Source organism: Schistocerca gregaria, chromosome 2 (assembly GCF_023897955.1).
Source record: "Schistocerca gregaria isolate iqSchGreg1 chromosome 2, iqSchGreg1.2, whole genome shotgun sequence".
In the NCBI taxonomy this organism is placed as follows: domain Eukaryota; kingdom Metazoa; phylum Arthropoda; class Insecta; order Orthoptera; family Acrididae; genus Schistocerca; species Schistocerca gregaria.
Genome location: NC_064921.1, coordinates 430,729,446 through 430,873,624, shown reverse-complemented (window position 1 = coordinate 430,873,624; position 144,179 = coordinate 430,729,446). Strand labels below are relative to the sequence as shown.

The following is a 144,179-nucleotide window of genomic DNA, read 5'->3' as shown; positions in this document are numbered from 1 at the left end:
AGATGAGTACACTAAGCAGATTCAGAAGGATGTAGGTTGCAGTAGGTACTGGGAGATGAAGCAGCTTGCACAGGATAGAGTAGCATGGAGAGATGCATCAAACCAGTCTCAGGACTGAAGACAACAACAACAAAATCATTCTGTTCGAAATTCCGGCTATGTTTGAGGTCCGTCCCGAATGACCTTATCGTCGATAATCATCAAACCCCACTATTGTTTTCCCCGCTATAAACTATAGTATCCGGCCATGGCTCTGTCGTGAAATGATGGTCCAACAGCCAAAGAGAATTTCAGTGCCTCACCATAACCTTCATCGCGAATTTTACGTGTCACGCATGCTGGATTCTAGCCGTAACCTCGAGTTGCCTGCGTCAGACGTGCGTGCGTGCGTTCTCCCATGTCTGACGCACGAAGCTGTCTTGCCGTACCAAGCCAGATGAAGCAGTGTTTTCAAGACAGGGGACTCACACATGGAAAGCGCGGAACTCTCTGGCCCACCAGCAGTGGTTTATAGTCATAACGACTTATCTAGAAAATGCGTGTTTTGATATGAAGGCAAGATAAATTTTGCAACAGCAGAAATACTATTACTGCTACCACCAAATTTACGTTGCTGAGCCGGCCGCGGTGGTCTAGCGGTTCTTGGCGCGCAGTCCGGAACCGCGCGACTGCTACGGTCGCAGGTTCGAATCCTGCCTCGGGCATGGATGTGTGTGATGTCCTTAGGTTAGTTAGGTTTAAGTAGTTCTAAGTTCTAGGGGACTTATGACCGCAGCAGTTGAGTCCCATAGTGCTCAGAGCCATTTGAACCATTTTTTACGTTGCTGATAATCACAATACCTCGTGGTTCTTAGAGCGTGTTTATATTCACTCAACAACTTCCCACTTCAACATTAATAGGGTGATTATGTCAAAATGGGCAATTTTTTTAGAAACGTCGTTATGGCTCTAAACCCACCTGATTTGGGTTCTGCGAGGCATTAAGTCAGCTACTTTTATTTCTTTGTCTGAAGCAAACGTTTCGGCGGTTTGAACGCGAGTGTAACCTCTACAGAAAAAATAATTAAGTAGACTGCGTCTAGAGAGCTGTAGCATCAAAATAATTGGTTGTCAGTGTAAACTGATTTTCTAGTCTTTTTAAAACAGAACATCTTCGTGTGACACACAATGGGAGGTTGTGATTCAAGAGATTATCTTACATCTGCATAAGAAGTTAAAATTATAGTGTTTTCGTAAACCTGTTACTTAAAAAAAGGAATCGATGCCGTTTTGTGTTACCAAAGTAAGATCTTTACCAAATAGAGAATATAAACTCCTCGCATTGTTAATTATACGTCGACTGACAGCTGATATTTTGTATTCTCATGAATGTTTGTGCCCTCCAGTGACTCTCCCTCTCCCTCCCTCCCCCCTTTCTCTCTCTCTCTTTGTCCCCTGTTTGTAGTTTTGCGGTTTAATCAGTTTGTAAGTAGGCTGTTTAGGTTTTTATGTTGGTAACGCCACGTAGCGCTCTGCATGAAAATCACTGGCTGTGCTGTGTGCAGTCTGTGGCTGCTTGGACTCATTGTTGTAATATTCGCTTCTGTAGTGATGGGCAGTTGGATGTGAACAGCGCGTAGCGTTGGGCAATTGAAGCCTCCAGCAGTGGTGGTTGTGGGGAGAGAGATGCCAGAGTTTTGAGCGGACGATCTGGACGTGTGTCCGTCAAAAAAAGGAAATTTGTTTATGACTTTTGAACGCTATTAAAGTAAATAATTGTTTGTTCGCTATCAAAATCTTTCAGTTTCTAACTGTGCCTACCTGGAGTTAGTGCCTCCAGTAGTTAGAATCTTTTATTCAGCTGGCAGTATTGGCGCTCGCTGAATTTCAGTAGTTCGAGTAACGAAGATTTTTGTGAGGTAAGTGATTCATGAAACGTATAGGTTATTGTTAGCCAGGGTCATTCTTTTGGAGGGATTACTGCAAGTCAGATTGCGTTCCGCTAAAAATATTGTGTGTCAGTTTAGTGATGATCAGAATAAGTAAAGAGAGAAATGTCTGAGTACCTTCAGTTTTGCTCAGCCGTTTGAAAATCAAATAACGTAAGAGGTTTTAGTAGCACAGTCGTGACGTTTCAAGTTCCTTTATGATGTAATGGAGCTTGTGGTTTTCAGAACAAATATCTTCATGTTGGTCTGTTCTGTGCAAGCCTCACCATCTCTGAATAACTACTGCAATATACACTCCTGGAAATCGAAAAAAGAACACATTGACACCTGTGTGTCAGACCCACCATACTTGCTCCGGACACTGCGAGAGGGCTGTACAAGCAATGATCACACGCTCGGCACAGCGGACGCACCAGGAACCACGGTGTTGGCCGTCGAATGGCGCTAGCTGCGCAACATTTGTGCACCGCCGCCGTCAGTGTCACCCAGTTTGCCGTGGCATACGGAGCTCCATCACAGTCTTTAACACTGGTAGCATGCCGCGACAGCCTGGACGTGAACCGTATGTGCAGTTGACGGACTTTGAGCGAGGGCGTATAGTGGGCATGCGGGAGGCCAGGTGGACGTACCGCCGAATTGCTCAACACGTGGGGCGTGAGGTCTCCACAGTACATCGATGTTGTCGCCAGTGGTCGGCGGAAGGTGCACGTCCCCGTCAACCTGAGACCGGACCGCAGCGACGCACGGATGCACGCCAAGACCGTAGGATCCTACGCAGTGCCGTAGGGGACCGCACCGCCACTTCCCAGCAAATTAGGGACACTGTTGCTCCTGGGGTATCGGCGAGGACCAACCGCAACCGTCTCCATGAAGCTGGGCTACGGTCCCGCACACCGTTAGGCCGTCTTCCGCTCACGACCCAACATCGTGCAGCTCGCCTCCAGTGGTGTCGCGACAGGCGTGAATGGAAGGACGAATGGAGACGTGTCGTATTCAGCGATGAGAGTCGCTTCTGCCTTGGTGCCAATGACGGTCGTATGCGTGTTTGGCGCCGTGCAGGTGAGCGCCACAATCAGGACTGCATACGACCGAGGCACACAGTGCCAACACCCGGCATCATGGTGTGGGGAGCGATCTCCTACACTGGCCATACACCTCTGGTGATCGTTGAGGGGACACTGAATAGTGCACGGTACATCCAAACCGTCATCGAACCCATCGTTCTACCATTCCTAGACCGGCAAGGGAACTTGCTGTTCCAACAGGACAATGCACGTCCGCATGTATCCCGTGCCACCCAACGCGCTCTAGAAGGTGTAAGTCAACTACCCTGGCCAGCAAGATCTCCGGATCTGTCCCCCATTGAGCATGTTTGGGACTGGATGAAGCGTCGTCTCACGCGGTCTGCACGTCCAGCACGGACGCTGGTCCAACTGAGGCGCCAGGTGGAAATGGCATGGCAAGCCGTTCCACAGGACTACATCCAGCATCTCTACGATCGTCTCCATGGGAGAATAGCAGCGTGCATTGCTGCGAAATGTGGATATACACTGTAGTAGTGTCGACATTGTGCATGCTCTGTTGCCTGTGTCTATGTGCCTGTGGTTCTGTCAGTGTGATCATGTGATGTATCTGACCCCAGGAATGTGTCAATAAAGTTTCCCCTTCCTGGGACAATGAATTCACGGTGTTCTTATTTCAGTTTCCAGGAGTGTATATCGATTTAACCAGCGCATTGTATTTATGCCTTGATCTCCCTCTACAATTTTTATCGCCTCCCCCCCCGCTTCCCCAACACACAGACACGCGCCTCCCTCCATTATCAAACCGACTAGTCCTTAATGCTTCGCAAGGACCCCTTGAAGGCGAGTACGCAAGTTCAGTCTTTAGTAAGGCTCATTTGAAGATGTTATGTTAACAATTGTGACAGGATAAATATTTGCGGCTAATGTCTCACAAAGTGCAGCAGGAGGGAGGCAGAAAAAGAGTGCCCGAGAGGTGCTCACATTAACCTTCTATGGGATGTACAGGTATGTATTATATTTCGCAAGAAGGACATGTCAGACATACAAGAAATATTCAAAACAAACTATTAACTTACACCATTAACGCCGAATGAAAAATGGCGCGTCGCAGTGGTCACAAGCGTTCGCACCATCAAGATCGAAGGCGAACTCCGTGGGACATTGAGCTAGGTATCCACTCATGAAGAACGCTGTTGTTGTCGTTGTGGTATTCAGTTCTGAGACTGGTTTGATGCAGCTCTCCATGCCACTCTGTACTGTGCAAGCTTCTTCATCTCCCAGAACCTACTGTAACCCACATCCTTCTGAATCTGCTTAGTGTATTCATCTCTTGGTCTCCCACTATGATTTTTACCCTCTACGCTGCCCTCCAATACTAAATTCGTGATCCCTTGATGACTCAGAACATGTCCTACCAACCGATCCCTTCTTCTGGTCAAGTTGTGCCACAGACTTCTCTTCTCTCCAATCCTATTCAATACTTCCTCATTAGTTATGTGATCTACCCATCTAATCTTCAGCATTCTTCTGTAGCACCACATTTCGAAAGCTTCCACTCTCTTCTTGTCCAAACTATTTATCGTCCATGTTTCACTTCCATACATGGCTACACTCCATACAAATACTTTCAGAAAAGACTTCCTGACACTTAAATCTATACTCGATGTTAGCAAATTTCTCTTCTTCAGAAACGCTTTCCTTGCCATTGCCAGTCTACATTTTATATCTTCTCTACTTCGACCATCATCAGTTATTTTGCTGCCCAAATAGCAAATCTCCTTTACCACTTTAAGTGTCTCATTTCCTAATCTAATACCCTCAGCATCACCCGACTTAATTCGACTACATTCCGTTATCCTCGTTTTGCTTTTGTTGATGTTCATCTTATATCCTCCTTTCAAGACACTATCCATTCCGTTCAACTGCTCTTCCAAGTCCTTTGCTGTCTCTGGCAGAATTACGATGTCATCGGCGAACCTGAAAGTTTTTATTTCTTCTCCATGGATTTTAATACCTACTCCGAATTTTTCTTTTGTTTCCTTTACTGCTTGCTCAATATACAGATTAAATAACATCGGGGAGAGACTAGAACCCTGTCTCACTCCCTTCCCAACCACTGCTTTCCTTTCATGACCCTCGACTCTTATAACTGCCATCTGGTTTCTGTACAAATTGTAAATAGCCTTTCGCTCCCTGTATTTTGCTCCTGCCACCTTCAGAATTTGAAAGAGAGTATTCCAATCAACATTGTCAAAAGCTTTCTCTAAGTCTACAAATGCTAGAAACGTAGGTTTGCCCTTCCTTAATCTAGCCTCTAAGGTAAGTCGTAGGGTCAGTATTGCCTCACGTGTTCCAACATTTCTACGGAATCCAAACTGATCTTCCCGAGGTCGGCTTCTACCAGTTTTTCCATTCGTCTGTAAAGAATTCGCGTTAGTATTTTGCAGCTGTGACTTATTAAACTGATAGTTCGGTAATTTTCACATCTGTCAACACCTGCTTTCTTTGGGATTGGGATTATTATATTCTTCTTGAAGTCTGAGGGTATTTCGCCTGTCTCATACATCTTGCTCACCAGATGGTAGAGTTTTGTCAGGACTGGCTCTCCCAAGGCCGTCAGTAGTTCCAATGGAATGTTGTCTACTCCGGGGGTCTTGTTTCTACTCAGGTCGTTCAGTCCTCTGTCAAACTCTACACGCAGTATCGTATCTCCCATTTCGTCTTCATCTACATCCTTTTCCATTTCCATAACATTGTGGAAGAGCAGTTGAACGGAATGGAAAGTGTCTTGAAAAGAGGATATAAAATGAACATCAACAAAAGCAAAACGAGGATAATGGAATGTAGTCAAATTAAATCGGGTGATGCTGAGGGAATTAGATTAGGAAATGAGACACTTAAAGTAGTAAAGGGGTTTTGCTATTTAGGAAGTAAAATAACTGATGATGGTCGAAGTAGAGAGGATATAAAATGTAGACTGGCAATGGCAAGAAAAGCGTTCCTGAAGAAGAGAAATTTGTTAACATCCAGTATAGATTTAAGTGTCAGGAAGTCGTTTCTGAAAGTATTTGTTTGGAGTGTAGCCATGTATGGAAGTGAAACATGGACGATAATTAGTTTGGACAAGAAGAGAATAGAAGCTTTCGAAATGTGGTGCTACAGAAGAATGCTGAAGATTAGATGGGTCGATCACGTAACTAATGAGGAGGTATTGAATAGGACTGGGGAGAAGAGAAGTTCGTGGCACAACTTGACTAGAAAAAGGGATCGGTTGGTAGGACATGTTTTGAGGCATCAAGGGATCACAAATTTAGTATTGGAGGGCAGCGTGGAGGGTAAAAATCGTAGAGGGAGACCAAGAGATGAATACACTAAGCAGATTCAGAAGGATGTAGGTTGCAGTAGGTACTGGGAGATGAAGAAGCTTGCACAGGATAGAGTAGCATGGAGAGCTGCATCAAACCAGTCTCAGGACTGAAGACGTCAACAACAACAACAACATTGTCCTCAAGTACATCGCCCTTGTATAGACCCTCTATATACTCCTTCCACCTTTCTGCTTTCCCTTCATTGCTTAGAACTGGGTTTCCATCTGAGCTCTTGATGTTCATAAAAGTTGTACTCTTATCTCCATGGGTCTCTTTAATTTTCCTGTAGGCAGTATCTATCGTACCCCTAGTGAGATAAGCCTCTACATCCTTACATTTGTCCTCTAGCCATCCGTGCTTAGCTATTTTGCACTTCCTGTCTATCTCATTTTAGAGATGTCTGTATTCCTATTTGCCTGCTTCATTTACTGCATTTTTATATTTTCTTCTTTCATCAATTAAATTCAATATTTCTTCTGTTACCCAAGGATTTCTACTAGCCCTCGTCTTTTTACCTACTTGATCCTCTGCTGCCTTCATTACTTCATCCCTCAAAGCTACCCATTCTTCTTCTACTGTATTTCTTTCCCCCATTCCTGTTATTGCTCCCTTATGTTCTCCCTGAAACTCTGTACAACCTCTGGTTCTTTTAGTTTATCCATGTCCCATCTCCTTAAATTCCCACCTTTTTGCAGTTTCTTCAGCTTTAATCTACAGGCCATAACCAATAGATTGTGGTCAGAGTCCACATATGCCCCTGGAAATGTCTTACAATTTAAAACCTGGTTCCTAAATCTCTGTCTTACCATTATATAATCTATCTGATACCTTTTAGTATCTCCAGGCTTCTTCCATGTATACAGCCTTCTTTTATGATTCTTGAACCAAGTGTTAGCTATGATTAAGTTGTGCTCTGTGCAAAATTCTACCAGGCGGCTTCCTCTTTCATTTCTTTGCCCCAGTCCATATTCACCTATTACGTTTCCTTCTCTCCCTTTTCCTACTACCGAATTCCAGTCACCCATGACTATTAAATTTTCATCTCCCTTCACTATCTGAATAATTTCTTTTATTTGATCATACTTTTCTTCAATTTCTTCGTCATCTGCAGAGCTAGTTGTCATATAAACTTGTACTACTGTAGTAGGTGTGGGCTTCGTATCTATCTTGGCCACAATAATGCGTTCACTATGGTGTTTGTAGAAGCTTACCCGCACTCCTATTTTTTTGATTTTGTATTTATAACCCTGTATTCACCTGACCAAAAGTCTTGTTCCTCCTGCCACCGAACTTCACTAATTCCCACTATATCTATCTTTAATCTATCCATTTCCCTTTTTAAATTTTCTAACCTACCTGCCCGATTAAGGGATCTGACATTCCACGCTCCGATCCGTAGAACGCCAGTTTTCTTTCTCCTGATAACGACATCCTCCTGAGTAGTCCCCGCCCGGAGATCCGAATGGGGAACTATTTTACGTCCGGAATATTTTACCCAAGATGACGCCATCATCATTTAATCATACAGTAAAACTGCATGCCCTCGGGAAAAATTACGGCCGTAGTTTCCCCTTGCTTTCAGCCGTTCGCAGTACCAGCACAGCAAGGCCGTTTTGGTTATTGTTACAAGGCCAGATCAGTCAATCATCCAGACTGTTGCCCCTGCAACTACTGAAAAGGCTGCTGCCCCTCTTCAGGAACCACACGTTTGTCTGGCCTCTCAATAGATACCCCTCCGTTGTGGTTGCACCTACGGTACGGCTATCTGTATCGCTGAGGCACGCAAGCCTCCCCACCAACGGCAAGGTTCATGGTTCATGGGGGAAGAATGAAGAACGCATGTAGGATCATACTGGTGTAACGGGCTGATGAGAACTGGTGGAATATGATTCCATGCAACGGAATGCGATACAGTCTGCCGTGAACCTTGTCGTTAAACTGTCTGTCCTTTAAAGCGTATCTGCATACATTGACAAAATGTGTTTTATTGTCACGGAAATCAAATATCCAGAAGCTGAATTGGTCCAGTGGTTCCAAGTGGTATGAATTGCAATGTCATACAATTTTCCGGAGGGATAGCTTCCTCTAAAGGAGTGAGATTTTTATACACAGGCCAGGAATCAAGCATAAGCAATTTATTTTGACCAGCTACTGGGCAAAAACAGTGCTCATACCATAGTTGTAGAAGTCTTAAGGCCATTTTCTCAACCTTGTTTGCTGTGACGTAAATATTCCCTATTGACCTTGCAAGATCACCCTATTGACCTTGCAAGATCACGCACACGAGAAGGAATCGCAGGAGGGAAAGATCCTCCCACCTCTCACAGCACAATAAATAACTTTCCAGCTAATTTATCACACGGATTAACAGTCGACATAATTGTCGTTAAGGCACTGATATTAGCTGATCTTGATACAAGTCCCTTGGTACCTCTAATTTCCAGCGTTACTTTCATATGCATTTACTGTCGGAGTTAAAAATCAAATTCGTTACCGAATTTCAGGCTGATTCCGGAGTTTGGTGTGGCGAAATGTCGTTATCTTACGTCTTCCAGTTCTGTAGCACTGTTTAAGTTATGCAACCACTCCTTCCCTTGAAATCACTCTAACCCATGTCGCTCGCATTGTGATGTGCGTAACGTTGTAGGTCACTATCATGCACATCCTATAAATTATACCGAGCATCCTTGGAACCTGCAAGCACCAGATTTTGTAACAAGTGCGCCTTGAACTCCATTGAATATCTGTAGTTTCTCTTATGCCCTATACGCTCGTACTGCTGCGGACTTACGCGAAATCTGTTCATAATTGTTTTTTGTATTCTGTGCGTGATCTTCCATGTACGTAATTATGTTTTGTACCCCTTCCTTGGACAAACGTTGTCCTTCATTACGTTTCACTGGAGAAGAGTTTTGTGGCTCCCTGTCCAACAAAAATGATGAACTACATGGCTCGACACCTATTTCAATATCACTTTCACTTGTTAAGCACGAGCCATCACCATTGTACTCCTCATGTACATTGTCTCGCATTTGAGCGTATAAGACACCATATGTGCCACTGACTCATCTTGCAGAAAAGGCCAAGATTTCATCTGCTACTCCTTTCTCACTCTGCGAAATTCCTTAGGTTCCTTTCTGACGAAATGTCAACTTCGGCAACTGTTGTTGTAGATATAATGCGATGTATACTTTGGTTATCGTTGCCATTGCTCCGCTTTGTATAAACTCACCTAGCACTGTAGCACTATTGTAAGCTACTCGGTGACTAAACAGTTCAACTACGCTCTGCAGGCTCATGCTGTGCTCATCATTGGATACTTCCAGTCCCACCCTGTTGCTATTAGCAGCCAATATTGTGGTTGCATGGTACGCACTATGTGGGGCGTCGAGTGTCGTAAACATTATTGGCCTTTTGCGACCTCGCACTCAAGAGGTTCCTTGTGAGATTGTCACTTTCCAACCGATCCCTTCTCTTAATCAATTTCTTTTTTCCTCCAGTTTTATTCAGTACCTCTTGATTAGTTTTTCGATTTACCCGTCTAGTTTTCAGTATTCTTCTAGCACAAACTAACCAAGAACTTCAACTTTCTTCGATCGAAGAAACGAGAGAAAAAAAAATAATTAGGACGTACTGCTTGCCGAAACTTTCTTCGCTGAAAATGTCTTCCCTGATAGCCGGCCGCGGTGGTCTCGCGGTTCTAGGCGCGCAGTCCGGAACCGTGCGACTGCTACGGTCGCAGGTTCGAATCCTGCCTCGGGCATGGATGTGTGTGACGTCCTTAGATTAGTTAGGTTTAAGTAGTTCTAAGTTCTAGGGGACTAATGACCACAGCAGTTGAGTCCCATAGTGCTCAGAGCCGTTTTTTTTTTTTTTTTTCCCTGATTCTGTGTTGGCTAGCTGTTCACCATTATTCGATGCAAGTGTTAAATACTCAGCAATGTTTCCAACAACAAATAAGACGTTCCAAACATTTGAGCGCCAATAATATGTCTGCTACAGCTGATGATTGTATCAGCGTCACCATCTCACGTAACAGTTTTTTTTAGGGACTCAATAACAAATATTACTGTCACTTGCTGAGTATTTTAAGTGCACAGTTTACTGATTCAATACTTAAGACTATAACTAGCACATACCAACAAGCGCCATCTTGTGGTGTGTCCAAGTGCTTTCTTACTCACTTCGAAGATTTCTAAGTAATCACGTCTGACGGTTCCTAGATACCTTCTAGGTGTTTTCTGCATGTATTTAGCACCAGCTACGTATTACATTACTTCAACCCACTAGTAATCTGCTTCCATACTGTTATCTTCATCACTCTCCTGAAAAACCAATATTTCTCAAATTGAACCTTATACTGCAATAGGATTCAGATTTTTTGAGACGAGTTAATGTACCAAATACTTGAAACTTATCCGATAGAAGTTGGATAAAGGCGTGACGGTACTACGAAAGCAAATTCTTTGCTCTGTCTAATCTCTAGCAAGAATTTTGAATATTATGATGATGTCAACTCCTGATAGATACGCATAGTTAAGCATTCGTGTTTAATCTATCTGGCGATATAGCAGAAACATATTTCGCATGCGATATCGAAACGTCTGCGCACATTGTTTTCACTTAGGACACTCTTGGAACCTGAAGCCACGAAGACTGACAATTTCCAAATCGATCTCAGACTCTCTTTCCTGAAACAGCGTTTTCGTAACGATGCTTCGAAGGAGAATACTGCGGCTTCCCCATGCATAAACTGCTCATAGCGCAGAAAACATCACGTGAAAATAATCACTCATGTGAAAATGGATTAAATATACCAGATGATCCACAATAATAAAAAAGTGACAAATCCATAAAATACAGAGACTCAAGGAATTTATTGTTATTAACTATAAATTTTTTGACACAACAATGAATATCCTCCCGGCCTCCTATCCTCTGCCCGTTACATAAAATCATGTTCTTGTTGGTTCAGATGGAACTAACGCTGACTGGCAGGTTACGTAATCAGTAGGCAGACGAGGATCACTTTCCAGTTAACGAAGGTATCAATACACGCAACTGAGTACGTAATTATTAGAACCAGCATTTTATGTAATATCAACAGACATATTACGATGTACATATTTATCTAATGGAAATGGGTAAGCTATGTATCAGTACTTACAATATCCCGAAATTAAAAAGTAGTTTCAACTAAAATCAACTTTGAATTACTCCATAGCCTATTATAGTATCTTAATACTTTCTTAACCTTACCAGCAACAGGAAAAGAACATTAAGAAGATAGATTTTACATTACATATTTCTTATTTTGACAGTCTATAATGCACTAATAAAATAAAATTATTTTCGGTCACATTTGTTTGCTAAAATGTCCATTTTTATTTAAATTACTAGGACACCTTCCCTTAACGGTCATTTTTAAGTGCAGTGAGTAACCAGGCACTTCCCAAAATTTTCTGCAGTCATTCATTGCCACCGATCGGGAAAAAAATGCTTTTGTAGCGGGAAAACGATCTCTTCACATCGCAGGACGTTGACTGAGAAAATTTTAAAGGCTGAAATATTCCTGACGAGACGCCCTCTGGGGATTCTTCTCCCCCGCCGAGGAATTTACTGGTAGCAGCGAAAGTCGAATAGTCTGGATTTCTTACCATAGCAGCGTTTAACTTATTCACTACCCTCTGCCCAATATCGCCTATAAGCTAGTCAGGTAGTGTTTGACATTCTCAACAATTTCTAACGATTTCTTCCAAGGCAACCTGATAAATCTAATTCTGTAGTACTGCTGGCAAGGAAGCGGAAGTTGCTAAGGATATACTTCAGGGCATTTCAATGTTAGATTCAGTGAAAGCAATTTGTGCCTCTCGGAAACGAATTAATCACAGTTTCAGGACTTGACATTTTGCATTATAAAAATCGACGGCTTCAACCCATGTAGCCCACGTCGTTAAGACAAGCTCAGTCGGAAACGCTAGTATCTCCAGAAATACTCACATCTCGCACCTTTCGTTCTATTCAATTTACTAATGTACGCATCGTGATGCAGACTGATCTTTGACCTAGATTAATGAGTTAAATGATTAGTGTGTATTTACTTCAGAATGATTTCCAAAACAATATTTCGGTATTTTAACATAGCGATTCGATTTTATTAAATTTTCCACTTTTGCTTGCCATTTTAATTTCTCCTCCTTTTTTCTAGTGGCAATTTATCCATGAGGCTATTTCCCCAGTCATCCCAGTCAAGTTACGCCCCAACCACAATATGTTCAAATGTGAGTGAAATCTTTTGGGACTTAACTGCTAAGGTCATCAGTCCCTAAGCTTACACACTACTTAACCTAAATTATCCTAAGGACACACATACCCATGCCCGAGAGAGGACTCGAACCTCCGCCGGGACCAGTCCATGACTGCAGCGCCTTAGTCCGCTCGGCTAATCCGGCGCGGCCCCCAACCACACAGTCCAGTCACATTAACGTGACCACCCGCCAGAAGCCTGATCACGTGTTGCACCGCGGGCTGCTACGAGCCGTACAGGGAGAGAGTCCGTAACGTCATGGAAGGTACCAACAGGGGCATGGAGCTATGGCAAGTCCTGTGTCGCGGCCAGCTGCGCTAAGTTTCTCAGTTGAGGATCCATGATGCGAATAACCCGATCGAGGTGGTCTCACCGATTTTCGATCAGATTTACATGTGGAGAGTTTGGTGGACAAGTGAGTATGGTAAACTCATCCTGGTGCTATAAGAACGTAGGCTTCCGCGGCCGGTGTCATAGTGATTAAAATTCTTCTGGGTAATATGCCGCGTCATTTCTAAAAAAAAACTAACAACAATAATAAATTAAAACCGACGTTTCGGCCGAATTGCAACGGCCTTCCTCAGGGCACGACTGGTTTTGCATGGGGTAGGTGCTACTATTTATTACAGACTATCGATGTCTGACGTCACGGTTGTAGAATTTTAATTGGCCCTCTAAAATGATTGGCTAGTCATGACGTAAGGGAAGATGGAAGGAAAGGGGCTATTCGTGGATATCCATGTCGTCAACGATTGGTAGCTGACCGCCAATCAGCGTTCCGCTTCTGGTCGGCAAGTTTTCCTCCTGTTGTGCGCGGAAGTGGACTGACAGTTGCTCTACAGCTGTTTGTGTAGATACGTCCGTGTCCCGTGTAGCTTCTGCCCCGCAGCCGCTCGCGGCCCGTTGGACTGGGATGGCCGGCAGCCAGGACGCTGGGAGTTTGTAGCCATCTTCTCTGTTGATGTTGTCAGGCTGCTTAATAATTTCGATCGCCTCCCGAATTTTGCGTTCTCGCATCCACGATTCTTTCGCCAGTACTCGTGCTTCCTGGAACCTGATAGGTTGTCCACAGTCACGGTGGTGTTCCGCTATCGCCGATTTATTGTGTTGTTGTAGTCGTACGTAGCGTTCGTGTTCTGCTACTCGTAAGCTGATAGGTCTTCCTGTTTCTCCTATGTAGGCAGCTCCGCATTCACACCGTAGTTCGTAAACACCTGCAGTGTTAAGATGGTTGACTGCATCCTTGGTGGAACCTATCATTTCGTGGATCCTGTGACTGCTTCGAAAAATCGGTCTGAAACCTCGTCGGCGGAAGATGTTGCCTAGCCGTTCACTGACGCCTTTTACATATGGTAAGTGTACCAGTGGAAGCTTCTCTTCTTTGCCTTCTTCTCGTGTTCTGCTCCCTTTAGTTTTAGCTACCTTTCTTATGCTGTTGTCATCATAGCCGTTGGCACGAAACGTGTTTTGTAGCTCCTTTAATTCTTCTTTGATATTATTTTCATCGCTTATCCGGTAGGCTCGGGCAGTTAACGTATGCAGAACAGAATACTTTTGAGCTGGGTGGTGGTGGCTCTCAGCGTGCAGGTACCGATTAGTGTGAGTTGGTTTCCGGTACACTTTGTGTCCCAGTTTACCTTCCGCAGCTCTATATACTTCCACATCCAGAAATGGCAAGGTACCATTGTTTTCAGTCTCATGTGTGAACTTTATATTTTTGTGCTGGCTATTTAAGTGCTGGAGGAAGTTTCCCAATTCCGCTTCACCGTGAGGCCAGATAACGAATGTGTCGTCCACATATCGTAGCCAACAACTGGGACGTAACGGAGCAGAAGCTAGGGCCGTTTGCTCAAAAGCTTCCATGAAGATGTCCGCAGCTACAGGGGAGAGCGGGGAACCCATTGCCACACCATCTAACTGTTCGTAATATTTTCCCTGCCAGGTGAAGTACGTTGATGACAGGCATAAGCGCACCAGATCGCAGATATCTGGTGGGATCCGATCCTGTAGAATGCGCATAGTCTCCTCAATAGGGACGTTAGTGAAGAGAGACTTGACGTCAAAACTGACCATAATGTCTGATGGCTTTATTCGCTGTTCACTAATCAGTTGTATGAAGTGGGAAGAGTCTTTCACGTAGGAGTCTGTTTGTCCCACAAGACGGCGTAACTTAGGTGCCAGATGTTTCGCAACATAATACGTAGGTGAATGTATTCCGTTCACTATGGGACTCAGCGGATAACCCTCCTTATGGAGCTTAGGTACTCCGTAGATTCTAGGAGGAACAGGCACCTTAGTGATTAGTCTCTTGGCTGTGTCAGGATCAATTCTCGAGTCCTTTACGAGGGCCTTCGTATTTCTGCCTATCCTCGCCGTCGGATCAATCCTTAGTACTCTGTAAATGGGATCGCTTAGCAGTTCGTCCATCTTCTTTTCATATTCAGAAGTGTCCATCAGAACCGTAGCGTTTCCTTTGTCCGCATGTAGGACCACAATATCCTTGTTATTCCTGAGCTCCTTTATGGCCTGTCTTTCTTCACGTGTGATATTGGCTCTGGGTGGTTTTGCTGTTTGTAAAATTCTTACAGTTTCCTGCCTTATCTTTTCTGCTTCGACACGTGGTACTTGGTGGAGTGACGCCTCTACAGATTGAATGATCTCTTCTGCGGGAATCTTTGTGGGCGCAACTGCGAAGTTTAGCCCTTTGGACAGAACCGACGTCGCTGCCTCACTGATGGTCTGTGTCGAGATGTTAACCACGGTACGAGCTGTATCCAGACTTAGCTTTGAGTGGTGTTTGTTTCCCGTTAGCTCCTCAAATTTCTTTTTCTGTCGACTGCTGACCAAGTCCTCCTCGATGCAGGCCTGTTTGTGGGTTATTCTGTCGATGTTATCCCAGTCCTTCGCTGATAACGTAGTTGACATCCATAAATGCATCCTGTACAGTTGCCTGTTGTTGTGGTCTATGAAGCGCCGGAGGTGTTGTATCCTCTCCCTTAATAATGCATGGCTGGCCCGATAGTAAATGGCTCTTGCTCTTCTTGTATCTATTTGAGGCCGCACACTGATTTATCAGATAAATCGGATCCCACCAGATATCTGCGATCTGGTGCGCTTATGCCTGTCATCAACGTACTTCACCTGGCAGGGAAAATATTACGAACAGTTAGATGGTGTGGCAATGGGTTCCCCGCTCTCCCCTATAGCTGCGGACATCTTCATGGAAGCTTTTGAGCAAACGGCCCTAGCTTCTGCTCCGTTACGTCCCAGTTGTTGGCTACGATATGTGGACGACACATTCGTTATCTGGCCTCACGGTGAAGCGGAATTGGGAAACTTCCTCCAGCACTTAAATAGCCAGCACAAAAATATAAAGTTCACACATGAGACTGAAAACAATGGTACCTTGCCATTTCTGGATGTGGAAGTATATAGAGCTGCGGAAGGTAAACTGGGACACAAAGTGTACCGGAAACCAACTCACACTAATCGGTACCTGCACGCTGAGAGCCACCACCACCCAGCTCAAAAGTATTCTGTTCTGCATACGTTAACTGCCCGAGCCTACCGGATAAGCGATGAAAATAATATCAAAGAAGAATTAAAGGAGTTACAAAACACGTTTCGTGCCAACGGCTATGATAACAGCATAAGAAAGGTAGCTAAAACTAAAGGGAGCAGAACACGAGAAGAAGGCAAAGAAGAGAAGCTTCCACTGGTACACTTACATATGTAAAAGGCGTCAGTGAACGGCTAGGCAACATCTTCCGCCGACGAGGTTTCAGACCGATTTTTCGAAGCAGTCACAGGATCCACGAAATGATAGGTTCCACCAAGGATGCAGTCAACCATCTTAACACTGCAGGTGTTTACGAACTACGGTGTGAATGCGGAGCTGCCTACATAGGAGAAACAGGAAGACCTATCAGCTTACGAGTAGCAGAACACGAACGCTACGTACGACTACAACAACACAATAAATCGGCGATAGCGGAACACCACCGTGACTGTGGACAACCTATCAGGTTCCAGGAAGCACGAGTACTGGCGAAAGAATCGTGGATGCGAGAACGCAAAATTCGGGAGGCGATCGAAATTATTAAGCAGCCTGACAACATCAACAGAGAAGATGGCTACAAACTCCCAGCGTCCTGGCTGCCGGCCATCCCAGTCCAACGGGCCGCGAGCGGCTGCGGGGCAGAAGCTACACGGGACACGGACGTATCTACACAAACAGCTGTAGAGCAACTGTCAGTCCACTTCCGCGCACAACAGGAGGAAAACTTGCCGACCAGAAGCGGAACGCTGATTGGCGGTCAGCTACCAATCGTTGACGACATGGATATCCACGAATAGCCCCTTTCCTTCCATCTTCCCTTACGTCATGACTAGCCAATCATTTTAGAGGGCCAATTAAAATTCTACAACCGTGACGTCAGACATCGATAGTCTGTAATAAATAGTAGCACCTACCCCATGCAAAACCAGTCGTGCCCTGAGGAAGGCCGTTGCAATTCGGCCGAAACGTCGGTTTTAATTTATTATTGTTGTTAGTTTTTTTTTAGAAATGATGCGGCATATTACCCAGAAGAATTTTAATCACTATCATCCTGGTGCTCTTCGGATCACGTACATGTACTGCGAGCTAGTGACTCATTGCACTGTACTGCTGGTAGATGCCATGGTGCCATGGAAGAACAAACTGCGTGTAGCGGTAGACATCGTCTCCAAGAACAGAGGAACACTTGTGTTGAGCCATTGTGACACGAAAACATTCTCCAGACCATAAAGCTCCCTCCTCAGCCTGGGCCTTTCCGACGTCTGTTGCAAGGTATTTGCTTTCCGACGTTGGCGCCTTACACGCCAAGGCAATCTGTCCGATGGAGCATAAAACAAGGTTCCTCTGAGTAGATCAACTGTCGCCACTCGCGTTTCGTCCACTGTCTATCACCTGATGGACCGTGTTAATGTGTAATCTTACCCAGATGCACGGATAACATCACAGCCCAGCATCCTGTGATCCACTTAATAGATAACTAACATGTTTACGGAGGTGACAGTAGAACTTTTGGTTTGGTCACCACGTTGGTGCGGGCGTGGAGGGGCCCCATCTCCTATTAAAAACTCAGTGAAAGTCCAGTTGCGGTACTGGCGCGCAAATTCCAGCCTTCGTCGCCGATGAACAACAGTCAGCAGCTCCTGTGGATGCCCATACTCAGCAACATCCGCTGAACGATCACTGAGGAGACGCTGTTGGCAGCCCGTTGGTTCATCTGGGCGATTAGTTGATCAGCAGTTGCACGCCCATTCGCTTTTACACACCTCCCCAGCGTTCGGTCACCAGTGTCGTCTATATGCCGTGATACGAGGGGCATTCGAAAAGTCCGTGCAAAGTCCGAGAGATGGCACCACCGGCGCGTATCGAGGTCATGTTTACTTAGTAGCATCTTTGTAAAGAACGCACACCAAGTTCCACCCATATTGGTCTATTTCTTTGTGCTTGGCATTCGTGTGAATCAAGGAAGTCGAGTGATTGTCAAAAAATGACGAAAAAGAATTTCGTGTGGAGATTAAACATTACTTTATGAAGGTGACTAAAGAGAAGCTTGATAATCATAACGGTGACTCTGCACCTTCGATTAGAACAGTTTATAGGTGGTTTCAAAATTTTCGGAGTGCCCATATGCCCACAAGTGATGCTGAACATTCTGGACGCCCTGTGGAGTAACGACTCCAGAAATCATTGATAAAATCTATGATATGGTGCTGGATGACAGAACAGTTAAGGTGCGAGAGATTGCTAGTGCTGTGGGCAACTCGAATGAACGGGTACATAATATTTTGCATTAACATTTGGACATGAGAAAGCTATCCGCAAGATGGGTTCCGCGATTGCTCACGCTTGACCAAAAATGGAATCGTGCGAAGTATTGCAAGGATTGTTTGCAGCTATTCAGGAAGAATCCGCAGGATTTTAAGCGTCGTTTCGTCACTGTGGATGAAACATGGATACATTACTATACTCCTGAGACCAAGCAACAGTCTAAACAATGGGTTACTAAGGGAGAATCTGCACCAAAAAAGGCTTCCTTCGCCCAGATAGGTTATGGCGACTGTCTTTTGGGATTAGCCAGGGATAATCATCGTCGAATATCCGGAAAAGGTACAAACTATTACAGGTGCATTTTATTCATCGTTATTGGACCGTCTGAAAACCGAGCTGCAAGGAAAACGCCGGCGATTGGACCGCAAAAAAACATCACGACAATGCACCAGCACACACCTCAGCAGTTGTGGTCACAAAATTAATGGATATAGGATTCCAATTCGTTACATATTCCCCCTATCCTCCAGACTTGGCTACCTCAGACTACTATTCGTTCCCCAATTTGAAGAAATGGCTGGCGGGACAAAGAATTTAGTCAAACGAGGAGGTGACTACAGGAACTAATAGTTATTTTTCAGACTTGGACCATTCCTATTATTCGGAAGGGATCAACAAATTAGGAAAGCGTTGGACGAAGTGTGTAAGTCTAAAAGGAGACTCTGTCGAAAAATAAAAAAGGTTTACCCCAAACACATTGTTGTTGTTGTGGTCTTCAGTCCTGAGACTGGTTTGATGCAGCTCTCCATGCTCCTCTATCCTGTGCAACCTTCTTCATCTCCCAGTAACCACTGCAACCTACATCCTTCTGAATCTGCTTACTGTATTCATCTCTTGGTCTCCCTCTATGATTTTTACCCTCCACGCTGCCCTCCAATACTAAATTCGTGATCCCTTGATGCCTTAGAACATGTCCTACCAACCGATCCCTTCTTCTGGTCAAGTTGTGCCACAAACTTCTCTTCTCCCCAATCCTATTCAATACTTCCTCATTAGTTATGTGATCTACCCATCTAATCTTCAGCATTCTTCTGTAGCACCACATTTCGAAAGCTTCCACTCTCTTCTTGTCCAAACTATTTATCGTCCATGTTTCACTTCCATACATAGCTACACTCCATACAAATACTTCCAGAAATGACTTCCTGACACTTAAATCTATACTCGATGTTAACAAATTTCTCTTCTTCAGAAACGATTTCCTTGCCATTGCCAGCATTTTATATCCTCTCTACTTCGACCATCATCAGTTATTTTGCTTCCCAAATAGCAAATCTCCTTTACCACTTTAAGTGTCTCATTTCCTAATCTAGTTCCCTCAGTATCACCCGACTTAATTCGACTACATTCCATTATCCTCGTTTTGCTTTTGTTGATGTTCATCTTATATCCTCCTTTCAAGACACTATCCATTCCGTTCAACTGCTCTTCCAAGTCCTTTGCTGTCTCTGACAGAATTACGATGTCATCGGCGAACGTCAAAGTTTTTATTTCTTCTCCATGGATTTTAATACCTACTCCGAATTTTTCTTTTGTTTCCTTTACTGCTTGCTCAATATACAGATTAAATAACGCTCCCTGTATTTTGCCCCTGCCACCTTCAGAATTTGAAAGAGAGTATTCCAATCAACATTGTCAAAAGCTTTCTCTAAGTCTACAAATGCTAGAAACGTAGGTTTGCCCTTCCTTAATCTAGCTTCTAAGGTAAGTCGTAGGGTCAGTATTGCCTCACGTGTTCCAATATTTCTACGGAATCCGAACTGATCTTCCCCAAGGTCGGCTTCTACTAGTTTTTCCATTCGTCTGTAAAGAATTCGTAAGTTGTTTTTATTTTTGCACGGACTTTTAAACGACCTTCGTATATCACAGTTATCTGACCGCTGGGTTTGGATAGCGCAATGTTCCTTCGGAAATGCTTCCACCTTTAGCCCGAAAGGCATTTATAACGCCATTTTCGACGCCATATAAATACCTCCATTTCCGCATAACGACAACGATTGTGCTGTTTTACCGTGTCTCGACGACACGCTTTATATACCCTCCTCTGCTAGTGGTACCACGTTTTGTATGTGAGTGCTTATTCCACGTTGACGTCGAGCACTGGTGATGGTCACCTCAATGTGACCGGACCGTGTATGACCCCGCTGGGGTCTAGTGAAGCAGGGGATACAACCCGTCGGCTTCGACCAATGACGTCATACATTCCTCGTAGATAATAATGTCTTCACTTTCAGCCATAGATAATAAAACAGTTCTGTGTTCCGGATGAGCGCTATCATTGTACATTAAAATAATTGAATGTGATTTTAAAAGAGATCTCTACATATTGCTCGAAATATTCTTCGTGTGCATTTATTTAAATAATTGGTTGTTTGCAATTCATTCGGTACTTAATTTCATTCCTAGTGATATTGACGTAATTTGGACTATTTCAAATGATTCAAATGGCTCTGAGCACTATGGGACTTAACATCCGTGGTCATCAGTCCCCTAGAACTTAGAACTACTTAAACCTAACTAACCTAAGGACATCACACACATTCATGCCCGAGGCAGGATTCGAACCTGCGACCGTAGCAGTCGCGCGGTTCCGGACTGCGCGCCTAGAACCGCTAGACCACCGCGGCCGGCTTGGACTATTTGTTTCTTATTTAGGACAAATTTTAGTATCTCATTTTCGTTTGTAGGTATGGATTTATCTGTTCTGATGAACCTGGATGATTTGAGAAACGCTATGGGCGTAGACATGTTGGCCACGATTTGTTTTTTACAGATGTGTGCTCTCGTTGCCGAGTATGTTCGATGTCGTGAGTGCGGCGAACATATGCGCCTCACAAGTGTATCTCGTCGCCGTACTCACGGCTTATTCGTATGGCGCTGCGGCAAGGATCGGTTTTGGAAAAAGGAAGTACAACAGGGCGGAACCTCCGGTGGGATTATGGGTTTGAGGGGCTGCAGTTTCAGGTCAATGGTGTGACGATGTAGTGTTTAAAGTAGTACCCAATCGAAGGAAGGAAGTTTTGGTCAGCTTAATTGAATATCACGTTGCAGAGGGTTCCATTGTAATTTCAGATGGTTTTTCTTCATTAGGATTTAGGAGAAAGGGGTTATCAGCATCTCGTAGTTAATCACCATATTGAGTTCAGATCATTACCCACAGGGGCTTGCACAAATAGCATAGAGGGTTATTGGTCAGCTGTGAAATCTCTTGTAGGGGAGGTGAAACGCCGGATCTCCACACTTCAAAGTCACTTAGATGAATATTCATGGAGGCGTAGTATTCCACAAACATGTTGCCCGTTTAAATGTTTAGTTAAACGCGTTGGGCAAATATACCGTCCAAAATATGTTAGCTAGTTTCACATTAGGATGAGGGGTGGGGGCGGAGGGAAGTGAATGTGTGTGTCTGTACGTGTGTGTGTGTGTATGTGTGTCTGTGTGTGTGTGTGTGTGTGTGTGTGTGTGTGTGTGTGTGTGTGTGTGTATGTATGTATGTATGTATGTGAGTGAGGGTTTTCGTAATGTTTTGTTTGTTGTTTATGCAGGTATGTGATTTTTGTCGATGTCTTTCTAAGCGAGCTTCGGTTCTTTAAAGAAGTTCCCGTGTGGTAAGTTCAGTTTTTCATTTTCTTCTTTTATTGCATTTGACTATTTCGGCTTATTTCGTTGTTCTATTACACCATTACGTATGTTTTCGTGTACTCCAGTACGTAATAGAAATTTCGCAGCTGTCGTTCTTCTTTCGTTTCCCAAGACTAGTACCTGTACGATTTTTTCGAATCTGTACTAGCAATATTAAAGGCGAAGCGCCCGACACAACTAAAATTTTCATCCCGTTCTTCAGCTGCCCTTTACACTGAAAAGAACGACGTGTGTAACATTGATGAGATTTACCTATATATGTCAACTGGAGAGCAGGATACAAATGTTGTGTATAGCTGTATAGCTCATCTAAAGAATGGGATACTATTGTCACTGCTGCGATAAAAACTACAACTTCAGTCGATACTATCAGCATCGAAGGCGAAAAAAAAAAACTGTACCCCACAGTGAAGTACAGGATACAAATGGTATATGTGTCGTCCTTGGCTCTTCGCGTAGTCCACCTGAGGTACAGGCTGCAAATGTAACTACGTCCAGCAGTGTACATATATATAGGTCAACGGAGGTACGGGAAGTATGGGATATAAATATTATGTGCGTAGCTCCTTCTGCCATCGGTAGTACAACTATCTACGTAAGAACAGACTATCAGTGGTAGCGGAGGCGACAGGAACAACACATGTAAAATTTGTATCCCGTGCTTCACTTGACCTATATAGTTCAACTGAACAACAGGATATTAACGCTAACGAATACGAAGAAATCGACGTACGCTAAACTTGTATCCCGTACTGCAGTTAACCAACACAGTTCGAATGAGGTTCGAGACACAACCCATATGTTTATGACGTGAGGTATTCCATGCTACCAATATTTCCAACCATTTTTTCCCCTTCATTTTCCACAGAAATAATACGATACAAACATGCGATGTCCTTAATGTGAAAATACTAGTTGCCTTGATATACGTCAATTATATTTTTCGTCTCTCATATTCCTTTGTTTCTGAACAGTCTTGTCAGCTCTTTCATCTGTGTAATAAATGCTCTCTGGCCATTTCTGACGTCATTGGTCAAACATGACGCAGTTCTTAACAATACAGGGCTCTCTGCAACACCCAACGTTGCCTAGCATCAGTCTGAGACGAGGCGACTGAGGACTAACATGAATGTATCCGTCTCCCCGTCGGCAAGACCTTAGGAAATCAGTGGGAAGCATTAAGAACACGGAGAAAAGATAGCAGTGAGGAGGTAAGTCATCAAAAAACAGTCCGTGATGTAAGGGCGCAATACCCTTTACATGCGATCTTTGGATCGATTATGCGCAGGCAGGAGAGAGTATAATTGTGACTGCTGTGAAGCGACCGTGCTTGGAGGCAGTAACTTCGAAGCTGATAGTCGCCCGTTGGAAGCAGTGCCGTACAAGCAGAGCTGATAGTCGGGTCATGCGTAAGGTTATTCCGTAACGCTTGAAGTGTTCTTTAGTGGTGTCTGTGAATACCGGGTCTAGTTCAGCAGGGAATACAACCCGTCGACTTTGACCAATGACGTCAGAATTGGCCAGAGAGCATTACAAAGGTGAAAGAACTGAGAAGAATGTTCAGAAACAAAAGAATGCAAGAGAGAAAAACTGTACCTCACATATATATGTGCCAGTAGTATATTCACGTTAACGATATGGCGTGTTTGTATCTTAGTATTTCTCCGCAAAATACAATGGAAAGAAATGAATGAAATATATTACTAGCAAAGAATACATCAAGTTATATGTATGTCAGTTGTATATCGAAACTATTTCGAACTGTATTGCTTAAGTGCAGTACGGGATACAAGTTCAGCGTACGTCGATTTCTTAGTTTCAACTAGCATTGCTGTCCTGTTGTTCACTTGAACTGTGTATCTCCAGCTTCACTAAACCGTAATTGAAATACCGGATACAAATTAAAAGCTCATTCGAAGTGTGTTGCTTAAGTAAAGTGCGGAATACGAGTTTGTTCTAAGTAGATTTCTTCGTTTTCACTAGCATTACTACCCTGTTCTTCACTTGAACGATGTATCCTCCGCTTAAGTAAACTGTAAATGGAATACGGGATACAAATTGTAGATGTGTTGTTTATTTCGTCTCCGCTATTACTAACAGTCTTTTCTTACGTACATATCAGTACTACTGATGACAGAAGGACCTACGTATGTAATGTATGTACGCCAGACTTCCGTTGATCTCTATATATGTACACTGGTAACGAAAAAGTGGAAATAGACGTACGTTACATTTGCAACCTGTACCTCAATTGAACTACACGGATACAAGAAGACGACACATATACAATTTGTATCCCGTACTTCACTATGGGGTACAGTTTTCTTGTTGCCTTGGACGCTAATAGTATTCCATTCGTTACTTGAGCTATAAAATATAGCTGTACGCAACATTTGTATCTTGCTCGCCAATTGACATACATAGTGTGAGTGTAAAGGCGAAGTGAAGGACGGGATACAAATTTTAGTTGTGCCGCGGGTTTCGCATGTAATATAGCAAGTACACATTCGAAAATGTCGTACTGATACTAGTGCTGGGAAACGAATGAAGATCGACAGCTGAGAAATTTCTATTACGTACTGCACAACACGAAAATACACATATTGGCGGAATAAAACAGTGAAATATGTCAAAATAGTGAAATACAGCGAAAGAAGCAAATGGAAAAGTGAACTAACCACACGAAAATATCGAGGAATAATCGAAGCTTGCCTAGACAGTCAGCAACGAAAATTACATACCCACAAACAGACAAATCCATTCTTATAAACGAAAATAAGACACTAAAAATTGTTCTACAATAACAAACTAATACTCCAAATTACCTCAATATCATTACGAATAATTATTTTAATGTACAATGACAGCGCTTATCCGGAACACAGAACTGTTTTATTATCTATGCCTCGAAGTGAAGACATTACTATCTATGACTAATGTATGACGACATTGGTCAAAGCCGAGGGGTTGTATCCCCTGCTTCATTGGACCCTGAATATCAACGTTCGTGGGTATAATGAAATAAATGTTGTATAGTAAAATCGGAGAATTACTAATTTCAATAGTATGCGCCCAGCATCACTTACAGTAACGTGTAAAGCTAACAGTAGGAAAGCGGCATTTCTAATCTAAGTCAATTACGTCCAGGCCACCTGTTGACAAAAAACCAGTGTATTCGGTGCTCAGACGCGGTGTGTAGCCTAGCAGTGGTATCCAAAGCACGGGAGTCGAATCGATTGCACTCCCTGTGGAGGCAAAACAGAAATTCTCGAAGGCATTGCACGGTAACACGGTTTTGCAAACTAGACATCCAGTCTGCTTCTCAAGGTTTGTCTGAGGCAGTTTATGTGAGCAGAATAAATTTTAGAAATCCGGTAATTACAGAAAAATTGGAATACTAGAAGTTATACATGAACCTACTTAGTCTCCGTGGCAAGTGATCTCTGTATTCGATCATACGGGCGACATTTTTCGAAAATTCGAGTGTGTCACCGTGGTGTCTTGAAACAGTTTTCGATGCACATATCATAAGCAATAGTATATTTTTATAAGAAGTTCCAAAAATTATTGACGAATTACAACATTGAACTGTTTTTTGTCGGAAAACTACTTCCCTTTTTAAATCGTAGGTGTCTTAACAAACGAAATGAAATGCGATTTGTAATTGTTTCTGCCTAAGATGGATAAGCTCTCTTCAGAGCAGTTCGTATACTCAGTCCCAGTACTGCGCATCTTGATTTTCTCTGCTTCTCGTCTCCCTAGAACTGAATCGGTAGAGGTCGCTGAAATTCGAGCTGCTAATATGTTAATTCTTCTCGCTGCCGACTTTGGCGATCGAATGATGTGCCCAACTGACATTAGTGGGCAAGCTGCCGCCACGCGAAACACGAACTCCGAGGTCAGAATGGTTAAGGGAAAGTTGCGTCAGGAATATTCCACATGTTATGCATTTCAGCATTTGCAGTCTCTTAATTAAAAAGTGTAGATTAAAGAGTGAACTGGTTCCCTACCTAGAACTGGAGCGCACATTTCACGCTCAGCAGGATTTGCTTCGTCCTTAAGAAGGCACGCTTGCTGTGGTTGATATTCCAAACTTACGCCTGAAGAGTCATACTGGCAACGGGGAACAAACTGAGGCAGCTGTCGTCCGCAGTACCAACATTTCGAAAGAGCCAGTGACTATAAACATTATTATTTGGTATCAAGAAGCCGTCACGGATCAATGAATTAAAGAAGTGTGCTGTACGTGTCCTGCAATCGCATGTAATAGCCATTGCTGCAAGCCTGCAATGACAGCGATTGTCTGTTATTTATTTACCCTCAATAGGGATTCACGGCAAGATTAAGTGATATGTCTTTAATGGTTTTGCAAAATGTCGGAGTCAGAGATAGAAATCCTCACATGTACTGGCACTAAACAAGGGTGGGAGAAAATAAGGACTCCGCCATGAGAAGATTTGACCCTGCTCCTGTCACTGAATTTTGCCTCTTCCCAAGAACCGTACGGCAAGAAAAAAGGGATAAAAGTGAGGCAGTGTTAACACTTTCGTCCTCCTTTACCTCCTATGCATTACTACAGATGGCGTGTCACTGAGCACATTTGTACTGTGCATGCAGTACACGTGAGGTGCCTAGTTGTTTCAACTGCCCTGTGTGGAATACATAAGTTCTTGTACACTTCACTAACCTGCTGTCTTCATGACGATGATGTTCCCAGTGCAGAAAACAGGACGCAGGTCGTGGGTTCTTTTTCTTGAGGCTGAAATTAACTTTTATAGGAACTCCTACTACGAATTAACTATAACTCATTTGGGGTGCCACTCGCGTTTTTATTGGTATAGACACGAGAAACTATTCTTGATCACTACGTATTGAACATATCTTTTCACAATCATTATATCTGACTAAAATAACATGAAATACATCCTACCACAGACAACATGTCTGTCTACTGGAACGGTCAGATCTGGAGAGCCGGACTGCCCGAGACACTTTGCGCGCCAAGCCAGGCAAGGCGTGACCCGAACGCCACCGAAGTGCATCGGCAGTAATATCGTCAGTCTTTTGTTTTAGTAATACTTTGATTTTAATAATTATGAAATGACTGATTGACAGCTGACTGTTGAGAGATGTTTATTTAAAAAAATGAAGTAATTTGTATGACAGGTTTAATAAATAATTTCAACTAAAGTTTAACGTTTTGGCGCCCTACCGCCGAATACAGCAGCCAATCACAGAGCAGCAGCAGGCGGTCTTTCTCACGGGAATGGTACCGAATCTAACATCTGTCACCGGTACCTCATCCCACATTGCGTTATCTCTATGCTTCTTGCATCTCCACAGGCCTGGGAATAGCTTCCTGGAGCCTAATATGATGGCTGAATAAGCCAGAAATATTACAACCAATCAGTGATGTTAGTGACAAAACGGTTCCAAGACTTAAAGAGTCTTTCGCGCGGGATCGTCCACAGTCAGAGGCTCCCATATTCTTGAGTTGGGTGAGAGAGCCCAAGACTGTTCGGCCAGTGTTACAGGTAAGGCAAGGCCTCCAAGTAATAGTTTTTAGAAATATGTAAATAACCCTCATCATCTCATCATTAAAACCCACCAGCTAAGCCAGGAGCTCCTGGCTAAGTGTACTCCTGCTGAGAGAATAGTATTGCACTGACATCATGGTGTCTGCAAGAGAGGCTCTGCAGATATCCTAGGACAGTTAAGGCTAACATAATGATGTTTAGGATGGGGCTCAGTTTGGAAGGGTAACTGGTAGTGTGTCATATAAATTGACATCAATTACATTAAAAAGAACCATGATTGGGAAGCGAGTTGGTGGCTGACTACAACATAGATTTAAAAAATAGCATCATGATTGCATTTGAGTTTCAGTGCTGATGCTGTGATATATAGCGATACTGTTGTAAATAAACTGTGGGAAACGTAAACAGCTGTAGTAGGCAGTAAAATAAATGTTTCAAGTATTTGCGAGTGTTTACCTTACATGGATGAGAACTGAAAGTTAAAGCAAAAATGTAAAAATTATGGACAAGTTCAATTGTGTATGGTTTTACTGAACCTGCCACCTGTAATTTCACGGTTTATTGCACTGGTAAACTTGACACTAAAAATAATCTCGAACCTAATCCTGAAGTCACTGCTGGAAACAGACATATATTGAGACAATTCCATCTCCGGTCTTACGGCCCAGTCTATTTCTTCTTACGCACAAGGTCAAAGGACAGTCTGCGCAAGGGAATCGGTGGATTTTTGTATTCCAGGCACTGAGGAACATCAGTTATGCTTCTCGCGTTTGTTTCTGTGCTTCTGCCACACATAACAGACATGGCCCATTCAATTCATGTTTTCTCAAATGTAACTGCTTTGACGCGTTTGGGACTCTTTGCTACACGCTTCAGTAAATGTCAACGACGCGTGAGCCGTCAATGACTCAGAATCTGTAGTTCCCGAAGTGGCCACTGGAGCGCTGGGAGTACCATCTGCAACGCGAATTGGCCTGAGATTATAGTCGCCATTGTTTAACGCTACATTTCACTTCGGTGGTACTTAATGTGTAGCAAAGAGTGTTATTTGTAAATGACCTCTTAGCCAGTGTGCACCCCATGATCTGACACAAGTATTAGTCGTTCACTCTCTGAGATTCTCGGAGCAGTGGCTGATGAATGCAGCTGTATAGATACAAGTGAAGAGACTTTTATTTATTTATTTATTTGGTCTGCGTATTCCATGGATCCGTACATGCAAGTGATTCGCATGGATGTGGAACGTGTCAATACAATTGTACAAATACAATTAATGGTACAGAATAGTAATACAATACAATGATACTGTATAGATATTAATAAGTATCACTTTTTTTCATTTACAAGCTGTCATTTAACTAGTATAGCAATTCACATTATAACGTTATAACTATAACATTAATATAATATTGTATCTTCCATCTAGTAACTAACAGACTAAATACATCTATTATTAAGGGAGTGCATTATTTCTGGAAAAGAATTCGTCTAAGGAGTACAGGGAATTGTGAAGCAGGTATTTTCTTAATGTACCTTTGAACAACGTTTCATTTTCATTTGTATATTTAATATAATTAGGCAACGCATTAAAAGTCTTTATAGCAGCATACTTTACTCCCTTCTGTACAGTAAAGCCGTCGTCACATAGGACATGTGTGCTGATGTCGACATGGAGATCCATGAGTTTCATGACATCACTTCCTGCTCTTTCACGTTGAGGAGGCATTTCGTCACTTGAAACACAAAGTAAGTTCTACTGTATTTTAGCTGCCGCCACACAGGACGATGCAGCTGACACTGATGTGGTAGCGGATAGAAAATCCAACGTCATGTGAGACAACGCCGTCGGCACAAAGGACAAACTGATTAATGTGATTTTGCGCTCTCGGCGTTGTCCAGCAGCAGTTGTCGGCTTTTTTTCGCTTGTAAACCACGAAGTTTGTTCACGAAAATGGACGTGTATAAAATTCCTACGTTAGATCTATTAAAACACGTTTCCCCACTTGTCCTTGTGCTTGTCAGTAACATACATGAATAATAACTCGAATATACATATATAAAAAAGTAAATTAGACCACAGCGTGCACACACATTATTCAACGTGTAAACGTCGCTACGGATATTCGGATTTTGGCTATAACGTGTTCGATATGCCTGCCATCACTGGCGATGATGTGACACAAACGAATAGCGAAATTCTGCATCTTCCACCGAAGTGTTGGAGCAGTGATGACCTCATGAATGCCTGTTTTCAGCTCGGCATTGGTTCTGAGATTATCGCTGTACACCTTGTCCTTAATATAGTCCCATAAAAAGGAGTCGCATATGTTCAGATCCGGAAAATATGGCGGCTAGTCGAGGCCCATGCCAGCCCGATCTCTGGATACCACAGAGCCAGAATGCGGTTCCGAAAGTGCACCTCCACAACGTCAAAAACACACCTGCTTGCATGAACGACATCTTGTCGAAATCAGTATCACTTTGGACAATGGGGATGAAGCCATCTTCCAAAACCTTCACGTACAGTTCGGTAGTCACCGTACCATCAAGGAATATCACAGCGATTATTCCGTGACCGGACATTGCGCTCCACACAGTCATCCGCCGAGGATTAGGACTTCAGACTAATATCCACTTGTTTCCGGTCGCTAACAGTACCAGCCTTAGAGTTCAGTATTGTATGCAAAAATATCTTCACTCTACCATCTTTAAATTTGACTGATACGTCTGCTTTTGTTTACATATACAGAGACGTACTGAATACAGCATCGTCTGATAGCTAAAGCTGACGAAATGATTCGCTCATCTTTACATTGGAAGGCGCCCCAAAACCATTTGATTATTTAAGTACAGAGAAAGATTTCACTTACCTGACCGATGATATTTTTTATTTTAATTTTTCCTTGTTCCTTTTTCGTTTACGTTTCGGGCGCCAGGGGCCTCTCATCATTTGGGGCCCCTTGGCAAGACCCCAATTGCGCCAGCCTAGTTACGCCACTGACATAAGCTGTCATTGTGAAAGATTCACTGCACTTAATCGAATAGCAAGAGATTCGATGGTGGCCCTGCAGATGAACGAACAACGCCAAAACGTTCCGTGGAAAGACCACGTGTTCGATTCCAGCTTGTATGTTGATCATCGTTATTATTATTTCTTTCTGTAAGAACTCAATTCATCTAGTTGGACTATTGAGTATCCATGATGCTTTCCTCTACTGATACGGGGCTGTTACCGTGCATTAAGCACATTGTTGATAAGCGATAATCTGGAGCTAATTTCCCACAGCAGAGATGACAATGAGTTGGCTGTGAATAATTAAGCAAGGGCACTCTCGTTGAGAGGCGTGGTAAAATTACGACAACATAGAAGTTCATTGGTAGCAGGTTCTATTGTCAGCCCATCTATGTGAGACGGCTCTGAGATCTGCAGGAAGTAGTAATGATAAGGTTATATCAACCAATGTTTTTCTTCACAGTTAAAAACTGTTACGTTTACTAGAAACTGAAATTCGCTTCATGTAATAGTAGCAATAGGTACACAGAAATTTTCGTTCGATTTAATTATTGAATTTCGATCTGGCCTTTTTACAGGTGGATTAAGTAAAAAGAAAAAAAGTCAAACGAAGTATAACATTTCTCCGGTGAGATCTGAACTAAATATTAAGAGTAGCCAAGAGAAGCACTGTACTAGACGGTGAACTGTTATGTATCACTACTCCAGCGATGATTACGGCAGACAGTTTACCAAGTAAAAGGTAAGAGCAGAGGTAACTTACGTGGGAACCACCTTTCTGGATTCGAAAAATTTAATATTTACAGTCAGCAATGAAAGATGGTCTCTCCCTGATATCATTCCCACGCTGCCCACTGTAACCTTATGTGTCCCTCCTAATCTCCGTAACATTCTCATCCATAATTCAAGCTCAAGCAAGGGCGGATCCAAGCGCGGGGGGAGGGGGGGGGGGGGGGCGGGGAGGGGTGTCAGCTTCACAATTTCTCTAATAAATTTCGGAAAATAAAGTAACCTGAAAGCTAAGATGCTTCCAAATGTTAAGGAACTGTAATAATTTACAAGCTATGTTTAACACGGGATGTTTTTCAGTTTCTATCTCTGCCAAGCACTTAAATGTGAATTGCAGAGTAGTCATGCAGATGAAATATGTATGGATTATGGGTTTGTACCGTAAGCGTCTGTGGAGAACAGTCCATCCATGTTAAGACGCACGTTCGCAGGCTGGCTCTACCTGCCATCAGTAAGAAATCCGACATCTTCGAGAGTCCACAGCTAGACAGACCATGGGATAGAAAAGCATCTGAAATCGCTCAACAGAGGGAAGGTCACTGAAACTACTGGGATACAAATACAATTCTACATAGAGTATGTGAGACAATTTGCTCCTCTTGTAGCAGCAGCGTACTGATGGTCGGTGTAGGAACGAAGCAATGCTAGGAATGGGTAAAAAGAGCACAGATCATTTCCATTTCCAAGAAGGGTCATTGAAGAAATGCACAGAACTAAACACATCAAAAAAAGTTTCGCGTCACCCCGATTCCCAGAACTCTTGAAGAAAGACGTTGTCTGTGGATATTGTATCACAGACATAGTCCCTTTGACTGTTCAGAGATGACACTAAACCTGCCCAAAGATGTGAATGATCATACATGAGTATTGGAACAGGGGTACCATTATCCAAGATAACGGCGATGTCGTCATCCAATAAGGCGACCGTGACGTCAATCAAGATGGCGGAATTTGGCAGGAAGTTTGAATTTTGGCGGGAAAGTACTACACTCCCTTCGCTCCAAAAAATGGCGCGAAGTTCAATTTCCAACACGATAATGGGTCACAGCCCAGTTATCTCTACTAAGCTAATAAAATGGCAGGAAAAAAGGACTTGTCTTTATTACGTAACCAATTTCAAACATGTGTGTTCACCATGTGGGTCTGGACTCCAACTGACTTAGTTCATATCGTCGCCACCAGAGAGCGCCACTGTGATGTCATCCAAGACGGTGGATTTTGGTGGGAAGATACGACACTTGGGTTACCTCCACTAACCTAAGTCCTATCCCCCCAGAAAATGGCGAGAAGCTCAAATTCCAGTATGATAATGGCGGGAAAAACGGACTTGTCATTATTTAACCAGTTTCAAGCAGATGTGTTCACCCCTTGCAGGGGGGGATGGGGGGGATTTCCCCCCCCCCCCCCCCCCTCTGCATCTGACCATCCCCTCCTCTGGTTTTAGTTTATGCATCCCAACCTGGGATGTTTATTTCCCACGCACTGGAGTAAAACTTTACATATAATTTAAATTTGTGGAGCCGAACACTGAAAGTTTTTAATAAGTGTTATTCTATTAATATGTTTCAGTTTTCTATCATCAGAATAAGTACAGCTTTTCACAAATGTGTCTTTACTTTTTGAATTTCCCTCGTATAGCTATATGTAGATGATTTTTTTAAAAAAGTTTTACCTATAATGTACTTTTAAAGATATAATAATGGATGGCTTTTCTGATAGTGCCTATGCATGAATAGTGAGTTTCGGCATTAACATTTATTTATAAATACCTGTTTAACCATGCGTAATGCCACGGTCCAAGCTAGTAACATATAAAATTCTACTAACCCCTAACACATCCCCCCCACTGGTAAAAGCACAAATCGTACCCTGCCTGGGTCTGGACTGCAACTGGCTTAGTTCATATCAATGCCAGCAGAGGACATTCTCCTAATGTCAGGAGATGACACAAGTAACATCATTTAAGATGGCTGAACCCAAGGTATCCACCACAAGCTCCAGAGCTCAAGTGGCTTAGTTCATACCGTGGCCCCCACAAGACGCTACCATGACATCATGTGATGACACAAGATCGTCTGCTCTCTCTCTCGCGCGCGCGCTCGCGCACTGTATAACCATACATGTGTAATGCCACCGGTCCGCAGAAGTCCGACCGCTTACATCACACACCCTCAGCCACCACCTCCATACATGGACCGAACATAGTTTTCTGTAAATGTGCTAACTAAAGAAACACCCACGTCATGTATCTAACCTATCAACTACCTAAGTACTTAATTCCATTTCAATTATAATCATATTCAATAATTCAATTTACAATTTCAGTATTCAATGATCAAATGATCATAAATAAGGAACAGGCAAGTAAAAGAAAACCAATGAGAATATTGTCTTGTTACATGACAATAAAATGATTACTGAGCCAAGCAAATCAGCAAATATATTCAACAGCTACTTCACTGGAATAGCTGAAAATTTAAAAAGAAAGCTAATTTTCTTGGAAATCAGCAGCCAATAGAAAATTGTATCAACAGCTGTAAATTATCAATGCTTGTGGCTCTTGTAATCAGAGAGGAAACAGTCAAGGATGTTACAAACCTAAAACCAACATAGTCAGCAGGTGTTGATGGCATACCCAGCAGCATCTTACAGCTGTCCCTCCAGTATATTGTTGATCCCCTAACTCTTATACAGGGTGTTTCAAAAATTACCGATATATTTGAAATGGCAATACAAACTAAACGAGCAGCGATAGAAATACACCTTTTGTTGCAATATGCTTGGGACAACAGTACATTTTCAGGCAGACAAACTTTCGAAATTACAGTAGTTACAATTGTCAACAACAGATGGCGCTGCGGTCTGGGAAACTCTATAGTACGATATTTTCCACATATGTGTGTAGCAATAATATGGCGTAGTCTCTGAATGAAATTACCCGAAACCTTTGACAACGTGTCTGGCAGAATGGCTTCACATGCAGATGAGATGTACTGCTTCAGCTGTTCAATTGTTTCTGGATTCTGGCGGTACACCTGGTCTTTCAAGTGTCCCCACAGAAAGAAGTCACAGGGGTTCATGTCTGGCGAATAGGGAGACCAATCCACGCCGCCTCCTGTATGTTTCAGACAGCCCAAAGCAATCACACGATCATCGAAATATTCATTCAGGAAATTAAAGACATCGGCCGTGCGATGTGGCCGGGCACCATCTTGCATAAACCATGAGGTGTTCGCAGTGTCGTCTAAGGCAGTTTGTACCGCCACAAATTCACGAAGAATGTCCAGATAGCGTGATGCAGTAATCGTTTCGGATCTGAAAAATGGGCCAATGATTCCTTTGGAAGAAATGGCGGCCCAGACCAGTACTTTTTGAGGATGCAGGGACGATGGGACTGCAACATGGGGCTTTTCGGTTCCCCATATGCGCCAGTTCTGTTTATTGACGAAGCCGTCCAGGTAAAAATAAGCTTCGTCAGTAAACCAAATGCTGCCCACATGCATATCGCCGTCATCAATCCTGTGCACTATATCGTTAGCGAATGTCTCTCGTGCAGCAATGGTAGCGGCGCTGAGGGGTTGCCGCATTTGAATTTTGTATGGATAGAGGTGTAAACTCTGGCGCATGAGACAATACATGGACGTTGGCGTCATTTGGACCGCAGCTGCAACACGGTGAATGGAAACCCGAGGCCGCTGTTGGATTACCTGCTGCACTAGCTGCGCGTTGCCCTCTGTGGTTGCCGTATGCGGTCGCCCTACCTTTCCAGCACGTTCATCCGTCACATTCCCAGTCCGTTGAAATTTTTCAAACAGATCCTTTATTGTATCGCTTTTCGATCCTTTGGTTACATTAAAACTCCGTTGAAAACTTCGTCTTGTTGCAACAACACTGTGTTCTAGGCGGTGGAATTCCAACACCAGAAAAATTCTCTGTTCTAAGGAATAAACCGTGTTGTCCACAGCACACTTGCACATTGTGAACAGCACACTCTTACAGCAGAAAGACGACGTACAGAATGGCGCACCCACAGACTGCGTTGTCTTCTATATCTTTCACATCACTTGCAGCGCCATCTGTTGTTGAAAATTGTAACTACTGTAATTTCGAAAGTTTGTCCGCCTGAAAATGTACTGTTGTCCCAAGCATATTGCAACAAACGGTGTATTTCTATCGCTGCTTGTTTAGTTTTTATTGCCGTTTCAAATATACCGGTCATTTTTGAAACACCCTGTATAAATATTATTCAAAGCTGTCAACAAAGATAAAGTAATAAGCTATCATCCCATTACGTTAACATCCTGTTTTTCAAAAGTGCTGAAAAAATGTACAATAAGTTAATATGTTTCATAAATATAAATAGCCAGTTCTCGACATGGTTTCTAAAGTAAGAAATCAACTGAGACAGCAATCTGTGAATGCATTACCACTATTTTAAAAGCCATTGATGAAGAACAGCAAACATCAGGTATATTTTTAGACTTCGACGTGGTAAACCACAGAACTCTTGTAAACAAGCTGGAATACAAAGGCATTAGGGGATTAGCAAATGAATGCATTCGTTCATTCTCAGTGATCGCAAGCAAAAAGTATGCACTAGAACCAGTAGATGAAACAGCTCAAATAGTCTCAGAATACCCATCAGAAGAATGCCCAATCACCTATGGGGTACCTCAAGGGCCAGTAATGGGATCTCTTCTTTTCCCAAATATATATCGAAATTGTTGACTCACATAATAATTATCATTTGCTGATGATACAACAATATTAGTAAAAGCAGCAAAACATGATCATATTGAACATAAAGTAAATTCTGTTACAAATCAACTAAGGAAATGATCTGCAATGAATCAGCTTATAATAAACAATAAAAATCTGTAGCATTAAATTTCCATACCTCTCAAAACAATATCCAGCTTTATCCAAATATCACCATCAACCAACAACCCACCACCAAATTTCTTGGCATTTGGATTCAAAGCTACCTAAAATCGAATAAAAATATTGAACATGTTAATGCCAAGCTGAATACAGGCTGCCATCTTTTAAGGACTCTAAAAGAATGTATAAATGAATAGGTTTTAATGACTGCCTATTATGCATATTTTAATGCACATCTAAAACATGGACTCATATTCTGGGGAACTTTAGAATCCAAAAAAGAGCCTTCAGGATTATTACAGGGAGTTGAACTAGTCAGTCATGTAAACCAACACTTAAAACACTGAAAGTGCTACCACTACCTTGCATGTTGTTCTTGACATGCTAATGTATATTAAAAGGAATATAATTGGAAATGATAACACCATTAGAAACTTACATAAACATAACACTAAATTAAAACGTAATTTACATTTACTCCCAGTTAATACTACTTTACATCAGAAAGGTACATGCTACTTGGGAATAAAATTATTCAACAAGTTTCCAAGTGATATAAAATACATAGTAAGTATTAATATTTTTGAAAGATCTGTTAGAGGATATCTACAGTACCGCTGATTCTATTCAGTAAATGAATACTTGAATTGCAATAAATGTAAAGAGCTGTAACTTCTGTGGCATACAACACATAGAACTGTAGATAATCCTCAAAAGCTGTTTACTGTAATGTCTAGAATTAAGTCCAGTATCATCTTGTACCTTGTACTACATATGATCAAAGGAAGAAATAAATAAGTGATATCCCCCTGTTTTTGAATACATGTCTCCCAAGTGGGCATATGCTGCTTTAGGCAACACATAGAAGCCGCAAATGCCGCAGAACACAGCCCTGCGATATGTGTACATGCCTCATGCTTCATCAGACTTGATCAGTTTCCCACAAAGTGGGCATCCCATCTTCCTTAAAGTGATACAAAGTACTGGCAAACAATTGTTATGTTCCCTCTTGTATGTCTCGAAGTCAGCACATCTAGAACCCCCCGGGATGTATGACAGGAACAAAGCTTAGCAACACAGATAGTCCTTGTGGCTGCTAAGGCATTGAGACCACTTATTCTCAAGTCATTAACATTTCAACATATCAAATCAAAGCCACCATTATCTCTGTTTCGTAAGTAACTAATCAGTTACCATCACGTAATATCGATAAATGTCTGGATAGTTAATGCCATACTTTGGCGTACAACACTGAAGTAAATACCGAGCAGCAATAGTCATTTTACAGCAATAGTCATTTTAAATTTATGATGTGCACACCTAGTGACGTGGAAACTGTAAGGGTGACTTTCTCCTCCCTAGGCAGGGAATAGTCCTGTCATCATGTAAATTACCGACCCCCAGCAAAGACATTGCAAACCCCAGACGTTTGGGTCAAATAGAGTTATTTTCTCGGACACATACAGAGGCTGAAAAAAAACAAAAAACAAAAAAAAAAAAGTTACCGTGCCTAATTAGGTTTAGGAAAACCGTTGGCATTCAAAACAGCTTCTGTTTGTCACGGAATGGATAAATACAGGTCTTGTGTGGATTTGAAGCGAATCTTATACCATTCTTCCTATAAAATAGTGGCAAGTTCAGGTAACAATGATGGAGGTGGATAAGTATCATACTCCCTTCTCTCCAAAATAGACCAGAAACTCTCAATAGCACTGAGATACGGTGACTGCAGTGGATAGGGGAGATGTGATAATTCATCCTTGTGTTCCCAAACCAGTCCTGGACGATTCAAGCTGTGTGAATATATCCTCTGTTGCCTTGGAACACAGCATCGCCACTGCAGAACAAAGATTCTACCATGATATCGACCAGATCAGCTAACATTGACAGTAACGGGCCTTGCAGAATACCCATGGAACCTATGGAACACTATGATATAGTTGCCCAAATCATTACTGAACCACCACCATGTTTCACTCTTGGCACATAAACACAGCTAGAAGTTTGAAGCAGAGTCCCATGAGACTCATCCGCCAAAATAATATTCTTCCATTGCTCTTAATCCCATGTTTTACGGCTTTGGTACCACATTTTCTGGTTACAGGTATTTGCATCAGTGAGTGGTTCTCGAATTCAATCTTGATCTGCAATTCCCTGCTCATTGAGCTCCCTTAATATTGTTTTGGTACTGACAGGCTTTGTGAGTGTGATATTTAGTTGGGTAGAGAGTTTTGTATCTGCTGTGCTCTTATTTCTCAACACAATGGTCTTCAATAATCATCTGTCATGATGACTCAACACACACTTCCGTCACATTTGTGATTTAGTCGATGACGTTTTCTGCTTTTCTGGTATGCAGTATAAATCTTCGATATGGTGCCTCTCGAAGCACCAGACACTTCGTCTTCCTTGGTTATGCACGCACCCACCATATGAGCACCAACAATGTCTGCATGTCAGAATTCAGTTAGCTTCGACATAATGCGCCCACAACTACACAGAACCATGACTGACAATTCCAACATATTGAAGACACTGCACACACGCCATTCAAAATCACATCCAATGGTGCAACCTGCAGGCTTGGATAACATCTGCATTTATGTTCAAGCACAGATTTCTTCTGCTGTTTCTTCATTTTTGCCCGAGCACTGTACATGTTGACGATAAGTTGGTTGATACAAATAAAACCATAATGAGTTTAAAAAAATTTTGACCAATGTAAATGATGCAAAATTACTTAAATGGGTGTGCTGTAGAATCGAGATTCTGTGTTTGCTGCACAAACATGTGGAGTGAAACATAGATCTGCACAACTGGCTCACCGGCACACAACTGTATGGTAGGCGATTTCTCATTTTTCTCAACAATGAAAATGGAAAATATGTACATAGGAGAGAATTTAAGCATGCTGACCAGTGTTTTTTAAATTTAAACATAATAAACTAGCTATGCACCAGACAGTTGTATAACAACGCCACTAGGAAGCACATGGACGGCATCAAAACTAGGGCAAGTCTTGGAAAACCCTACCTAGGAAGGCAATATTTCCAAGACAGAGCCCTTACCATAGCTATAGTATCCTTTTATGGGACCGTGTACACATATAGTACACTCAGCTGATCAGCAGCTTCATTCCATTTTTATAGTGACATCCAGAATTCGTTGACAAGTAAACTTTCTTTTTTTATGAGCTACACATTGTTCACAAGTATGGTATGTACTAAAATTCCAAATTTCCATGTGCACACTTGGTCTAAGGGTAGTGTCTTCGATTAGTAATCAAAACTTCCTCAGTCCCAGGTTAGAACCACACCACCACTTAAATTTTGAATAAAAATCATCAGCAATGGCACCCAAAGACTTCTAGCATGAGACATTGTCGTCACTCAGCAAACGGCCTTGTCAAAGAGGCGGAGGAGTGTACACAGGTTTTGGAGCACTCTGTTGCCCTTGGGGTAGGAAATTGGCTCCCAAAGGCAGAAGAATCAGCAATGATCAACGACATAAGGATGCAGAAGGCAATGGAAACCACTGCATTAAAACACACATAATGTGTGTCCACAAGCCATGTGGCCTGTAATTGAAAAAATGTCATGATGATCTCTCCATTGGCAAAAGATTCTGGACTAGTCACCCATTCGGATCTCTGGGAGGGGTCTGCCAGGTGGTAGGTGACCATGAGAAAATGACTGAATAACCTACAAAGGAGTAATGTTCTATGAGTCAGGGCATGAAATGTCAGAAATTTGAACGTGGTAGGGAAGCTAGAAAATTTGGAAAGAGAAATGCTATGATTCAGTGTAGATACAGTAGGGTGTCAGTGGAGTAAAATGGAAAAAAGACAAGGATTTCTGGTCAGATGAGTATAGGATAATATCAACAGCAGCAGAAAATGGTATAACCGGAGTAGGATTTGTAATGAGTAAGAAGGTGGGGCAGACAGTGAGTTACCATGAACAGTTCAGTGACAGGGCTGTTCTCATCAGAATTGACAGCAAATTAACACCAACTATGATAGTTCAGGTATACATGCCGACATCTCAGTCTGAAGAAGAAGAGATAGAGAAAGTACATGTGGATATTGAATGGGTAATTCAATATATAAAGAGAGATGAAAATCTAATAACCATGTGGGACTGGAATGTGGTTGTAGGGGAAGGATAGAAGGAAGGGATACAGGATCATATGGGCTTGGTACTAGGAACAAGGGACAAGAAAGACGAGCTGAATTCTGGAATAAATTTCAGTTGGTAATAGTGAATACACCATTCAAGAATCACAAGAGGAGGAGGTACACTTGGAAAAGGCCAGGAGATACTGGAAGATTTCAGTCAGATTACGTCAAGGTCAGGCAGAGATTCTGAAATCAGTTACTGGATTGTAAGGCATAACCAGGAGTAGATATAGACTCAGATCACAAATTAGCAGTGAGAAAAAGTAGGCTGAAATTTAAGTGAATAGTCAGGAAGAATCAATGTGCAAAGAAGTGGGTTGGATTGCTCTAAGGCTACAGATACTGTAATAACAAATAGTTCAGTAGGTAGTTCAGTTGAAGAGGAATGGACATATCGAAATAGGGCATTTACAGAAGATGGAGAGAAAAACATAGATATGAAGAAAGTAACTTCGAAGAAACCATGGGTATTAGAAGAAATACTTCAGTCAATCAATGACAGAAGGAAGTACAAAAATGTACAGGAAAATTCAGAAATACAGAAATACAAATCACTTAGAAATAAATTAATTCAGAAGTTCAGGGAAGCTGAGGTGAAATGGCTGAATAAATAATGTGAAGAAACTGAAAAAGAAATGATTGTTGGAAGGACTGGCTCAGCATACAGAAAAATCAAAACAACATTTAGTGAAACTAAAAGCAAATCCACACAATCCTGAAGATTGCAAGAGGTAACAAATGTGGGAATTATCATATAGTCAGCTTAACAACTAATGCATCAAAGTTCCTGACAAGAATAATACGCAGAAAAGAGGAAAAGAAAATTGGGGATGTGTTAGATGATGATCAGTTTGGCTTTAGGAAAGGTAAAGGTACCAGAGAGGCAGTTCTGATACTGTGGTTGATAATGGAAGCAAGACTAAAGAAAAACCAAGACATGTTCACAGGATTTGCTGACATGGAAAAAGCATTCGACAATGTCAAATGGTGCAAAGTGTTCAAAATTTTCAGAAAAATAGGGGTAAGATATAGGGAAAGACAGGTAAGGTACATCCAAGAGGGAACAATAAGACTGGAAGTGCTCAGATTAAAAAGGGTGTAATGACTAAAAAGGTGTAAGACAGGGATGTAGTCTTTCACTCCTACTCTTCAATCTATACATTGAAGATGCAATGACAGAAATAAAAGAAAGGTTCAACAGTGGAATTAAAATTCAAGGTGAAATGATATTAAGGATAAGATTCACTGATGACATTGCTATTCTCAGTGAAAGTGAAGAAGAATTAAAGGATCTGTTGAATGGAATGATTAATATCTATATCAATGTATTATATTACTATTCTGTAGCATTAATTGTATTTGTACAATTGTATTGACATGTTCCACATCCAGGGGAATCACTCGAATGTACTGATCTATGGAATATGCATACCAAATAAAATATCTAATGAGTACAGAATATTTGTTCAGTGTAAATCAAAGAAAGGTGAAAGTAATGAGAAGTAGTAGCAGAAATCAGAACAGTGAGAAACTTAACATCAAGATTGGTGATTATGAAGTAGATAAAGTTAAGGAATTCTGCTATCTAGGGAGCAATCTAACTAATGGTGGACAGAGCAAGAAGGGCATAAAATGCAGACTAGCTCTGGCAAGAAGGGCATTCCTGACGAAGAGAAGTCTACTAACGTCAAACATAGGCCTTAATTTGAGGAAGAAATTTCTGAGAATGTATGTTTGAAGCATGACATTGTATAGCAGTGAAACATGGATTGTGGGAAAACTGGAAAAGAAGAGAAACAAAGCATTTGGAATGTGGTGCTACAGAAGAATATTGAAAATTCGTTGCACTGATAATGTGCTCCGTGAGGTGATTCTCCACAGAATCAGCAAGGAAAGGAAAGTATGGAAAACATTGACAAAAAGAAGGGACAGGATGGTGGGACATTTGTTAGGGCATCATGGAATAACTTCCATGGCATGAGAGACAGCTGTAGAGGGTAAAAGCTGTAGAGGAAAAGGGATGTTGGAATACATCCAGCAAATAATTAAGGATGTAGGTTCGAAGAGCTACTGTGAGATGAAGGTCTTGGCACAGGAGAGAAATTCATGGTGAGCCACATCAGACAAGTCAGAAGACTTATGACTCAAACAGAAAAAACAAGTACTGTGTCCCAGGAGGAATGGTCAGTGTTCACAGGTATGACAGAAACTCTCATTTTCAGCAAACAACTTCTTACGGACATATGCTCTGTTCTGAATGGTTTCCAAGATAGGCCATGTTTAATCTATGTTTGTTTTGGGGCTAGTTACAAGCACTTATGTGTCTTATCCTATTCATTGGATTGCTCATTGCGTGGTAGTACAAATAACTGGCCACCAAGATTGCCATACATTACACCATTAGATTTTTTTCTGTGAGGTTGGATGAAGGCTGAGGAGTACAACCAAAAGGCGAATATGTGAATTGAACTGCTCAGTCACCTCATGGATGTTTCTGCATTCATTAGAGAATATGCAGAGGCACTTGGACAAGCAACACATATTCTCCCAGCAAATAGTGAAAGATTTTCTAACTACAAGCACATGTTTTCTGACAACAGATGTACCACACTTTTGAAAATCTCTGCATGGTCCTGTCGTACAGTCTATGATAGTTATACAACAGTTTCTGTACATCTTCAAACAATGAGATTTCTTAAATAAAAATATTGTGGTTTTAAATTAATTACCCTTGTTTGAAATTTCAGTTCCAACATCTTATGAAGCTTTCATAACTTTAATTCATTTTGTAACTCACTTTACATATGTTTTACATTTTTACAGTAATTTTATTGGTATTTTAAGATCATTTTAGTGATTATTTTCCAGGTATTTTAAATCATAAAAATAATGGCCCGATATTTGCAGCTCCCTTCTCATAGTCATGAACTAAGTAAATTTTCACCAGGGGAAAATGTCCCCACTGCCTTCTCCACACCTCACCCCAAATGCCCCTCCCACTCCCCCACACCTGCTGCCACCCCTGGTGACTATTTAGAAATAATCAATGACCAAGCCACTCTGTGACACATTAAAATCTCACACCCAGTATGTTGAGAAGGAGTCCTGACATCACACAAAAAATTAAAATACATATTGCCTCACTGTCAATCAATATAGAGGTCAGGTGCCATGGGAGACACAGGGAGACACAGGTCTGCTCTCAGGTCATCATATAAAACACATTCTGTTAAAATCTATGGTACTGACTCCTACATTCCATAACTTTAACAGTCTGGTGGCTCCACATAACATAAAAGAAAGTTGTGTGTTAATGAGCAATGTCCATTTCTGAGCCTTGTAAGGGCAACTTCATCACCTCATCACCTGAAGCAGGTAAGCCATGGTTGCACTGAAGGTTTCACTGACTGCTACTTACTACTCCTCACTTCCAGCTGCTGAGCCTCCCACGAAACATGGTCTGCAGGCCACATAGGCAGTAAAAGCCTGCAGGGGACAGAAGAGCTAGCAGAAAGTGGAAAGGAGAAAGCCCCATTGGCAGCCCTATCAGCAAGCTTATTTCCTCAAATCCCTATGTACCCTGGAATCTGGCAGAAAATGATTTCCTTCTCCTGCATTTGAAAGAGAAGGAGACCATCTTCAGTTTCTTGCACCATTCTGCCCTCTTTGTACATGTGATCAATAACAAGGACACTTTAGGAATCTGAGCAGATGGGGAATTTCTTGCCAAGATTCATAGAAAAATCCCTAGGCTCAGCACCCTCTACAAACCATCATGTTTCTTTAGTTATGTGGGTAATACATTCATAATTTGGCCACATGGATAATAGTATCTACAACACTTTTTGAATCATCTGAATTCTCTGCAACATAACATCTGATTCACAATGGAGATAAAGGAAAGCAAGCAACTTCCATTCCTTGACATGCTAGTCAAATGAAGACCAGATAACACACTAGATCACACCATTTACTGTAAACCAAGCCATACAGATGTATGCTTGCATGCCCGCAGCTATCATGCTCTCTAACAACGAGAAGATGTATTCAGTACTCTAGTGCACAGGGTTCATAAAATTTCTGACCAAGGCAGTTTAGCACCACACTTGCAGCAGTTACAGCCAATTTTCTGGAAGAATGGTTACACCCACCAGCAGATCCAGTGTGCTGTAAAAATCAATCGAACATAGTGTCATGTTTTGTATTGGATTGCTCAGTAATGAAAATCATAGCAAAGATCGTAGGAAGACAACTCAAACCAAGGTAACATTACCAACTTAATCAGCAGGTATAACAACTGCCCCATCTAAGAAATGAACAACTTCAGATTAAGTCTCTCTGTTTTTTCTTATTTTATTTATTTATTTATTTTTAACACTCTGGAGCTACAGTGTAACTTACAAATGTCCTGGATTTCTCAGTGAGCAGCTGGTGTCACAGCACATTCATTATTCTGTACCACTACAGGTGGCTCATGTATGATAGAGTTTGGTAGTGGTTCACTCTCAAGAACATTGTCAGTTTCTCAATCAGAGTTGAAATCAGCTACATTATCATCAATTGTTTGCATTACATTATTTTCAGAAATGGCAATCTTATCAATAGAAGTGGATGACAAGAGTTGCCCCATATGTTTCCCATGAATATTATGATTAAGATCTTTTACAGTGTACATAAAATTTCATTCTCTTTTCAAAACTTTGCCCTTTTCCCATACATAATAGTTAATACCTTTCCACATCCAGACAAAATCTCCCACATTCAATGTACAATCCATCTCAAGTATTAACTTGGATCTGATCTTTGGCTAGATGTCAGATGATTTGGTTATGCTTAATTGAGTCCTTAGATTCCTTCCAAATCTAAGCATGGCTGGGCTTTGGCCTGTGCATGCAAGTTCTGCATTCCAATATGCAACTAACCAGACATACAATGTATCAGGTTTGGATGTTAAATCAAACATACTAAATATCAGAGCATGCTTGTGTTTGGGAGGGATTGCCTATAACTTATATCTACATCTACAGCTCCACTTTGCAAACCACCATGAAGTACATGGCAGAGGCTATGTCCCACTGTACCAGTTATTAGGGTTTATTTCCATTCCATTCATGTATTTCATGTGGGAAGAATGATTGTTTGAATGTGTCTTTGCTTGTAGTAATTATTCTAATCTTATCCTCAAGATCCCTATGTGAGTGATATGTAGGGGATTGTAGTATATTCCTAGAATGATCATTTAAAGCTGTTTCTTGAAACTTTCTTAATAGAATTTCTTGGGACAGTTTACATCTATCTTCAAGAGCCTTCTAGTTCAGCTCCCTCAGTATCTGTGTAACAATCTTCCATGAATCAAACAGACCTGTGACCATTTGCGCTGCCCTCTCTGTATACGGTCAATATCCCTTGTTAGTCCTCTTCGGTACGGTCCCACACACTTGAGCATTAGTTTAGAACTGGTCACATAAGTGATTTGTAAACAATCTGCTTTGTCGACTGATTGCACTTCCCAGTATTCTACCAATAAACCAAAGTTTACCACCTGCTTTTCTCATGACTGAGCCTATGTGATCTTTCCATTTCATATCCCTACTAAGTGTTACACCCAGGTATTTGTACGAGTTGGCCAATTCCAACAGTGACTCATTGATATTATAGTCTTAAGATACTACTTTTATCATTCTGTAAAGTGCACAATTTTACTTTTCTGAGCATTTAAAGTGAGTTGCCAACCTTTGCACTGCTTTGAAATCTTATCAAGATCTGACTGAATATTTATGCAGCTTCTTTCAGATAGAACTTCTTTATAGATAACTGCATCAGCTGCAAAAAGTCTGAGGTTACTGTTAATATTGTCTGCAAGGTCTCTTAATGTACGACATGAACAGTAAGGGTCTCAACACACTTCCCTGGGGCAACCCAAAGTTACTTCTATATCTATCAATCATTCTCCATTTCACTGTGTCTTCCCTACCAAACATCCTCAATCCAGTCACAAATTTTACTTGATACCCCATATGATCAGACTTTTGACAATAAGCATAGATGTGGTGCTGAGTCAAATGTTCTTCAGAAATAAAGAAATACTGCACTTACTTGCAGGCCTATATCCAAATCTTCCAGCATGCCATGTGAGAAAAATGTGAGTTGTATTTCACACAGTTGATGTTTTAGAATCCATGCCAGTTGGCATTCAGGAGGTCATTCTATTCAAGATACTTAATTATGATTGAGCTCATAATATTTTCTAAGATTCTTCAACAGATCAGTGTCAAGGATATTGGATGGTAGTTTTGTGGATCACTTCTACTAGCCTTCTTTTAGTTGGGTGTGACCTGTGTTTTTTTTCCAAGAACTGGGCACAGATTATAGTTATAATACAGGCTAACTCAGCTGCAAATTCTGTATACAATGTGACAGGGATTCCATCAGGCCCTGGAGCTTAGTTCAGTTTTAGTGATTTCAGCAGTTTCTCAACATCACTGACATTAATACTAATTTCATTCATCTTTTCAGTGGTACAAGAACTAAATTGGTGCAATTATCCAGAGTTTTCCTTTGCAAAGGCATGTTTGAAAACGGAGTTAAGCATTTCAGCTTTTGCTTTGCTACACTCAAATTTCGGTTCCTGCCTCGTTCACCAGAACTGGAAACTAACTTTGGTGCCACTAACAGCCTTTACATATGACCAGAATTTCTTTGGGTTTATAAATGACCTTGTAGAGAACATCAGAAGTTCACTGAGGCTTTTTGCGGATGATGCTGTAGTATATCGAGAGGCTGTAACAATGGAAAATTGTACTGAAATGCAGGAGGAGCTGCAACGAATTGACACATGGTGCAGGGAATGGCAATTGAATCTCATTGTAGACAAGTGTAATGTGCTACGAATACATAGAAAGAAAGATCCTTTATCATTTAGCTACAATATAGTAGGTCAGCAACTGGAAGCAGTTAATTCCATAAATTATCCGGGAGTAGGCATAAGGATTGATTTAAGATGGAATGACCATATAAAATTAATCATCAGTAAAGCAGATGCCAGACTGAGATTCATTGGAAGAATTCTAAGGAAATGCGAACAAAGGGAGTAGGCTACAGTACACTTGTTCGCCCACTGCTTGAATAGTGCTCACCGGTGTGGGATACGTACCAGATAGGGTTGATAGAAGAGACAGAGAAGATCCAACTGAGAGCAGCGTGCTTCATTACAGGATCATTTAGTAATCATGAAAGCATTACGGAGATGATAGACAAACTCCAATGGAAGACTCTGTGAGAAGAACACTCAGTAGCTCGGTACAGACTTTTGTTGAAGTTTTGAGAACATACCTTCACCAAGGAGTCAAGCAGTATATTGCTCCCTCCTATGTATATCTCACTAAGAGACCATGAGGGAAAATCAGGGAGATTAGAGCCCACACAGAGGCATACCAACAATATTTCTTTCCACAAACAATACAAAACTGGAATAGTAGGGAGAACCGATAGAGGTACTCAAGGTACCCTCTGCCACACACGGTCAGGTGGCTTGCGGAGTATGGATGTAGATGTAGATGTAGATTTGTTTCATTTAGCGTCTGTCTACCTATAGACCTAAGTTTTGTTGTACACCTATCTCTATTTCTTTAGAAGTTTCTTTACAGTGACTGTTACCATGGAGGTTCCCTCCCATTATGAGCTGTTCTACTGAACACATATCTATCAAGTGCATGGTCAACTATTCTTTTAAACTTGAGCCAGAGTTCCTCTACATGCTGCTGAAAGTTTCAGGCTACTCACTGAGATATGACATTACTGATTTTTTTATCTATATTACTGAACATATATATTTTTCTGCTTTTTTAGTCATTCTTTGTAATTTGGTAATCATTATTGCCACAGTCACATCAGTTACATCAGTTACATTGGGATACAAGTATGGTGGACAACCAAAGAATCCAGTTATCATTTTATGCCCACTCCTGATACTGAGTCTTGCCCAAACAATCTCACATGCAGCTTAAATTTCTATCTCAGTGGATTTAAGTGTCTTTTCTACTATGACAAATACACCACCTCCATTCCCCATTTGCCTATCCTTTCAATATATACTTAAATTTTCCTCAAAAATCTCACTGCTATCAGTTTCAACCAGCTTTCAGTTTCTAGTATTAGGTGAGTTTCACTGCTTCAAACTCTGGCACTTGTTGTGAATGCTTTGGCAGTTTACCATTAGGATTTTAGTTCTCTCACCTGTGGAAGGCATTTCTTTTAACCTTACTCTTATACTGATAATTATCTGAATTGAATGGAGAGACACCTAATCTAAAAAAAATTGGTGTAGCAGGACTGATGTGTAGTGCACAACTGACCCATCTAGGGGGACCCTATAATTTTCAATCCTATGGCACAAGTGAAGTCACAGCCTTGCTTGTCACTGAACTTTCAAAGACTCTGTTTCAGTTCCTCCTCTCAACTCAAAACTAAAGAACAAAGATCAGTTCTGGAGACAATTATGCAAAGTGTGAGCCTTGTTGAAACTCTATGTGCAAGGCTGGTCTTCTCAACCTTCTCTGCCAGTCACTGGAATGACCCAAGTATGGCCCTGGGGCCCAGATGACAGGCATCATTTGTTCCAATGTATGACACAATTTGCAGTTGGTTGCACCCTGTTCCCTCAATGGCTGCTGGCATAGCCTCTTGAACATGTTGAATGACTCCCCTGGCATACCACAGTTAGTGAAGCAGGTATCCTTACCTGTCCCTTGCTGCCATTTCCCTAGGGAATACCTTCATTCACTGTACATTTGAACTACCAACAATTAATGGACCCCTACCCTTTCATGTTTGCCTCCTCTTGACACTGAACAGAACAGATTTCCTAAAAACACTTGAATTGAGTCCAACTGGCCCAGTTTCACATTCAGTGAAAGACAGCACCTCAAACTTGTCAGTTAGGGAGATTGGTACATCTTGAGTCCTCCCTTGTCCCCATTCATCCTGTACACAATGCCTTGATCTACCATTGACACGCCACTCTCAGTCAAGTGCACGAGTAATAACAGATCCTGTGCTTTCCGCAGAAAGGACAGGATGCACAGTAGAGGATAGTACTTGCGGTACCAGTATCACAGGTACACAACTCTCAGGAGCTCTTCCAACACACCAATTCATAGCAGCTGCCAATCATTTTACAGCATTTAGGGTGAATTCCAGCTGCTTATGAACATCAACCAACTCATCCCGTGTTCAAGAACATCATTCACAGTGGACTGCATTTTGGCTGGTGCAATGCATTACAAGGCAGAGAATAAATAACTTTAAATTAAACCCCACTGATTATCTTTTAATTTATTGAGCTAGAAAGCAGTTAATTCCCTATCAAAATTCAAGCAAATACACAAAACAAGATTTCTATTAAGGCAACATAAAAACCAGTTGTAAAAGTTACTAGTTACATAAAACATTTTGAGGTCAATTACAGTTGTTAGCAAACTCAAAAACGGAGATAATTTATGATAAATGCAGGTAATATATAGAGCTACTCCTCTTTAATGGAAAACTAAATGTAATGGAATATGTTGTATATCTGCTACAGTAACTAGATCACAATCGCCGATTTATTACAAATTGCTCATAGATTATACAAAGGACAATGGTAGCTTCTGAAAATTCTCAAAAATGCATATTTATTTGCATTAAAAACAAAGATTCCAAGACTTACCAAGTGGGAAAGCGCTGGTAGACAGGCACAATAAATAAAACACACACACAGAATTTCTAGCTTTCGCAACCGATGGTTGCTTCTTCAGGAAAGAGGGAAGGAGAGGGAAAGACGAAAGGATGTGGGTTTTAAGGGAGAGGGTAAGGAGTCATTCCAATCCTGGGAGCGGAAAGACTTACCTTAGGGGGGAAAAAGGACAGGAGTACACTCACACACACACACACACACACACACACACACACACACACACACACACACATATCCATTCGCACATACACAGACACAAGCAGACGCCAACTTAATGAGCAATACAGCAGTTATGAGGGAGGAAAAGACCCACTGTGGTTCAAGAACCTTGTTAGAAAGCTGCTACAAAAGCAAAGAGGGCTTCACTACAAATTTAATTGTACTCAAAGCCTCACAGATATACAAAAATTAGTTGAAACCAAAATTCGTTTTGGGAGTGCCATATTTGAATCACTCAATGAATTCAAATTCTGGTTGAACAGTCCATGGGTGTACTGCTGGTCCACAGTGTCCAACAGGCACAATATTTTGGCGATCAGACATGTTGCCATCTTCATTTGTGCTGACAAACTGAGCTCCTGAGGTCGGGTGGCCATATTAAATCCATTCCTCTCGCAAGGCATTCTCTCCGTGGTCCACACCTGCATGTCAGCAGTCGCTGAGATGCTGACATCGGCACCTGTAATCATTGTAATTGCCTCATCTGCCCCAACTGCCCATTCATTTCCTTTGCTGAGTATCAGACTGGTGATGGAGACAGACAACTACGATACAAGGCATTGCGCAAGAAGCGCACGTGCCAGGATGCCGGCTGTCCTTCACCCGTGCCAATATCAGCTGCACCCCTCTGCTGGAGGCCAGCTTATCAGCGGCTTTGCGAAGACACGGCGTAGTAGCGCTCTGGCGCCCGCTGGCAGCAGCGCACAAATTTCGGCTGGTTCCCATGCCCGGCTGAGGTTGTAGCTGCAATCTCAGTTGAAGAGTCTGTCCCTGGTAAGAACTTCAATAGCCTCTCTAACGATGCTGTCTCAGTATTTAGATGTCTGTGTCAAGACCCTGGTATGTTGGTAGTTCATTTCCTGATTTTCAGACACAGTGCTCTGCAACTGCCAACTTGTTGGGGTACCCAAGTCAAGTGTGCCTCTGATGTTCTCAGCAACAATCTTCGATGGTGCGCACTGTCTGTCCAATATAAGTCTTACCACATTGACATGGAATCTGGTATATACCGGCCTTCCACAAACTGAGATCATCTTTGACACTTCTCATAAATGCTTGTGTTTTATTTGGTGAGCAAAAGACAGTGTCCACTTGATGTTTCCTCAATATTCATCCTATTTTCCCCGATAGTGTGCCAGTATACGATATATAGACAGTTGCTATCTTCCGTCTCCACACACTGTACTGTAGAGGTGGGGTAGAGAGCACATCTGATCTGCCATTCCAAGTACCCATTTTTCTGGAACACAGTTTTGAGATGTTCCAGCTCTTGGGGCAGACTCTCAGCAGCAGAGATGGTGCGTGCCCTGTGCACCTGTGTTTTTAGCACCCCATTCCTCTGCGCAGGGTGGTGGCAGCTATCTGCATGCAAATACAGGCTGGTGTGCATTTTCTTCCTGTATACCCCCATGTTCCAGGGTGCCATCCACTCTTCTTTTGACCATGACATCCAGAAATGGTAATCTTCCTTCTGCTTTGGTTTCCATAGTGAATTTGATGTTCGGATGTATGGAGTTCAGGTGTGTTAGGAAGTCTAGGAGCTTGTTCCTTCCATGGGGCCAGATCACAAATTTGTCATCCACATAACGTAGAAATCAAGTAGCTTTCCATTTGGATGATGCCAAAGCTTCCTCCTTGAAGTACTCCATATAGAAATTCGCGACCACAGGTGAGAGTGGGCTCCCCATTTCAACTCCTTCTATTTGTTCATAGTATTCTCCACTAAAGAGAAAATGCATGGAGGTCAGAACGTGCTTGAATAGGTCAGTCATCTTCTCATCAAATTTCTGTGCAATAAGCTCAACTGACTCTCAAACAGGCACCCTGGTGAATAATGAAACAACGTCAAAACTCACCAGGATATCTGTCTTTCTGCCCGCCCTTAGGAGCTCAGTTTGTCAGTGCACATGAAGATGCAACATGTCTTATCACTGAAATATTATGCCTGTTGGACACTGTGGACTGACAGTACACCTGTGGACTGTTCAAGCAAGAAATACACCAGGAGAAACTGAAGAATTACATCAATTCAAATTCTGTCTCCCAATTTTGCAGAAAATCCTAGGAAGTTTTGGTATTACATTACATAGGTAAACAGGTAGATGACACTGTTTTTAACATAATCAGCAAGTCTCTGTAAACAATGGTCAGAACATTCTGCCCATCATTCAGTTTCTTGATGATAGAAATCCACTGCTTGGTCGTGGAACCACAGTTAAAACATTCTCATCATTGAAAAATCTCTTTCCGCCAGAATTTTTTGCCTTGATCGCCTGAACATTGCCCTCTGTTATCAATGTTAATGACCTTCCTCTCCAATCAGCATCATCCACATCTGTGCACCCTTGGTCAAATTGTTGGTGCTATTTTATTAGAGTTGGAGGCAACATTACATTTAGTTTACACATCACCAAAATTTCGCCATGATTCTGCGTGCAACTGAGATATTTTGCTCACAAAAATCTTACTGTCCTAAGTACTTCAACTTTGGAGTATGTTAACAGTAGCCACATCATTTTGCTCACACACTGTGATGTACCTGTTGTCTGCACTGCAGTGGATCTGTGTCTGCAGGAGACCCAGAAAATGTACTCTCTTGTAACAATGTGTGATTCTTGTTGTGCATTGGTCTTAGTGAGGAATGATATGTGTCACTTACTTTCTTAAAGTCCCTAAGTACTGAACTGGACTTAAGTGTTCTATTAATGTTCCTAGTTGCCCTTGCATCACTACGATTTAGTACTAACTTGTAAAAAAAATGATCATTTCCCTCCAGTTCATGTTTTGTGAAAATTGGTGTATGACATGCTTACAATAAACTTCCAACTTGCTCAGCTGAAGGTAAATATACTCATTTCTTTCCAGTACCTTACAGCATCTGGCATTGTTTGGAAAAGTGGACTTGCACCATCACAAAATCCATCATTTCATGGATAATTTATGCATTGAATACAGGCAGTGTCATGACACAACACTTTCTTTGCCTGATATTCAACTAATTAAATCAAGCCAGCTACATTTATCACTTAAAATGCTTGAATATTTCATTTATTTTATTTTGCTGAACTAGAAAGAATATCTTAAATAATTCTCTGTAATTTCTCTAGGAATGTCAATGGCAGTCTGAAAATAACTTATGTATACATTTCCTTTTTCTGCTTTCATTCCAGCTATGCTGCAGTACACAGAAGCACTTCCTGTGTTGTGGAAAATGTTTAACACAAATGGTGACTTTAACGCCGTTTAGTCACCAACAGGTTTCAGTCCAGGACAGTGTTCACAGTAATCAAATATGCTGTTATAAAAATAACAGTACATATCATATATTTTTGAAAATTTAAGGTACATAATGAAAGTCAAGCACAACAATTCTGAACACAAAAACTGTGTAAATGCAGGCACTAATCACTACAAATGAATACTTCGAACTGGTTCAGGATAGTCAAGAACAGAATTTTGAACCAGTTTAAAGTCTTCTTTTGTAATGATTAGTGTGTGCATTTCACACAGTTATTGTGTTCAGAACTGTTCTGTTTGGCTTTCATTTTGTAACTTGGATTTCAAAAAATCTATTATATGCAATGTTGTTTTTATAATTCATTCCTGAACTGAAACTGGTCATTAAATAAATTGCATTAATCAGCATTTGTGTTACACATTTCCTACACTATATACATGCTGACATCCACCCAGGCAAGATGTTTTCCTGCACTGCTGCTGGGAAAAGTATGAGAGATTTATGTGAGGCTCCAACTAGAGGAACTAACAGAAATAATAAAAGCTAGTACTCATTGCAGTCTATGTTTACCCCAAAAGGCACATGACTGTTTCATTCCTCATTTCCCATCAATCACTTTAGGCACTGTTTCCTAGATTGAAATCATATTGCTTGTTCTACTATATGGAAACCCACATCACAAAAAACACTGATTTAAACAGAATGTCCGTTTATTCAGTAACTGATACAGAAAATCCAGAAACAAACAAAAAATTAACAAAAAATAATTTAAAGTAAAGAAAAGTGCTAACAGATCTTATTAAGAATTTTAATCCATTAATTTATTTTTCTTTTTACAATGGAACTGAGGCAACCACTCACTTTTTACAAGGAAATCTTGGCCCTCACAATAACACATTTCATCTATACCATTAAGAAAAATCTCGTTACATTTATCACAACTTTAATAAAAACATATGGAAAAAAATTGGTGGTTATTAAAGCTGCTTAGTATCCCTTGGACAGCACTTGTGTCTACTGAGACTGTATGTGGTAGTAAAACTCTCACAGCACACAGTACATAAGAAAGGTTGTTCCCCAGTATGTGTGCGCATGTGTTTCATAAGACCACAGGAACGAGCAAATGTCCACTCACACAGACGGCACTTGAATGGTCGCTGCCCTGCATGTGTTTTCTTATGTGCTGTAAGATCAGAAGGTTCTGAGCAAGCCCAGCCACAAATGTCACACTCCAAAGGGAGTTTTGTGATGCTTTCTGTCAAATGTACTTGTGAAGATATTGCTAATTGATTGTCAAGTGCCAGTATCCTGTTGTGGTCTGAAGTATTATCATCTTTTTCTTGTTCACTCCCTTCATGTGTTGTTTGATGTCTCCCGTGAATAAACTCTGTCTCACAATCATCACATCTGCAATACTGTTCACAAATGTGTGTGCAAACATGTGAAGACAGCTTCCCACAATGTGGACACAGTGCTTGTTGGTCATCATTGTTGGAGCATATATGTTTCCTGTAACAATCAAAAATTTGGAAGAGGAATATCATATCGCAGAAATAAAATGGCAAAAAGACAGTTCTAACTGGTATTGGTAACTATATTTTACTTAACCACTCCATTAATTTTTCAGTATTTCTCTTAGCACATCACAATTACACAGAATCAGTATTGTTACTTTGCAAGCTTTGTTGCTTGCTTTGACTATCAAGACTTTTATCACAAAGATATCATAGTTCTCACATAATTCACAGGAAATAACTTACATTATGAATGCGGGGCAGATTTTTCTGTGAATTGTGAGAAATTATGTGTGCTTTTTGTGTTCAAATAATGTATATCTGAGATAGAATCAGAAAGCCACGTTAGTATTTCACTAAATGAAGCAGTATATTGACTGACTGCGATGACAGATCTTAGGTGCATTTCTGATAATCCAACCTAATTGCATTTTTATCTTAAACTGTGCCTTTAGCAATCTTGATTGGAAAACTTTAAAAAAGTTGCATAGCCTTCCATTGTCACTAATGTTTCCATTTATGATTTCAATAACCTACTAGCAGATGTTCTCCCACCAGGGATGTGGGAGTAGCACTACTGCAGATACAGTATATCTAAAAGGTCTTCACTGACATTATATCATCTTCATTCATTTTTTCAACTTTGGTCTATTCTTTTCATTTCAGTGCATTTAATTTTAAGTGAAACTGAATTGTTAATCATGAGGTGGACTTTTGCCTTTTTAGGTTAATGTGTGTTCTTTGTTGATGCAATGTTTCAGCGGTTGGTATTGTCAGAGGTTAATCTTCGGAACAGTGGCCTAGCAATTGTTATTGTATAGAAATCATGAACAAATTTTGCAATTAATTTTGAACACTTTTCATTAATACAAGATATGAAGTACCTATGTAATTAATTCAATTTGCAGTTAAAGTGCACTTATGGCACTAGTGACTCCTGCTGTGTGCTGCTGCTGGCAATTTGTTTCCTTTGGTCATAGCCAATCGGATGATAATATAGAGTAGCCCATGAGAACTGCTGAATCTAATGTCTTTGGTTTGGTGGAAAACATGAATAGCTGACTTTTGTTTATGGCACAGATAGTACAAGATTGATGATTATTACTCTGTGTATTATGTATTGTAAAGCTCGTTACTGGTTTTTGTATGTATTACTTGTATTGTGTGTTCCCTGGAATATGATAGTATATCTTGAAATATTGTTTTGCATTCCTGTGTTACAGTTTGGTTTTGAGCTGGAAAAGCCAACAAATGTGACTAGAGGGGAAAAAAACACTGTGATAACAGACAGGTCTTTAACGTGACCAACAGTTTAGGTTAGGTTGAAACATAGCGGTTTGATTGTGAGCTGTCATAGACTACAAATGTGATTGGAAAAGTGGCCGTGGTGACGTATTGATCTGCAGTGTAGCTCAATGATCATTTTGAAATCTCAGTTGGGTATTTTAGGAATATCCCAATTTCCAAGATTGTGGTTACAAAGGAACAATTTCTATTTTACAGAATATTGTTCTGTTTGACATTCTGCACAGTATACTCCACTATGCCACCACAGAACTTCATACACTATACATTATAACTATGTTCATCAAAAGCTATTTTCACATTGGTTGTGGCTAATTACTCGTTGTCTTCACTTCCTATCATTCACCACACAAACAGTTACCAACTGCAGCACGCAATACAAAAGCCGTAAATACACTTTTACTTCAGTTCTATCTTTGATAGAGTACACAGTGTCAGAATTTAGTTGCCCTGTCTCAACAGCCAGTGACCACTGAAGATGTATGATGGCCAGCCTATTGTTGGGTCAGCCGGAAGGTGCATGTGGAATATTGCAGCTATCAACAGTTGCAGACCCTGTAAGCACACTCAGTGGTGACAGAGTAAATACTGCAATGAATCTTGAAACTCAAGAGGTAGAATCTAGCACAACCAGGTAAAGACCAGGTGGGTGGAAACAAAACAATAAAGATGCAGGTAACAGATTGGTGGTAAAATAGGAAATGACAAATAAGGACTTACTAAGTGTAATAGTAAGGCCTGTGTTGGAAAAGACTTGGTGGCATGGAAATAAAACAATAAAGGTCCAGGTCAAAGATGGGTGGTAGAATTGGAAATGACAAATAAGAGCATAGTGTAATGCTATGGCTGTTGTTGTATAATGTACACAAGAGCTTAATAGTGGATGTCTGCATACTGAATCATAATACAGTTATATAAATTGGCAGAAAAATATACATACATTGTCTAAGTAGAAAAATCAGACATGAATATCTGATATGCCCACAGATGAAACTTGGAAAATAATTTCATCAAAATATGCCATGAACTCGCAAATTCATTATCTATAGCACTATATAAACACAAATTGTTGTTTAATGTCATTACCAAAAGTCTCAAAATGTTGTCAACCAATTTACTTCAGAGTTTTACACAATACTCTAACAAATGTTAGGACAGACATAGGCTACTATTTTGTAAATACATGTGGTATATAAATATACAATATATTATATAAAGGTGAAAAATCAGCACCAAAAATTTTGAAAAGTGCTTGACCAGTTTACTTCAAAGAATTACATGATGCTCTAATTAACATCCAGATGGACATATGCTATATATTCCTTAATATATACAGTATATAAATATATATCTATACTACTATATAAAGACAAGCAGTTGTGTTATGTTGTTACCAACAATCTTGAAAAGTTCTTGTCCGAAATCGTAGGTGTGTTCTTGATGATATATAGGTGTTGTCAATTGGGAACGACAAACACTGGTGATATATAGGTGTTGTCAATTGGGAACAACAAACACTAGTGTATTCTCTGATGTCATTTCAGTATTGTTCAACAGCCTAGATGGTTTCCTGTTACCACATGTGAGTCCAATGTTATTGATTTAATTATTCTTTCATTTGGGTCTACATATAGACCCTGTTGGGCCTTCTTCATGTTACTTTCATAACATTTTTATTTTAAGCACTTCTGTCACACTCCGAACATAAATTATCAGTGACAACCGGCTTTATGAAGTCTGATGTCCATTGCTGGTTGCATCAGTAATGCTCCTCATTGCACCTCAGAACATGCATTAAGCCATATATGTAATGTGGGACATTAAACATTTTAAGTAATTTTGTGATAGTGGCTCATGCCTTTTGTTATTAATTCATGGGCCATGGTTTTAATTTTTAGTGTTAAGGATTCTGAACTTTGTAGGTCCGTAGTATGGTTCTTATAAAATTTCTACATAAAAATTTTGTTATGCAGAAATATACCTGAGAATGTATGTGCATCATAAAAACTGGTTGTACCAGTCTCTGAGCAATTACAATGAAACAGCTAACACAGCAAATTGAATTCTCAATGAATCTCAGGATCTCAGTATATTTTAAGTTTTTAGTTTTCCTTTCGGTATGCAAAATAATTATAGTTGTGAGTGTCCTTGTTATAAGACTGTTTCCTAATCTAAGAGAAAAAATTCTGATAATCAATTAACCCTTTAACTGCTCTGGACGTGTTAATGTGCGTGCCTTTATACCTGTCCCTGTGTGCTCTGAAAGTGTTTATGCATGCCATCAGTCCTTCTACCTGGTCCCCTGAATGTGTCTACGCATAGACACATTCAGAGTACCAGGTAGAAGGACTGGTGGTGTGCGTAAACACGTTCAGAGCACACAGTGACAGCTACAAAGGCACATGTGTTAACACATCCAGAGTAGTTAAAGGGTGAAAATGTTTAAAATTCACCTCAATAGAAAAACATTATTTATCATGGCAGCATAAGATGGAATTTAAGATGATGCATATATAGAAATACAACTAGCATTAAACATAAGCACATTGTGTTAATTTTAATTACTGAACCCAGTAGTTCATGAATAATTTCCAAACTATGTGTCATATCCAATTATGAAAACTACCACACAAAATTCAGCACAAAGTTTTTATTTATGGGAGAGTACATTGATATGATGGATACAATTTACAAGTAATGTTTCCCTGGTAATCACTACAGATAAATGATCTTGTAAATATCAACTCAACTGATAGTACGTCATGTGTCTATTGGTGCAATTAGAATTAAGATTAGGTCAATATTAAGAAAGATCCTGTGTATGCTGTACAGCAAAAAGAACAATAACTGATACTGACCTAAGTGCAGGTTGCTATTTAGTATCTGGATCACTCTGGTACAAATGGTCAGTTCAAACGGTTGCAAGCAGTTGTGAGATTTAGTGAATGAATAGTCTACTTGTCACAATTGGAAAAGATAGAAATCCAGGCTAGGCCATGACTGGGACTGATTTTTTGAGATGTGATGAACTTTGAAATATTTTTGCAGTGGGATATGCACTCTCAACAGTTAATTGCAATGACGTCTTTACAATATTTCATTTAATATTATACACAATTGTGACACTGTTATTACTGGAGCACTCAAGGAATTTTAGCTTGCATCACATGCCACCATCTTACAAACATTTAGACTTTATGTCAATTAATAATTTTAAAGAAAACTTAGCTCACCTGTGTAGGAGAGATTTCCTTTAACTAGCTCACATTTTGTTAACTGCAATTGAACAATTTATTTGACAATGTAATGACTATGTGGCCACCTCTGGACAACAGGAAAAGTATGTATCAAAAATGCAGTCACTGTTTTCACCCAGCCAATTACTATAGCTGTGACATCAACGCATATCGAGCAAAACTAACATTCTGGGTATTTTTACTTAATGGACCATCACTGAGTGCTTAAATACTTTAATCACAAGTTGCCACCAAATAGTGCATTTTTGTGATGTTTAAAGCTTTCCTGGTGTACTGATTGTTCCATAAAAACATGGGAGAACTGCTGGATATCAGTAACATCCTGCCATGATATTTCGGTGCAGAGTCTTCTGGCCATCTTCAGGTGAGTGCCACTGTAATAGTACTGGAGAGTACTCACTAAGCTCCGCTATTTAAAGCCGTACTGAGGTGACATTGCACATGTGCTGCTCAGCGTGCGTGTTCATAATGGCTCTGTGAGCTGCGCCTTGTGCCCTCCACGGTGAAAGCCTGTCATATCGGTATCAGGTCAATTTCCATCTTTATGCAGATATCTACGTCGACTACGAAGTTTCTCTACAACAGAATTCCAAGCAGAGTTTAGCTGATAACCACTATCTCGATTGATGAGAGTCTCATTGCCAGACAATCTTATTTCCACAGATTCATTGATAATCAAGCTCCAAAAGTTTGATGTACGGGCCAAAATTTTTGGGTTGTTGTAATTCATGGAATGGTCTGTGGAAATACAGTGTTTGGCGATTGCAGACTTGTTGGGTTGGAGAAGGTGAGTATCCCGTTGGTGTTCCACAATGTGTTCCTGCACAGTTTGTGTTGTTTGCTCTATATATGATTTGCTGCATTCACACAGAATTTTGTAAACACCTGATTTACGCAGGCCCAGGTCATCTTTAATGGGTCCCACCAGTGATGAAATTTTGGAAGGAGGGTGAAAGATGATTCTCACTTGATACTTTCTCAATATTCTGCGTATCTGTGAAGAAATATTACCAATAAATGGTAGATAAACAGTTGACCTGAAGGTCTCTTCCTCTTCCTTGTTCTGTTGTTTGTAGGTCTTCATCACTCTGTTCACTGTTCCAGTTCTCCTTGAAGACTGTTGGCGTCAGAGATAGTATGGTCACATTGGATCAAGGTTTTGAGAATGCCCATTGTTTGTGATGGATGGTGGCAACTAGTAGCTTGTAGATAAAAGTCTGGATGAGTGGGCTTTCTGTACACTGAGTGACCAAGTGTGCCATCACTCTTCTGTCGCACCAAGACATCTAAAAATGGCAGACAACCATCTTTCTCTATCTCCATGGTAAACTTTATGTTTTCATGTATGGAGTTCATGTGACGTACAAATTCTTGGAAACGGTCCAGACCATGAGGCTACACTATAAAAGTGTCATCAACATACCGCCAAAATACTGTCGGTTCAATGGATGCCATTTTAGCGGATGACCCAGAAGCTGCTGCTCGCGTTCTTCGTTTTATCAACTTGACAAACCTGTCTAAGGACTTTTGATTATGCTGTCGTTTTTTCTTTTTTTTTAATCCTATGCCTGTTAATACGTATTTTATAGTGTTGTCCCTTTTAGTTGCTGTTTTAACCTTGTACCTCTTGGTGTATTCCTAACTTAGTCTGGGCGCTAATGACCATTGTAGTTGTGCGCCCTAAACCCACAAAGGAAGAAAAAAAAAAATCTCCTCAAAATCCTCCATAAAAAGATTGGCCGCCAGGGGAGACAAAGGACTCCCCATGGCAACTCCATCAGATTGTTCGTAAAATTCATTGTTAAATATAAAATATGTAGAGGAGAGAGTGTGCTCAAACAACGCTGTAATGTCTGCACCAAACATATTACCGATGAGGTGTAGTGAGTCCATGAGAGGCACCTTTGTGAAAAGTGAAACCACATCAAGACTGACCAATAAGTCATTACGTTGCAGTTGTAGTGACTGAAGTCGACTGATAAAATCACCAGAATTTTTTATGTGATGTGCACACTAGCCTATCATTGGTTTGAGCATAGATGCCAAGAATTTTGCTAGGTCGTAGGTGGCTGCTACAATGTTACTCACAATTGGACGTAATGGCACATTTTTCTCCGTCACTACAACTGCAAAGTAACGACTTATTGGTCAATCTTGATGTGGTTTCACTTTTCACAAAGGTGCCTCTGGTGGACTCACTACACCTCATTGGCAATATGTTTGGTGCAGACATTACAGCGTTGTTTGAGCACACTCTCTCCTTTACATATTTTATGTTTAACAACGAATTTTATGAATAATCTGATGGTGTCACCATAGGGAGTCCTTTGTCTCCCCTGGTGGCCAATCTTTTTACGGAGGATTTTGAGGAGAGAGCACTCGACTCTGCCACTTTTAAATCGACAGTATTTTGGCAGTACGTTGACGACACTTTTATAGTATGGCCTCATGGTCTGGACTGTCTCCAAGAATTTTTACGTCACATGAATTCCATACATGAAAACATAAAGTTTACCATGGAGATAGAGAAAGATGGTTGTCTGCCATTTTTAGACATCTTGGTGCGACACAAGAGTGATGGCACACTTGGTCACTCAGTGTACAGAAAGCCCACTCATACAGACCTGTATCTACAAGCTACTAGTTGCCACCATCCAGCACAAACAATGGGCGTTCTCAAAACCTTGATCCACCGTTCCCATACTATCTCTGACACCAACAGTCTTCAAGCAGAACTGGAACACTTGCAAAAAGTACTTTTGAAGAATAGCTTTTCATCTAGGCAAGTGAACAGAGTGATGAAGACCTACAAACAACAGAACAAGGAAGAGGAAGAGACCTTCAGGTCGACTGTTTATCTGCCATTTATTGGGAATATTTCTTCACAGATAGGCAGAATATTGAGAAAGCATCAAGTGAGAGTCATCTTTCGCCCTCCTTCCAAAATTTCATCACTGGTGCAACACACTAAAGACGACCTGGGCCTGCGTTAATCAGGTGTTTACAAAATTCTGTGTGAATGCGGCAAATCATATATAGGGCAAACAACACGAACTGTGCAGGAACGCATTGTGGAACACCAACAGCATACTCACCTTCTCCAACACACCAAGTCCACAATCACCGAACACTATATTTCCACAGACCATTCCATGAATTGCAACAACCCAAAAATTTTGGCCCATACATCAAACTTTTGGAGCTCGATTATCAATAATGCTGTGGAAATAAGGTTGTCTGACAACAAGACTCTTCATCAATCGAGATAGTGGTTATCAGCTAAACTCTGCTTGGAATCCTGTTATAGAGAAACTTCGTAGTCGACGTAGTTATCTGCATAAAGGTGGAAATCGACCTGATACCGATACAACAGGCTTTCACCGTGGAGGGCACACGGAGCCATTTAAAACGCGCTCACTGAGCAGTGCATGCACAACGTCACCTCAGTATGGCTTTAAATAGTGGAGCTCAGTGCGTACTCACCAGTACTAGTACAGTGGCACTCACCTGAAGATGGCCAGAAGACTCTGCGCCGAAATATCATTGCAGGACATTACTGATATCTGGTAGTTCTCCCGTGTTTTTATGGAACAGTGCATTTATGTTTTGTATTATGCACTGTTTGCTTAGCTTCATGGTGCCTTACTTAACAACAATCTGTATGAAGTGATAGATAATGTCATACTTGAATATCTTAGAATTAGATAGTATGAGTAGCTGGAGAATTCATAAAATTTCATTTGTTGGTTTGCTGACAGTATACAAAAATTACACTGAAATGCCAAAGAAACTAGTATAGGCAAGTGTATTCATATACAGTGATATGCGAACAGGCCAAATATGGTGCTGTGGTCGGCAACACCTAAATAAGACAATATGTGTCTGGCATTGTTGTTAGATCAGTTACTGTTGCTACAATGGCAAGTTATCAAGATTTAAGTGAGTTTGAACATGGTGTTATAGTTGTGCATGACCGATGGACACAGCATCTCCAAGATACCAATGAAGTAGGCATTTTCTCATGTGACTATTTCACGAGTGCATTGTCAATAACAGGAATCTGGTATACATTACCACATTGCTGTGGCTGGAATAAGCTCCTGCATGAACAGGACCAATGACAACTGAAAAGAATTGTTCAATGTGACAGAAGTGCAACCCTTCCACAAATTTCTGCAGATTTCAATGCCGGGCTTTCAACAAGTGTCAGCATGCAAAGCATTTAGTGAAACATCATCGATATGGGCTTTCAGAGCCAAAGCCCCACTTGTGTACCCTTGATGGGATGACACAAAGCTTTACACCTTGCCTGGGCCTGTCTACACTTGTACTGGCCTGTTGATGACTAAACATGTTGCCTGGTCAGATGAGTCTTTTTTTTCAAATTGTATTGAGTGGATGGACATGTACGGGTATGGAGACACCCTCATGAATCCATGGACCCTGCATGTCAGCAGGGAACTGTTCAAGCTGGTGGGGGCTCTGTAGTGGTGTGGAGCATGTGCAGTTGGAGTGATATGGGACCCCTGATATGTCTAGATATGACTCAGGTGGGTGAAACATACATAAGCATCCTGTTTGATCACCTGCATCCATTCATGTCCATTGTGCATTGCAACAGACTTGGGCAACTCCAACAAGACAATGCGACACTCCACATGTCCAGAATTGCTACAGAGTGGCTCCAGAAACACTCTTCTGAGTTTAAACATTCTCCAGATATGAGTATTATTGGCCATATCTGGGATGCCTTGCAACATGCTGTTCAGAAGAGATCTCCACGTTCTCGTACTCGTACAGATTTATGGACAGCCCTGTAGGATTCATGGTGTCGATTCCCTCCAGCAGTACTTCAGACATTAGTCCTGTCCATGCCACATCATGATGTGGCACTTCTGTGAGCTTGCAGGGGCCCTACACGATATTAGACAGGTTTACCAGTTCATCTGGCTCTTCAGTGTATTACAGCTGCAAGATTTTCATAACCACTCCAATCCCTCACCGTAGGTTGACACCTCATGTCACACTTCATAAATGTTTCCTCTTTGATGAGAAACAGTGCTCCTGCTGCTGCTGCTGCTGTTAATATTTATGGCACCCTGTGTGAAAGTGAAAATAATGAAAAGGCTTTTATAAACTTGTTTGCAAGCACATACAGGTTCCTTTCAGGCTTAAGATTACTCTTTTAGATCATTTTCAGCATTATAATGACTGTGTATTCACACTCAGAACCACAACATTGTCCATATTCTTCATATGTTTGATGTTGGTGGTAAACTGTGCAATATAGTCCAAGTGAGGGGAATCGCCTGGGGCATGTGTCTTTCAATGGATTTCAAGCTGAGTCCACTAGCAGTTGGTGGTCCATGTAAATGACTAGTGATCTGCCTTCCATGTCATATATAAACTGGCAAACTGCTTCATAAACTGCTAAAAAGTCACAGTCATAGGTGGACCATGTAGCCTGTGAAGCTGTCTGTTTATATGAGAAAAATTAAAGTGACTGCTTTATAGCTGTTACTTCCTACTGGAAAACTGCCTCTGACTCCACATCAGAAGGTTGTAGTTCACATCACATTGGGTCACCAACATTACGTACTACCCCGGGATAAGATCAGAGAGATAGCAGTCCCTTGGTTACATGAAAAAGCACAACAGAAGATCAACATCCATACAGGAGATAGCCATAGAACTAACTAGGCCTACAGCATGCTCAAATTCCAAATCACTTGTGCAAGACCACAGTCAACAGTCAGCAAGTTTAATATTCCATGGTGTCTGCATGCTTTTGGTATCATAGTAAGAAACAAATATGAGAAAAATTGGTAAAAAGTAGCCAGTTAATTGTTTTAAGGAGGTGGTTTCACTTTGGAACCACTGGGACATACAGTTTCCAAGCACCCATCATTTCATGAGACACATTTGAAAGCAATTTCACATTCTTCCTAGATGCAACAGCAAAACTTCCATGAACTCCTAATACCCAAAACAGGTTATAGTCATAAATAACAAGCAAAAATTGGCCTAATAAATTTATGTCAAAAGTACATAGTGCTCCACTGGTTTAGTTTTGAAACAACTCATAAAAGCAGTAATACAAACTCAAATTTCCAACAATGAAGGAAAAGATAGACAGCTACTTACCATAAAGATAAAACACCAAGTTGGAGACAGGCACAATTAGGACACTTGCACATCAGCTTTCAGGCACAGCCTTCATTGTGAAAAGAGAAACACACACCATTCATTCACACAAGCAAGCACACGTTATGCACACATGACCACCAACTACGGCAGCTTGGGCCAAAGTGCAACCATCATGTGGGATGATAGCTACAATCTGGAGGGATCGGAGAATCACCCCCTTGAGACTGCTGCTACTATCCCATGTAATAGCTGCCTTCCGACCCAAGCTGCTGGTGTTGATCATGTTGCATGAGGTGTGTTTGTTGTGTGAATGAATGGTGTGTGTTTCTCTCTTTACGACAAAGGCTGTAGCTCAAAGCTTATGTGTAAGTGTCTTTTAATTATGCTTGTCTGCAACTTGCATGTTTTCTTTATGGTAAGTAGCAATTTATCTTTTCCTACATTGTTGACATTCCTACCTGGTGTTTCCATTGTTTGATTTAAACTCAAATTTCCATTACAATAACTTTAGATATGCTTACTTTCACTACCAATGATCACCTGAGTACAACCATTAATTAATTAAAAAATAAATAAAAACATGTCACAGTCCCCTACAATCACATATCATCTCTCTGGAGGATACTATCTTGTAGGCGCATTGTCTGGGACACACCTCAATGGATGGACCAGATGAAGAGTGTCTCAAAATGCCCCATCCCTTCCCTGCCTGCTCCCACAGTCCAGTTCACCAATCCCCAACTCAAGGTGTGATACATGGCACACGGGAAGATGTGGAAGGTGTGTCATTAATGGAGCCTCAGGGTCATCAGGCAACCATCATGAGCAGTTAGCCTAGCACTGCATGAGATTCCATGGCTTTGACCAACTAGAGCCCCAGTTCTCATGGGCCCCAAGAGAACACTGAAAATAAAACAAACATTGATAAACTTGATGAGCCCTCAAAGACCCAAGCACTGGGGTTGGAAACAATGAGAGATGTTTCAGCAGTTGTATCAGACAGTAGAACAGTCCAACAAGTGGAAACTGTTACTGAGAAGCTGGACCAGGTCGAGATCAAATCCTTGTCTTGGACTCAGAGGAGGAAACACTTCAAAGAATAAAAAGAAATTAATGTAAAGAATGCTTTCTAAACGTAAATGGAGGGAACTGAAAGGTCTTGAACCTAATACCTCCCAAAAAAGGCTATCTCAGAGTGAAGGGGGTAATCAGACTCCTTCCACCTCTAAGACAAGGAACAAGAGAATGGAGGAGACTAATACTTCAACTTCTCAGGATAAATGGATCCAGAAAAAGCCAAGGGAGGAAACAGGGAAACACACCTATAGTACTGAAATCTTAGTTATCATGATGGTGGTAATCCAACAGGAACACCTACTAGGCATCACCTTGCAGCTGGTGGAGCTTGTGCAGATGGCTCTCTTTGAGAAGACTGAGAGGCGAGTGGGAGGAGGGGCAAGTCCACAACCCTAATTCTTTGTCTGCGAAGCAATGGGAACAATGGAGCGACTTAAGGAGGTTGTCCCAAGATATCTCTGCGCAAGACAGCAAAGCTGCCGGTCAAGATAGCAGCTGAGCTCTTCAGAACTGCAAAGTTATCAATTTGGGTATGGAAACTTGTTAAGGATACTCCTGAAAAGACTCTGAGGAGAAAATAAGGGCACTGAACCAGTATGTCTCAATAGAGGATTAGAGGGCAAAAGATTGTACCGGGTGGCAAAACCTTTGTGGAGAAAGTCAACAAACATTTTTTTCTGGCAGCTATGTAAGAACAGGACTGGAAATTGTACTTAGTGTTATCACACATTGCTGTCAGGATAATCAAAGACATCAGAAGCAACCATGGCAGCTGGAGACTGCAGATACAGCTGCAACACAGTAAAGGGGCAACTGTTGCCCTGAGTCATCTTCTGGGAAGACAATAGGTGGATGTGGTCCTCATCCAGGCACTCTTATCTATACAGGGAACATCAGTTAACACTTGCACAGCAGATATTGTGGAAATGGAAAGTGCTATTGATGAGTGGTTTTCACAGAATGGATTAGCATATTGTTACTGAGTAAACAGATTGTAATAATACCAAGAAAGTGTATTTTTCGTGCAAATATACACTTTTTGAATGGAAAAATGCCTACTGACAAAAAAAAAACTAAAAATAGGGTAAATTAGGGTTAAGTGGTATCTGTTGAAGGATTTTAGTGCGAGTCATTCACGCGATATTCCATTTTGAAAATCTTCCTCACTAACACTTCTTCGAGCCATTCAACCTGTGTAGTTGCTAGGTACAATGTTACATTTGCTTAGAGTGTGCTTTTGTGTTCCTTAAATGCATTGTGACTTGCTATTCAGTTAGTGTGTGACAGCCCAAGCAGTAGGTCATGAATGAACAATGTGTTATACCAATTCAGACAAAGCTGACATGCTTGTGGTATATGGAATGTGTAGGAAGAATATAGTTCATTCTTGTTTGGTGTATGTGGCAAGATATCTCAATAGATGTCATCATCCTGATAATTATTTATCAACCTCTTCAATCAGTTACATGAAAGTGGTAGTGCAATACCTAAACAACATAACAGAAGGAAGCAATTGATGAAGAAGAGGGGGAAATTAATATTCTTGTTGTTGTTGCAATTGATTCATTCATTAGCTCCCACACAACTGAACAAGGAAGAGGCATGAGTCAGGCAAGTGCCCCACACAATCTCCATCATCACATCTCTCTCTCTCTCTCTCTCTCTCTCTCTCTCTCTCTCTCTCTCTCTCTCTCTCTCTCAAGAGCTGTATGGAAACGATTATTAGAGTCATGTTAACTTCTGTACATGTGCATTATGACAGGATACTCAGATGTACCATGTATTGTGTTTAGTGATGAATCCACATTTACCAATCACAGCCAACAAACTGCCAAAACATGCATTATTGGTCTGTTGACAGACCCTGTTGGCTTCGTCAGGTGAGATGTCAGCATCCATGGAGTGTAAATGTGTGTTGTGGGATAGTGAACCATCAGCTCATGGGCTCATAGACAGAAAACTGAATGGGCACAAGTATCACAGCTTCCTAACAGACCATCTTCCATGGATGGTATAAGATGTTCCTTTGCAGACTAGGAGGAACCTGTAGTACCAGTATGATGGCTGTCCAGCACATAGTGCACCAAGTATTACAGCATACATTCACAAACTGTTTCCAAATTGTTGGGTTGGACACAGAGGACCTGTACCTTGGCTGCCCCATTTTCTGGATTTGATGCCTGTAGACTTTTTCTGTGAGGAAAGCTGAAAGACACTGTCTACAAGGACATACCAACTATACCCAATGATATGCAATGATGTATTTATGCAGCCTGCTTGGACATCTCCTTGCTAGCATGTGTGAAGCAGATGAAATAAATCTCGGGTGAACAACCTGGTATGAGTGTGCATAGTACACAATATTTCGGCAATCAACCATGTTGCCATCATCAGGTGCGCTGATGTACTGACTGGCGGTGAGCCGGCGCCATGTATATATTGGACAATCCCCCTCACACTCCTCCCATGTGTGAAGCAGTCCTCCCAAAACACATTGGAAGCATGTATTGCGACTGGTGGCGATTTTGAACACAACCCCCATGATGATCAACTGTCTCATTACTGTTCAGAATCCATGTAACTATTGTATGCACTTGTTCTTCTTCCACAGGTGTTGTGCAAGTATTGGTGAGGGAAATTTTCAAAATACAGCATCTCATAAATGACTTGCACTAGAATCCTGCAACAAATACCACCAACATTCTAATTTACTCTACTTGTAGTTTGTTAATGTCAACAGGCATTGCTCCATTAAAAAAAGTGTATGCTTGCAAAAAAAAAAAAATACTTTCTAAGTATTTTTACATTCTGTTGATTGGCTAACAATATATGTCCCTGCCTACTAATCCATTTTGTGAAAACTGCAGTTCGATAGCACTTTGTATTTCTGCAATATTTGCAGTGTAGGTTTTCTTGATTCACCTTGTATAAATGGTTCTTTCAGGCCTTGGAGGAACTAGAGACAAATTGATTTATGCTAGAAGCCTAAAAAACCCCAGGGCATGCATTTATGTTAAGAATGGAATTTCATTCATGCTGACAGTGGACATCTGTTCCAGGGACTTAGTGAGCGTCAGAATGAAACGACGTAAGCAAGGAATCATGAGTGAAACTGTATTGGCCTCACATTACCTTCCTTGCAAGGACAGTATTCCTCCTTCCCATGAAGTGAAGAGGCTGGCGCATAGCTACACATAGCAATATGAACAGCATCTGGTTGGCTGTGGTGCCAGTGCCTGTAACCTGGTGGGTGTGGGGGAAGCAGTTATATAACAGCAGAGGTTCCTTCTTGAGTTTTGCTCCCATTTCTGAAGATTTAAATTTTTTACCCTTCACTATGCCACGGAGTGGGCACTTATGACCATAGCAGTTTTGCATCCTAAAACCATAAAAAAATAAAAAATAAAATAAAAAAACAGCAGAGGTGAACACCTATTTGAATTTCTACTACAAAATATTTCGGAAATATTAAAGAGGGGTAGGGTCCCTACCTTCCAGGATAGAAGAAGTAACTGACATAACTTGCCTCATAACTTGCAGGCCTACTCTAACAGGTACTTATGTCAAACAATGGCCTGTGGCAATTGAGCCATCCTTATCTGATCACATGTGTATCAAGTTTGATGTTTAAATGGATGTTAAGCAGATCATGGTCCATAGAAATCCTAGGAAAACAGACTGGAACTCATATAGGAAAGACTTAAACTCATGCCTTTCTGAAGCCAGAACTTCTATAAAGAACCCAGCAGATTTTGGGGTAATGGCAGATGCAGTGACATCTGCCATTAAAACCACATATTTAGAAAACTGCCCAGTTACTAACAATCTGGAAGGGCAAAGGGAGCCAGTAAGGAGACTGTTCAACCTAAAAAGGAAAAAGGACAATGGGCAAAATATCAAGAGGCCCTTATCAAATACAACTTTGCAATCAAGCAAGCAAAACTATCTCCATGGAACATATTTTGTGAGGAAGTGGAAGATACAGATGCCTGCACTAGGCTCCATAAAAAACCTCACTAGAATATCAACTAATTCAGAAGGTGCTTTAAGGAAGGAGAATGGTGAGTATACAGTGACAACTGAGACACTGAATGTGCACCTCAAGACTCACTTTCTTCACTGCACTCTGGCAGCATTAACACAGACCAGAAGTCAGTCCCTGAGAGACACTGGTTTACATGTAATAAAAAGGAAACCTGGGAAAAAAAGGATGTGGGCAGTGGAAACATTTCAACTATTCAGCTCACCAGACCCAAATTGTATCTTTCCAGCTCTACTGCTACAAAACAGGAGAGGATTTAATGGCTTTAATTAGATTCCTGTGTAGACTGTTTAGGGTCAGGCTAGCAGCACGAATCATTCCTAATGCTTGGAAGACAGTGAGTGTTGTTTCCATTCTGAAACCAGGAAGAATTACTCATACCAAGGCCAAGGATATGAGACCAATCAGTATGTCCTCCATTGTTTTAAAGGCATTAATGTGCATGTTAGGGAGAAGAGGTTAACTGAGGTTCCTTGGTGTACATGTACACCAACATATACACAACCAATAAATCATGTGAAACAGCGATTCACCAACTTGTAGGGAAGGTGGAAAAAGCTCTACACTTTCAGGAAATAGCTCTCTGAAGCTTCCTGGTTAGAGGGAGCTTTTAGCAATACAACCTTTGAATCTATAGTTAGAGCTGCAGAAGAACATGGCACTGAGACACCATATACAGGTGGATTAAGACCATGCTCAGTAGAAGAATGGTGGAAAACCACCATGATAAATGAGAAAATGTTGATCAACAACAGCAGGGGATGTCCACAAGGAGGGGTCCTGCCCCATTGCTATGGAACCTAGTGATGAATGAGTTCATTGAAGAGTTAAATATTAGATGCTATTTTTTTCAAGGATGTGTAGACAACTTAGTCATAGTAAAACTTGGCAAATTTGCTAATACTGTTAGCAGAATGGCACAATGTGCTGTAGACATTGCAGAAAACTGGTGCAGAAAACATGATCTAAGTGCTAGGCCCAATAAAACTCTTGCAGTACCATTTATGAGGAAGAAAACCCAGCAAACATACTAGAATCTCAAGCTCCCTGATGAAACTCTACTAATACACTCCTGGAAATGGAAAAAAGAACACATTGACACCGGTGTGTCAGACCCACCATACTTGCTCTGGACACTGCGAGAGGGCTGTACAAGCAATGATCACACGCACGGCACAGCGGACACACCAGGAACCGTGGTGTTGGCCGTCGAATGGCGCTAGCTGCGCAGCATTTGTGCACCGCCGCCGTCAGTGTCAATCAGTTTGCCGTGGCATACGGAGCTCCATCGCAGTCTTTAACACTGGTAGCATGCCGCGACAGCGTGGACGTGAACCGTATGTGCAGTTGACGGACTTTGAGCGAGGGTGTTTAGTGGGCATGCGGGAGGCTGGGTAGACGTACCGCCGAATTGCTCAACACGTGGGGCGTCAGGTCTCCACAGAACATCGATGTTGATGCCAGTGGTCGGCGGAAGGTGCACATGCCCGTCGACCTGGGACCGGACCGCAGCGACACACGGATGCACGCCAAGACCGTAGGATCCTACGCAGTGCCGTAGGGGACTGCACCGCCACTTCCCAGCAAATTAGGGACACTGTTGTTCCTGGGGTATCGGCGAGGACCATTCGCAACCGTCTCCATGAAGCTGGGCTACGGTCCCGCACACTGTTGGGCCATCTTCCGCTCACGCCCCAACATCGTGCAGCCCGCCTCCAGTGGTGTCACGACAGGCGTGAATGGAGGGACGAGAGTCGCTTCTGCCTTGGTGCCAATGATGGTCTTATGCATGTTTGGCGCCGTGCAGGTGAGCACCACAATCAGGACTGCATACGACCGAGGCACACAGGGCCAACACCCGGCATCATGGTGTGGGGAGCGATCTCCTACACTGGCCGTACACCTCTGGTGATCGTCGAGGGGACACTGAATAGTGCACGGAACATCCAAACTGTCATCGAACCCATCGTTCTACCATTCCTAGACCGGCAAGGGAACTTGCTGTTCCAACAGAACAATGCATGTCCGCATGTATCCCGTGCCACCCAACGTGCTCTAGAAGGTGTAAGTCAACTACCCTGGCCAGCAAGATCTCCGGATCTGTCCCCAATTGAGCATGTTTGGGACTGGATGAAGCGTTGTCTCACGCGGTCTGCACGTCCAGCACGAACGCTGGTCCAACTGAGGCGCCAGGTGGAAATGGCATGGCAAGCCATTCCACAGGACTACATCCAGCATCTCTACGATCGTCTCCATGGGAGAATAGCAGCCTGCATTGCTGCGAAAGGTAGATAAACACTGTACTAGTGCCGACATTGTGCATGCTCTGTTGCCTGTGTCTATGTGCCTGTGGTTCTGTCAGTGTGATCATGTGATGTATCTGACCCCAGGAATGTGTCAATAAAGTTTCCCCTTCCTGGGACAATGAATTCACGGTGCTCTTATTTCAATTTCCAGGAGTGTAGAATGGGTAGTGAGGTATCTAGTATAACCCTGGACTTCTCATATAAAGAATAGATGTTTCCAGGCAAAAAGTACTCTTATGAGTACCAGAAGGGCCTGTGGTAAAAACCAGGGTCTAAACTGCAGGAGTATATACTAGATAACACTACTGTATTAAGACCTATGATAGTTTATGGGGCTACAGTATGATGAAATAAAATAGAACACAAGGTGACTGCTAAGGAGTTTGGCAAGATGCAGAGATTGGCCTGTCTAGCCGTAACAGGTGGAATTAGCAGAACAGCAACTGCTAGGATGGAAACCATGCTGGACAGGCCCCATTACATCTCTGAGTCACAATGGAGGCAGCAGCAAGGACAGATAGTTTAAAAACTGGAAGTAACTAGATTCCTTTAGGATATCCAGAATCTCACACCAACACAGTGAGTGTGGTAAATATGGGAATGCTCAGGAAAATGCCACTTGACCGTATAATAATTTCCTGTTGCTTCAATAAACCTTTCATTATAGCATTGGAAGAAGGGAGCAGTGGAAGAATGATCCATGACACTGTGCAGGATACATAGTGTGGTTTACTGATTGGTTGAAAACAGAAGAAGATGCATCGGCATGAGCATAAGGGGTTCAGTCTAGAGAAGAGCCAGCTGTCTCTCTAGGGAAGCTGGCCACAGTATTCCAGTAGGAAATATCTGCTAGCAGAGTGTGTGCAGAAGAGAATTTGCATAGATGAGAGAAGGATTGTAGCACCTGCATTTATTCAAACAGCTAAGCAGTTCTGAAATCTCTATCAGGCCCTCCAAGGAGATCAAAGACTTTGCCCTTGGGAGACTGGAGGAAAGAAACAGGGTAAACCCACAGTAGGTTCCTGCTAGAGATCAGAAACACACTACATTAACTCACTTTAAACACCACAGAGGGTCCTCTGGCATCATCTCTGAACTCGTCATCCCCATGTGCTCAGAGACTTGACGCACGAGTCTCTGCTGCTCCCCTGTAACCAACAACATGCCACTTGAGTCTGTAGTCAGGTGTTACTGTATTGTGCCAACATGGAAAAGAGAGTGAATACATGAGTCTGAAAGTATAACCAAGGACTTGCAGCAGTCCCACTAAATGCACATGTCTCGGAATGATGACTGTATACATGTTCTTGTTATAGTCTCCAGTCTGAAGACTGGTTTGATGCAGCTCTCCGTGCTACTTTATCTTGCACAAGCATCTTCGTCTCCTAAAAACCACTGCAACCTTCATCCTTCTGAACCTGCTTAATGTATTCATCTCTTGGTCTCCCTCTATGATTTTTATCCCCCACACTTTCCTCTGATACTAAACTGGTGGTCCCTTGATGTCTCAGAATATGTCCTATCAACTGATCCCTTCTTTTGGTCAAGTTGTGCCACAAATTTCTTGTCTCTCTGATTCTATTGAAGACCTCATTAGATACTTGATTGATCCATCTAATCTTCAATATTCTTCTGTAGCATCACATTTCAAAAGCTTCTATTCTCTTTTTGTCTAAGTTGTTTATAATCCTTGTTTCACTTCCATACAAGGCTACACTCCAGAGAAATACTTTCAGAAAAGACTTCCTAACACTTAACTCTAAATATCTCTTTTTGAGAAATGCGTTTTTTGTCATCACCAGTCTACATTTTATACAATCTCTACTTCAGCCATCATCAGTTATTTTGCTGCCCAAATAGCAAAACTCATCTATTACTTTAAGAGTCTTGTTTCCTAATCTAATTCTCTTGGCATCACCTGATTTCATTCGACTACATTCCATTAACCTTGTTTTGCTTTTGTTGGTTTTCATCTTCTATCCTCCTTTCAAGACCTGTCCATCTTGTTCAACTCCTTTTCCTAGCCCTTCGCTGTCCCTAACACAATTACAGTGTCATTGCAAACCTCAAAGATTTTATTTCTTCTCCCTGAACCTTAATTCCTACTCCAAATTTTTCTTTGGTTTCCTTTACTGCTTGTTCAAAGTACAGATTGAACAACATCAGGGATAGGTTACAATCCTGTCTCACTCCCTTCTCAATCACTGCCTCCCTTTCATACCCCTCGATTCTTATAACTGCCAACTGGTTTCTGTACAAGTTGTAAATAGCCTTTTGGTCCCAGTATTTTACTGCTGCTACCTCAAGAATTTCAAAGAGAGTATTCCACTCAACATTGTCAAAAGCCTTCCCTATGTCTCCAAATGTCATTCTTATAAAGTCGTAGGATCAGTATTGCTTTATGTGTTCCTACATCTCTCCAGAATTCAAACTGATCTTCCTCAAGGTCAGATTTTACCAGTTTAGAATTTTTATTAGCATTTCATAACAATGAGTTATTAAACTGATAGTAAATATATTAAAAACAAAGATTCCAAGACTTACCAAGCGAGAAAGCGCCGGCAGACAGGCACATGAACAAAACACACAAACACACACACAGAATTACGAGCTTTCGCAACTGGCAGTTGCTTCGTCAGGAAAGAGGGAAGGAGAGGGAAAAATGAAAGGATGTGGGTTTTAAGGGAGAGGGTAAGGAGTCATTCCAATCCCGGGAGCGGAAAGACTTCCCTTAGGGGAAAAAAAGGACAGGTGTACACTCGCACACACACACACACATATCCATCCGCACATACACAGACACAAGCAGACATATTTAAAGGCAAAGAGTTAAGGGCAGAGATGTCAGTCGAGGCGGAAGTACAGAGGCAAAGAAGTTGTTGAAAGACAGGTGAGGTATGAGCGGCGGCAACTTGAAATTAGCGGAGGTTGAGGCCTGGCGGATATCGAGAAGAGAGGATATACTGAAGGGCGAGTTCCCATCTCCGGAGTTCGGATAGGTTGGTGTTGGTGGGAAGTATCCAGATAACTCTGACGGAGTAACACTGTGCCAAGATGTGCTGGCCGTGCATCAAGGCATGTTTAGCCACAGGGTGATCCTCATTACCAACAAACACTGTCTGCCTGTGTCCATTCATGCGAATGGACAGTTTGTTGCTGGTCATTCCCACATAGAAAGCATCACAGTGCAGGCAGGTCAGTTGGTAAATCACGTGGGTGCTTTCACATGTGGCTCTCCCTTTGATCGTGTACACCTTCCGGGTTACAGGACTGGAGTAGGCGGTGGTGGGAGGGTGCATAGGACAGGTTTTACACCGGGGGCGGTTGCAAGGGTAGGAGCCAGAGGGTAGGGGAGGTGGTTTGGGGATAATATCTCTCCTCTGCTCTTCCTCTACACCCACTTCCATTTCTATAATATTGCCTTCAGCAAACACCTCTTTAATTTTCCTGCATGCAGCATCTGTCTTTCTCCAAGTGAAATATCCTTCTATACCTTTACATTTGACTTGTACCCATTCCTGCTTAGCCATTTTGCACTTTCTGTCAGTCTCACTTCTTAGATGGTTGTCTTCCCATAGATTGCACTGATACTGATCTAGAATTTAAGTGCTGGATGGATGACCATCCGAGTCTGCCGAGCACTGTTGGCAAGTGAGGTTCCCTTAGCCCTTGTGAGGTCAATTAAGGAGGTACTCGAGTCAGAAGTGGTGGTCCCAGTCATAAAAACTTACAACAGCCAGAAGAACTGTGTGCTGACCACATGCCTCTCCATACCCACATCCATTGACAACATTTGGCTGACCTATCGGTCAGTACTATTGGGCTTTCTAAGGCCTGTTCTGATGGAGTATAGTATTAATCTATGTCAGAAGTATTTTAATAGATTATTGTTACCTGAACCAATAAAATGTCATCCACAACATTAGGATCCAGATGACTGTGATGTTTGGTAACAAACAAACCTGTAGCATTGAAGTTCCTTTCACTAGATCCGCTTGAGGCTGGAATACACAAGATGCTCTTAGCTACACCTGCCAGAGATGGCACTGTCATTTCATGTTTTTTCCACTATCAAAGAATATCAGTTTCTGACTCTGCATCTTTTTCAGTGGTAGTGACTGAGAGGTACAACAATACTTTGCAGTGTTTGTCTGTATGGCACAGACTTCTTGCACACCTCTGCAACTTCTACAGTTGCGGCAGTTTCGATGGGCATGGTGTACTTTCATGTGAACCATGAGTAACTAGACACAATGGATGTCACAATTTGTAGGAACAGTCACTGATAAACATGTTCCACAAGCAAAGAATATTTGGCATATTTAGTTGTCGCTCCCCTGAAACGTTCGCATGAAGAGCACCAACCTCTTTCAAAACATTATCTTTATATTATGTGCTCAGCATCAAAAGATCATGATATGGGGGCCACAAAAATGTTATGATCCTGTGGTAAAAGTGCACTTTAATCTTCTCATTACTTCTGTCCATGTAATTTCTGCATCTTAATTTAAGTATTGCCAAGGCATCACTATCTAATTCATTAGGGCTCAAGTGCTCATCCAGAAGTTTACATCGCCAAAGTAGCACTAAATGGAGAATCGGATAGTTGTCATATTCTGGATCATTAGTAGCTTGTTTGAATGGCTCGAGGAACATTACAAGCTCATTTAGGGTATGTTTGTCTGTACTCTGAAGTGTACTTAACTCTTCTTTTAGCAATCCCTAACCCTCAATCAAATGATCATGTACTGAAACTGCAAGTCGGACAAACTGTTTGATTGGACTTTGATCTCTAGTTTCAGTGGGTTTGCGAGTCTTTTCGAAAAGCCAAGTCTCCTACAATGTGCCATTAGTGCTTTACACAAGTTTACTGTCTCTCCTAAATGAGTTAGTTCTGGTTGTGACGTTTAAAACTCTGACATGAAAGTATAACAACGAAAACAAACAATTTTTGACAGAATAAGGTGACTAGATACATTAAAAAAAATCTACTCACAAAGTGGCGGCAGAACACACACATAAAAGATTATAATTAGGCAAGCTTCTAGAGCCAGTGGCTCCTTACAACAGAAGGGTTGAAAGGGAAAAAAGAGGAGTGAAGGAAAAGGAATAAACAGGTGTAGGAAAAGGGATAGAAATCAGGAAAGTTACCCAGAGGGGTACTGCGAACAGCTGAAAGCAAAGAGAAACTACAGTCGTAATTTTTCCCGAAGGCATGCAGCTTAACTGTATGATTAAATGATGATGGCGTCCTCTTGGGTAAAATATTCCGGAGGTAAGATAGTCCCCCATTTGGATCTCCGTCATTAACAGGAGAAAGAAAACTGGCGTTCTACGGATCGGAGCATGGAATGTCAGATCCCTTAATCGGTCAGGTAGCTTAGAAAATTTAAAAAGGGAAATGGATAGGTTACAGTTAGATATAGTGGGAATTAGTGAAGTTTGATGGCAGGAGGAACAAGACTTTTGGTCAGGTGAATACAGGGTTATAAATACAAAATCAAATACGGGTAATGCAGGAGTAGGTTTAATAATGAATAAAAAAATAGGAGTGTGGGTAAGCTACTAGAAACAGCATAGTGAACGCATTATTGTGGCCAAGATAGACATGAAGCCCATGCCTACTACAGTAGTAAAAGTTCATATGCCAACTAGCTCTGCAGATGATGACGAAATTGATGGAATGTATGATGAGATAAAAGAAATTATTCAGGTAGTGAAGGGAGACAAAAATTTAATAGTCATGGGTGACTGGAATTCGACAGTAGGAAAAGGAAGAGAAGGAAACATAGTAGGTGAATATGGATTGGGGCTACGAAATGAAAGAGGAAGCCACCTGGTAGAATTTTGCACAGAGCATAACTTAATCATAGCTAACACGTGGTTCAAGAATTATGAAAGAAGGTTGTATACATGGAAGAACCCTGGAGATACTAAAAGGTTTCAGATAGATTATATAATGGTAAGACAGAGATTTAGGAACCAGGTTTTACATTGTAAAACATTTCCAAGGGCAGATATAGACTCTGACCACAATCTATTGGTTATGAACTGTAGATTAAAACTGAAGAAACTGCAAAAAGGTGGGAATTTTTAGGAGATAGGACCTGGATAAACTGAAAGAACCAGAGGTTTTACAGAGTTTCAGGTAAAGCATAAAGGAACAATTTACAGGATGGGGGAAAGAAATACAGTAGAAGAAGAATGGGTAGCTTTGAGGAATGAAATAGTGAAGGCAGCAAAGGATCAAGTAGGTAAAAAGACGAGGGCTAGTAGAAATCCTTGGGTAACAGAAGAGATACTGAATTTAATTGACGAAAGGAGAAAATACAAAAATGCAGTAAATGAAGCAGGCAAAAAGGAATATAAACGTCTCAAAAATGAGATCGACAGAAAGTGCAAAATGGCTAAGCTGGGATGACTAGAGGACAAATGTACGGATGTAGAGGCTTATCGCACTAGGGGTAAGATAGATACTGCCTACAGGAAAATTAAAGAGACCTTTGGAGAAAAGAGAACGACTTGTATGAATATCAAGAGCTCAGGTGGGAACCCAGTTCTAAGCAAAGAATGGAAAGCAGAAAGGTGGAAGGAGTATATAGAGGGTCTATACAGGGGCGCTGCTCTTGAGGACAGTATTATGGAAATGGAAGAGGATGTAGATGAAGATGAATTGGAGATATGATACTGCTTAAAGAGTTTGACAGAGCACTGAAAGACCTACGTTGAAACCAGGCCCCGGGAGTAGACAACAATCCATTAGAACTACTGACAGCCTTGGGAGAGCCAGTCCTGACAAAACTCTACCATCTGGTGAGCAAGATGTTCAACACAGGTGAAATTCCCTCAGACTTCAAGAAGAATATAATAATTCCAATCCCAAAGAAAGCAGGTGTTGACAGATGTGAAAATTACAAAACTATCAGTTTAATAAGTCACAGCTGCAAAATACTAACGCGAATTCTTTACAGACGATTGGAAAAACTGATAGAAGCCGACCTCGTCGAAGATCAGTTTGGATTCTGTAGAAATGTTGGAACACGTGAGGCAATACTGACCCTATGACTAATCTTAGAAGAAAGATTAAGGAAAGGCAAACCTACGTTTCTAGCATTTGTAGGCTTAGAGAAAGCTTTTGAAAATGATGACTGGAATACTCACTTTCAAATTATGAAGGTGGCAGGGGTAAAAAACAGGGAGCGAAAGGCTATTTACAATTTGTACGGATACCAGAGGGCACTTATAAGAGTTGAGGGACATGAAAGGAAAGCAGCGGTTGGAAAGGGAGTGAGACACGGTTGTAGCCTCCCCCCAATGCTATTCAATCTGTATATTGAGCAAGCAGTACAGGAAACAAAAGAAAAGTTCGGAGTGGGTATGAAAATCCATGGAGAAGAAATAAAAACTTTGAGGCTCACCGATGACATTGTAATTCTGTCAGAAACAGCAAAGGACTTGGAAGAGCAGTTGAACGGAATGGACAGTGTCTTGAAAGGAGGGTATAAGATGAACATCAATAAAAGCAAAACAAGGATAATGGAATGTGGTCGAATTAAGTCGGGCGACGCTGAGGGAATTAGTTTAGGAAATGAGACACTTAACGTAGTAAAGGATTTTTGCTATTTGGGGAGCAAAATAACTGATGATGGTCAAAGTAGAGGGGATATAAAATGTAGACTGGCAATGGCAAGGAAAGCATTTCTGAAGAAGAGAAATTTGTTAACATCGAGTATTGATTTAAGTGTTAGGAAGTCGTTTCTGAAAATATTTGTATGGAGTGTAGCTATGTATGGAAGTGAAACATGGACGATAAATAGTTTGGACAAGAAGAGAGTGGAAGCTTTCGAAATGTGGTGCTACAGAAGAATGCTGAAGATTAGATGGGTAGATCACATAACTAATGAGGAAGTATTGAATAGGATTGGGGAGAAGAGAAGTTTGTGGCACAACTTGACCAGAAGAAGGGATCGGTTGGTAGGACATGTTCTAAGGCATCAAGGGATCACGAATTTAGTATTGGAGGGCAGCATGGAGGGTAAAAATCATAGAGGGAGACCAAGAGATGAATACACTAAGCAGATTCAGAAGGAGGTAGGCTGCAGTAGGTACTGGGAGATAAAGAAGCTTGCACAGGATAAAGTCGCATGGAGAGCTGCATCAAACCAGTCTCAGGACTGAAGACCACAACAACAACAACAACAACAACAACAACCCAGAGGGAAGACTTATCGGATGGGATCAGAAGGAAAGACTGATTGGTGGGGATTGCACCAGACGAGATTTGAAAACCTGATAGCTTAAAAGTGGAAGACAGGGTAATATCCAAGACAGAGACTACTGCTTAAACACTGTGCACTAGTTAATAAGAGTGAAAAGCTAAGTGCATTGTACATAACGGAAGAGGGAGGGTGGGTGGCGAAAAAGACAGGTAAGATATTGAAAGATGGAGAAAACTAAAATGGAGTGAAGAAAGCAGTAGTTACTGTGAATAATGGTTGGTTGGTTGGTTGACTTGAGGGGAGGGGACCAAACAGCGAGGTTCCATTGGATTAAGAAAGGATGAGGAAGTCGGTCGTGACCTTTCAAAGGAACCATCCCAGCATTTGCCTAAAGTGATTTAGCGAAATAATGGCTGGTCTGATGTGGGTCTGAAGCATCATCCTCCCGAATGTGAGTCCAATGTGCTAACCACTGTGTGAAGAATGCTCTGGCAGAAGAAATTAACGTAAATTAATGCCAGGTGGGTGGTGAGAACCAAGGACATGTTGTAATGCTAGTCATGCCGATATTTACATAACAGTTGGTATATGACGTGTCATTTCACAGTTGGATCTCCGTTGATAGTATATGTTTTGCCAGTTACAGGGCTGGTATAGGTGGTTGGTAGTAGGTTGCATAGGGCAAGTCCTGCAGTGGGAACGATCACAGGGTAGAGGCCACAGGGTACGGAGATGGATGCAGAAGGAGCATTGAGTCTGACAAGAATATTGCAGAGATTGGGAGGGCAATGAAAAGATATTCTAGGTGTGGTGGGCAAAATTTCAGGAAGAATGGATCTCCTTTCAGGACATGATTTTAGGACATCGTGGCCTTGTCAAAATAGCTGATTAATACATTCCAGACCAGGAAAATACTGGGTGACCAGTGACTTGCTCCGAAGTTGTTTCTAGGAGCGATCAGCAGTACCCAGATTGGAAGTGATGGCCCGGGGAATCTGCTTTTGAAGTAGGCTGGTGTGGACAGAAATGTGTAGCTGGCAGATGTCATCCATGTACCTAAAACAAACCAGGGTCTGAAGACTTATAGATCCCAGGAAAGCCCTCTCAGAGAGACCCATGAAAAGGTTAGCATAGAAAAGAGCCATCCTGGTTCCCATGGCCGTACCCCTGATCTGTTTGTATGTTTGCCCCTCAAAGGTGAAGTAGTATCTGGTAAGTTGGAAGGATGTCATAAGTTTGGAATCAAGTGGGTACTGACTGAAGGAATGTTCAGCAGCAGACAGACCATGTACATGGGGGATGTTGGTATAGAGGGAGATGGCATTGATGGTGACAAAGAGACATGCACAGATTTCAGATGACCTAGGAAATGGTTGGTAACTTTGATATAGGAGGTAAGTCTTTGTACTATGAGTTCCAGGTGCTGATCAACTAAGGCAGATATACATTAGGTGGATACTTTGAAGCCAACAACTATAGGATGGCCAAGATGATTGGGTTTGTGGATATTAGGAAGAGGGTAAAAGGCGAGGGTGGGTGATTTGGGTGGGGTGAGAAGATCTAAAGGCAGATGCTGTATGTAGAAACGTCACACAGCTGGCATAGACCTTCACTAACATACTCCTTTCGGTCAAGTACCACAGTGGTAGATACTTTGTCTGCTGGGAGGATAATGATGGAGTCATCAGTTTTTAAGGGAATGCAGTGTGTGGAGTCATGTTGTAGGGATCTGAGGGAGGGTTGCAAAGCAATACTGGATGTGAGGAATCTTGGAAAGCTTGTAAGAAATGATTTTGAGGTGGTGATGAAGGATCAAGTTGGGATTGCAGTTGGAACTGTTCAACACAGGATCAATGTCAGGTTTGCTGTTGGAAAGGTTTTGGGATTGGGTTGCAAAGTGATATTTCCAGTTGACATTACATGAGAAGGAAAGTAGGTCCTTCACCAAAGCAACATAATCAAATCCAGGTTTAGGGCTGAAAAAGAGGCCCTAGGAAAATTTATATAATTCAGGAGGAATAATGCTTCAGACAAGAGGTTGAAGACACTGTACTGTTATGACTTGTTCTTGTGATTACAAGTTATTTTTTGGTCTTGCAGGCAGTGGTGAAGGCTGCGAAATGTTCAGGAGCTTGGCCAAAAGTATGTTTGAGCAAAGTGTTAAACCATGAAAAGTGCAAAAAGTCTTGTGAAACCTTTCAGAGTTGCCACTGTATTAGAATCTCAATCTGTTACGAAAGGTGCGGACTTCATTGCGTCCTCAAAAATTGTAAAGGACTTGAAATGGCGAACAACCTTCAATAAAATTTTAGCTGCTGTTCTTTCCTCATCAGGCAATTGACATTGATCTATGTCCTTTTTTTCTTTTGGTGGAACACATGTGTTTCCTCATGGCAGAAGTAGAGTAAACAAGAATGCAACCATTTTGTATGCACTGTACAAACTTTTTATGATTTGCATCTGCAGTGTACAAAAGAGCATTGAACTTTTCTACTTGTTTCTCTTCCTAACCTGGAGCACATTTGAAGTTATGTAAACTTCATCACATAATTTTCGTTCTACCATTCTCTGGGCCGTGGCGTGCACCACACAAATGCAACGGTCGGCTACCATGACAGAGTTAAACAGCGCCTGCAACTTAGTACCATACCGGCGCATTTCACCAGCCGGCGCTAGAGGCGTTCCCGCCAAACATTCAATCAGCTCACATGCACTTCTTACTTCTTAGACTTACTTGCAGGTTGACCATTGACTCATAAAAACTAAGAGAAACTTTTATGACCTCCCACTTGTTGAAGAGTGTCTACAAACCCTCGAACATTTCTTTAACATTACTGGATAGACCAATCTCAGAAAAATTATATTTAAATGATTACTAATGTTCCAGTACACTATAAGACACTTTAATGTATTTCTACATCAGGGGCAATATAATGCTTTATTTTGCCCATTAATTATACACTAGCCTGGATTCATTCTCTCTGCAGACACAGTAGCTACTTAAAAAGTCAACATAACATCACTGGATACAATTACATTTTACACATATTAGTCCTGTCTTTTGATGTTTCTCTAGTATCAGTCTTCATAGAGTTACGAAGCAAGTGTGTCTACTCTGCTTAATTTGCTCTTAAAGGAACACATAGCAACAATATGACATGTACACTGAGGTGAAAAAAATCTTGAGGTCCCTCCTATTACTGTGTTGGACTTCCTTTTGCCTGCCATAGCACAGAAATTCAATGTGGCACAGACTCGATAAGATTCTGGAAGTCCACTGCAGAAATACTAGTCATGCTACAGCTGTCAATAATTGTGAAAGTGTTGCAGGTAGAGGATTTTGTGCGTGAACTAAACAATTAATTATGTCACATAAATGTTCGACGCGATTCGTCTCGGGTGATCTGGGTAGCCAAATCATTTGCTCGAACTGTCTAGAATATTTTCCAAACCAGTGACATGGGGCCCCCACTGTTATGGAGCCACAACCAGCTTGCACAATGCCTTGACAACAACTTGGGTCTATGGCTTTGTGGGATCTGTGCAACACCCAGTACCATCAGCTCTTACCAACTGAAATCTGGGCTCATCTGACCAGGTCACAATTTTCCAGTCATCTAATGTCCAAATGATATGGTCATGGTCCCAGGAAATGCACTGCAGGTGATGTCATGCTGTGAGTAAAGGCACTATGTTAGTCACCTGCTGCCGTAGCCCATTAATGCCAAATTTCACTTCACTGTCCACATGGATATGTACATCATTCATCCCACATTGATTTCTACAGTTATTCCATGCAGTAATGCTTGTATGTTAGCACTGACAACTCTACACAAACCCTACTGCTCTTGCTCATTAAGTGAAGGCCTTCGGCAACTGTGTTGTCCATGATGAGAGGTAATGCCCAAAATTTTGTGTCCTTATCACATTCTTGATACTGTAGATTGCAGATTATTGCATTCCCTTATGATTTCTGAAATGGAGTGTCCCATGTGTTTAGCCCCATGTACCATTCCGCATTCAGAGTCTGTTAATGTCCATAATGTATCCATAATCATGTCACAAGCTTTTTCAAGAAAATCACTAGAGTACAAATGACAGCGCTGCCAATGCACTGTCCTTTCATACCTTGTGTGTGTAATACTACTGCCATCTGCACATGTGTATCACTAACCCATGACTTGTCACCTCAGTGTACAATGGACTTAGTGGTGTTGCAGCTGATGTATTTTGATGTCATGAAGAAACTTTAGTTGAAAATATACATTTTTTAAAGAAGTGTACCTATTTTACTGTGTTGGCATTCCAATTTATCTAACAACAAAGTGAAAGTGCTACAAGGTAAAAGGTTTCATTCCTCGCCGATCATCTTGAATAACTGGGTAAGAAAGAGAGCCTGCTTCACAGTCTTCATTATTTGCCACCACTTACATGTCATTTTTATAATTCCACACATTAAGAAAGATTTACATTATTATTACTTTTAATTTTAATTCTCTGTTGAACCTTATTCAGTCGTTACTTATTTATTTATTTATTTATTTATTGGAGGCCACACTATCCAAGAAAGTTTTCGTTTACTCAACTAACACAATTCAGTAAACTTGTATAAAGTAGTAATACGTAAAGTGACAATTACAACAATATGTATATGAGTTAACACAGATAATTAAATGATAACTACTTTGCCTAAATGCATTATAGAAACAGTTAACAATCTTATTACAAATATGGTATGTGATTTGTCAGTGAACAACCTGCGATACATGTTGTCTGGTAAATCCACATTTGAGTGTGCATTTATTGGTTTAGCAATCTCATGCATAGTGGTAACGGAAAGAATCAGTATGTAGCAACTACGAGTCCAAGATGCTTGCTATTATGTTGCTGACACAGCTCTGCATGTTGTGGTGATGAGCTTAATACCTTTTGATTGGTACAAATCTAAAGCAATGAGATTGTTTTAACTGATCTGGAAGTATGGATAATGAAGAATCATTTTGATTCAGATTTGGGGGGGGGGGGGGGGGGGGAGGCAGGGCTTACTATGATCTTCTCTTTGTTGCAAATGTAATATGGCACCTGTTAAACTGACTTCTGTTTTAGTTGCTAATATCCTTTCACAATTCAACAATTTAAATTGGCTTCACATTAATCACTGACTAAATTCACTGTTCCAGTCTCAAAATCGTCATTTGAAAAGTTTCTAGATCTGCTTTATTATCTACATTTAATTGCCAATAGTAAATTAATGTTCTAATTATAACTAGTTGCTAATCTGTAGGATTGCACAACTGTTGCATTAAAAATACTGACCAGCCATAACTAAACCTGGAAGTAGTCATGTCTCCTTGGACTGTGGAGTCTTTAAAATTGTATCCCTTAAGTATCACATTTTCTTGTCAAGTATAATTACAGTGTGAATGTGCATATAATTCCAAGTTGTTGATGTCTTGTTCAAAACTGTCATAGTCTGCATTCAGCCCTGCATCACACAAACAGCATTGCTGTGTATCACCAATTTGTTCTATGATACCAATCACAATTTTTAGGGAGCTCTAGTACTTTCTGCTCCTCAAAGTTCTGAACCAGACAGCCTCAGTGAGATAATTCGGTCTTCTAGATTTTTCTAAGATACCTAGGTTCCTGTGATTGTTTTTTGGTGAACCTGAATTGGGAATTTTCCATATAATTTGAAACACAAAATCAATGCCTAAATTCCCAACAGATTTGGCCTATGTATAACCAAATTCCAATTTATTCCTACTGCTTTGCAGTCAGTACAAAGCGTAGAGTTAATGGCACACTCACGAGTGATCAAGTTAAAATTTCTCTTACATTTGCAGCTAACAAAATTAGTATTCAATATTATGAGAAGGAAAGTTGCTACTCATCATATAGCAGAGATTCAGAGTCGCATACAGGCACAACAAAAAGATTTTCACACTTGAAGCTTTCGGCCAATGGCCTTTGTCAACAATAGACAAACATATGCACGCGCGCGCACACGCACACGCACGCACGCACGCACACACGCACACACGCACGCACGCACGCACACACGCACACACGCACACACGCACACACACACACACGCACACACACACACACACACACACACACACACACACACCTGCAGTCTCAGGCAATTGAAACCACACTGCAAGCAGCAGTATTAGTATTACTGTTCAAACTATTATCTTGTAATGCTAATAATAAATGTCCCCCATAATACCTGATTATGCTCCTGGTATGGAAGTTGCTTTTAGTAACTAAAAGTAAAGAAATTCTCCAGCTGCAAAATGATGGTTTCTGCAGAATTAAAGATCAAACGCTTTCCACCCCTCCTCCTATTATTGGCCAAACAATAAAGATGAAAATTTGTTCTATCAAGTACCTTCTACTGAAACTCCATTATACAAGAGAGGTTTAGCAACAAGCGGAATGGGGCAGAATATTGTGACATTAACAGAGCACAATGTGGTATAGTCAACTCTGGCTGCTTATAATATTTACAATGTTTTTGACATTTAAATTTCAAAAAATGGCTCCGAGCACTATGGGACTGAACTTCTGACTTAGAACTACTTAAACCTAACTAACCTAAGGACATAACACATATCCATGCCCGAGACAGGATTCGAACGTGCGACCGTAGCGGTTGCACGGTTCCAGACTGTAGCGCCTAGAACCGCTTGGCCACTCGGGCCGGCATTTAAATTTCACCAACACTGATCTGGAAGATGAATTGTCACAACATAACTACAAGCTAGTTTTGTTCTGAAGCATTCCATAGTCAACACAAATTGAGGCACCACCAATAAACTATACAGCAATGTATTTCTAAGTGTACATTTACTCACAATAGAGAGTTCTGTTTTTGTTCATTTAATTTAATAGGACGATTATGTTGACAATAAGCAAAAATTCTCCTACAGAAGAACAGTCAACTTCATCAGCTGTCATTGCAATTTTATTAGTTTCCATATTTACCACACGGCCTGTTCTAATCTAATCTAATCCGATCTACTCATCTCCCTACATACTCAGTATCTATTTCAATCGTTCTTCCTCCAATCCACTCCTAACTCACCTGAAACCAACCGCATCAATTATTTCCCATAACTGATGGTGCATCCATCCGTTTTCCCACAATTTCATTTTCTCACTATTTGTTTCATATTTTCTACCTTTTCCTATTGTTCTTTGCACATTAGCCTTTTTCGTGATCTGGTTCTTAATGAGCTCATACTCTAGATAGCGACTGGATAACCACCCCACCTGCTAAACAATCTCTGGCACCATCTTTGACAGAAGCACCAAAACCAAAATGGCTCAGTTTTTACAGTCATTTCAGGTTTTTCCATTAATGGTTAAATTAACCTGTTATGGGATACTCCTTACAATACACTTTTGGAACATATCTAAGACATTATAAAAATAAAGCCTGTCTCCTCTTCAGATAACATGAAGATTACTGTGATAAACATTTATATCAACTCTGGAAACTTCACATTTAATTTTATTTTAAATACAATACAGTATGCATTGTACCCCACCTTTATTAAGGAAACCATAATTTGTTCTCCGTTTTTGCAATTCAGATCACTCGGAAGTTGACAGCACTATAAGTAAAACACATATGTTAAGTCATACAGAGCCCTGCTCAAAAAAATAATTGCTTCCTACCACTAATAACAGAAGTTACATTTTGACAATCAAGAAACCACACTGCACGGGGAGTGGGTGTAGTAGAAGGCAAAATAAAATCAAATATGACCCAATACTGTACAGTGTAGCATCAGCTGTACGGGAACATACGCATTTATTACTTAGAAACTTACCATGACAAAACAGAATTAATTAGTAATAAAACAGGATTCTAGGTTTTATAGTACAATTTTATAAAACATTGAAAGGGGTGCAAAAATAAATCAATTTCAAAGTTATTTAAATCAATTTTACTTACAAACTGAACTACACACATAAAAAATTACAAATTTCACAACATTTAATACCTCAAGGAACAAATCATTCAATTAATTCCTGAATGACCACACTTCATGTAAGTAATGAGAAAACAGTAATAAAAAACAACACAAGACTTGTGGTGGATTTGTCCATTTTTCCCACCATTTGATATAAAATACAAAAGTAACAAAACTGCATTACACATGCAACAGTATTATTTTAATGTGAGGCTTATAAAAATTACAAATTTCACACAACTCCATACAAACTGACACTCCAAACACTGTAAGCAAATCCATGACATGACCAATTTCACAAGATTCAAGTGTAATAAGTCATTATGGCTGCAGCTATCCTGTTTTGAAGTATGGAGTGAAGTAACTGACACAAATGCAGCTCTACATATTTTTGGTTCGCAGTTTGGCTGTAGACAGGTCTCTACTTTTTGTGTTAAAACATAAACAAATAAACAGCAAGTTTAAAATGGTACAATGTAGACTGACGCTACAAATGGCAGTAACCCAAAATTAAACAAAAGGTGCCTGCAAAGACGGAACACACAAAAAATGTCCATTCCACAATAACAAGTTGTTATAAATAATTATCTACCAAGCAACATGGTAACTACTGCAGAGATTCCAAAAGTGAAGGCACTCTGCTAATCTTGTGTCAATATATATTGTAAAATGATGGGAAAAAGTCTATGAATTTGTAGACACAATATCAACAACTAAGGCCTTTTTTTCTAATCCATTATGAATCAGATCACATTACTTCTCTAACATCACATTTCTTAAATATTTCACAGTTTCAACACCTAATACTGTAAACATAAAGAGCACAACAATTCAAAGTGTACTGGGGTAAAAGGGGGTTATTTACATATGAAACCTCAGAAATCTTGAGTAAAGATAATTTACTTGTTATGCAGTGGAGTTGCTGCACAATGGTACACACAGACAATGAACATTTATTCTTTAGTAATTACACATACAATTATTTGCTTAAGGCCAAATTAAGCAAACAATGTTATGATAACAGTTATACAATGAGACAATGGCAAGAACTTAAAGTGCACTTGAATCTTTGTGAATTGGTTCACTATGTTCTTTTGTGTGTCATCCATTTGCATTCATAAAGGTTGTTACTGCACAAAGTTCTTTGGTTCATACTTAAAATTCTTGTTAGCATAATCCTCTGTTATTACACATCATTTGTGTTATGTCTGCTGAAGACCCAAATGATAAGACGTAACATGCCTTAGAAAGTCAGGACGCGCAAATGTCAGCCCACACTGGTGACAAGGAAAAGGCCTCTCGCCTGTGATGGGTGGGACTGGGTGTTGTGAAGTGCTCAGTTTCGGCTTGCTTAGTGCATTCACAGGCTCACAACTGATAGCGCTTGAAGGTCTGTCGCCACTGCCTCCGCTTCCTACTCCACTGCTGTGAGCCCGCTTATGCTTAGTAAGTTTTCCTGACTGTGAGAAGCACTTTCCACATTGCTGACACTGGTAGGGCCTCTCACCGGTATGGATGCGACGGTGCTCTGTCAACTGCGAAGTTCGGGAGAAAGCCTTACCACACTCTTCACACCTGTGTGACAAATCGTAAAAAAAAAAAAAAATTATGCTGTTTGAAACTTTAGGTCTTATCAGGAGAACAACAAAAATCAAATGAAGACATGAATGACATAGTATATTCTAACTTAATTAAAAAAATACTGTCAACATGTTCTTCAATTTGAGATTAAAAGAAATCAGAGGATTGCACAACTACAGTCAAACAATTTTTCTCCTGTAATAAATTAAAATGGAAATAAAAGGTAACGGCATGTCCAATACAACAACTCTAATGACACTGATAACTGTAGATAACATAGTATGAATCCGTTATTTCCTGACATGGTCAGTGTGAAGACAACTGATGTGCCGGGGTGAAAAAAAACATTGTCAGCAATATAACGCATGCTTCCACATGAAAGCAACTATAGGAAAAGTTCTGCATGTTACAAACCAATGAAACACATCATAAGCAAATCCTTTCTTCAAACATGTAAGAATGTCATACACACTGTACAATAACATTGTACCACTTAATAACAAGGTGTGTTATGTACCCAATGCAGAGCAGTAAACAGACTATTCACTGATCTGTGGTGTCTGCTCACTGCACATAACACATTTATTGTTATTAAGTGTACTGTGCACTTTGGATGACATTCTTATGTGTTTGAATAATAAAGGTTTTGCTTACATTTGTAATATATAAAACTTTTTCTGTGAAAACTTTCTTGCATAAGGATATGTGATACTGATATGTGTTTTCACCAAATCTTGTGATTAGACACTGCACTCATTTTACCAAATGATCTGAAGGTGGCTTATTGCTCTGCCAAGACTAATAATCAATGATTGTTAAAATATTGTGATCTGGACTATTCAAGGATTTTAGTCTGCCTTGATAGCTGAGTGGTCGGTGCGATGGAATGCCATGCTATGGGGCCTGGGTTTGATTCCCGGCTGGGTTGGAGATTTTCTCTGCTCAGGGATAGGGTGTTGTGCTGTCGTCATCATCATCGTCTCATCCCCATTAACGCACAAGTTGCCGAAGTGGCATCAACTAAAAAGACTTGCACCAGGTGACCAGTCTGCTCAATGGGAAGCCCTAGCCACACAACATTTCATTTCAAAGGATTTTATATAAAAAATGTGTAATGCATAATGAAATTACTTACTTCCAACTGATAGGCTGCCTGCACAACAAGCTACTCAAAAAGAATTAAATTGGTAGACGACTTCAATCACTGACACTTGTTCCACATTGATTGGTAACACAGTTCTGAACATGGTGCTACTATGAAGCGACAGAAACTGCAGTCAACATGTATGATCTTGGAGGATTCAAGGTTCTGACTGTTACTACACTTCAATATCTTTTTGTTACACTCTATTTGTTTGAGTAAAAATTTAACATCAAAAGGAGATGTGATACTGTATTATTAAAAGCACATAAAAAAACACTAATAAAATTTTGGGTTCACCCATATGTCCAGGAAAAAGTAAGCTGCAGGCTATTTGTGGCAGATAAGGAGCTGCAACAGCATTTCAAAATGCAAAATTTTCTATAAATACCTAAACAGTTGCAGTGATTTAGTACAGTTTATGTATCCACTTATAACCCAGTGTAATACAGAGTACACATTACAGCAGAGGAACTGACAGTCAGTCTGAGGTAAGGAAATGCTGATTTAATTTATGCGTACAGTAAATAAATACAACTTTACTTTTCCACACAAAGACAGTTCACAAGTGTTTCCACTTTTCCTTAGGTCCAGGCAAAAATATGAACTGATGCCTACAAACTAACAAGAAAAAAATAATTATGATATAAACAAATAACTGAATGCATCACTGTGAAGAACACAAAAACAGTTATGGTGTCTTCTGAACAGTATTGGTGCAATGAGTGGTAAACATATCTGAATTGAAAAATACATAAACCGTGGTTTAACATACTTCATTTACAAATCATACCATTCTATTTTGTTAATGGCACATTATGATGCTGTCACGAGGAATATTCCATGCTACAGTAACCAAACACTGAATAACACATAAATTACCATGGATAATAATGTACAATGATAATAATAGCCCCTTCCCATATTATTTTGTAGTCTATGAAGTACAGGGTGTTGATAATTGAACTTTCACAATTTGAGAGAGACCTCATGACAATGAGTGAGTGTATGACAATGAAACTTTGTGGAAATATTTGCGGGGACATGTGTAAAAGAAATAATGAAAAGAAAAATACCACTGAAACGAATACGTTTCAATTTCCACAGGAGAGGGCAACATTTGTTAATTATGCATGATGTTTATGTTCTATGTTACAAACACTGCTCAATGTGATGAGCATTTACATCCACGACAGCCTGGACTGGCACTATAGATGGCAACAGTAACTGCTTTAATAATTTGCGTTGCACTTGGCTGTCAGTCTCTCCCAGGAACAATTCCTAAATCACTAGTTAATTCGAATTTCCGAATCACATTCTTCAACCTCAGCGAGTATAGAGAACCTCTCCATATTCCTTTAATGTGTCGATAGTCTCAAAGAGCAACAGCACTATTGCTGTTAATTTGACAAAACAGATTTACAAGTAAAACCCTGCACACGTTGTTCAGACACATCTTGGATCTCTGCAGCTGTAATGCACACTGATGCTTGTGTTTCAGCCTCAACATCGCTTAATGGCCAAGTCACTATGCTAACACTACTAACAATGCAAGCCCTGCAGCACACATTCTGAACATCATTTCTATAAAGTTGGGTACCAATATAGTAAATAGTTTTCCATCTACACTGGCTCAAGTGCCGAAAATTTGATTACAACTACCTTGTATATGTAGTGTATTAAGCATATTTCTACAAAAGAATTATATTATCACCTCTATTCAATATTCTTTCTACAAGATGACAAAGACCTGCATCTTTCTTCTGGTGCCTGAAACACTTCATTTCTCCAGAGACCTTACTACAGAAGGGAGTAAGTTCTTTCATATAATCTACACAGATCCCAACTGAAACCCATTAAGCCCAGTGATCTTTTCTCTAATGAGGAATGTCTGTGGATCTTCAATTCTGCAACAACTCATTTGCCATGTTTAACATTAATCGCACTAATAATGAGATACATTTCCAAATAAATTACGGATAACATGAAAATAATGAAAATAAAATTAATCAAATAAAATAATTTTAATGAAATTTAGACAGGAAGAAAAAATGATTCAATGTAGAATGCAGTCCGAGAGGTTTGTTATTAAACACTTCTCCATTCTAATGCACTTCCTTTACAGGAACTACAATTACTAACCACCAGCAAACAAGTCGCCAACTTATTACAAAGTGGTTACTTAGGGTTTCTAACAGCACACTGGCAGCATTACACTGAATCACACAGAAGGTGACTTCCAAGTAACCTGTTATTGACTTGCATCACAAATGAGTTTCCTCTTAATAGCCGCGTATATGGATAGCCTTACTCAAACACACAGGTATGATTTCTTTTTCTTAGGTTATGACAGCATCCACAGCCACGGTAAACATCTTGAAAGAAATTAGTTTCCTGCATTGGCTGTTTCTTTATATCCATTTTATTTTGTATACTATGACATTTTGGCGGTGTAGCCATTTTCAAGCAAAATTTTTAAGCAGCCAATGCAGGAAAACAATTTCTTTCAAGATGTTACAAAGCCTAGTTTTTCTAAGAGCATAGGATGGAGACTGATGCTTGTGTAAGTCTACACATTGATGCACATAAATGTCTGTGCACCTATAAACATGTTGAGAGTCGTCCTCTGCAAATAGTTTCTAATATATGGAATTCCTTAAGTTGCTAAATTATGTGCTGAATTCACTAAATGCGGTACCACACTGCTGTTTCGACCCATAACATAACTTTGTTATGTTGTGTGACATCATTGTGGTGCAGTGTATTTGAAACTGATTGTATTCGCAGAGGGCATGTTGGACTTCGCAGTGGCACTCTCTAGTATATGATATTTATGTTTCTAAATTGATGGAAGTGCTGTTGGTGATTCACTGTACTTCTTGAATGCTGTTTGTGAGAATACTACTGGAAGAGTTTGTGTCAGTTGGTGAGTTATTTTGATGCTGGCAGTTATGAGTAATAGAGTAGTTTTCAGATTTAGAAATATAGGTTGGTGGTTTGCAGGACTTTTGTTTTGTATATTGGTATTCTGGTTGCTATGGGTCTATTTATCAATTGTCATTTTTTATTTGTAATTCATTGTTGCTATGCGAGTTTAGATACTGTCATTTGGAGGTAGTGAGTGGAACTGTGGATGCTACAAAATGGAGTGTGAACTGGAGAAATCTGAACACTTCCGATATATTCTTCTGCCTGAGCTAAATAGACAGGCAACAGCAGCGGCGGCAGCCAGAAACATTTGAGCCACATATGGAGATAATGCCATTGAACAGATCACGGAAAGAAAACAGTTTTATTGTTTTAAAGAGGATTGTTTTGACATTTGTGACTCTCCACTTTCAGGAAGACCTTCGGTGTTTGATAAAAATCATTTCAATGCATTAATCCACAATGAACCACATCAGTGTATTCGAGAACTGGCAAATGTGATGAACTGTGATCATTCTGCGATTGTACGACACTTGCATGCAATTGGGGAGACCTAAAAATCTGGTGCATGGATACTGCTCTGCATGTGCACATACGTGCCTCTCTGCTTGCTTGTCATAAACTGGCTTGTGAATGACACTATCGTTATCCTGTATAGTTACTAGTGACGAGAAATGGTGCGCTTATGCTAACATACGGCAGAGAGAGCTATGGTTGAGCCCAATCAAAGCAGCAACCCCCCATACAAAGGCCTGCACACATTCACAAAAGAAAATAAGCATCTGATGGAACAGCGATGGTGTGACTGAATACAAATTGCTTCCCTGAGTTGTAACCATCACTGCTGACATTTACTGCCAACAACTGAGGTGTCTTGCAGATACAGTTCAAGAACAATGACCAGGAAGACTGCGTGAAATGTTGCTACTTCATGACAAAGCCTGCACATTTTTTGTGAGACTGACAAAAAACACTATACAGGAGCCGTGTTTGGGGAGTCATAGCGCACTCACCATATTCATCTGATCTTGTGCCCTCTGATTTTCAAGACACTATTGAACAATCTTCAAGGAACTTCCTTTCCACATGTAAATGGTCTCAACCTTCAAGGAACTTCCTTTAAAATGGGCTCCAAACATGGCTCAACCAGTACTTCGCCACAAAACCATGTGATTTCTACAGCTGTGGAATCAAAAAGTTACCTCAGTGGTGGCAGACTTTCATAAATAATGAAGAAGAATACATTAGCCATCTGCGACCAAAGTCTCGTGTGTATCTGTTGCTTCTATTAAAATTATGGAAAAACACTACAAACTTATTCACCAACCCAATATTAGTGTGGTGTGTTCTTTACAGTTGGCAATTTAATTTTATGTTTCATTTTTCAGTAACTATGGATACGACAATGAAGTTCATGAGTAGGACCCTGAATGCTGCAATGAAGAAATGGAAGTTGATCAGAATTAAATTCCTACAGTTATTTGGTTTAAGGGTGATTATGTGAGGTGTTATGTTTGTGTAGAAGGTGTGAGACTGACCAAAGCTGCTGCATCTAGGACAAGGGGCCACAACATGGGCATGGGACAACGTATAGTTTTCTATCCAGAGAGGTTACTGGTTTGAAAAATTAGGGCTGGCCATTCGGAAGACGGTATTGATGAAGCAGTATTTGTGCTAGCATTGATTTTGAAGCTATGCCCCTCCGCCCAGCTTTGTGTAGGTTCAATGTATCATGGCCTTCATTGAATGAAATTCCTGTCAAGTTTTTTACTAGACTTTTTTATTGTGGTTTTCTTGATTTCTAAGGATTTTGTTTGCTTAATTTTTGCATTAGTATTTGCTTTAACACATCTTCATTATTAGGATTGTAATATATTTAGTTTATCCCTGCCCAAAACCCCATAATTTCCGCAGTTGTCCCATTGGTCACAAGCCATTTCTGTAATTAAATATTTTTCCATTTTATTTATGACTGCTCCCTTGTGTAATGGGCAATGTTATAATTGCCATATTGTATAATCTTAAACCACGGCTCTCTGCCATCTTGATGATGTCTTGGGTAAAAGCTGAAAGGTTGTGCTATAATCTTGTAATTTACCCAATGTGCATTACAGTTCGTAATGTTGATGGAATTACAAAAACAGTGATCAGACATTACAGAATTGTTATGTGTGATTACATTTTATGAGTGTAATAAGTGAACTGTAGAATATGATGTGGCAACAAATATAATATAGGGACAAAGGTAACCGAAAGAGAAGCATAAGAGAGAGGATATCCCATACAACCAAACCAACATTAATCCAAAATGACAAATTGGTGGTTAACAATAGAACTAAGTATCAGATAGCCTACAATCCTGCTTAGGTATCCATTATATGAACACACTGATTTCCTTTCTTTCCTCCTCCTTGCTACACATTTTAAATCTTATCAAAACATTTGCAAGTACTGCATCTGAAGCAAATAATGGGAAGATTAAAGATTAATACCTAGTATAACTGAAAAATGTTCCCATAACTTTCGTGACCACTGAAAAACAATTGATTAGCATAACAATCAGCAAACACTGCAAGTGCTACGTGAATCATAATGTGTTTAGATGAAGTTAATTTTTTTAATAATTTTAACTTTACTTTCTGAAGATACATCAGTGTCTGAAGTAATATCACCATCACAATGTCTTGGAAATAAAAATAAAAAATTCAGTTATGAAACTCAAAACTGTTTTACAAATTACAAACAATATAAAGAATATCCTGACCGAGAAACAACATAAAAATACCTACAAAGATATGAAGAATGTAGTAATTTTGCGCTGACAAGGAATACTTTAACAGTACAGTACAAGCTAGTTCATCTGACCCTCATTTATTATGATGTCAATTAATCTATGATGAACATTTTTCATTTGCAACTTACATTTTTCTTACCTAACAGCTTTTAAATGTGGTAGTGCATAGTTTATCAATATTACATTAAGAGTCAGTTATTTGTCTGAATTTTCATTTATGGCTGCCACCTGGAACTGTCTCAAGCACCACCCAAAACATCTCAGCAGGGAGAAAACTACTACTTGTTGTGTGTCTATCGCACAACTGGCAAGCAACAACTTTTACATCATGGCTGATGAGACCATTTCACCAATGTTTTCAAAAATAACAGGATGTTCAAATGTTGAGGCAGACAACTGGGAAACAGAGGACAGGGAGGAAGTAATGACAACACAAAAGGAGCAGATGACATGCAAATACTATGCATCTGCTCACTCTTATCATGGTGGAGTGTCAGTTTGATACCACTACAACTGAACTAACAAACAATTCTATTATCATGCTGCTGAAAAATGTCATACTATACTTGTTTGAAGCAAAAGACATTGCGTCAAGCCTCAGTAAAAGAAGGGGATACTGTTGTTATATCTCAATATGTTGTAAGTAATTTTGTTACTGTACAAGATTCTCCTTCTTTCAAAATATTCTCCGATTTGATTTATCGTATCACTTCTGGTCCCAGATAAACGAGGTTGTACTGTGTACTTCAGACATGCACACACCCGAAGGTCACTCTGAAGCTAATGACAAATAGTTTTCTGAAAGATATCACACTAAATTTACCTCCCTGGGGAATTTATGAAAATTTTAACTCACCTGAAAGGGCGCTCGCCCGTATGACCGCGATGGTGCCGGACGAGGTTGCACGAGTCGGAGAAGCCCTTGCCGCACTGCGGGCAGCTGTAGGGCCATTCACCAGTGCTCAGTCAGCTAGCTGTCCTCCCTCAAGAACCCACTCAAACTAATGCAACACACACACACACTCTAAAAAAAAAAAAAACTTAACAGTACAACTCACCTGTAAGGCCGCTCTCCTGTGTGACTGCGATGGTGACGAGCGAGGTTGTAGGAATCTGAGAATCCTTTGCCACACTGTGGGCAAGTATAAGGCCAGTCTCCAGAATGGATGCGCCTGTGTTTAGTCAGTTTGCTCCCTTCTGTGAAGGCCTTGCCACACTCTGGACAAGAGTATGGCCTCTCACCAGTGTGGATTCTCTGATGGGTAGTCAAGCTGTACACTTTTGTGAAGGACTTCCCACACACATTGCAAGGGTGAATCCTTTTGGCTGCCAATGCACGAGCATCTGAACTCAGTTTTGCAGGTGTCACTTTATTCACTACACTTGGATTATTGAAAGGTTCCTTACTCACTGCACCGTGAGACTGAGAAAAAATTCCACTAGATAACGTCCTCTCTATTATCCTATCATATTCCTCCTTATACTGCATGTATGGTGGAACCATAGTTGGTGTCCCAGAGTAAAAATATGTATATGGTTCACTCATTATACTTCTCATGTCTTGAGCGTTGTATGGAAACTTCTGTGTTCGGTCACTGCTACCTTCTCTTCCTGAGTTAGACACTGACCTGCTGGGCAATTGAGATGAAACAATATAAATTCAAATTAAATATTTTAAAATTTACACAATTATTAGAGCACCCTTAATCGTTAGTTTTACACACTTTAAATTTGAAAAAAATTCAATCTCATTAATATTCTCAATAGTTAAAAAACAGTATTAATTATTTAATTTCATATAGAACAGGAGGGAATATAATTCAGGTCATGAAGGCTGTCAATAAGAACAACATCTGCAAAAGTTCAGAGTATATGAAGGTAAATTGGACCTCAATTATTGCAAAAAGCCTGCCTGTTTTTGCAAAACATAGATGCTTGTCAGACTCATTGCACAACCATAATTCAGCATATCTGCGCTGTAATCAGTGAGTTTGTATTTTTGTAACACATAATGATTACCAGTTTAACAAAAATGAAATAATATCACCCTCACCAACGTGGCACTGAAGGAGAGGGGGAATGAGATGTTTGTGTGTGTGTGGGCAAAATTGCTAGAGAAAGAGCAGTAATTTGAAATCTAGTGTAGCCTCTGTACAGCAATAAGCATCTACATTTGATGCATCAATCAGGTTGTTGCCTTTTCATGCTGTTTATTGATTATTGATTTGTTTAGTTAGCGTTTTATTTCATTAACTTTATATTGTCATCCCCATATACTGTGGAATCCGAGCATATAATTTCAACTGGTGTATGGAATATCACTACATAATTATCTTCATTCACATGTTCCTTTTGTTAAGGGCACTAAAATACAACATCTATGCTGTAACTGTCCCCTTCATACACATTTGAGATCATTATAACCACACATATAACACAAGAAATAAAAGTAATTTTATATTATCCACACTTAGGATTTGTAGTCTCTGAAATAATGGGCAACAAGACTCTTGTTTGCTGTGCAGTATAAATGTATATGACAATTTTCTTTTGCAGTATCAGTATTTGAGATACACTTCTTGGACTTCCCAAGAAAATTACATAATATCTAATAACAGATTCAAAATAACTACAATGTGCAATTTTTTGTCTGCTCAAGTACGTGGAATCTGCTGGTATTCACATAGCAAATGTGAAACCACATAGTTTATTTGATAGGAAGGCTCTCCCTGAAACTCTGTACAACCTCTGGTTCTTTTAGTTTATCCATGTCCTATCTACTTAAATTCCCACCTTTTTGCAGTTTCTTCAGTTTTAATCTACAGGTCATAACCAATAGATTGTGGTCAGAGTCCACATCTGCCCCTGGAAATGTCTTACAATTTAAAACCTGGTTCCTAAATCTTTGTCTTACCATTATATAATCTATCTGATACCTTTTAGTATCTCCAGACAGGCTTCTTCCACGTATACAACCTTCTTTTATGAGTCTTGAACCAAGTGTTACCTATGATTAAGTTGTGCTCTGTGCAAAATTCCACCAGGCGGCTTCCTCTTTCATTTCTTTGCCCCAGTCCATATTCACCTACTACGTTTTCTTTCTCTCTTTTCCTACTACTGAATTCCAGTCACCCATGACTATTAAATTTTCGTCTCCCTTCAGTATCTGAATAATTTCTTTTATTTCATCATACATTTCTTCAATTTCTTCATCATCTGGAGAGCTAGTAGGCATATAGACTTGTACTACTGTCGTAGGCGTGGGCATGCGTTCACTGTGCTGTTTGTAGTAGTTTACCAACATTCCTATTGTTTTGTTCATTATTAAACCTACTCCTGCATTACCCCTATTTGATTTTGTATTTATAACCCTGTATTCACCTGACCAAAAGTCTTGTTCCTCCTGCCACCGAACTTCATTAATTCCTACTATATCCAACTTAAACCTATCCATTTCCCTTTTTAAATTTTCTAACCTACCTGTCCGATTAAGGGATCTGACACTCCACGCTCCGATCCGTAGAACGCCAGTTTTCTTTCTCCTGATAATGTCGCCCTCCTGAGTAGTCCCCACCCGGAGATCCGAATGGGGGACTATTTTACCTCCGGAATATTTTACCCAAAAGGACGCCATCATCATTTGCAAAAAGTAGCAAAACATGCATCAGACAGAAGAAAGCTACTAGGCCCTTATTGTTTCCACCTGGAGAATGCTTTTTTCTAAAAGAGAAAATGTGATGTAGGTGGTGAGACAGGGATAACAGGTGGCCTTGTTACATTCAATTTCGGAAATGCCTTATAAAAGGAAGAAACTTTACCGCAGGCAGACTGAGCAGGGTAGAAGTAGCCAGACGCCAGTGACATGAACAGCCATGTTTCTTTGCTGCACATAGAAAAATTTTACTCTTTAGGCTAACACCTGCACAAAATATTGGAGGAACACATTTATTAATATTTCTGTGTAAAAGGTCATCTGTGGTAATTACTGGTTACAAGAATTACCAAGCTCAATTATGGGTTTGCAGTGGTTGCAAAACTTTGTTTCAAGTGTGCTGAATAAGTGTAGGCTAGATGACACCACTCTCATATTGTTTTAACCAGGGGCGTGAAAAATTTGCACAACTGTTCTGGCATTACAATCATCAACTGAACTACAATTAATATAGCAAGCTGTGACCTTCCTTGCTGTCATTAATGTAAAGGAGAGCCAGACTACTCCAACCTGTTCTGTGATCAAGTGAACTTTGTTCAATATATTGTCATTTATACCTACACAGTGTTTCTGTTTCATTTCAAATATCCATTTCAGTTTTCTTACTTCTTATGTTCTAATGTAACAATGATAAATGTACCAGCAGCTACAACATTGTCTTAAATGCTTTTGAGGAGGTCACTTTGCTAGATCACTTGAGTAAAATTCATCTGCATAAAGACATTTCCTAAAAGTTTCAAGAGCATATATTGTTTATTTAAATGATACATATTAACTTTAACTGAACTGTGGAAAGCCCTAAAACTACTGAAAAAAGTGAAAACTACTGAAAAAAGTGAATAAATATCTTCTCAGTTTCATTCTTGTTCTTGTACTTTAAAATAAAAGCTTTAATTTGAGGAGGAATTTTTCGAGATGAGTTTAACCAAAATTCCTGTTCCAGTAGTGGATGCAGTCACTATGTTTAGTGGCTGCTTCGGAAGTTCGACAGGCAAATTAAATTTCAGTTAAAATCAAACAATGGAAAATCTAGGGCAGAATAATGACAATATTATGAAAAGGAAAGATTGATACTCACCATATAGCAGAGATGTTGAGTTGTACACAGGCACACTAAAACGATACTAACATGTAAGATTTTGGCCAGAAGGCCTTCTTTCAACACACACACACACACACACACACACACACACACACACACACACACACACACACACAATGACGCTAACACAGCTCACACACATATGACCACTGCCTCTGGCTGCCTTGGCCAGAATGTGGAAAACTCCATATGGTGGCAGAAACAATCTGGGTGGTGGCTGGCAGTAGCTGGGGCGGGCAGGGGGAGGTGGAGCTCAGTATAGGTGATGGACGGAGAAGTACTGTTTGTGGGAGCATACAGAGACAAAGTGGAGAGAAGGTAGAGAAGTTAGGTGCAGTCAGGAGGTTAGACAGAAGAGAAGGGGGAGGCAGAAATGGAGTGTAGTAGAAAGACTGGGGTGTGCTCAGGGAATAAAATGCTGCAGACTGGAGACATGGAGTGGGGTAGTTGGGTGCAGGACGACTAGGGAAGGCTGAGGCCGGGAGGGTTATGGGAAGAAAGGATATATTGCAGGAAGCGTTTCCAACTGCGAAATTCAGAAAAGACGGTGTTGATAAGAAGGATCCAGATGGCACAGACTGCGAAGCATTCATTAAAATGAAGACTTGTGTTCGGCAGTGTGCTCATCAACTGGGTGATCCAGCTGTATTATTACCACAGTTTGTTGATGGCCATTCATGCAGACAGACTGTTTGTTGGTTGTCATGCCCACATAGTTCAAAGCACAGTGGTTGCAGCATAGTTTGTAGATCACACGACTAGTTTCACAGATAGCCCTGCTTTTATGAGACATGTGACACTTGTGACCAGACTGCAGAAAGCAGTGGAGGCAGGAGGTACGAGGCCTGTCTTTTATCTAGATCTATTACAGGGATATGAGCCAAGAGGCAAGGGGTTGGGGGGAAGGTTTAGTAGGGATGGATTAGGATATTGTGTACATTCAGTGGGCAATGGAATACCACTGTGGGAGGGGTGGGGAGGATAGTGGGCTAGACATTCTTCAGGGCACAATGCGTACTAGTCGAAACCCTGGTGGAGAATGTGATTCAGCTGCTCCAGTCGTGGGAGGTACTGAATCATGAGGGAATGTCCCTCTGTTGCTGGACAATGGGACTTTATAGGTGATGACGTAAGGGCAGGAGATCTGTTTCTGTACAGGGCGAGGAGGGTAGTTATGGTCTGTGAAGGTCTCAGTGAGACCCCTGGTACGTTTCGAGAGGGACTGCTCATTACTACAGCTGTGAGGGCCACAGATGGATAGGCTGAATGGGAGGGGCTTCCTGGTGGTTGGCAACTGTCGAAGTGAAGGTATTGCTAGTGGTTGGTATGTTTGATATGTAGCCATCTTTGAGATGGAGATCAACATCGAAAAAGAGGCTTACTGAGTTGAGGAGAACGGGGTGAAGAAAATGGGACAGAAGGTGTTGAGGATCTGGAGGAATGTGGATAGGGTGTCCTCACCCTCAATCCACATCAAGAAGAGGTCATCAATGAATCTGTACCAGGTCGGGGGTTTTGGATTCTGGGTGGTTAGGAATTATTTCTCTAGAAGCCCATGAACAGTTTGGCCTAGGATGGTGCCTTGCAGATGCCTATTGCCATACCCCATATTTGTTTGTCGGTGACGCCTTCAAGGGAGAAGTAATTTGTGGGTGAGATTGTAGTTGGTAATGGTGACTAGGAAGGGAGTTGTAGATTTGGAATCCCTAAGGTGTTGGGAAAGGTATTGTACCATAGCGTCTAGGCCAAGGGCATTAGGGATGTTAGGCCCGTTTCACACTGGGACACTGGTGACGGTCACCATCGTCTCTCACCGACAGAGATACATTCGTTTGAACTGGAGCATTCACACTGGGACACTACACTGCCTCACCCAGCCACTGTGACGCAGCAGTGACTTATCTTCGCCACTAAGAGGTGGTCACTGTGCTCACAGCAGTCATCACTGGACATGCATTAGTTTGAATTGGAGTGTTTGCACTGGGACACAGATCACAGAGACAGCGCTGCAGATTTGCCAACCGACAGGCGGTCATTTCTGAGACAGTGGCGCGAAACACTCATTGTACATTATACTGTACACACTGTAGCCATAAGTTTGGATTTGATTAACATGGGAGATTTTATGAGTGAAGCAGAAAGTCGTACTGCTATTTGGGATGTGAAAAGTGATGACTATAGCAACAAAGTGATGAAAACAAATGCGTGGCAAGAAATTATAACGAAGTTTGTGTCTGATTGCAATGAGAAGAGCATGGTTGAGAAAAACAAAATTGGTAAGCTGTATGTTCTTTGTTCAAATTTAGTACCTTATTCTTTGGACCATAAAACTAGCAAAATTTAGTTGCTACCCGTGTACGAGTCCATTTCACTAACTTATCAGTTGGCAATACCTGTGGTGTTAGAGACCAGTGATCCAGGAGTGTTCACCACAGTCACTGGTGACCATCACTGGCAACCGTCACCAGTGTCCCAGTGTGAAACGGGTCTTAGGGTAAAGGGAGGTGGCATCGATAGTGACAAGCAACACACCATATGGTGAAGGAACAGGAGCTGTGAAGAATCTGTGGAGGAAATGGTTGGTATCTTTTATATAGGATGGTAGGTCTTTTTACTTTCCTCTTTCTCCACATTCCCATTTAACATCCCGACTGCAACTAGCTGCCCTACACTCTCTCGACCTTTTCCCTGTCAGCTCCCACAACAACACTACACTGTCCACCACCAGTACCCCGCTCCCCCTCCCACCCCATCTAGCCCCACAAACCACATTGCTTCCCCCACCATACACGACTGCTCGCAGTCTGGCTCCGGCAGCCCAAGGCAGTGGTCATGTGTGTGTGAGAACTGCATTTTTTTTTTTTTTTTTTTTTTTTTTTTTTTTTGCCTGTACGCAACTCTATGTCTCTGCTACACGGTGAGCAGCAATCTTTCCTTTCATAACAACAAATTTCATGTAGGGAAACATGGGGTCAAGATTAGTTAAAGCGTGCACTGTAGTTAAGTATAGCATTCACTGCACAAATATTATTAATGGTTGGGTTTGCAGTTAGACTTTTAGATGTTATATCAGACAGACAAAGCCATAGCACGGTCGCTCTGCTTCACAGATGTGAAGTGATTTTCAAAAAAATTATCATAAAGAGAACACTACATCTAAGTACTGGTAAGAGGGTTATAGGGTCTTATAACTGGCCACTAGAAACAAAGCTCACATATCCAACAACATCAATACAAGATGACATATACTTGCTAGCCCATTACATATCCAATTCTTACTGTGAAGATGTAAACAATTCTGTCATTTTTCCTCTTGTTTTGTCATTATGTTTTGATAAGTTCTGGCTCAGAGCTAGCAACACAACAACCTAACGGGAAGTTCTCTGTTTGCATTTGCACCGAGCCTCTTTACTTGACAACACAGACTCCTGTTATGTCTTGATTCATGTGAAAAGTACACCAATGTTACATGAAAGGTACACCAACATTACATAATCAACAGGCAACTTATGTCTAGAAAGGAAGACAAACACATAGGGGATAAATTCCATTACAAAAATGGAATTCTTAAACACTCGATACATGTTTACAGGCCTGTAAATAGGACTAAGCATGAAAAGAAATGGAAGACATCACCAGCATGCTATTGGGCGGACAATTCATGGCAGCTGCCTCAGTTCACTTCACACCACCAGCAAAGTTCAGTTATCTGACTACAGGTTAAAGTAGGAGGAATGCCACTGGCACTGCTCAGAATGCCTGATTGTGTGAAGCATAAAGATATCATACGTTACAAACTTTTGAAAGTAGCTTACTAAAGTTAACAGTTCAAAGCACAAGAAGAAATGGTAAAGAAGCAGAGGCAAGACAAACAAAAATAATGAAATAAACTTCAAAACTGTCAGAGAAATGTTACAGCCAATAGCAGAGAAAATAGTAGCAGTGCCACAGAGAGAAGATGGAGATAACAAAGGTAAAATTTTATTTTATTTTTAACTTAGTCTACTGGAAGAGCTCATGGCTAAACTTCTTTTAAAAAGCTTTGCACAAGTTGCAGGCTGGCAGATTTGTTACTGTACATGGGATGTGATTCAACCACTTCGTGACAGAAGCAAATCAGTAGTCAAAGATAGTGTGACCATGAATGGAAAAGGCAAAGACAATTTCATCTGCCAGAAAGATTACATAACTTCATGGAAGTGGAACATCCATACTATTTATGAGATTCACCAACAATTGACTTCTATTTGGTCCTACATCCAAATAAATCTTTTGGGAAAAATATTTTGATTCCAGTGAACACGCTGTGGTAGCTGTGACTCCATATAATGGAACATTGCATAGTGGGCATAATTCATTTCAGAATCTTGCTCTTAGTGCGAAACACTCATTAAGCGAAACAATTTATCCCATATAAATAATGTAAAATAAAGAATACTACTATTCTGCATTTTGTAAAGAGCACAATTTAATATTTCTGAACCTTCAAAACAAGCTGTTTATATTTAGACTTTAAATCTTATTAAGAACTGACTGTATACTTGCGTCATTTTTCGCAAATAGTACATCATTATAGTCAACTGCATCATCTGAAACAAGTCTGAGGTTGCTATTGATATAATCTGTCAGATAATTAATACAGAACGTCAATGGCAAAGTATCCCCATGCACTCTGTGGGGCATTTCGGAATTAATTTTTACAGCTGTTAATGACTTTCCACTCAAGATAACATGCTGTGTCCTCCCTACCAAGAAATCCTCAACTCTATCACAAATTTTGTTTGCTGTGACACTTTAATTGTATTATGCTTTTCTGTAACTGTGCAAGAACTTCGTACCATCCAGAGCTACTTTCCAACACGTCTTTCTATCAACCAGTCATCTGAAGTGACTATTTCATCAGTATGTTATGTGGAAAATAAGATACAAAATACACTTACAGATTTTTTTAAATGAGGTCTATATGCATTTCCCTGTGTTACCACAGTCATTCTTCATTATTAATTGAAGAAACTACTGAACAAAGACAATTTGATCTTCTTTCTGGGTGCTTCCATAAAATCAAAAGAGCATGTTGTAATTTATATGTGACTTACAAACGAAAACAGTAAAACTTATCATGGTAGGGGTTCACAGTCATGTTGCATTTTTTTTTTTTAAAGTACACCATAGTTGCTGTTGACTGTAGAAATTATTTATTTCACAATTGCAATTTCAGTCTATGGGCCATTTTCTCCGAACTGCAAAAGATTTTTGCTTAAGTATATGTCGGAGGATTTTAAGTCTGATACTCTAAAGCAAAATCTTATGAAGTACAATTCGAAAATTGCTCAAAGGCCAAGGCAAAAAGTCACACACACACACACACACACACAGTAATAAGTTCATACTAAGGTGTAATGAAGTTTGTAGCAAATGATGTGCTTTTGATTATATATTACTTACTGTATACAACTTAAGAGTAACTGAGCTAAAAAGCTACTTAAGAAAAATATATTCATGTCCCAAATATTAAATAAAAATATGATTCATCAGACCTTCCTTCAACTTAAAGCAAGAGAATCAAGTGTTTGGTAGTGGTCACTGAAATACAGATACACTATTAGTTAGGGGTAGAGGCTGTTACCAATTCCTAACTTGGTATCTGTTGTTTGGTAACCCATTTAAACCAAAGCTGAAGATGCAGTTCATTGGCTAATGCTGTATATTATGTTTTCCAACATCGTAGAGGTAAAAGTATCAAAAATATGCTTTATCCCTAGTTTTTTCAAGTTTCACAAAAACACTACTTTAGAAATTTACCTTTCTCTAGAATGAGCAAAGCTGCTTTCCTTCTGCTCATTATCAGTTTGGTTTTGCTTATGGCATAATGGCTGCAACTGATCCTGCTGCTGCGGTTGTACTGCTTCCTGAAATAACAAAATACAAAGTACATAAACATATGATAAAGGTTTTTGAACTAATTGTCTTGAATGAATGCTGGTCTGGGTTTGTTGAATGGTGCCTTGCTCAGGAATAAGCAATGAGTCAAATACTGTCAGCACCATAGCATCATTCACTGCACAATACAATGTCGATGTTACATGAAAGAATGTGATGACTTGTTCAGAATAGTGCATGTTGCGTTTTGAAAACAGTACATATAGAGATGCAAAGGTGTGACAATTTTTGAATGGGTCTTGAATTCTTGGAAAATACATGGTCCTACCAACAAGAATTGCAAACAAGTGTCACAAAAAGAAACACTTTTGTTCTCTATCCCATTGATCCTGACTAACATCCAACATGTTTAACACTGGTCTGGAAACAGGAACACACTTTTTTTTTTTTTTTTTTTTTTTTTTTTTTTTTTTTTTTTTTTTTTTTAAAGATAAGTCCATAAGTCCCTGGTCTTGTACTGGCGAAACAATGGAACAAGAACAAGATTACCACCGACTTCAGATGCAAAACGAGCTGGAATAAGGAAATATTATCGTACAACTGCGAGCGGTGATAAAATACAAGTTCACTGTTGTGCCAAGAATAAAAATAAGTTAACAAGTAACAATGGAGAAGTAATAAAGCTGCACCCAAAATAGCAAGTTTGTTTACTTTTATGAAAATCCCAATTTTTTGAAGAGATTTTTGTGGGATATTCTTGAATTAAGGACATATATAATTCTTATATCATGTTTCTGTGTTCTGAAAATACTATCTTGGAACATTAATTTCCCCAGAAAATGACGTGATAACTCATTAGTAAATGGAAATATGCAGAGTAAGCTACTTTCATCATTTTTTAAATTGCCTGTGGTAACAATCATGCCTTCTGCAAATATAGCTGAACCAAGGCACTTCACTTCATTAATTCTCAGTAGTGAATTTTCCAACTGAACTTGTGATCTATCTGTAGTTCCAAAAAATTAAAACATCCTACTTCTTGAATTTCATTGTTTGAGGTAATTATTTTTATGGCTAGTTTAGTGCTACGATATGTACGTAATGAATCTTGAAATACAATAATAATCCACTTGCCTTGAACCTGCTGTTGATGTTTTCGAATATTAGGAGCCTGGTACTATTTTTATTCACAAACTTCTATGATCTGCAAAACATACAAAATTTGCCTAGTCTGAAACTACAAGTGGAAGATCATATTTGTGTCAGAAACAACAGCACCCCAAATCAAACACCATGGTACACCATATCTGAGTGCCTCAAATTCTGAGAGCATATCATTAGGTGATTGACATGGAAGGGACACACGTTGTTTTATGTCATTCTTATAAGATAAAAACCACAAACATGTTGTGCCTACTATACTGTAACATTTTAACTTTTGTATTAGGACATCATGGTCAACACAAACAAAAGCCTTAGCCATGATGCAAAATATTCCTAATGGTAGTAATTTTTTTTATTTATTGATTCTATAAGAGGCATTCGAAAAGAAAAGAACCAGAGGCATAATTACAGAAACCAGTACCTGTATCACAGAAGTACTGACACTGGTTGTTGGGATACTTGTCCCACTGCGACACAAGGTGGTGAATGACTGTCTCATAAAACTCCGGGGGCTGCGATGTTAACCAGTTCCGCACATATAGCTGGACGTCGTCGTCCAAGGTGAATTGTTTGCCCCTCAGAGCCTTTTTAAGGGGACCAAAAATGGCATAATCACAGGGAGAGAGGTCCGGACTATACGAAAAGTAGCCAAGAACCTCCAATTTGAATTTCTACAGAAGTGTGTTGGCTGTATGAGGCTTTGCATTGTCGAGGTGATGACACCATGACTCTTCTCCAGCTACCACTCACGCCAGGAACACATTCCCTTCCCGAGTATAGCATTCCAGGTGAGCAAATTGGGCACACTCTTTGTGCATGTGCAGTCATTCATTCATGATGGTGTGAACTCTTCCGATGCTCAATCTGACCACGGCAGCTAGGGCTTTCACTGTCACTTGGCAGTCCTGGGTAACGAGTGCATTCTCCAGCTGGACGATGTCATCGGTAATGCAGTGTGGTGCTCCAGACCATGCATCATCGGCTAACAACACCCGTCCTTCCCTGAAGCCCTTGTGCTATGCCTTGACCCTTGCAAGGGACATGCAGTCTTTGTCGTACACTTGTGACATTTGTCGATTAATGTCCATTCTTCCTATTCCTTCCGCTGCCAGAAAATGAACAATACCTCTTCACTCTTCTTTTGACGCCTCCATGTCATTGTTTGCAATGCAATTGGCAGTGCTGGATGATTGATGCATGCTGCTGCTAACTCTGTCTAGTCATGTGATGTGCACATGTGCCTCTAGCAAAGGGCTGTGAAGTTCCATGCTCTGGTCAGAACCACACCTCATTACACACACCAAGATATTGCCCTCCTGTCACCGGTTTACACATTCCAGACTCCGGCTCTTTATTTATTTTTTTAATGCCCCTTATATCACCTGTTGAGTTAACAGTCCTTTTTCGAATCCAAACTGTTTTTGACAAAGTATGTTTCCTCGGAGTCTTTCACAGCGCATAATATAATCTTCCCTGTTTTCAAGGTGTGTCAATTCAAATAAAACACACATGATTTCTACAGTTACTTCAGTCATCATCATGAGTAAAACCCACTGACTGCTTGGGTATGGTTTTCCACTTATACAGACACAACTGCAGCCTCTAGCACCAATCACAGAGGGCCAAAACTAACCTGCATGAAAGGCAAGTTGAGCAGCTTATGGCAACTCTGGCTCACCTCAGGACCGAGTGTCATCAAGTGGCACCAGGGGTTGGCACCAAATTTGAAACTGCAGCTCCCATCTTCCTAAAAACATCAAACATCTGTCTGATTTCTTTGGATATCCAAAGCCCGCCCGCACTTCCACCTAAGTGTGTACCCCTGGTCCATTTTAAAATTTTTGTTGTTTATTCTATATCTCGGCTAATTCCTTTTTAATGGAATCCCAATATGTTGATGCTCGAACCAAGACTATCATATCTTAAAACTGTATTTTGTGTCCACTGTCCAGGCAATCCTCTGCTATGGCCAATTTGTCACGCTCCCTTTATTTAATACATTGTTTGTGCTCTGTACAACACTGCAACAGTGAGACCTATATAGAACTGTTGCATTCGCAAGGGACATAACACACACAGGACACACGAAGAGCAATGTTGTCTTTAAAAGGGCACAGAATAACTCATTTCTTGGGAGGCAGGCTGGAACACTGGTCTCGGTTCATGTCACTGCAGCACACATTATAATTAGCTGCTTCTTCCCCACGGTATGGAAGGAAAGCAGCTGCCAATTCACAAGGCATCCTTCACACTGGTATTTGAAAGTGTTATTGTCTCCCTTGCTACAACCATCCTCTCTTAACACATGTCTCAATTGTTACAATTCCGATTGTAAGTGGTTGTCATCCAAAGTAATCTTCGCTCTGTGTACTAGTGTGTTTCAGACCACCTTCTTGTGTACCTGATGGTGAAACCTATCAGTGTTCAAGTACTGGTCAGTGTGTGTTGGCTTCCTGTACACTGAATTATCCAGCTGGCCTCCTGCCTTCCTCTCAACTAAAACATCCGCCAATGGTGGCTTGTCACCCTTCTCCACCTCAACAGTAAATTTAATGTTGGGGACAGACAGCATTCATGTAATTGACAAACAAGATAATAACAGGAAGGTGTCATCAATGTACCTTACAAACCAAGGAGGACACAACACCACCAATTTCAAAGCCTTCTCCTTAAAGCGCTCCATGAAGTAGTTCGCAACTGCCTGAGACAGTGGTGATCTCATCGCTGTGCCCTCTGTCATTTCATAATATTTGAAGCGATACAACAAGTAATTTGAGTAAATGTTCTGCAAATACCTCAAAATGCCCACACCACTCACCAGATATCAACATATGTAATTTCTTCCTGTGCAGTTTGAAAACAGGAAAAATTACATCTGTTTACACATCCAACAATGCTGCCAGGTATAAGTAGGTGCTTTTTTGTGTGTGTGTGTGTGTGTGTGTGTGTGTGTGTGTGTGTGTGTGTGAGAGAGAGAGAGAGAGAGAGAGAGAGAGAGAGAGAGAGAGAGAGAGAGGGGGGGGGGGGGGGGCACATGCACACATGTGTTGTAATATAAATGGATCTTGCATTAAACACACACAAAGTTGGCCTAAGAACTTTCCTTCTATGACACTGTCATAAGACCACATATTTACAGTCCATGTTGCTGAAGATGTAGCCTTAGGAAAATGATCAGTAATTTGTAATCATTCAATACTAAATCAGTTTTCTGGTCACAGACAATTTCATTTACATTTTTTACTATACAATTAGCTATAAAGAACTTTTATCAGACATTTGGCATTAATTGTCAAGCAAACCTTTATTTCTAATAAATCCAGAACATACCTTTTCTTTCTTTGGAGCATCAGTGGACTGAAGCCTCGTAAGGCCACTAGTTGACAAACAACCCTACAACAGAAACAAAGCTTTTTGAATTGCATTCCATGTGTGGGATGAGGAAAAAATAACACTACATGCAGTTGCAAGGTCATCATATCAGTGTGTGTATGTAAAAGAAAATGTAATTACATACAGCAAGTATTTACAAACATTCTTATCATATAATACCACAAAGAGAGAAAAATATGTTACATGGAACACTTCAGGCATTAAAAACTAGTACCAGATTTGTTACAATTTAAGTTATTTAAAATACAAGGCAGTTAATTTAGCTACCATTAAGTTGATTTATCTTTAAACAAGTAAAACGTTCAAGGAAAACATTTTTACAAATACTGATAATTTAGAAGCTACATCCATGGTGGCAATCTTGACAAGAGTATTGTACCAGGAGTAAATGTAGCTGCAAATAGTTTTAATTTCATGCTTATTTTACAGGTCAAGTCTGCACAAAAAATTAATAGTTTTCGACCTGCACTAGGTACTCCACACTTATCTTCTGCAGGAATGCCACTTTTCACGAATGCTGGGCAGAATAAAGCTGAGCACCCACAGCGACTAATTAGGTAGCCAAACAACCAACTGGGACTATCCAGAGGCTGCCTGCAAATGGCACACTTTTGACTTCAATCATGAAATAATGAATACAGGCACATGCCAGTTTTCAATATTTATCAGAGTTGACAAGAAAGTAATAGCAGCAGTTTAAATGGACAATGAGATGTCAGTGTATTTATACTGTTTGTGCATGCCACTGCTGGGGTGTGGAAAATTGAATGCAACTGTTGACATGAATGATCACAAAATGAAAAGTGTGGTATTTGAGCCGATCTAAAGAAATATTAATCAAAGCATTGTATACCAAAATTCATAAGATGAAGAAGTTTGTGGCTATGACACACTACTGCATATTTAAGCAGCAAGGTTGTTCAGTGTGTGTTGTACCTGGTACATAAAACTCCCAATTTGACTCACCGTGCTCACACGTACAAGGCAGATGGGTAGGTGGTGAAAATGAGTTGTTTGCTGCTAATGAATCATCCCTTCCCTGTCACGAAGTTACCCCTCAAGGTAGAGCTGTCCTGTCAAATTGCATAGCAAACCATGAAAAATGTGAGCAAAACTGTAGAAAACTATAGCTCGTTCATATTACTGAAGTACAACAGTGCACTGGTGTACAGTAGCTGGTTTGCACTTTGACAGATATTGTAATGATGAACATGTACGCTGCTTATTATTTCTGGTGTTTATTAAACGTGAAAGGGTACTGACATACAAAAACTCTTATTCAGGTGAATAAATGATTTCTCCAAGCAGCAATGCAACCAAACATATTCCAACATAAATTTAATAAAATGGTGGTGATGCCTGTAGTGTTGTACAACTATGAAACAGCATTTCTGTATCATGCCTTATTTGCAATTAAAACTGTCACCCACCTACTGCTTTTTTTTTTTATACACACCGTGACTACACTGCAAATGAAGCAGTGCGATTTTGATCTCTTGCCAGGGATGAAAGAAACCCCTCAACTCCTCTATTCTGGTTTACGCTCCTAAAAACACTTATCAGCCAGAACACTATGAACACCTGCCTAATAGCCAGTATGTCCACCATTTCAGTAATAGTTGTCAATGTCGTGGTGGTAACATTGGCACCTGAGTGGGTTGTTGGCTGCAGAGGCCCATCGTTACGAGTGTTCAGTGCATTGTGTTTTCTGACACATTTGTACTCTGCACGGCATTAAAGTCTGATGTTAGTTCCATCACAGGCTGCCGACTACCCTGTTTTTCAGTCTGCCTGGACTACAATGTCCAATACCTGGGATGTGGTTTCACCACGTATTGAAGAGACACACCACAGCACTCCTCGAACACCCAACAAGATGTGCAGTTTCCCAAATGCTTGTGCCAGGGGCCTTCAGTCAAAATCAGGCATATCGCGCACCTTAGCCAGCTATGCAAGGACAGCATGCTCACTGATACTACAAGCACTGTGCGTGTGCCTGACTAGCTAGTAAGTCGGTGGTCATAATGGTCTGGCTGATCAGTGTATGTGTAATATGGAGTGTATCAGATGACAGAGAGAGAGAGAGAGAGAGAGAGAGAGAGAGAGAGAGAGAGAGAGAGAGAGTGTGTGTGTGTGTGTGTGTGTGTGTGTGTGTGTGTGTGTGTGTGTGTGTGTGCATCGTAGTTAATTTGCCACTACTTTCTGTACTACCCTCGCAAAAAGAAGAGTGCACACAAAACATGCGTAATCTCCTAGCAAGTGTCACAAAACATTTCGCAAAAAGTAAGAGCCTAGACCAAGAGCAGAGCCATTACATGTTTAGCAGAGGATCATTGACAGTGCTTACCATTACATGTGATGGAAATGCAAGGAACATGTCAACAATTGGTTAAAAGTAGGCAATGAGAGTGCAGTGTGTTGAAGTGCTTCATGGTGAAGAGTAGATGCAATTGCAAAAAATAGTTATAGTAAAGTCTATATAAAGGCTGAATGCACAGTTTGTGTGTGTGTGTGTGTGAAGGGGCGGGGGGGGGGGGGGGGGGGGTGGTGGCGGTGGCTTGGGGGAGATCACATTAACAAAATTGTCAAAATAGTAAAACTAAATTTGTGTCATATGATATAGAGCTGAAATGACGATGCAAACTAATGTGAGATGTATAGAACTCATGATCACTGACTATCTTCTGAATAATTAATATTTTGGCTCATATATATGGCTTCCTGTCATGCCCCATTGATGGCTTTGCCAGCTAACTGGGCTATCAGCTGCCAACCTAATCCAGACTTCTGATCTTCGAAAACCAGTCTATCAACACAATCTTCATTCCAAGCAGAAATAAAAACGTAAAAGTTTTGGTGGTAGAATTTTATGCTAATCATGAAAAACCTGTAAAGAAGGCTGGTTGCTGTATTTTAATTTTAGTTACTTGAAATACACTGCCTCTCACTGACTACCAAAAACTCTTCTCTCATTTGCTACACAAAACTGACACATTACAAACATATGTTCCTTTAAGAAAAAGTACAATGGCTCGCACCAACCTTGATCTAGACTTCAAGCACAGAAATGACTTACACAGACATTCAACTATATTTGTTAATAACATCTTGTGCAAAAACAGTTAATCACACACAAAAGGTTGAGAAACAAACAGCGTTACAGTTGGTCTATAATGGAGGCAGACGTGTTATAAATATCTGTAATTTATGACAAATTGTAATCTTGAGACACAAACATCTAACCAGTTAATAGCTACATTATGTTTATACAGGGCGTATGTAAAGTCTGGGAACACTTTCAATTATTTATTGCACAAGAACCAAACATTGTACAGATATCATACATATGTCATTTTGAAGAGAATCCCTGAAAGTTCTCACTCATACATACCACAACAGCGTAGTTTGGTAATCTAGTGATAGTCAGCACTAGTTGCAAACATGGCGAGTTCAGGTGCGGAGCAAGCTTTCTGGAATTCGACAAAAAACACCAGATCTCACTCCGTGTAACTTCCTTCTGTGGGAACATATTAAAGATCTGGTGTATGCACTGCCTCTACCATGTGATGAAGCAAAGCTCCACGAGAAAATATGAGAATTGAGTGCCACAGTCAATGATGCCATGCTGGGACATGTATGGTTAGGATTTGATTACCGTATTGACATCTGCCGGATCACTCATGGTTCACATATCGAATGTTTGTAAAAAACACTTTTCTAGTTTCTCTTCAAAATGCAATACATATGACATCTGTACAATGTTTAGTTCTTGTGCAATACATAACTGAAAGTGTTGCCGGACTTTATCTACACTCTGCATATATTCAGTCTGATCTTTGTATTAAATTTTATATAAAAAAGCATTATATTCTTAATGTAAAATACATTAAACAGAAAAAATAACACTTACAAACTCCTCTTTGATGCCATATGAATCTGCTAAGTTCTGAAGTGTTTCATCAGCTGAAGATTTCTGCAAAATAAAAGAAGAATATACTGTGATGTCTCAAGTTTTCTCGACACAATTGATTAATAATATGCTTAAGAGTGCTCTGCCGAGTTGTTGTTTCCATTTTACACAAGATATTTTGACAACTGACCCAGCTGACTTCAGGTGTTGCAAGTTTTACTGTTATGAGTACTTCCTGGACTCCAACAGCAGAACTCACAGTACCTGAAGAAGACAGTTGGGTCAGTCATCGAACTATTGGGCATAAAATGGAAACCACAACTCGGCACAGCACCCAGAAGCACAGCAGAGCACCCAGAAGCAAACTATTAATTGAAAAATTTGTCATGTCTCTCAATCTTTCATTACACATATAGTACACAAAAAATTCCAACATAAAAAGCAACTGGAATGTACAGAGGCTAATTAGCCACTGAAAGAATGTGCAGAGTCTGCTACATGCAGAATAAAAAAAAAAAAAACAGTACCCACACAAGAAAAAATAGTTCGGCAATTGAGGTGGATATATATATAACATGTGGAATGTTGTGGATATCCAAAAGAGAGAGAGAGAGAGAGAGAGAGAGAGAGAGAGAGAGAGAGAGAGAGAAGAAGAAGAAGAATGCAAAAAGCTGAAAAAGAACACCAAATGAATACAAATTATTGATAGATACTTACATGAGATTACCTAAAAACAGAAGATTGCTAATACAGAAAAAGGGTCATTAAATATAGTGAAAGACTGTTGCCAAATATGAAAGGCTGGTCCCTCAACAGGCAAGAAAAATTACTGAGGAAGTAAAAGCATGTTCACATGACAAAAGTGTGACCAGTAAGAATTATAGTTAACAAACAGAAAGAGCAAAAGAAGACACCAAAAGGCAAGCAACTGTATCAAAGGAAAATTCAGATAGGAAAACTAAAATTGTTGGCCAGTATTTACACATAATACTGCCGATACATACATATTACAGAAGCAGTGACACCATTGTCTTAGCTTTCAGAACTATTATTTCCTTCCTTGAGAAGCAGAGAGGGATAGGTTGGGAAAAGCTGAACAGGAAGGGCACTCACTCAGAACCAAGCAGGACTCTAGTGCCCAGAAGCAACGGAATAGAGAGGTCACATGTTATGCTGAGGTTTTACTACAGAGGTGGCTCACTAACATCCTTACAGATAGGAGTAAATGCATAATCTGGCACATTTTGGATGGAGTAGGGAGACAGCTTCAGAATGTTTTGTTTTGTAGCTTCCTCTCCGTCTGCTGGGGAACAGTGTTGGTGTGCCTAATGGTAAACCACTTACTGAAGGTCTTCTTTGGTGGTCAACTATGGCTTCACTTTCTATCGTGTATGCACACGTCTGTGTATGAATAAATGAGACTGTTGGAATGAGGTGAATGCAAGAAACATGATGCTGCAGGTGGCAAGAGTGGTCATCAGCCTTCTACTATACGTAATTTACAAGCAAGTGCCTTCATCCTTCATATTCACTGCTTCTCATTTGCTGCATCAACATTTTTTTTTTTTTTTTCAACATACACTGCCTTTTAGGGTTGATGTAAAGGACATAAGAAACATGGAGGCCTAACAGCTATTAGCTGTTAGTTGTAGGGGAAGAATTAAGGGACCAAAGAATGAAGTCACCAGTCCCTCATTTGCAAAACCAATTCCTAGAGAACAGTGCTGTTAGAAAGGAGTAAAAGTCATTTAAATGTTGCCATGGCATATGGGAAATAGTCGAGCGGAGACACCCAGAATACTGACAAGGTTATGATTTTTAAAAAAATGCAGAAAATATCGCAAGGGGCACCTAACACTTAATCAAGCACGTTTGTAGGGCAGAGGAACAGAGACAGATACTAGAATCCCCAAGGGTTCGTATGTGTCAAAGACACAACCTTTTGCTCTGTGGCTGACTCTCAGTTGGCATGAGATGTTCATAAACAATAATATAATACACATCCTACAAAGCACACAAAATGGAAGTCCATATAAGCCAAGAGCTTAACAAAATCAGAAAAGGCTGTGAGAAATAATACAATGAATACAAAAGGCTTATGACCAGGTGGTCAAACTGGGCAGGCACAGTCAAAACCTACTGGAGCTCAAAATATTAGGGGGAGGGGGAGGGGGGATGGGCAGGAGGGAGGCACACCTCCCATAACAGCCGAACACCTGCCCCAGTATAGTTGAAACATTAACCCTCCAGCAGGTACAACATTATTTATAACACAGACTGGCGCAAGTGGTATACTCTGTACACATGTCAAGAATAGCCCTGTTTATGCTGCCAAGGTAAACAAGTCTGAATAAGATCACAGTTTAATCTTAGTTTAACTGAACAACAATAAAACAGACTTTCATTATAAGAACTAAATCACTGTTTAATTAAACAATAAGAAAATAAACTTTGATTATGTCACGCTGTTCCCATGTACATGTGTTACCCCACATTAATGACTCATGCATTAAACAGCACTTTTGCATCATATCCTAACCAAGTGCTTATATGAATGTTAATTATCTTATACACAACTGCCTCGTTGTGGGGTTGCGCTGCTAGATCAGAATCTGGATAATTTTGCTGTTTGGATCATAATTTTTTTTTCTCATCCATTTCACTGTTTATTTTATATTACTGCTGCTCTCTTGGATGTATGACAACACAGCTTGCTGAGGCAATAATGAAGGAACAGATACCAGCTCACAGTTGTAAAACGCCAATGGAATGGTGCGTGAAAATTATTTGTAATTCATGTACTTTATACATAGGTGCACACACTCGAGGGTTAAAGCTGGAAATAAAAGGCACTCCCTTCAACTGCGTTTATCTGAATGCCGTAAGGGAGGCTGTGAGTCATTGTCATGTTGGGTATGGACACGGTGTGAGGATAGGGGTCATCTTACTGCTCAGGATAAAACCTAGTCAGAGAGTGTCTATTACGAAGTTGGGGTAATATGGAGGATTCTTTCTGGGACAAACGGGAGAACAATCGCAACAGTGGTCTCCTTGATGATACACTGTTAGCTGGAACGAGTAGCTGCAATGGATCAGAATGTCCGCACTGTGCTAGCAAGTTAGTGCCTGGCGTCACCATTAACAATTTGGCCATGTGGTCAATTTCCTGGATAAAGTGATCAGGTAGCTTGTTCTCAAGGATTCCCTTAGGGGTAGGCATCCAGAAGAAAGAGACTTTGCATGCAGTACTGCTGAGACTAGAAAGATGGTCATCAAGGCTAAATGGCACTGCAAGATAGAGAGGTCAAAATCAAGCAGTAGGTGCACTTGCTCACAGTCACTGAATACCAAAAATAAGTTGCGAGTTTACTTCTTCATGGAACAGACAGCTTTAACAAAAGCCACCAGTTTCACTGTGAAGATGCAACAGGTATATGGCAAACTGTATTGTTACTGGCCTTTAATGCATGTGAAAGTGTATTCCAATCATTTTGACATCTTTAGCACCATCAACTTCTCAGTATTCCCACAGAAAAGCAAGGATGCAACAACAGAATCTTGTGAACTGGATACATAACAGAGGCTGCATATGAATCAGCCTGTGGGAACATTTCAGAAGTTAGATATGGGAAAGTGCTCTATGAGCGCTGATAGAAAGTACCGAAGCTGAAATCATTATAGGTACGGAAAGCTGGCTGAAGCCAGAGATAAATTCTGCCAAAATTTTTACAAAGGCACAGACAGTGTTTAGAAGGGATATATTGCATGCAACCAGTGTTTGTCAGTGTTAGTAGTACTTTATCCTGTAGTGAAATAGAAGTGGATAGTTCCTGTGGATTATTATGGGTGAAGGTTATACTCAACAACCTAACTAGGTTAATAATTGGCTCCTTTTACCAACCTCCCGACTCATTAGCATTAGTGGCAGAACTGAGAGAAAATCTTGAATACAATTCACATAAATTTCCTCAGCAAGTTATAGTCTTAGTTGGAGATTTCAATTTACCAGATATAGACTGGGACACTCAGACGTTTAGGACGGGTGGTAGGGACAGAGCATCGAGTGGCATTATACTGAATGCACTATCCAAAAATTACCTCGAGCAATTAAACAGAGAACCGACTCGTGGAGATAACATCTTAGACCTACTGATAACAAACAGACCCGAACTTTTCGACTCTGTAAGTGCAGAACAGAGAATCAGTAATCATAAGGCCATTGCAGCATCCCTGAATATGGAAGTAAGCAGGAATATAAAAAAAGGGAGGAAGGTTTATCTGTTTAGCAAGAGTAATAGGAGGCAGATTGCAGACTACCTAACAGATCAAAACAAAAATTTCTGTTCCGACACTGACAATGTTGAGTGTTTATGGAAAAAGTTCAAGGCAATCGTAAAATGTGTTTTAGACAGGTACGTGCTAAGTAAAACTGTGAGCGATGGGAAAAACCAACAGTGGTTCAACAACAAATTTAGGGAACTACTGCAAAAGCAAAGAGAGCTTCACAGCAAGTTTAAACGCAGCCAAAACCTCTCAGACAAACAGAAACTAAATGATGTCAAAGTCAGCGTATGGAGGGCTATGGGTGAAGAGTTCAGTGAATTCGAAAGTAAAATTCTATGTACCGACTTGACAGAAAATTCTCGAAGTTCTGGTCTTACATTAAATCAGTGAGTGGAACGAAACAGCATATCCAGACACTCTGGGATGATAATGGCATTGAAACAGAGGAAGACACGCATAAAGATGAAATACTAAACACCTTTTTCCAAAGATGTTTCACAGAGGAAGACTGCACTGCAGTTCCTTCTCTAAATCCTCGCATGAACAAAAAAATGGCTGTCATCGAAATAAGTGTCCAAGGAATAGAAAAGCAACTGAAATCACTCAACAGAGGAAAGTTCACTGGACCTGATGGGATACCAATTCGATTCTACACAGAGTACGCGAATGAACTTGCCCCCCCCCCCCCCCCTCTCTTTTAACAGCAGTGTACCGCAAGACTCTAGAGGAATGGAAGGTTCCAAATGACTGGAAAAGAGCACAGGTAGTCCCAATTTTCAAGAAGGGTCGTCGAGCAGATGTGCAAAACTATAGGCCTATATACCTGACATCGATCTGTTGTAGAATTTTACAACCCTTTTTTGCTCGTGTATAACGTAATTTCTGGAAACCCAGAATCTACTCTGTAGGAATCAACATGGATTCCGGAAACAGCGATCATGTGAGACCCAACTCGCTTTATTTGTTCATGAGACCCAAAAAAGTAGATACCATTTTCCTTGACTTCCGGAAGGCGTTCGATACAGTTACGCACTGCAAACTGATAAACAAAGTAAGAGCCTATGGAATATCAGACCAGCTGTGTGGCTGGATTGAAGAGTTTTTAGCAAACAGAACACAGCTAGTTGTTCTCAATAGAGAGACGTCTACAGACGTTAAAATAACCTCTGTCGTGCCACAGGGGAGTGTTATGGGACCATTGCTTTTCACAATATCGGAAGTTCCACGCGGCTTTTCACAGATAATGCTGTAGTATACAGAGAAATTGTAGCATTAGAAAATTGCAGCAAAATGCAGGAAGATCTGCAGTGGATGGGCACCTGGTGCAGGGAGTGGCAACTGACCCTTAACATAGACAAATGTAATGTATTGCGAATACATAGAAAGAAGGATCATTTATTGTATGATTATGTGATAGCGGAACAAACACTGGTAGCAGTTACTTCTGTAAAATATCTGGGAGTATGTGTACGGAATGATATGAAGTGGAATGATCATATAAAATTAATTGTTGGTAAAGTAGGTGCCAGGTTGAGATTCATTGGGAGAGTCCTTAGAAAATGTAGTCCATCAACAAAGGAGGTGACTTACAAAACACTCGTTCGACCTATACTTGAGTATTGCTCATCAATGTGGGATCCGTACCAGGTTGGGTTGACAGAGAAGATCCAAAGAAGAGCGGCATGTTTTGTCACAGGGTTATTTGGTAAGCATGATAGCATTACGCCGATGTTTAGCAAACTTCAAGTGGCAGACTCTGCAAGTTAGGCCCTCTGCATTGCGGTGTAGCTTGCTGCCCATGTTTCAGATGGTGCGTTTCTGGATGAGATATAGAATATACTGCTTCCCCCTACTTATACCTCCCGAGGAGATCACGAATGTCAAATTAAAGAGATTCAAGCGAGCACAGAGGCTTTCCGGCAGTCGTTCTTCCCGCGAACCATATGCGACTGGAACAGGAAAGGGATGTAATGACAGTGGCACGTAAAGTGCCCTCTGCCACACACCGTTGGATGGCTTGAGGAGTATAAATGTAGATGTACATTTCCAAAACATTCCAATTTGAAGGTATGTCATGGGTTGATTTCCAGAGTGTTGGTACTCCTGAGAAAGAAAAAGAATGCGATAATTCAGATGGCTAGGGAATTGGGAAATAGTGATTGCATAACTGAGTAGTAGATGGTGGTATCAAAACTGCAGCGGTGGATCCCATATTCAGCCAGAAAACTATCAAAGGGGCTCAAATGAAAGGTGCTCATGATCCGACTTATCCCTCAATGATAAAATGACCAACTCTCTCAATGTCTATAGTTCTGTTGAAACATGTATCTGGTATTGGTAGTCTAGTCACCACAAGGCCAATAACCTACATTTGGAGAATGGTGCTTGAGATGTATGGTGAAGAGGGCGGAGACTATAAAGCTTATGAAGCAACTTCTTGTGTTCTCTTAGACATGGGATAGCTGTGTCATTTCACTGGTGGAGCGGCAGCCCTCAAAACAACACTGTGTGACTACACTGAAAAGCTGGTTTCCCATGATGAGCTCAGTCTGGATGGTCCATGCTGCAGCAACAAAGGTGGATGACTTGTTTTTAGCTGGGGAAAAATGAAAACCGATGGCAGAGGGGCCCAAGAGAAGGCCCACTGTTTGGCTCCTTTGAGGTGATACTTGGCAAAGCCTACAGACACAGTACTATACCAAAAGCAAAAGCCCTCAAAATAATGAGCAGGAGTAATCAGCAGATTCACAGAGTGCACAACTCCCTCAATGTCTGTGAGAAAAAGTATAACATGAAACACTGACAGACACTGTTATCCTGGACTAGTGGGGACCTGAGAGATGCAACACTAGTCTAAAAGGACCAGGCGACAAAAAGCTGCAGATAAAAATTGGCTAAGTATCTCAACATCTCCTCAGTGAAGTGCGGTTATTATGTGACAGTGCCAGGTAGTATATGCTATAACCCAGGCCACCTGAGCACTACACTTCAAATATTCTGCCAACGTTATCTGTACGGACCGACCATATGATGTGTCTTCTACTGGAGCCCTCCTCTTTATAAGCACAATGGAGCAGGCACCCACCATCATATTGTACCCTTATTTATTGTCAGCAACTGCTTGTATAGTACCTGGATTCATTAGTTAAAACTTCCGGGCTGAGAGGCAGCGGTCGATCTGTAAGACTTCCTGACATTTCGTTGCCAACTGCAGGCAACATCTGCCGAGGTGAGTCAACAACTGGCTGCCAGACCGTGGAGGTCTCGTTTATATAGAGTGCATCACCATACATCATGTGGGGCCAACTATAAGTCTTATCTCTGGCTAACATCATTATTCTCGAATGAGATTTTCACTCTGCAGCGGAGTGTGCGCTGATATGAAACTTCCTGGCAGATTAAAACTGTGTGCCCGACCGAGACTCGAACTCGGGACCTTTGCCTTTCGCGGGCAAGTGCTCTACCAACTGAGCTACCGAAGCACGACTCACGTCCGGTACTCACAGCTTTACTTCTGCCAGTATCCGTCTCCTACCTTCCAAACTTTACAGAAGCTCTTCTGCGAAACTTGCAGAACTAGCACTCCTGAAAGAAAGGATACTGCGGAGACATGGCTTAGCCACAGCCTGGGGGATGTTTCCAGAATGAGATTTTCACTCTGCAGCGGAGTGTGCGCTGATATGAAACTTCCTGGCAGATTAAAACTGTGTGCCCGACCGAGACTCGAACTCGGGACCTTTGCCTTTCGCGGGCAAGTGCTCTACCAACTGAGCTACCGAAGCACGACTCACGTCCGGTACTCACAGCTTTACTTCTGCCAGTATCCGTCTCCTACCTTCCAAACTTTACAGAAGCTCTTCTGCGAAACTTGCAGAACTAGCACTCCTGAAAGAAAGGATACTGCGGAGACATGGCTTAGCCACAGCCTGGGGGATGTTTCCAGAATGAGATTTTCACTCTGCAGCGGAGTGTGCGCTGATATGAAACTTCCTGGCAGATTAAAACTGTGTGCCCGACCGAGACTCGAACTCGGGACCTTTGCCTTTCGCGGGCAAGTGCTCTACCAACTGAGCTACCGAAGCACGACTCACGTCCGGTACTCACAGCTTTACTTCTGCCAGTATCCGTCTCCTACCTTCCAAACTTTACAGAAGCTCTTCTGCGAAACTTGCAGAACTAGCACTCCTGAAAGAAAGGATACTGCGGAGACATGGCTTAGCCACAGCCTGGGGGATGTTTCCAGAATGAGATTTTCACTCTGCAGCGGAGTGTGCGCTGATATGAAACTTCCTGGCAGATTAAAACTGTGTGCCCGACCGAGACTCGAACTCGGGACCTTTGCCTTTCGCGGGCAAGTGCTCTACCAACTGAGCTACCGAAGCAAGACTCACGTCCGGTACTCACAGCTTTACTTCTGCCAGTATCCGTCTCCTACCTTCCAAACTTTACAGAAGCTCTTCTGCGAAACTTGCAGAACTAGCACTCCTGAAAGAAAGGATACTGCGGAGACATGGCTTAGCCACAGCCTGGGGGATGTTTCCAGAATGAGATTTTCACTCTGCAGCGGAGTGTGCGCTGATATGAAACTTCCTGGCAGATTAAAACTGTGTGCCCGACCGAGACTCGAACTCGGGACCTTTGCCTTTCGCGGGCAAGTGCTCTACCAACTGAGCTACCGAAGCACGACTCACGTCCGGTACTCACAGCTTTACTTCTGCCAGTATCCGTCTCCTACCTTCCAAACTTTACAGAAGCTCTTCTGCGAAACTTGCAGAACTAGCACTCCTGAAAGAAAGGATACTGCGGAGACATGGCTTAGCCACAGCCTGGGGGATGTTTCCAGAATGAGATTTTCACTCTGCAGCGGAGTGTGCGCTGATATGAAACTTCCTGGCAGATTAAAACTGTGTGCCCGACCGAGACTCGAACTCGGGACCTTTGCCTTTCGCGGGCAAGTGCTCTACCAACTGAGCTACCGAAGCACGACTCACGTCCGGTACTCACAGCTTTACTTCTGCCAGTATCTTCTGCGAAGAGCTTCTGTAAAGTTTGGAAGGTAGGAGACGGATACTGGCAGAAGTAAAGCTGTGAGTACCGGACGTGAGTCGTGCTTCGGTAGCTCAGTTGGTAGAGCACTTGCCCGCGAAAGGCAAAGGTCCCGAGTTCGAGTCTCGGTCGGGCACACAGTTTTAATCTGCCAGGAAGTTTCATCATTATTCTCGATTGAAAGTAATCGATTGTCGCATCTTTGGCGCAAAGTCGATCACCATATCTTATCTAACTTTAAGCGTTCCTCTTTTCTATTAAAATCACGGTGGCGTTTCTGAATCTATATAGCTTCTCTATAAATGCGTGCATAATAATGCGATGTGCTGGCTAGCATGCTCGTCTCACTAACTTTTGTTTCATAATCACTGTCTTTAAAAACATGTTCTGCTACAGCTGATTTGTCGGTATGTCCCAGTCAACAGTTCCTTTTGTGTTCAGATAAGCGGGTATTGACATTTCTTCTGTTGCTCCACAGCTACATGGAATTTTATACACTCCAGGAGTTGCTAAGGATTGTCGTGCGTGTTTCTTTAACATCCACTAATATTCGTGGTGGGTCTAAAAAATGTTTCCACTTGAAACTTGGCCAGAACTTTCTCAATACGGTCCATAATATTGTGAATAAAAGGAAGAAAAGGTTTTCCAGCAGACAGTAGTTGTTGCTGAATGTTGCCAGACTCTTTTCTTCTGTGATAGAGTGCTCAATCTATGGTGTTGTCATTGTATCCATTTTTCTTAAAAGCTCTTCGCAAATGATTTAGTTCATCTCGCAAATAAACTGGCTCACAGATCTTATTAGCTCTGTCCACCAATGTTTTAATGACACCTCTCTTCTTCCTGGGATGATGCTTCGAATACTTATGAAGGTACCGGTCAGCGAGTATTCCTTTTCTATATATTTTATGCCCTAGACTCCCATCTGCTCATTTCATTACTAATAAATCCAAAAACTTAAGTTGTCCCTTACTCTCTTTCTCCATAGTAATTAATACTAGTTTGGTGCACAAAGAAATCATACAATTCCTCTTCAACATGATTCCATACCACAAAAGTGTCATCCACACACCGATACCACTTCAAAGGACTTTTACTGGTAGACTGCATCCCCTGCTGTTCAAAAACTTCCATGATAGATTAGCAACAGCTGGACTCTGGGGGCTGTCCATGGCCACTCCTTCAGTTTTTCTTCGTAAAACTCATTACATACTGGAAATGAACCATGGACAGGCAATGTCGCAACAGAGCTACTATACAAATTGGAAACATATCAGCTATGTATAAGAGCTTTGTCAACAAGAATCATTGTAAACAGGGATACCACATCAAAACTGAGAAGGATATCACCTGCTCCGACAGTAATCTCCTCCGATTTTTCAATGAAGTGCATAGAATTTTTAATGTGATAATCAGTTTTACCAATATGCGGTTGTAGCAAGGAGGTGAGATGTCTGGCCAACTCTTGAGTAGGCGATCCAATGGTCTCAATGGGACAAAAGGCTTATGTATCTTCAGTAGCCCATACAATCTAGGATGGCAAGCTTCTGTTTGCATAGATATTTTTTTATCCTCAGTAAGAATAGAAGACTTCTTTTTATTAATCAGTTGGTAGCTCCTAACACTTTCGTTCTAGGATCCTTTAGAATCCAAAAGGGCTGTCCATGGTCACTCCGGTTTGTTCGTAAAACTTATTATCTTCCTATGGTAGTCCTCAGTCTTCATCACAATGGTAACATTACTCTGATCAGCATTTAGTACAATAATATTCCTGTCCGTATTAATCTCCCATAATGTCTTCCTTTCTCCTTGCTGCTAGGTGGCTTAGCTTTACTTAGTATCACGGCTGTTTCCATTCCGATTTCATCAGCAGAATAGGGTGATAACTGACAAATCCCCACCTCTACATTAGCTACAATATCCTCTGTGGGAACCTTTGATGGAGTAATTGCAAAATTTCCTCCTTTGGAGAGAACAGGAATTTTTTCCTTACAAAATTTCCTTCCCAACAAGTTAATAACCACATGGGAATCATCTGTAACTGGTGTTTCCTGTCTGACATTCTGTAAATTCTTGAACTACTTCTGCCAATCAGAAGACACTTCTGCAATCAGTTCCATAGATCTAAATGTTAGGCTGCCCACCTTATTCATATCACAAAACTGGATTGCAGTGCTAATAAATAAATGGCGATTTAACAATTGACTGTTAGCTACCACCAGTCCTCGACGTGTTTGATGTATCTGCTCCCATAGGATCGCCACTTCCATGTGTGAATAGATACAGTTAGCTTGCACCAAGTAAAACTGTTTTCTCACATTCAAAAACTTCGGAACTGTCCCAGGCCAGTTTATCTGCAAGATGAACTAAATCATTTGTGAATGGCTTTTAAGCAAAATGGATACACTGACAACGGGATAGATTGAGCCCTCCAACCCAGATGAAAAGTTTCTGACAACACTCAGCAACAACTTCCATTTGCTTGCAATATTATGGACCATACTGGGAAAGTTCCAGCGAAGTTTCAATTTGAAACAAGCTTTAGACCCACCAAAAATATTAGTGAACATTTAAGATCAGTGAAAGACGCTTGACACTCCTTATCAACTCCTGGGGTGTATGAAATTCAGTGTAGCTGTGGGAAGGTTTATATTGGAACAATGAAAAGAAATGTCAAAACTCACTTAACCTAACACAACAGGAACTGTCAACTGGGACCTACCGACAAATCAGCTGTAGCAGAACATGTTTTTAAAGATGATGATCATGAAACAAAATTTAGTGAGATGAGCTTACTAGCCAGAACATTGCACTATTATGCACATATATAACGAAAAGAGGAAGGCTTAAAATTACATAAGATATGGCGGTTGACTTTGTACCAACAATGTTTTTTTTTCAATTATTGTTATTATTATTATGGTTTTAGGGCACAAAACCGCTATCGTAATAAGCGCCCATTCTGTGGCTCAGTGAAGGGTAAAAACCAGAAATTTAAACCAGCAGCGAAACTCAAGAAGGAGAGACACTACAAACAGAAGGAAATTTGAGAAAACTGCTGTTGAATGGGGGGGGGGGGGGGGGGTGTTTGGGTTGTTTTCCCCAAAGAGAGCTTCAAATGACTGAAACACAGGATGTGATCGGCTGAGCACACATAATCTGCTAAAAGGGAAAATATATCAGGCTACAACGGTAAACAGGTACAATGCGGATTAAAATAAGGTCACTGAAGTAAAGGGTGTCTCACCATCCACAGTTGAGAGCAGTGGGACGAAGAGTTTGAGGACTGCCACTTAAACAATGTCGATGGCTAAAAAGACAGTGCCCCTTCCAGAGTTTAGTTAAAATTACCTCCTCCTGACGACGAGGCGGGAGGAAGAGGTCCAAGCATAGGGAAGAGGTTTTATGTCCCATTATTTATTATCGGGACATGCAGACAAATGTGTGTGCACCATAAAACAGTAACACGACGACATAAAATGCTCTGTAGATTAGCAAAGGGAACCAGAGGGCCAAGGAAGAGAGACTGCAGCCTTTACCGCTATATCGGCTGCCTCGTTTCTACAGATACCAAAATGCCCTGGCATCCAGAGGAATGCCACCGAGACGCCCCCCAAGTGGAGCATGTGGAGGCAGTCCTGAATCCGGTGGACCAGAGGGTGGACGGGATAAAGAGCTTGGAGGTTGGGAAGAGAGCTGAACAAATCCAAGCTTATAACATACTGTATCCGCTTATGGTGACCGATGTATTGGACATCCTGGAGAACAGCGTAAAGCTCCGAAGTAAAAACCAAACACTGGTCAGGAAGCTGAAATCTAATAGGGGTGTCATCAACAATATAGGCACTCCCCACACCAAAGGTGGTCTTTGAGGCATCAGTGTAAATAAAGGTGGCATCCTCCACTTGTGCACATAGAGCAGCAAATGAAATATAGGGGGTGCTACTACCCTTGGGAAGCTGGCAAAGGTCACAGAGAAGGCAGGTCCGGAGGCGAAGCTAAGGTGGTACCTTAGCCTCATTTGTTGAAACTGTTTTAGGAAATTGGAAGGAAAGGGAAAGTAGCAGTTGACGGAAGCCGACTCCTGGTGGTGGTAGAGATGAAGGGTGGCCTGCATACCCTAAATTCAAGGAGGCGCCAAAAAAAAGGGCATGGGTCAGATGAGCAGACACGGAGGAGAGAAGACTAGCGTAATGACTCAGGACAGCTTGCCGATTGGATACCGGAGGTTTAGCAGTCTCAATGTAAAGAATCTCCAGCACAGTTTTCTGTCAAGCATAAGTCCCAAGAATTTGGTGACACCCGCAAACAGAAGGTCGACAGTGTTTAGCTGCAGGGGAGGCAGATAAAACTCCATAAGATACCAAAAATTTACTCAGACAGTCTTACTAGGAGAAAATAGAAAGATGGTATCAATGCTCTGTGAGTGGAGGCGACCGGGACATCCTTGAAGACATCGTTCAAGAAGGCTTGTCCATTGAGAGCTGTAGTAGATTGTAAAATCATCAACAAAGAGGGAGCCTGAGACATCGGGAAGGAGATAATCCATAACTGGATTTATGGCGATGGCAAACAGTAAAACACTTAGCACGGAGCACCCCGTTTTCTTGGGAGAAAGTACAGGAGCGAGTAGCGTCCACCCGCACCTTAAAAGTGTGCTCTGTCATAAATTCACAGATGGAAAGGGGTAGCCGAACTCAAAAGCCCCAAGAAAACAGTGTACGGAAGATACCTGACCTCCAACAGGTATCATATGCCCTCTCCAGATCAAAAAATATAGCTACCGTTTTGCATTTCCTGAGGTTCATGATATAAATGGAGAGAGCAACAAGATGGTCAACTGCGGAACAATGTTTTCGGAAACCCCATAACCCCATTGGGCAGGTTTCGGAACTCCAACCACCAGCCTAAACGACAATTTACCATACGCTTCAAAACCTTATATACACTACTCATGAGAGAGATGTGGCGAGAACTTGAGGAGAGATGTTTGTCCTTTCCAGGTTTCATAACAGGAATGCCGATAGCTACCCGCCATCTTCTGGGAAAGATACTGTCAGTCAAAAACGGACTACCATATGATAAATGCAGCAACATTTTGACGTGGATGCCATCTGGTCCCGGGGCGGAAGAGCATCCACCAAGGAATTTGCAGGCACTGGGGCAAAGGGGAGGTACAGTGTATTGAACATTCCACGGCTGTAAGAATAACTTCCGTAACATGAGTGACCCGATCGTCAATGCTGCGAAAATTGAGAGTCATCAAATGTTGCTAGAGTGGAGAAAAGTGTCCAATCCGCTTGGGAAAACTGCCAGCGTCTTGGGGTGCATAGTGGCTGTAATCAAAGGACACATGGAAAATGGTCACTTGAGTGTGTATCAGTAAGAGCAAACCATTCAAAGCACCAAGCCAGCTGAACAGTGCTGACCAAAGGTCCAAATGATAGCAGGCAGTCAAAAAAGTAGGTTCCCAAGTGTTGAGGCAAACACGATCCGCTTGGTGGAAGAGGTCAATCAATAGGGAGCCTCTCGGATAAGGACACGGAAATCCCCAAAGCGGGTGGTGGGCATTGAAGTCCCCAACCAGCAAATAGGGGGTGGGAACTGACCACGCAGGTGAAGAAGATCGGCTCTTGCCATTGGTGTGGATGATGGAATATATATCGTACAAAGTGAGAAGGTGTATCCAAAAAGGGAAAGACGTTCAGCAACAGCTTGGAAGGAACTGTTTAAGGGCATATGGTGATAATGGATAGTATCATGGAGAAGAATCATAAGTCCCCCATGCACCGGAGTGCCACCGACAGAGGGGAGATCAAACCAGACCGATTGGAAATAAGGGAAGACAAAGCGATCATGAGGACATAGCTTTGTTTCCTGAAGATAGAAGACGACCGGGGAGTAGGATCGTAAGAGGATTGACAATTCATTCCAACTGCAGCGAATTCCGTGAATATTCCAATGGATAATTGACATAGGGTGGGCAGAAAAGGGAAAAATCTCACCACAGTTGCCATCAACTCAACAACTGCTGACAGCCGGCAGTCGACGGCGTAGAGTGGCATTCTGCCAAAGGCAGAAGATCCTGATCCATAGGTTGTTTGGGGGCAGCTCCTGCTGCCAGTGATCGGCTGGTTGACTGGCCACCAGTGGTGCGTCTCGGCAACACGGAAGACGGCCGAGGGTGGCTACCGCTGAGTGGTGCCGTAGAGGAGACATGCTGTGGCGGAGGAGGAGACGAACTGTGTTTCTTGTGAGCCTTCTTGGAAGCATGACATTGGGATGTGAGAGGAGTCAATGGTTGTGAGGTCTGGGTATGTAAATGAGTAGGCTCTTTTTTGGAAGTCCAGATGTCCGATTATGGGGCCCATGGTTTAGCAGGAGCCAATGAAGGTTGAGCCTTAGAGTGAGCATGTGATAGTGGGGAGGTTGAACGAGCTACAGGTGAGATCCAAAGTCACCATGGCAACCTCCTTAGTAGGTCGAGGAGAGGCAAGGACAATGTTGTATTCACCCGCTGGGAGCACAGGGGGCTTTCTACTGGTGAATAACTCACAATCAGCAAAGGTAAACACATTTTCCTTCACTCGAATTTCCTGACTATTTTGTTCATCTTTAAAAATAGGGCACAATCACTCATACAGTTGATGCAACAAGGGGACAGAGGTGGACGATCACCTCATGGGCATCACTGCCACCAAGTAATGCATTTGTCCGTATTGGACCACCACTGGCTGGTATGATTAAACCACAGAAACTGATAGCAACAAATAGGGTTGGAGATGTAAAGGTGAACTTAAATTATCTCATAGCCTGATTTAATGTTTGATGGAAGTTGAACTCTGTCAAACATCAAAAAGAGAGCGCAGGTGGGTATCAATTCCTTTTCAACACTTTTCATGACTCGATGTACGGCCTTTATGCCCTGATCAGACATGTAATTTTGAATGTCTTCATTGGATAATCAGTCACGTGATCTTGTATAAACCACTTTGTACGGTGAATTTGAAGTATGGTGTTCGTCCACCTGGACAGGGAAGGTGTGTAGCAGTGTAGTTCGAAGAAATTTATGTGCCTGGAAGGCACCGTCTGTTTTTAACCACAAGGTGCCATTTCGTAACAGGAATAAGACTTTACAGGACCTGCAATTGCGTTGACACCTTTCTGAATAAGGAAAGGGTTGACAGTGGAAAAGTCTGGTGAGGGGGGAAGGATGGAGATGGGGGGAGGATGGGGACAGGGTGGGATGTGAAAGGGAAGCTATGCAGCCTGAAAAGGAAAGAGAACTACACTAGCTCAGGGTCCCATGCTCGCCACACACATATCCACAAAAGAGTTGCGGACCTGATTGGGGGGGGGGGGGGGGGGGGACACCAACAACGTGACAATCTATTACTTTCAATTAAGAATAATGACATTAGTCAGCAATAGACTTACAGTCAGCCCCGCGTGATGTACGGTGGTGCCCTCTATGTGCTCCACATAAATTGGACCTCCACGGCCTGGCAGCCAGTCACTGACTCACCTTGGAAGACGTTGGCCGCAGTTGGCAACAAAATGTCAAGAAGAAGTAGTTTTACGGATCGACCAAGGCCTCTCAGCCCGAAACTTTTAACTAATGAAGATGCCAGCTGCGAAAGCCTACAAGTTATGATTGGCACCTGGACTGCTTTTATGTTTGTGTCTATATTCTTAAATATTGTTTGATTGTTTGTGGAAGAAGATTAAACTTTGGATGATTATTGCCATACCGTTGTTTGTGTCTTACATTAAGACGCAGCTGGTGATAAGTGTGGTGTTCATTTTTGTGTGCTCAGTCTATTGGTTGTTCCTTACATTCTTCTGGCCATAGAGCCAGTGCTTAAATCTCTCATCGAGCAGCAGCAGCATCTTACGGTTGCTATCATGAACTTGTGAACACGCTGCCTACGCAGGAGCCAAAGCCGATGGCGTGGCCCCCATCCTTTCCCCTTTATGACAATGTGGCCGAAGACTGGGAGGCTATGTAGCTTGGGCAACACTTCCTCACCTTTGGTGTCACTGATGCAAACATGTGTAAGGCTTTGTTCCTTTCTTGGTTTTCTCCTTGGATCTACCAGTTGTTGAACCAGTTGGTCCAGCTCAAAGAACTCGTGTCACTTTTATTCAATGAAAAGTGTAGACTGTTTCAAATTACCACCATAAATGCATACATGTCATTGACCACTTTTACAGTTCTACTGTTGTCATACACAGCCCCCCAATCCTACCATGCTGGGTGACCAAACTCCCTGGCCTCGGTCACAAATGTCAGTTTGTTACTGATGCTCATCACGACTGCTATGCTCACTCTGTGGTCCGTGAGACAACCATTCAGTTGGCTCCTAACAAGGAGGCGTTTCAATTCCAACTGCAGTGCAAGTATCCACCTTTGACTGAAGTATTAAATATTGGTCAATCTTTCGAGGCATCTTGGGCTGTGGGTTATCGGTCTGATACTTGGTGTGACATCACCGTAGTGGCTCCTACTTTTAGTCATCAAGCATCAGTCAGTTCTCTGCCAGTTCTCAGGGGAGGACGATGCGGCAGGCATACAACCACAGCCTCTGCACTGTGCTGCACAGCTACATGCCAAACAACAATCAAAACAGCAACAGTAGCACACTGTGCTCCTATCTTGGCCATATTGTTTTGTGCAACATGACAGGGCCGTACATCGAGTCATGAAAAGTGTTGAAAAGGAATTGATACCCACCTGCGCTCTCTTTTTGATGTTTGACAGAGTTCAACTTCCATCCCCCCCCCCCCCCCCCAAAAAAAAATCCTCCACAAGAATGTTCCTTTTCAATGGAAGCCAACCTGCAATGCACATTTCTCCCATGATCTTATAAAAAAAAAAAAAAAAAAAAAAAAAAAAAAAACCCTAGTCCACTTACTCAGTGTGCTAACACAGATTGAATGTGCAACAACACAAAGTAGAGTAAAATTTCACGGTTTTTTATTTTTATTTATTTATTAATTTATTTTGATGAATCGTAGGCTGCGTTACTTTCCTTGCATCACTTTTACAATCTTGTTTACCACAATGTTTTAATTTCACTTCCGAATATATTCAAAATGTGTCTGTTTGCTGCTCTCTCAATGGCTGTGCAACACAAACAGCTGACACACCTTCTTCTGTTCCCATCATACATGACAGCACACTCTGACAACACTCCTCCGTGAAACACGTAAGTATGCCACTAGCCCAATTCTAGACTTTTATCTTTCCAGCACATATACTCCATGCTGTTAAGAACTTATTACAGACTACCCCTTATCAAACTCCCTTTGCTGCCCCCCCCCCCCCTTTTTTTTTTTACAGCTCAATGCCTTTCAGCACTGACTGTGACAATCCTGAAAGCACCTAGCTTCGAATTCACTGTACTCTTGACTTGTGATAGGGTTACCTTGCTGTACTGAGAAGCATTAGCAGAAATTCTGTACAGATCTTACTGTCTGCCAATGTTCAGTTACTTAATAAAACCCACCTTAACATTGATACATACCATGTCTGCTTTCAGAAACAGGGAACTCTTCGCATCTTGTACTCCACTTATGGAGGGCCACTTCTATAAAACAAATGATCAATAAGAACAATGAAAAGTAATACCTCATTAAACATCTATAAACACATAAAAGGGGAACATATCTGAGTCACAGTGCTTCAAGTTCAAATTACAATTTGGAGTTCGTAACATACAATTTTCAGTTAAAATTGTTTGTGCACACTGTCCTTATCAAGAAATAATTACCAAGAATTCATACATATTTGTAACACATAGGCGTAAGAATGGCTTGAATAAGTTCTTTCTAATACAAAAGCATTGCTTTTCCTTTATTAAAAATTTCACTTGTTCATTTTCATTTTTTATGTGACTAATAATTAAATACTCTGAAAAAAATTATTTATTATACATGTAAAAGTTATCTGTAACTTACAAATTTCCTACTTTACACAAGTATTATACATACATGCTCAACACTGCCTCTCAACCTTATATATTTTGTAACCCCTGGTATCTCATACTTCCCAATTCCTCACTTCTCTAATGTCAGCTTCAATTCAGTCTCGACAACTTTTCCAATATTTCCCACTCAGTTTTATAAGTTATTTCCCTGTGCTCTCTGAGTAATAAAAAGGTTTCTTAGGAAAACCAATTGATGCTTGTATGTTGTTATCAATATCACATAGGCTAAGATGAATACCGTGCACAATCGGACTTCTGTACAAATTTTTGTGCAGTAACGTGATCACCGTAAATAAGTGCTGTAAAATGTTTTCTGTTTTATTTGATGATGCAAGGCTACAACAGCCTACAACTTACCATACACTCAAGTGTACTGGACATATAATATTTGATGGTAAGTTTCACATCCTTTTAAATATGCTAAGGGCTGGGCAATTTCATTTGGGATCTGTGGAAGGTACATTAGCATATCTGTTCTTATTTTGTACATATTCATTGTGTATTCTTGTTTTCAGACATGTCCCACAACTGCAAGGATCTCTCCTCACTTTAGGTCAACTGGAATGAAAAGTGCATCTAATGTAATTTTGACAGACTTTTATTGTCCGTCTCCTCATTTTATTGAGCAAGTGCATCACTATATATATCTTGCAAGATATCTGTGTTATTCCAGCACAGACTACTAATCCAATGGCCAAGCATTTCAGGACAGGCTCACTACACTGGAATGTTACCAGACAAAGTACAACCTACAATAACAAAAGCACTTATATCTCTGCATATTAGCCAGACATGGAAATACTAGTTTTGATAAGTTCTAGAAGTTCACATCAAGTTATCCGAACCTCTCTGTTACATTGGATGACAACAGCATGGCTGGCTGTAAGTAGAGTGTGGAATACTAACTCGGTAAAGAAAGAAAGAAAAAAGAAGAAGGAACTTGTACAGCTTTACATTAATAGCAGTTAAATATGGTAAAGATAACTCCTTATCCCCTTCCATAAGGAGAGAGGAAAAAGCCATTCTTTACATATTATTTGTGTTTGTTTGTTTGTGTGTGTGTGTGTGGGGGGGGGGGGGGGGGGGGGGGGGCACACGAGTGCAAAAAAAATCCACTACTTCCATATTATGTATTAGACCCACAACAGTAGTTTTGGTAACTTCTTACTATTGTAGCTATTTATTTAAGAAAGATGCACTTTACAGTGCCAATGTTGACAACATTGAGACTTCAGGATGTTACAAGGCAGTCTATTGTCACAACCAAGAACAGAAATATTCATTGGTTTTACCAACTCACCACAAAACAATCATCTTTCTACGTAACACAGCCCTCAGGCTACACCACAGTTCCGGATCACCTCAATCAATGGCCACCTCAATCAATGGGTCTAATTAGGTGAAGCTGCTGAATACTTCAAAAACTACTGTGAAACATACTGGAAGAAATATGGTGATACATAGTTCAATCTAGAGCTGTAGAGATTCAACAGAAATACATGTTATGTGGACTTGTACTGGACCTTAAAGAGCCTCACAGTGCAATTTTTGTATAAACATAAATGAAGTTAAGATATTCAACAAGAAGAGGGCAAATCAGTTTTGTTATGGAAGCTACAGATCAACAAATGTTGCAGTACATCTTGTGATAATGTGTCACTACCAAACAATTTCCTGCAACAGCGACAGCTGAACCATTAAAATTTCAAAATGTCAGTAAACTACAGTCATCAGCAGAGCATCAAATAGCCTTAAAGTTCAATATACTGCACAATTAGGCCTACTCCATTACTTACTGAGTCAGATAGTACTCCAAGTGAACCTAAGTTCAGTAAAACTAAAAATATCAACCATTCTGAAATATCTGTATAATCTACAACATCGACATGCACAGCATGTGGCATTTACAAACCGCTGCACTGAAAGTAATAAAATGCTCAAAAAAAGTCACGAAAAGGGCAGCAGGATGGTACTTTCACATAGATTCCCAAATGAATACATAATAAATCCTCTAAAATGGTTTGTGTCACGAGAGGTACGCAAGGTTGCATCAAATCTAAAATGAAGCACCTATCTACCTTTTGTTTTACTATCGCACTGTGTACGATTTACAGTCTATATGAAACTGTAAACTACTTTGCAGTGCAAATACAAACGAATAAGAATTGTAAATTAGTGTGTGAATCAGAATAAAATGTACGTCTATTGGTTACTACTGCGAATAACTTTCAATGAGACACCAACAACAGCGACCGTGTGTACATATAAATTAACTGAATTTAAATATATTTCTCTCAATTTCATCAAGTACTCTCTTGGACAATTGAAAAACAAATGAACGACAAAACGTTAACTGTCATCTCACCGCCCCCAAGACATTTCGTCAATTACTTGCGATCAGTCTGCCTCTTACCCAACTGGAACTACTACTTGTAATTACCATAATGCTGCCTTTTGACGTGCTTGCTCCCAGGAGTAACTATCTCTTACGAATCCACTTACGTAGTTACAGTTATTATTTTCTGCGTATAAGCTTCCCTGTTACTTTTGTTTTACATAACGGATTATAGTCCTCGTAATCTATTTGATAATGGCTCTAGTAAACACTTATTCACTGTTCCCTCACAAAAGTTATCTGCGTACGATAGAATCCATTGCACTATTTCGAATTCCGATGTTTGCTCTTAGGTAAACAATGTGTCAGAAATGTCTTCTAGGTACGACCTATAATTATTGTTTACTGAAATAATATCTAACCTCGCCCCCACCCATCAAGGCAAATGCACTAACTAAAAGTAATTGCACATTTTGTTGCAATTACATGTGATAACATAACTGACAAAGTAATATTTAAAACCTGTCATTACAAAACTCACCTCTTTCGTGAAATTAAACATGACTGCTAATGCACAAAATCGCAGACCTTCAGTAAACAGTGCAGAGGAACAAGTAAAAATGATTCCGTGACACGCATTTTTTCCGCACACAAACACAAAATTCAAAACAAAACATAGCGCAATATTGTATCTACAATGCACATTCCTATACCATCAAAGCAGTAACCTTTACTGAACAATGTGCTTCGATAGTAGTTTATAATTGTTCTAAATCGATTGATCGAGGGAATCGCGGCAATACAATATAGGTCAGTAACAAACCATAACGTACTCATATTACGAACGTACTCTTCTTTCAGCACCACGAAAGCAAGTTATTAATGTCTGCAACTTACGACTATTTTTACAACAGAAAATTCTACATGCGTTTTATTACTCACTTCCTATGCTTTGAGAGTTCTAAAAATTATGTAGCTCGTTTGGATGAAGTTGTAAACACAGTTAATATTGTATAAGTAAATAAAGTAAGAGTTATCAACACAGTACTAAAAAGTGGTAGTGCAGATTGGATCTAGTAATGGATCAGAGAATAGAAATTGCGGATAAGCTACAATGAAGAGCAGAGTGAACGCAGTCAACAGATATAAAGCCAACACACACCACTGTAACACAAGTTCATATGCCTTCTAGTTCCGCAGATTATTTAGAGGCTGAAAAAATTCATGATGAGATTAAAGAATTTTTCAGATACTTAGGGAGACGAAAATTTAACTGTGAATGGGATTGCAAGAAAAGCAAGGGGAGTAAAAAAAGTATTAGCAGACAATTGACTGGGGGAAAGGATCGAAAGTGGAAGCCGCCTGGTAAAACAATTTAATCTCTTGGGGCAAGGCTGTATACATCGAAGAAACCAGAAGGTACCACATTACACAATGGTCAGGCAGAGATTTCGAAATCTTTTAAACTCCAGCACATTTCGAAACTGAGATTTAGACTCTGACCACAATTTAGTAGTTATGAAGTGCAGATTAAAATTAAAGAAATTGCAGAACGGTAGGAAATTAAGGAGGCTGGAGCCATATAAATTGAAAGAGTGCATTGTCAGTCGCCCAAATTGGAAAAGCACTTCGCTGGTGCCCCACAATTTGGGGTACAATAAACGCACGGAGGTTAAATCTTGGGCAGCAGCAGCTGGCTGAGACACAAGCAGCAACAGCGTAGTAATCGACTTTTTAACATTTTACGAGTTCCTAACTAAGAGCGAATTCTATAGTGTCATCTGTGTGCTTTGGAAGTTTAGTTTCTTGAGTTTTTGTGCGTTATTTTCGTATTTAATAGACACAGTTCTCATGTTTTTGTTTTCATCGGAAAGTAAACCGATTTTGTGACATATTAAAAGTTACTAATCAGGAGCGAATTATTTAGTGTTACTGGAGTGCTTTGGTAGTTCAGTTTTTGAATTTCTGTGTGTTGATCTACTTCACTGAACACAGTTCTTCCGTTTTCCTCCATGTCCACAGTAGTGTTCCAGAGCGCATGTCGATTGTCCTTGCAATGCAGTCTTCCACAGTCTATAGTATGGATAGGAACTGTGATGGCTGTGTGCGGATGCGAGATGAGTTGGTGACACATCACTCTCAACTCTAGGTTGTGATGACTTCGGTGACACAGCTTGAAACTGCAGTGGAAGATCATCACTGTTGTTGGCCAGCAGTGTGAATCCCATAGACTTCAAGCACGTCTGAGTCCGCCAATCGGCCTGCACCAATGACCAGCCCAATTACTGCTCACACTGACATTGACCATTCATGACCATTCACCTGTGGTGGAGCGGGAGGTTGGCTAGCTGTGTGGCAGGCAGCGAAACATTTCCCAGGGGACTGCACGTAAGGCCTGCCCAGTTACTCTGACAAACAGGTTCCAGGTGCCGTCTGTGGCTGGCTCTGTCCATCAGCCAGATGCAGTCACTTGCCCTGTTTGAGAGGGAACCTCTCAGGCCACAAGATCTGGACAATCACAGAAGGTGGTATTATTGGTAGTTGGGAGCTCCAATGTTAGGCACATTATGAGTGTCTTAGGGACATGGCTGCCAAGAAGGGGAAGAAAAACAATGTACATTCCATGTGCATAAGGGGTGGAGTCATTGCAGACGTGGAACAGGTCCTACCAGATGCCATGAAGAGCACAGGGTGCAGCGAACTGCAGGTGGTGGCTCAAATCGGGGCCAGTGATTTGTGTCACTTTGGATTGGAGGAGATTCTCTCTGTTTTCAAGTGGGTAACAGAAGTGGTAAAGGCTGCCAGTCTTGCTTGTGAGATGAATGCAGAATTCACCATTTAGTGCAAAGTCAACAGGACAGATTGAGGAGCTTCGGTACAGAGCCGAGTGAACGGTCTGAATCAGGGGTTCATAGGGTTCTGCGACCATGTAGGCTGCAGTTTCCTCGACTTGCGCCATAGGGTGATTGGGTTTTGGGTTCCGCTCAATAGGTCAGGAGTCCACCTCATGCAGGAGGCAGCTGCACTGGTAACAAGGGCCGTGTGCTGTGTAAAAAAAAGGGCTTCAGCCACAAAGGGTGCAGGCTGAACACAGGAAGAACGTAGATACAGGAACCATCAGCACAACAGTTGTAAATTATCGTAGCTTTGTTGGGAAGTAACAGAGCTCCAAGTGCTAATAGAAAGACTGATGCTCAAATCGTTATAGGCACTGAAAGAGGGCTAAAACCGGAGATAAGCTCAGTTGAAATTTTTTGCGAAGACCCTAATGGTGTTCCGAAAGGATAAGCTAAACACAGTTGGCGGTGGAGTGTTTGTTGATGTCAGAAATAGTTTATCTTGTCGCGAAATTGAAGTAGATAGTTCCTGTAAGTTAGTATGGGGAGAGGTCATTGTTGGCAACTGGAATAGAATAATAATAGGATTCTTTTACCGACCTCCCAGTTCAGATGATACAGTTGCTGAAAGGTTCAAAGAAAATTTGAGTATGCTGCAAACATGTAGCCGACTCATACGATTATAGTTAATGGTAACTTTAATTTATCCTCGATACATCATTAAATTCCAAGGAATGCATAAATCGTCATTCGAAACCATGCTACACGCCTTCTCTGAAAATTATTTCGAACAGTTAGTTCATGAGCTCACGCAAATAGTAAACTGTTGTGAAAACACACAAACACACTTGACCTCTCAGCAACAAGTAATCCTGAGCTAATAACGAGCATCAAAATAGGTAAAGGAATTAGTGAAGACAGGGTTATCGCAGCGAGATTGAATACAGTAACCCCCCAAATCCTTCACGAATAAAAGTGAAATATAGCTATTCAAAAAAGCAGATAAAAATTCAATTGTCGTCCTCCTGAAAGACATTTTTCACTTCTTCCAAATTAACAATGTAATTCAAAGAATTAGTATCGACATCAGTTGAGAGATTTATACCAAATAAACTAACAAACGACGAAGCTGATTCCTCTTGATACACAAAACAGGTCAGAACACTGTTGCACAAACAACGAGAAAAGAATGCTAAATTTAAGCGAACGCAAAATCTCTGAGATTGGCGATCTTTCACAGAAGCTCGAAAATTACGGCAGACATCAATATGAGATACTTATTGTGGTGTCACCCCCAGACACCACACTTGCTAGGTGGTAGCCTTTAAATCGGCCACAGTCCGTTAGTATACGTCGGACCCGCGTGTCGCCACTATCAGTGATTGCAGACCGAGCGCCGCCACACGGCAGGTCTAGAGAGACTTCCTAGCATTCGCCCTAGTTGTACAGCCGACTTTGCTAGCGTTGGTTCACTGACTAAATACGTTCCCATTTGCAGAGCGATAGTTAGAATAGCCTTCAGCTATGTCATTTGCTACGACCTAGCAAGGCGCCATATCAGTTACTATTGATATTGTAAATCATGTACAGTGAAGAGCGACGTTCATCCTTAATGGATTAAAGTTAAGTATTCCACCAGCTACGTCCGTTGTTTCTAAATTCTAATTTCATTGTTCTGTTCCAGACCTCACGCCAGCCTGCGTGAGCTAAATTGCATGCCTTTCGGCCTCCTCTAGTAACACGGTGTTGGCTCTCCTGCCAACCACAACACTTATAATAGTTTCCACAACGTAACTTTATCTTGAAACCGGGCAGAAAATCCAAAGAGATTATGGTCATATGTAAAGTATGCTAGCGGTAAGACACAGACAATGATTTCTCTGTGGGATGCCAATGGAAATACTGTCGACAACAGTGCTGCGAAAACAGAGTTACTATACACAGCCTTTCTAAATTCCTTCACCAAAAAAGACAAAACAAATATTCGTGAATTCGAATCAGGATGAACTGCCAACATGAGTAACTTAGAATTGTGAAGCAACTTAAATCGCTTAATAAAAGCTAGTCTTCTTGTCTAGACTTAAACCAGTTAGGTTCCTTTGAAAGCATGCTGATTCAATAGCTACGTACTTAACAATTGTATACAACCACTCACTCGACGAAAGAATGGTACCCAAAGATTGGGAAGTTGCACAGTTCACACCAATATTCAAGAACGACAGTAGGAGTAATTCACTAAATTACAGACCTTTATTATTAACATCGAAATGCAGCAGGGTTTTGGAATATATATTGGGTTCGAACATTACGAATTACCTTGAAGAGAACAGTCTACTGACACACAGTCAACACGGATTAGAAAATATTGTTCTTGTGAAACACAATTGGCTCTTTACACATACAAAGTGTTGAGTGCTATTGACAAGGGATTTCAAATTTATTCCATATTTCTAGATTTTCAAAAGGCTTTTGACACTGTACCTCACAAGC

At 40.9% G+C, this 144,179-nt stretch overlaps 1 protein-coding gene and 1 pseudogene across 7 annotated transcripts; one reads left to right on the top strand and one right to left on the bottom strand.

Moving 5' to 3' along the window:
• The first annotated feature begins 26,098 nt into the window (after positions 1 to 26,098).
• Positions 26,099 to 53,750, top strand: LOC126335817 (uncharacterized; annotated as a pseudogene).
• Positions 53,751 to 54,433: 683 nt separating this feature from the next.
• Positions 54,434 to 139,909, bottom strand: LOC126324512 (zinc finger protein 345-like). Of its 7 annotated transcripts, none has more exons than XM_049995021.1 (9): positions 139,394 to 139,640; positions 136,056 to 136,118; positions 117,202 to 117,264; positions 113,229 to 113,291; positions 108,657 to 108,763; positions 99,099 to 99,671; positions 98,897 to 98,980; positions 90,839 to 91,171; positions 54,434 to 55,250 (listed from the first exon to the last, which is right to left on the bottom strand). In XM_049995021.1, exons 1-9 carry the CDS (start codon positions 139,412 to 139,414, stop codon positions 54,719 to 54,721), a joined length of 1,839 nt encoding a protein of 612 aa, XP_049850978.1. In that variant the 5' UTR covers positions 139,415 to 139,640; the 3' UTR covers positions 54,434 to 54,718. The 7 variants fall into 7 exon arrangements, with proteins under 7 accessions (XP_049850978.1, XP_049851010.1, XP_049851002.1 ...); XM_049995035.1 differs by lacking the exon at positions 139,394 to 139,640 and adding an exon at positions 139,795 to 139,909 and having other exon boundaries at positions 54,452 to 55,250; XM_049995028.1 differs by having other exon boundaries at positions 54,452 to 55,250; positions 99,099 to 99,668; positions 139,394 to 139,641.
• Positions 139,910 to 144,179: the final 4,270 nt, after the last annotated feature.

What these genes read in the sequence shown, in the direction of transcription:
- LOC126324512 (XM_049995021.1), bottom strand. Translation starts at nt 139,414, where the DNA reads ATGTTTAATTTCACGAAAGAG. An exon ending in TTTGCTCATTCTAGAGAAAG is followed by an intron (nt 99,672 to 108,656) that starts GTAAATTTCTAA and finishes TCAATTGCCCAG; the next exon opens with CAGGTCAGTGTCTAACTCAG. An exon ending in ACAGGAGAGCGGCCTTACAG is followed by an intron (nt 98,981 to 99,098) that starts GTGAGTTGTACT and finishes ATGGCCCTACAG; the next exon opens with CTGCCCGCAGTGCGGCAAGG.